Source organism: Nuphar pumila, chromosome 12, assembly GCF_984573655.1.
Source record: "Nuphar pumila chromosome 12, dmNupPumi1.hap1.1, whole genome shotgun sequence".
NCBI lineage: Eukaryota > Viridiplantae > Streptophyta > Magnoliopsida > Nymphaeales > Nymphaeaceae > Nuphar > Nuphar pumila.
This window is the reverse complement of record NC_143260.1, coordinates 36,808,992-36,928,627: the sequence shown is the minus strand read 5'-3', so window position 1 is coordinate 36,928,627 and position 119,636 is coordinate 36,808,992. Positions and strand designations below refer to the sequence as shown.

General features: G+C 38.8%; 6 protein-coding genes and 2 pseudogenes across 10 annotated transcripts; 4 read left to right on the top strand and 4 right to left on the bottom strand.

Annotated features, from left to right (window-relative positions):
* The first annotated feature begins 14,699 nt into the window (after window positions 1-14,699).
* On the top strand, window positions 14,700-16,906 carry LOC149820713 (putative pentatricopeptide repeat-containing protein At5g40405 pseudogene; annotated as a pseudogene).
* Window positions 16,775-26,338, bottom strand: LOC149820712 (putative 1-deoxy-D-xylulose-5-phosphate synthase, chloroplastic). 2 transcript variants are annotated; one of them, XM_089983670.1, is made up of 9 exons: window positions 26,033-26,338; window positions 25,477-25,602; window positions 24,659-24,823; window positions 23,622-24,044; window positions 23,104-23,377; window positions 22,713-23,020; window positions 22,344-22,625; window positions 17,284-17,568; window positions 16,775-17,163 (listed from the first exon to the last, which is right to left on the bottom strand). In XM_089983670.1, exons 1-9 carry the CDS (start codon window positions 26,195-26,197, stop codon window positions 17,014-17,016), a joined length of 2,178 nt encoding a protein of 725 aa, XP_089839796.1. In that variant the 5' UTR covers window positions 26,198-26,338; the 3' UTR covers window positions 16,775-17,013. The 2 variants fall into 2 exon arrangements, with proteins under 2 accessions (XP_089839796.1, XP_089839797.1); XM_089983671.1 differs by lacking the exons at window positions 25,477-25,602; window positions 26,033-26,338 and adding an exon at window positions 25,273-25,327.
* Window positions 26,339-33,935: 7,597 nt separating this feature from the next.
* LOC149820711 (receptor-like protein 39) lies at window positions 33,936-34,812 on the bottom strand. The gene is made up of 2 exons (XM_089981848.1): window positions 34,774-34,812; window positions 33,936-34,256 (listed from the first exon to the last, which is right to left on the bottom strand). Exons 1-2 carry the CDS (start codon window positions 34,810-34,812, stop codon window positions 33,936-33,938), a joined length of 360 nt encoding a protein of 119 aa, XP_089837974.1.
* Window positions 34,813-40,638: 5,826 nt separating this feature from the next.
* LOC149820709 (uncharacterized) lies at window positions 40,639-47,098 on the bottom strand (annotated as a pseudogene). The gene is made up of 2 exons (XR_016426771.1): window positions 46,967-47,098; window positions 40,639-41,079 (listed from the first exon to the last, which is right to left on the bottom strand). The product of XR_016426771.1 is annotated as an uncharacterized LOC149820709 (transcript).
* Window positions 41,747-42,697, top strand: LOC149820710 (uncharacterized). The gene has a single exon (XM_089981847.1). It carries the CDS (start codon window positions 41,747-41,749, stop codon window positions 42,695-42,697), a length of 951 nt encoding a protein of 316 aa, XP_089837973.1.
* A 1,275-nt stretch (window positions 47,099-48,373) lies between the features above and the next one.
* Window positions 48,374-58,610, top strand: LOC149820708 (vesicle transport v-SNARE 13-like). 3 transcript variants are annotated; one of them, XM_089983079.1, is made up of 7 exons: window positions 48,388-48,457; window positions 49,618-49,665; window positions 50,686-50,808; window positions 56,003-56,061; window positions 56,158-56,343; window positions 56,591-56,761; window positions 58,209-58,610. In XM_089983079.1, exons 3-7 carry the CDS (start codon window positions 50,715-50,717, stop codon window positions 58,359-58,361), a joined length of 663 nt encoding a protein of 220 aa, XP_089839205.1. In that variant the 5' UTR covers window positions 48,388-48,457; window positions 49,618-49,665; window positions 50,686-50,714; the 3' UTR covers window positions 58,362-58,610. The 3 variants fall into 3 exon arrangements, with proteins under 3 accessions (XP_089839207.1, XP_089839205.1, XP_089839206.1); XM_089983081.1 differs by lacking the exon at window positions 49,618-49,665 and having other exon boundaries at window positions 48,374-48,491; XM_089983080.1 differs by lacking the exons at window positions 48,388-48,457; window positions 49,618-49,665 and adding an exon at window positions 50,465-50,562.
* Window positions 58,611-70,781: 12,171 nt separating this feature from the next.
* LOC149820707 (NADH dehydrogenase [ubiquinone] 1 alpha subcomplex subunit 8-B-like) lies at window positions 70,782-86,082 on the top strand. The gene is made up of 2 exons (XM_089983669.1): window positions 70,782-70,992; window positions 85,842-86,082. Exons 1-2 carry the CDS (start codon window positions 70,790-70,792, stop codon window positions 85,975-85,977), a joined length of 339 nt encoding a protein of 112 aa, XP_089839795.1. The 5' UTR covers window positions 70,782-70,789; the 3' UTR covers window positions 85,978-86,082.
* A 1,313-nt stretch (window positions 86,083-87,395) lies between these two features.
* Window positions 87,396-92,474, bottom strand: LOC149820706 (alkaline ceramidase-like). Its single transcript, XM_089983305.1, has 3 exons — window positions 92,335-92,474; window positions 91,907-92,195; window positions 87,396-88,156 (listed from the first exon to the last, which is right to left on the bottom strand). The coding sequence occupies exons 2-3, from the start codon at window positions 92,161-92,163 to the stop codon at window positions 87,643-87,645; spliced, it is 771 nt and encodes a 256-aa protein (XP_089839431.1). The 5' UTR covers window positions 92,164-92,195; window positions 92,335-92,474; the 3' UTR covers window positions 87,396-87,642.
* Between the last annotated feature and the right edge of the window lie 27,162 nt (window positions 92,475-119,636).

Here is a 119,636-nt window from a genome sequence, read left to right as displayed (position 1 = left end):
CTTGCATTGTGCCGACAGGGGGCGAGGCCCCCCTGCCTCCTGCGTCGTGCCAGCGGGGGGGGCGACGCCCCCCTGCTTTCTTGTTTTCGAGCAGGGGCTTGCCCCCTGCATCTTTGTTGTTCTCTGGCAAGGGGCTTTTGCCCCCTTGCCTTGTTCTTGCTGCCGGCAGGGGGCTGCGCCCCTGTCTCGTGTTTTGACAGGGGGTGTTTCCCCCCTGCCTTGTTGCGGCAGGCGTGGCAGGGAGCCTCTGCCCCCTCCCCTGCCTTTTTCTCTGTGCCTGGCAGGCAGGGAGCTTCTGCTCCCTGCCTCTGCTGCTGTTGCCAAGCAGGGCTGAGGCCCCTGCCTCTGGCACCCCTGTCTAGAGGATGCAGAGTTTCTGCATCTGCCTCCTGCAGGAATGGAGACCTTGTTGCACTTGTTGCTTCTCGTTTATTTTACAACTTATGCTAATGTTCTAAGCTCTCCAGATTGAACGGTGGATCCAGCTCGCCCTCTATGGCTCGAGCTCTTGCTTGCCTACGCTGCATGCATACGAGGACCCGCAACCCCTTAAGGTAGGGGATTCTTGCGTGAAAGGACAATGAACTGATAAATGCTAAAATAAGAAAAATAACTAAAAGATGACGATATATGTATACGTATAATATATATACGTATGTCTTTACCTTCAAGGACGCGGTTTCACAATCCTTGTTTTCTTTACTTTCTTGCACTTTCCTTTCTGTCGCCGCCGCGCTATATGTGCCTATGCTTTCCATTCCTGTCTTTACATTCCATGTCTTTTAACTCAAGGATGCGGTTTCGTGATCCGTGTCCTCTTTACTTTTCCGCACTTTACTTTCCTGTTGCCCCGCGCTTTGCGCCCTGGCATTTACTTGCTTATGTTTGCCTTGTTCTCCAGGATGCCTGGTCCTCTTTTACATTCTCACACTTTACTTTTTGCACTTACTTGTTGCCCCACGCTTTATGCGCCATGGCCTTGCTTCTGCTTTACTTCTCGTGCTTTACCTTTCTGTGCTGTCGTGCTTGCTCTTGCCCTTATCTTTTGTATGCGTTCGTCTTTACCTTGTTGCCGCACTTTGTGCATATGCCTTGCTCATCCATGTATTCTATCTTTGTCGTATGCTTCTTTACTTGTTTACGCTTATCGATCTATCGAGGTGCAACCCCATGTCTCGTGAGTCATCCTTTACACCGGCGTAGTCCGTATAGGATCTCATACCTCACGAGTTGCTTGCGTAGTTGTCTGCTTGTGCGTTACGATGATCGAGGTATGATCTCATACCTCGTGTGGAGCTTTAGCGTTCTACCCTCACGGTGCGGCTTTGCCCACCAAGTCTTGTCCCTCGTTGTGCCTTGGTATTAGTATGTGCACGAGTTTGCCTCTTGTCAGCTTGAACTCCCTGAGTGCAGCTTCGAGTGTATAGTGTATATCGTTTCACTTGTCTTAAAGGTCTCGACACACACTTATGCACTTCGGTTCTCCAAAGACGATGGTCTTAGGTGCGATCCTATTTTAAGGAATGTATAGCTTGTAAAGTAATAGCGGCCAGATCTCCCAAATCGATGCATTCGGGATAGGAGTGTTACAACCTTAGTTTGTCTATTAGATACGACTTAGATAACTTTGTTTAGGATCCTGTGCACGAGTAGGGTGGGGATCCTAGCGAGGTACTTGCGCCATCACTAGATCGGCGTTACCTCACCTCTGATGTGAGACCTAGTTTCTAGGCTTTCTGGTTCAACCAAGATTGTAGCGTCTTCCTTTGTGAAGGTATTGTTTGATCTCTTACGAGAGATCCATGTTCCTCCTCTTGTAGTTGTACCTTTAGTCACATACGATATGTTTGGGCTACGAGAGCAGAATGAGAGGTCTACAGTAACCTCTAAGCGTATATTGACACATTAAGCTAATCCTGTTATGTTGCTTTCGCCTAATAGGCGGGTTGCTCGCGATTGTCTAAAGGACCCGAGTACGATCAGTTGGAACTGAAATGAGTTCACTGCGGGCTTCTATAAAGTAGAAGCATTGGGATTTCCTGCGAGAGATCCGTACCCCTCTCATCGTGGTTGTACTTTTGAACAGGTACGTTGCGTACTACGATGAGTAGGATGAGAGGTCTTTGTCTGCCTCGAACATGCAATGACATGTATTTGAGATCACAAGAGTGATGTTGCTACCCTCACTATAGATTAACCCCCCTTTCTTCGTGGTTATGCATTTGAATAGGTACGTTGTGTACTGCGGTGAGTAGGATGTGAATTATGTGCTTGCCTCGAACGCGCAATGGCGTGTATAACTCACTTAAATAATAATCATGCGCCTTCACAGGCAAGATGCTCGATTGGGTTGAAAGACCAGAGCATGAGAATGGGACGGCGGTTAAGAAACCCTTCGTCGTGCTCATTCGGGACGATTCATCAAGAGAGAGGATGGATGGTACAAAACTCCGATGGACAGTCATATATGGCAATCTCGGGCAAAGATCCGACCTTCCCCAGTCATCGAAGGTTAGGGGAAATCTTTTTGGCAACTTCTGCAGAAGTACGGATGCGCATCCATTGGGCCTTTGTTTGCCTTTGGGGATTTACTCTCTTGGTCACAGACCGTCCCCTTAGGAAGGGGACTCAGTCAGTCATTCAGGGTATAATAAAATACATAGCATAATGGACCCCCGAATCGATCTCGGTTGTTTCTACGTTTTGCCTTGTGCGTACCCACAATGGCCTGCTCAGTAATGAGACAAGATATAACTTATACACATGATCATGAGATACGCATGTTGTGACGTGCATTGCTTGCTTGCTTGCTTGCTAGCTCGGTAGTTCGGTATGCTATTCGTTGAACTAGGTACGCCTGTCGAGGCGTTACCCTTGTTGGTTAAACTGCTTACGCAGTTCTTTGCTTAGTAATAACTAGCTTCTCATACTAGTTGATTGCTTATCATGTGTAGCTTATGAATTGCTTGTGATGCAATAGCTTGTGCCTCTCGATTAATGTAATCACTTGTCAATGGATTGAGCCATCCTATGGTACTTGTATATGTATTACGAGTGTTGTTATGAATACCTGTCGTATGCAATTGCTTTGCTTGACTGGTGAATAGAGTTGGTTACTCTTCACCTATTATATCTGTGAGATTGCTATAGTTGCTTGTTTAGCACTATAATTCTCATTGCTCTTGTACGTAGCTGTTTGCCTTACTAGAGCCTTGCTTACTCTACAACACATTTGGTTAGATCTGTTAGTCTTGCTTGTTCCTGCTTTAGCTAGCGTTTATCTTACTTATTGCAGTCTTTGCTCTTTCTTGTCCTTTGCACCCCTACTAGTCTGTTGTGAGACTGACTCATTTTCATGGGCAGGTGGTGAACAGGTTGAGACAGCTTGCAATGACGCGATGCATTCAAGGCAATGCCCTTTCTTGACGTTGCGCTCCTGAGAATACTTTTGATAGATGTGGTATAAGGTTTCTTTGAAAGCATCTCTTTTTTATAACTCTGCATTTCTAAAACTGTATTACCAAAATGTGGTTCTTCTTTTCATTTCAATAAAATATATATTTGAATTGCAAATCAGTTTGTAAGGGGAAATCTGCTTTTGGTTGTAATGTGCCCAAGGTCTAGGGACTTGTTGTTTTGAACCTGATCTTCCGCTGAACTTCTGTTTTAAACTCTGATAAATGATTGATTTCAAAGCTTTCAACCTTTTTCATAAAAGGTTTCAAGTCCACGATTTTGGGGCGTTAAACACCTGCTCTGGAAAATGTACAACCTCACAAGGAATTACCGTCCTAGATGGTATACCTGGTCTTGGACCATACACTTCCTCACAAGAGTTTGCCATCTTTGCGGCTACCCACTCTTGGACATTATACATCCTCATAGAGATCTACCACTCTAGTCGGGTCACCTGATCTTAATCATACACACCCTCGCAGATAATCCTTTGGAGATCAGGTTCTCAATAAATACCATAATCAGTGATACATGCATCAATACAATCGACTGCTCCGAACAATTGACCGTTCTTGGGGTCAGTAGCCACCAATATGGGCACAAGAATGTATACCAGCAATATGCATTGTATCACTTCACATGGTAAATCAAATCACAAGATCACACATTCCTCTAATAAGGTTCCATGAACCATGAATATTTATCGCATGCTTTCAACATTTCTTATCACGTGGCATTTCAATCACATCATACAGAAGCATATTACACCACACATTGCATTATTGCTACAAGGAATATTGCTTTCCTCAAATAGGACCTCAAAGCATTTGAAATCAAAGCATGAGTTCTATACATATGAGAACACACACATAATATATTATAAACCAACTAAACTTCAACATACATAACTCCTACGTAGTTCAATAAATTCACACAGGATTCAAGCTATATGTGCAAATATTTAAATCATTGCATCATTATATGCATTCACAATTCTTATCTCAAAGCACATCGCATTCGATCTTTCTAGCGTGTAACTCACGCACATATCTTCAAGACATTTTAATCAAATATTCATGATACTTATCAATCATGTTATACAAGTATGATATACCCAAACAATCATAATGCAATATTCTACAATACAACTATGTAGGCGTGACATGTCATTTACCTGCATAAGCATCATAATCATAAGAATCTTGGAGATACCAAAGTCATACGTAATTTCATCGATAAACTTTTACTTGACAAAAAATACATACCCAAAATACACGAAAGTCTTATGGCCCATCAACGAGTGTGAACAGACTTATGTTTCGATATTACTGGCCTGCGGGTATGCGCAGACGAATCGTAGAAACAACTGAGACTAGTTCAAACACCTGCTATTCTATGTATCTTCAATAACCCGAATAGCTAGTTGAGTCCGCTCTTAAGAGGACGACTTTCAGCCGAGAGAGGATTCCCCAAAGGCAGTTACTTGGCAACAGATGCATCCAACTTCTGCAAAAGAGTCCATGGGATCTACCACCTAGGATAATGTTTGGTAGTCCCTTTTCCTAATTCCAATGACTTGGGAGGCTGGATCTTTACCCGTGGGGTGGTTGTTAACAACCTGTCCATTGAAGTTTTTGTATTGATCCATCATCTTTCTTGATAGAAACCAAAGGGCGAATGGGTGCGTTAGGTGTTGCTTAACTAACGACCCATTCTATATATTGTAGTCTTTCAGCTTACTCGAGCATCTTGCCTGAGAAGGCAATCCCATTTTTATGTGTTTACAATATTGTGCATTTAGCACTATTCAAGGTCGCATGACTGTCACATCCGATCATCACAATACTAGCGTGCAGTGCACGACTACAAGTACTCTATGATGAAAGAGATATAGTTCCTTAATAGGAGCCTCAAAAGAAGTGTTTCGCAAAGATGTAATGTTTCTCAAACATTACTTTTGACATTATTTATCTTTTGAAACAACCAAAAACTCATGCGATTTTCAAGAATCTTATCCCCTATTGTGGTATCTACATGCCTCGCATGACTTGATACTGTCCTCGATAAATGAGATACGGATTTCTCAACAGAATTCTCTCTAAGAAGTCCGCTCAAGCCCCAATTCGGGGTTACCCGAGATATGTCGAATAGACGAATAAAACCAGTCAATCACATCCTTCCAAATACTTTGATTTGGGTAGTCTTTGATGCTTTTGCGCAGCTTCCTAAATTCTCAAGTCTACTTTGCAAAACTGCTCACTCGAAAAGTCAAGATCTCTTGCTAGAGATCCCTCTCTTTAGACAAGGATGTATCGTTAAGCCCCCAACTCAACTCTAATCGCAAGAGGGAGAGCGGTAAATGCCCCTTGCATCCTCTACGAGAATGCTTATATAGAATATGCAATGAATGAAAACTAGAGCATCATTTGCAATGGCAAGATAGTAACGAAACATTTACAAAAGCAGGAGCCTGGATGCAAAGTGCGACGGCAAAAGAAAGACATGACAGAAAGTAAAGGACAAAGATTGTAAAACTGCGTCCTTGAGTTAAATGCATACTTGTATAAATATATATATATATATGCATATATATTTATTTAATTGTTCTTTTTAGTTAATTGAACTCAATTCAATTGTCCAAGTCCTCCGTGCAATTTTTCCCTACCTTGGGGAGTTGCGAGATTGCTGGCATCTGCGGGTGTAAGCGATAGACGGCTCAGGTCTCGGGGCGCGAGCAGGATCCATCGTACGAGCTGCAAAAGCGAGGCGTCAACATGCTATCTCAATCAGAAAGATAGAGAGGGCATGAGTGTTGTCGTTGTTCTAGCGTGAAAAAAGCAGAGGCAGGGGCAGCGTGCCCCCGGCGAACCTGCTTTACATGCAAGAAACAGGGGCAGGGGCTGCAAGCCCCTGCTGATCCGCTGTCAACAAGAACAGGGAGGCAGGATGTTTCACCCTTGCTTGTCGATTGTTCAGACAGAGGCAGGGGTTGTGCCTCTGCTTGATAAAGGCAAGGAGAGAGGCAGAGGCTTCGCCCTTGCCTGTCAAAAAGTACAGGCAGGGAGCTTCGCTTCTTCCTACTGAAAACTGGCAAAGGCAGGAGCGATGCCTCTGCCCTAAAGAAGAGGGTGCAGGGAGGGGACTTAGTCCCTCCCCTGCCCAAACCAAGGAAGGAAAGGGTCTCGGCCCTTCCCCAATGAAACATGGAAGCAGGGAGGGAGTTGATCTCTTCCCCGCGCAATAGACAAGCATGAAGGGGCTCGACCCCGCCCCCTGTGAATTTGACAAGCAGGGAGGAGCTCAACCCCTCCTCCAACGTACTACCAGGGCAGAGAGGGTCGAACCCTCCCCTGCGTAGCTCGAAGGCAGGGAGGGCTCGAGCCCTTCCCCGCAACAAACAAAGGCAGGGAGGGTCGAACCCTCCCCTGCCCAACAAAAAGGAGATAGGGAAGGCTCGACCCTCCTTGTGGAAAAGAAGAGACAGGGAGGGGTCTCGACCCTCTCTGGTGAAAAAAAGGGCAGGTAGGGGCTCCAAAACCCCTTGTCAGAACCCTTCTCATAGGCGGCAGGGGTTTTACCCCTGTCAACCTGTCTGCAAAGTGGCAGGGGCTAAAGCTCTTGCCGAAGGGTCATTCGCTGCCGTAAAAGACTAACAGGCAGGGGCTTTTGCCTCTGTTGGCCGACATAAGGAAGAAGAAAAGAAGTAGAGGAAAAAAAAGAAGAAAAGAAAAGGGGAAGAGGAGGTGGCAGAGGGGTGCACACCTGGGTTGCCAACCTTGGGTTTCCGGAAGGGATCTCGAGTCGAGGTTGCCTGAGGGTTGCCGGACAGGAGTTCATCGGCGTTAGCAGACGAGCGAGAGAGAGCGAGAAACAGAGAGGGAAAGTGGTGGTGGGTTGTCAGAGGGAAGGTCGTTGGCGTGCGAGCATCGACAGAGGTTGTTGCTCGACAAATGCAAGGAGAGTGGGATAGGGGGGCGGGTACCGAGAGAGATACGAGAGAGCGAGAGGCGGTGGCGAGAGAGAGAGAGAGAGAGAGAGAGAGAGAGAGGAAGGAGGTTTCGAGAAACCTGCCCACCCCCCTCCTTGCCGCTGCTTGCTTTTATAAGCACGCAACTGACTAACACCTGGTGGATCTGGGTCGAGTTTGGATTCAGCCCGAGTCCAAATATTTTTTTTTTGTGTTTTATATATAGTTTGTGAAATTTTATATCAGACCCAGGCCCCACCCCACCCGAGTTCTGATTAAGACCCATAATTTTTCAATGTAAAAATGATAAAAAATACTATTTTATTGGGTATGTCTCGGTCTGGTATGTAGTTTTTATTGGGTCTAGGTATGATTTTTCTTATGGTGGGCTCGATTAGACCCAAGTCCATACCCGATACCATACCCAAAAGTCAGGTCCAGGTCTGGTTTCACATGTGTCCGAACCAAACCTTACTTGTTGACACCCCTACTTGTCAGGCTCAGTCCCAGTACGGCCCTTTCAAACCCAATTCTTTTCAAGCCAGGTAATTTGGATTTTGTCCATGTGCTCTTTCACTGATACCCGAACTCGGCATGTTTATTATTCTGGTTTTTTAGACCTAGTTTTTATTAGGTTGCGAGTTAGTCCACAGGCAGCCCAAACCCAGACCATTTTTTGTTGGATGCTTAATTACCCCACCAGCACCAACCAACCCAATGTCCGGATGTGCATACAAATCTTCAAGCTATATATGCCACATGAAATCTGCAAAAAGGATACGGTGTACTCTATTCTTATGTGGCTTTCCATTAGGATGTGTTTGGATTTAGGGCTTGTTTGGAATCTGGTAGTTGGGATGGGCGTTTATGCATTTGGTGTTTGGTAAAATCTTGGTCAAATTACTTTGGTGGTCCCATTTGAAATCGAAAGCAGATCAGGTCATGCTGAACATGAGTGTTTTTGCTCATGCCGACATCGTGGCCATCCGATTTGTATTTTAAAAAGCTAAAAAGTCAACAAAACCACGTGGCATTCATCCAAAATGCAAACAGACGGCCACGATGTCGGCATGAGCAAAAACACTCATGTTCAGCATGACCTGATCTGCTTCCTTTGAAATCTGATAGCTGGGATGGGCGTTTATGTATTTAGGATGGACCTTTCTCCTTTGTATTTACACTAAATAATGGATTTGGTAGCTGCCCACTTCTTCAAATGCATAAACACATGATTCCATCCCAGCTACCAGATTCCAAACGGAGCAAACAATATGTTGAAACCATAATTCAATTCTACTAAGTTCTTTGGTCACCTTTCAGTCACAAACTCTCACACGGATACTCTATTTTGGCTCTTGTTTCACGTCCCTTTATATACTAGTCATATTTAAAACTTCATAAAAATGACCTTAGCCGCAGCCGTATTCATGTGACATAGGTCATGAATTTATTAAGGCTCTTTTTACTGGCTGTCGTTGGAGTGAAGATGAAGATGAAGAGGGTGACCAGAGTGTAGATGAAAACAAGTGATGAGACTGGAGTTGTCAACTGCATCATTACGAGAATTTAGTTGAAATGGGGGAAATCCAATTGAGAATTAGAACTGATCCACCATTGGAATCAGGTCGACTACTGACCCGCCCTTAAAAAGGGTTCCAGATGTTCTTAGTCCATGCTTCTAGAAAGTTTGTTGCTGATGTGCAATCTTTGGCATCTTTTGTGCACACAACTTGCCTTAAAGAAATTGTATTCTGCTATCTCTCCAACTGGGCATGCTTTTGACTTGTTAACCTGGTTCAGGTCAGTGTGTCATTGGACCTCCAGATGTTTTTTTAAAACAACTGTCTATATATTTTCATACAAGGACTCTAACAAACTTCATATATATATATATATATATATATATATATATATATATATATATATATATATATATAAAGTGATTAGTACTTCTAAATAGTTTCTGCTTTAAACTGTCCCAAAGGCTTTAAAAATTTTGAGTTGCACGCTTTTTTGCTTAATTTGTACTTTCACAAAGTTTTGGTTCCATATAAGCCTTTGATTTTTTATTGCCCTAACTAAGCATATAAACGCCTAAAAGGTCAATTCTAAGCAAGAGTTGGAATTAATCAAACACTTGAAACTTTGTTCATTTGATAAAGATTATTTAAAAGCTATTTATTACCCTTCTCTCTCTCTCTCTCTCTCTCTCTCTCTCTCTCTCTCTATATATATATATATATATATATATATATATATATACACGTGCACGCAACTGAATGAAATAGTTAAATTATTGTATCAAAGAAGGATTCCTTGCAAACATGGCCGCAAAAGTCACAATGGTGCCAACTCAAAAAAGTTAAGTGGGGCATTCATAAGGTGGATCATAACCGACTCTTTGACATCTTGCACCTAATAAACCACTTCTTATCGCTGTCTGGTAAAGGCAATATCTAGTCAAGAATCGTCAAAATGACAGGCACATGAAAAAAAGGGATAATTCAAAAAGCCAAAGGGTGTCCATCCATATATATATATCAAGGTTTGAAAACTTGCCGGGTGACTCGGTTGACTCAGCCCGGATTACTAAGTCAAAACTCAGTTGTACAAAAACTCTGCCGAGTTTGCTCATGACTCAGCAAGTCACATATATATGACATATTTTATATATAATTACATATATTATATATATTATATACAAAAATATAGTTATACATGCATTAATAATATTATATATTAAATTATTATAAAAATATCATATAATTAATGCATATTATATATAATATATTGATAACATTCTATAATACATATATATATATATTATATAAAATATAAATTTAACCTGACCGGACCAAGTCATGAGTCATTGGGTTTTAAAACCATGATATATATGGCTTATATTTGGTACAATTGATTTTACCTAAAATCTAATTTGAATCTCATTATGCAAATTGTTTTGACACAATCTAACATCATAGCTCAATTTAGTAAGAATTGACTCTTGGATCATGTTTTTTAATGAAAAAGATGTTTTAATGAGTTAGAAAAAATGAATGCCTTTATAGCCATTGATTTTTAGATTACCAGAAAAACCCATAGATCAGGGAGTTAGCTTGTAAAAAAACTGTAGCAATATATATATATATATATATATATATATATATATATATAAAGAGAGTTAGTCACTAGAATATAATAACTATAATATGATCACAACTGTAAATATGGGCATTTTCAACACTTTTTTTTTAAATAACGATGTTGATGTGCTTGGTACGGTGAATTTACTAAGAATCAACCATTGGATCTTGTATTTTTTATGAAAAAAATTATGAATTTGAATGCTTGAATATTTTATGAAAATTATGAGCCACAAGGTTCTTATAAAACCAAGTATCTAGATCATGTCAGATTCAAGACAAAAGAACAAAAAACCCATAAAAATTTACACATTAATTCTCATATTTTCAGTTATCATATTCTAATGTCTATATAGAGAGAGAAAGAGAAAGAAATGGGTAAGTGTTAAATGGGTTTTACTGCTCTTTCAATATTTTTTTTTGCAGTTTAGACCCTATAAATTTGTTGGGCATGGTGAATTTACGAGGAATCGACACTTGAATCATGTGTTTTTGATAAAAAAAAATGATTTGGAGCCTAAAAACTTATATTTAACAGGTTTCACTTAGAATGTCTCATCTGACAATTTCCCATTACTCATATAAAGAAATATATATATATATATAAGAGAGAGAAAGAAAGAGGCGGTGACCATCTAGAACATGGACCCACTTTCATGTCACCAATGTCGTCATCCTTTAATGCGCGTCTTGTTTGTCAATCAATTTCAATGGGCTGGCGGTCTCTTCTTCGCATTATTTATGCATTTTTATACATCCAACTCAAGCATGAGTGCAACTCTCTCTCTCTCAAGATGATCAACCAGAGTAGATCATATTTTCTCTACGGTTTTGAAGTGAGCGAAGACTCTCAGAATCAGACCTCCAATGTTGCATACGAAGAGGGACCTCCTTCCATCTTCCAAGATTATGATGCTGAATCATTCAGCGATGACCATGAATACCTTCGCACTTGGCCTGTCGATGACCAGACAGATAATACCTTGGAGTTGGTGGTTGGGAAAGAAAATGTTTCAACCTTGCCTATTAATGCACAAGAAGAGGAAACATTTGAAGATTCTCTAGGAGGAGATTGTTGTACAGGTGCAGTAGAAAAGGAGATAGCCGATGAGGGTGATGATGCTTCGAGCAGGAATCGTTGTACAGCTGATGACCTGAATAAGCGGGAGATGGAAAGGAATAGGTTGTTCTGGGAAGCTTGCTTGGGGTTTGGTTTCAAGGATCTTTAATCAATGTACAAAAAACTCTACTCTTTGTATGGTCTGTGGAATTGATCGTGTTGGTAGTACAAGATTCTCTCCAAAAAAACCTCCCTTTAATCTCCACCAAGTTTCTCTAATGTGTCACCCTTATGCTACGGGCTCCGCGTTGTCTGTACTTGGTAGGCAAGTCTCCTTGTGGTGGGACGTTGCAGGTTCAAAACTCAGTGGTAGGTTGAATAAAAACTGGGGGGTCTGCCTAACCCCAACTTGCCTTTAAAAAAAGGAAAAATAAAACCCTTAAGGAGCCCCCAATCACCCATCAAAGAGCCTGCTGCTTCGGTCTTGTGACAAGGGATGCACACCCAAGTATCAACCTCTTGACATCCTTCGACTTGAACGGCTTAAACTAACCTAACTATATAGGTGGGTGGTGTTCATGTTGGCCACATTTGATCTTTTTAAATTCTGTGTTTGCTAACACACTATGCAGGATGCAACAAGGGTTATGGCTCAAGGTTCTACTCAAACAGATGCTAATTGTTGGAATCATAGTTACTAGAAAGAGAAATGAATATGGAAAGCGATGCGTGGAGCGAGTGTTAAAAAGTAGTATGGAGTGTAAAGCAGATTAGTTTTGAAAGTGTTTGTAGAAGCATGAGAAGCGAAAAAAGCAAGGGAGAAACGAAGGAAAAACAAGTGAGAAGCATGAGGAAAGCTAAAAAAACAAACAATAACATGAAAAACACAAAATAAATGAGAAAAAACAAGTAAAAATAAAAGAGAAATAAAAATGATGTGAGAGAAAAGCCAGTGGAAAGCACCCTTCTCTCAAATGAGAAACGAGCTTCTCCCAAACATGGGACTTCTCACTTCATAAGCATGCTTCTCAGCTTAGAGAGGTGTTTGCGGTAACTATGGCCAACATAAAAGCAAACTAAGAGTACGTTTCGTCGTGTTTTTGAAAAGCAAAAAATATTGTTAAAAAAAGAATTCACTTTCAAAAAAGCTTACGGGACCTAGTGAGTAGGTTTTGTGACAGCCCCACTATTTAAAAGGCTTGCTTTTGAGGTTTCGTGTTTAATTGTCTTTTTTTAGTGTTGTTCAAATAAAATTCACTTTCAAAAAGTGTATTAGAAAGTGAATCTCATTGTAACAGGGGATTACTCATTATAGGTATTTATGTAAATTACCACAGCCTAATAGGATGTGTTTATTAAGGGTACAACAGTCTTTTTAGTTTTTTTATTTATTTTGGGCTAGTACCAACAGCTATAATTGGGGTTGGCTGGCAGCCCATGTGCATTGTATTGCCTCGGTTTAAAGGCACCTTTCTTGTTACAAAGTTAATGCTTTTACTAAGCAAACAACTACAACTATCTTTTCATCCCAAAACAATTAGGGTCGGCAATATGAGTAAAAACAATCGGGTCTTTCACATTAATCTTTTTTCTTCAATCATTTCTATCTAATGCTACGTCCTCATGTCTTTCTAGGCTTATTCCGACCTCTTTTAACTAATTTATTTTTTTATTTCTCCATCATTTTAATAGGAGCATCATTAGGCCTTCATCAAATATGTTCAAATCACCGTAAACGATTCTCTCTTATCTTATTTTTAATAGGTGCAATGCCTACCTTCTTATGTATCTTCTCATTTTGAATTTTATATTTTATTGTATTTTCATATATCCATCTAAGCATGTACTGTATAATTAGACCTAATAATCGTCCTATAAAACTTTTTCTTCAACCGCAATGACATTCTACCAACACACAATACTTTAGTTGCACTTTGCATTAAAAAAGATTATTATTTTTTATATTCTTAACCCTTAAGCAGCTGCTTTTGTGTTCTTAGTGATTGACCCCCGTCTTGCCCATAAGAAGCACTTTTTGTGTACTTTTTTTTTTTTTGTATCCAGCTTCAAAATTTTAGGATGATATGTCAAAAATACAAAATTTTTGTGTTTTGAAATCTGAAAACAGTGGGGCCACTAAAAGTAATGATGTTTTTCTTGTGTTTTGGCATATGACCTTGACCGACATCAAATTTATACTTTGTTGAAAGGAGGTAAAGTCACCCGCGAAAATCGCCTCCATCTGATTGTGCAAATTGCAGGCTCCCGCCATAAAGGCAAGTGAATAACGTCATCAGCAGGGGCTTGCACCTGATCTTTTCACGTTGATCACCACGATGAACGGTGATCATGCCAAATCACTGATTAATTACCTATTACCTGTACTCGTTTTTCTCGCGCAAGAGCCAATACGAGGGAGTAAACCGAACGATGACTCCGTCTCTCTTCATCTGGCACTTCTCTATAGCTCTTCTTCTTTGTAGTGCAAGAGCTCCCCCATAACTAAATGTGCTAGAACTACTGAATGAAGGAAGAAAAATGACCAAAGATATTGTGTTGACGATCCTCTTTGCAAATGCACTTCATCGCTTCAATGACAACCATGCTCCACACAAGTTTCTTGCAGAACCAACTTCTCACCATCTTGCGTTCATCCACATTACCCATCAATCCACTCAGACAAATCCACGCGCAATTTGTTGTAAACCCAATTCTGCGCCCAACCCTTCACATCTTCAACTCCATCATCCATGCTTATGCTCTCACCAACATTCCCTTGCAAGCCTTCACCTTCTATGTGGCTCATGCCCACCACTTTCAACCCAACAATTTCACACTCCAGTTCCTTCTCAAAGCATGCTCTCGATCTCTATCTATTTGGGAGGGTATTCAAGTCCATACCACCTGTCTCAAATTGGGTTTTCATTCTTACACTTACCTACAGAATGCCCTCATCCATCTCTACTCTGTATGTGGTCGGTTGGGTGTCGCGCGCAAACTGTTTGATGAGATGCTGCAACGGGATTTGATCTCTTTTAATTGTATGATTCATGGGTATGCTGCATCTGGGGATATGGGCGCTGCCTTTGGCCTGTTTGAGCAGATTCCTGAGCCTAATGTTGTTACAAGGACCGCAATGGTTGTGGGTTATGCGGCACAGGGTGATTTGTGCACTGCAAGGAAAGTGTTTGATGAAATTCCCGAACGTGATTTGGTGTCTTGGAATGCTTTGATTGCATGTTATGCGAAGTATGGACAGCCCACTGAAGCTCTTATCCTGTTCAGGCGGATGCAGGAATGCCGCATCAAGCCCAATTCGGTAACAATCACAACATTGCTATCGGCGTGTGCAAGCGTTGGAGCCCTGGATATGGGCAAGTGGATACATGTTTACATAAACAAGAATGGGTTTCGTTTGGACTTCCATTTGGGCTCTGCGTTGGTGGATATGTATGCTAAGTGTGGGGACATTGAATTGGCATTGGAGGTGTTCAATTCACTGAAGGAAAAGAATCTGTGTACATGGAATGCCATGATCAATGGTTTGGCAATGCATGGGCATGCTGAGCAGGCACTGGATATGTTTAACCAATTGCTGGTCAATGGAACTATGACTCCTGATGAGGTTACGTTTGTAGGAGTCCTATCAGCATGCAGTCATGGAGGATTTGTTGATGAAGGCCTGAAACACTTCCGCTACACCGCCAAGAAATATGGAGTGAACCTGATTGTGGAGCATTATGCATGCATAGTTGATCTTCTGGGGCGTTGTGGTTTGCTCAAGGAAGCAGAGGAAATTATCAGGAGTATGCCAATTGAACCTGATATTGTCATTTGGAGGGCATTGTTGGGTGGTTGCAGATTACACAGGGATGTGGAATTTGGAGAGAGAGTCATTGCAGAAATGAACGCCAGTGGCAGTGGAGACTATGTTCTTCTTTCTAACATCTATGCCTCTGCTGGTAGATGGGATGATGTGGAGAGTGTGAGGAGAAAAATGAAGGAGAACGGGATTAAGAAGGAGCCTGGTTGTAGTTTAATCGAGATCGAAAATACTATACATGAGTTCATTTCGGGAGATAAGTCTCACCCTAGATATGCAGAGATATATGCAAAATTAGAAGAGTTGACACTGAAGATGTCTGCAGAAGGCTACTTAGCAGAGACGGTGTTGGTACTGTATGACATACATGAGGAAGAGAAAGAACAAGCTCTTGGCCATCACAGTGAGAAGTTGGCAATTGGTTTAGGGCTTATAAGTACAGCCCCTGGTATCACACTTAGAATTGTGAAGAATCTTCGAGTGTGTAGTGATTGCCATTCTGCCACAAAATTTATATCCAAGATCTGCAATCGAGAAATTGTGGTTCGGGATAGAGTTAGATTCCACCATTTCAAAGATGGGGCATGTTCCTGTAAAGATTACTGGTAATGGAACAAGCAGCAGACTCACATTGATCGGGATTGTGTGCTTGCTCTTGGTTTTTTCTGGATTCTTTGCTGCAGTCAGCTGAATGACCAAAGATTGTTTGTGGACGGAATCCCCCGAGAAGGCTTAGAATGGCAATTCCCGCTCCTTGGAAGGTACTGAATCGAACCTGAGTTGTCTCTGCATTGGCGACCTAAGCTCAGAAGAGCCATCTTCATTTCACAGATTTCCATCTGCTGCTGTTGCTCGCTAGGTATCTTAATATCAGCTCGGATGTATCAATATTGGAATAGTGTGTTTGCATGCGGATGCCTGTGCCAGAAGGGTACCAACTAATTGAGTCATTAGTGAAATCCTGGTGGGAATTGAAGCCGTGATACTTATATTATTTAGGTAGATGTTTGGTATGGTGAAAGAAAAATGCAGCACTCCTGATTGTCAATTTATTCTCATGCTCAAATGAAACTTGGGCGACCCGTATGGTGAAACTTCTATCCAGCATGATGTGGAATGGTTTTATGGCCAACTGATGCTCGGCTGCATGTAAAGAACTCTTTTCTCAAAAGTTTGGATGTGTAAAAAAACACTGTGAAATTAGAAGCCAGTATAAATAATTGCCTGAACTTGTGAATCTGTGGTTTTTCTCACAAAACTTTTTGCATGATCTTTTTATTTGTGCTAATGTATTTGATGTTGAGTATCAACCAGCATCCAAAAATGTTGTTTTTATGCAAACTAAATTTTCATTTAAATATAAAGATCACATGTTTGTGTACATCTACAGATACATATACGCTGATACCAAGATAAGATCATCCTTTAGAGCTTTCTTCTGGGAAAACAACATTTAAGCTGCAGCTATATGGTACATTTTTGTTAGTTTACACTAAAGGGAAAAGGAAATCATCTCTCTCTCTCTCTCTCTCTCTCTCTCTCTCTCTCTCTCTCTCTCTCTCTCTCATGACATGATTTCAAGAGCCTCCCTGGTTTTCCCCAATACATTGTACACTGTGGCTGCAATATGTGCTGGTGATAAACCTGCTTCAGCCAACTGATCAGCTGGAGATCCATGCTCGATATAACAATCCGGAAGAACCAATGGCCTCCACTGCAACATAAACTTTCATTAGCCTCCCAAAACAAGCAGCTCTCTCTCTCTCTCTCTCTCTCTCTCTCTCTCTCTCTCTCTCTCTCTCTCTCTCAAGCTAGTATCTGTGCAAAAGTTCACCTTGGTGGTACCATCAAGAAGACCATCAAGAGCCAAGAACTGAGCAACATGAGAACCAAAGCCACCTATGGATCCCTCTTCGATTGTGATCAAGAACTCATGCTCCCTGGCTAGTTGACGAATGAGAGTTTGATCCAAAGGCTTGCAAAACCGTGCATCCACAACTGTCAAATTCAGGCCACGCTCATTAAGTATTGAAGCTGCAGCAAGACAACTTTGAACTGCTGTTCCATAGCCCACTAGCGCCACCCTCTCACCTCCAACAAGGACACGCCCTTTCCCAATCTGCTCAAAATCAAACAGATACGAGGACATGGCAACTGAACATTGAGGTTGCATATCAATATATTATCTTTTTAATAGATTACCAAAAATGCAGATTGAACCTGAACTGTCAGCATTCAGGCTTGATCCAGATCAGATGGTAGCGATAGGTTGTTATAACCATAGTCACCTATATCGTTAAAGGTAATTTCTCGGCTTAGGGTATTTCGCAGAGAGATTTTCAAAAGCTGATAAATCTCGGGAATATCTCGAGTGTTTAAAAACTTGAAAAAAAATATAAATAACAACAAAAACCTAAGAAAATAATAAGTTTTGTATTATTTTTCTTTCAAAAATATAAAAAAACATGTTTTAAAGGTTTTAAAATATAAAAGAAACAAAAAAATAGTAAATGTAGACTTAATTTTTTTTTTAAAACTCAAAATATCGCTACAAACTCCGCCTGTGTATAACTGTTTAGTTATACACTGCTGGTCCCAAGCCCGGATAAAGAAGGAGGGTTGCAATAGGCCAGCGTAAAAACTTAGTCATACCCTATGAATATGAGTCGTCGCCCAGAAGCGATGCGTCACACTGACGCCCGGGTGTGGTGTCAAATAGGCAAGGGTTCTCTCACTTTGTTGGACGGGTGGGGGTAAAGAAGTTAATCCAAGACCATAAAATTTGGTTAGCCACTTGGAACATAGGGTCTTTAACTGGTAAGTTGGTAGAGTTAGTAGATGTTATGTGTAGGAGAAAGATTGATATTTTATGTCTACAAGAGACCAAATGGGTAGGTGAGAAAGCAAAAGTAATAGAACCTTTGGGATATAAGATTTTGTATACAAGAATAAATAGGAATAGGAATGGAGTAGGGATTGTTATGTCGTGAGTTTATAGATAATGTAGTTGAGGTTCATAGGAAGGGTAATAGGATTTTACTTATTAAATTAGTATTAGGTACGGATATTATTAGTGTTTATGCACCTCAAGTAGGTTTACATGATTCCATTAAGAGTCAATTTTGGGAAGATTTAGATGGAGTAGTACAAGAGATATCTTATGGAGAAAAGTTTTTCATCAGCGATGACCTTAATGGACATGTAGGCATTAGTAGGGATGGATTTGAGAGTATCCATGGAGGCTACGGTATAGGAAAAAAAAACGAAAGTAGAGAAAGGATTTTAAATTTTGGTTTGTCCTATGATATGATCTTAGCAAACACTTGGTTTAAGAAGATGGAGTCTCACCTAGTAACATTTAAAAGTGGGGTTAATACGAGTCAGATAGATTTTTTCCTACTTAGAAAGAGAGATAGGGATTGTTGCATCGATTGTAAGGTTATACAGGGAGAAAGTGAAGCTACACAACATAGAGTCTTAATTTTAGATCTTAGAATTAGACAATGCTACAAAAGGGATAGACATAGGATAGATCCTAGAATTAAGTGGTGGGCACTGAAAAGAGCTAAACAAGGAACGTTTGTAGAGCAGATAGTTAAGGAAGTTGATTGGTGTCTCGAGGATGATTCAGAATCAATGTGAAATAAGATAGCGGGTGGCATAAGAAAAGTGGCTAAAGAGGTATTGAGTGAGTCTAAAGGCGGTGCACTGCTAGGTAGGATACATCATGGTGGAACGAGGATGTTAAATTAGCTATTAAGGTTAAAAGAGAGTGTTATAGAAATCTAAGTAAGAGTCGTGATAATGAGAATTTGGAGAAGTATATGATAGCAAAAAAAGAAGCTAAAAAAGTAGTTCGAAACACGAGGGATAAGGTATATAAGGAGGTTTATGACAAGTTGGATACCAAAGAGGGCGAGAAGGATATTTATAGGCTTGCAAAGATGAGAGATAGGAAATCGAGGGATCTGAGTATGGTTAGATGTATCAAAGATGAAACGCAAAGGGTTTTAGTCAAAGATGAGGAGATTAAGGAGAGATGGAAAGATTATTTTAATAAGCTATTTAATGGAAGTCATGCTCAGGATCTTGGAGACTTCTCCATTCCTTTTCATGAGATGAATCGTGACTTCATGCACAAGATTCAAAAGAAAAAAATTGCAGAGGCTTTGAAGAAAATGAAATCAAGAAGGGCAGTTGGCCCAGATGGTATATCTATCGAGGCTTGGAAATGCTTGGGAGAGAAAGATTTAGAATGGTTGACAAATCTTTTTAACAAGATTTGGTGGACAAATAAGATGCCTAATGAGTGGAGGAACAGTACTTTGGTGCCTCTATATAAGAATAAGGGTGATATACAAGATTGCACAAACTATCGTAGTATAAAACTCATGAGTCATACTATGAAACTTTGGGAGAGGGTGATTGACTCTAGGTTGAGGAAGGTTGTCATGATATCGGAGAATCAATTTGGTTTTATGCCTGGAAGATCAACTATGGAAGCTATACATCTTCTTAGACAACTTATTGAGAAATATAGAAAGAGGAACAAAGATTTGCATATGGTTTTTATTCATTTGGAGAAGGCATACGATAGAGTACCTAGGGATGTTCTCTGGTGGACAATGATGAAGAAAGGTGTTTCTCTTAAGTACATTAGTATGATTAAAGATATGTATGAAGGAGTAGTAACCAATGTCCGCACTTGTGAAGGGGTGACAACCAATTTTCCTATAACGGTTGGATTACATCAAGGATCTGCTTTAAGCCCTTTCCTATTTGCTATAGTGATGGATGAGCTTAGAGATCAATTCAAGAAAATGTGTCGTGGTGTATGTTGTTTGCTGATGATATTGTTTTGATAGATGAGTCTAGAGTTGGGGTTAATGCTAAGTTAGAATTATAGAGACAGACATTGGAAGCAAGAGGTTTTAAGTTGAATAAGAGTAAGACAGAATATATGGAATGTCGGTTTAGTAAGCAACGAAGTAGTGATGGGAGTGTAGTGAAGCTTGGTGAGCAAGAAATACCGGTGGATGATTGTTTCAAATATTTGGGATCTATCATTCAAAAGTACGGAGAAATTGATGGAGATGTAAATCATAGGATAAAGGTTGGGTGGATGAAATGGAAAAGTGCAACTAGAGTGTTGTGTGATCATAGAATGTCATTGCGGTTGAAGGAAAAGTTTTATAGGACGACTATTAGGCTCGCTTTACTATATGGTACAGAATGTTGGGCTGCCAAGAGACATCATATTCAAAAAATGAGTGTAGCTGAGATGCGTATGCTTAGATGGATGTATGGAAATACAATAAAAGATAAGATTCAGAACGAGGAGATACGTAAGAAGGTAGGCGTTTCACCCGTTGAAAATAAGATGAGAGAGAATCGTTTACGGTGGTTTGGACATATTCGGCGAAGGCCTAATGATGCTCCAATTAGAAGGATGGAGAAATGGGAAAATATATTAGTTAAAAGAGGTCGGGGTAGGCCTAGGAAGACTTAAATGGAGATGATAGGAAAGGATATGAATGCTTTGAACCTCACCGACGACATGGCATTGGATAGAAATGATTGGAGGAGAAGGATTCATGTGGAAGACCCAGAATGATTTTCTTTTTTGGTTCGTATCGCTGACCCCAATTGTTTTGGGATGAAGGCGTAGTTGTTGTTGTTGTTGAAAATATCAATACAATATTGAGATATTTTCTATTTGCCAATATTTTGAAAATATTGCGATATATTCCCGATATTATCGAGAACCTTGAAATTGCCGATAATATCGCGATATTTTCAAAATATCGTTGACTATGGTTATAACTATGTAGTAGTTTTGGTATTCCTGTGCCTACTAAATTTAGTAAAAATATATAATGGGAGCAATTAGTATTCAAAGTTTTGTGTCCAAATCCAACACTGCAGGCATGCATTTCATGACTAATTTTGGAACTCAGGCCAAATGAGTTACCTCAGTTCATTTGATATACTAATCTCCCTGGAAACTGCTCAAAGTACCACAATTTTCTACAAGAGCAAGTTAGACTAGAAGCATGTCTGCTTGGCCGCAAATGTGAGTTACTCTCACAATCATGATTCTTATTTGCCCCATTTTTCATGTTCAAGCAAATGTGAGATGCAATCCCTCATGTGATTCGAAATCACATTAGGAGTCATCTTACTCACTACTCATACGATTTGAAATCACATCGTCCACCCTGTGATTTTGAATCACACGAAAATTCAAACGAAGGTGCCCTAGGTTTGAGGTCTCCACATTATGACTGAACCAGGTCAATGACTTTCTTCTTAGTTATTGCAACATTACACACAAGTTTCTGCCAAATCAAGCATCAGTTTTAGACCAATAAGACTCCAGTTAACTCGAGACGAGATTGCAGTGCAACACTATAGAATCTGCCAATTCAACCAGCAAGGTTTAACTCAACTACAACTCAACAAACAAAACCGTTTATCAAGCTGTTTCTCATGCAATTCTAAAGTGAACATAAATCGAAACTCAGTTGTATAGTTGGCTAGCCTTTTGCTAGGCACTACTGGCTCTAAATCTACTATAACAGTTAAGCTAGTGTTAGTGCCGCATATCTAGTAAAACAGCCATTGTCTCCATGGGAAAATGATTGTATAAGATTATGACTTGGGAGTGTCATAATTCTTAGCTGTCGAATTGCACCAGGCAACATGCACCATGCCTTTCAGCACAATCCAATGCCCAAGGATGTGCCAAGCGGTTATCTAGTGGATGTTAAGCCCATAGTCGCATTGTATGATCCTCCCAGGAATGGGAAATCACTCCCTTCTTTCACATCCTAATCAACTTTTTCGAGTTGAGTTTGGGCAAACTAGCCAGTTTGATGGGAATCAGATGAGTACCTCAAGAGGTATTCCTTTGTTGGCTTCAGGCAGTGGCACACCAATTCCATTGCCTCTGGGATACCGGAAACAGCTTGGACGGTCATCAATGGCAGCAGCAGTAGCTACCATATGAAACAGTTCAGCTTCATCACTTGGAGCCATCACAACCATGTTGGGCAGACATGCCAAGTATGTCACATCAAACGCCCCACAATGTGTTGGACCATCTGCACCCACTAGCCCAGCTCGGTCCATGGCAAATCGGACTGGGAGTTTCTGCAAATCCACATCATGTATCACCTGCGCATTCAACCACAAGTCATACTTCTGGTTTACAAGATTTGAGGTCTTTAGCATTATCTGAAGGAATAGGAAAGAAGTGATTGCCTGATCGTATGCTCTTTGTAGGAAGGAAGAGTAAATTGCGCAGAAAGGCTTCAGGCCTTCACAAGACAAGCCAGCAGCAAAGGTGACAGCATGCTGCTCTGCTATTCCAACATCAAAACATCTGTCAGGGAAGCGCTTGAGAAACATATTTAGCCCAGTGCCTCCACCCATTGCAGCATGGATGGCAACTATGTCTTTGTCAACCTCTGCCTCTGCTATTAGTGCCTCTGCAAAATAAGTGGTGTAGGCTTGCGTTGGGGCCTTGGTCTTAAATTGTCTTCCAGTGGCAGGGTCGAACTTGACAACACCTGTAAAATGAAATTTCACCCAATTGTTCAAAATTGTTTGACAGGGTTCACACTAAAAGAAAGAAAAAAAATATTTAACCAACCATGGTACTTGTCAGCTGCACGCTCCGCATAGGGATAACCACGGCCTTTCTCAGTGACAACATGGATGAGCACTGGTCCTGTTGTCTTTGTAGTCTTCACTTCTTGCAAAATGGTTACTAGATCATCTATGTTATGGCCATCAACAGGACCAATGTAATAGAGCCCCAGTTCTTCAAAGAGTGTCGAGCGTGAACCACTGATCATACCACGAGCATACTCATCAACTTTAGCAGCCAGTTGATGCATCGATCCTCCTATCTGTTTTGTGACTCCCTGCATTTCTCGAAACAGTTGCATACCAGTCAGTCAAAAGCTTTCAGGTGAGATTTATGGAACCAATAGTAACTAGAAGGCAACTGACATGCTTAGGAAATTCTGAAATGAAACACTCCCAATATACTATATTGTCAATGAGAAAAAAATCAGAGGATCAAAGGGGGAAAATGATAAATATATATCTATATACCGCTGTAAAGAATTTAACTGGAAACAAAAGGAATGAAAATGGCTCACTGACCTTGGCAACCTCCCTCAGTTCTCTAAGAGGCCTACTAGACTGCAACTTGCTCAGAGCACTGCTTAAGGCTCCAACAGGAGGAATTGGTCCATCAATATTTGCTGTAGGCAAAGAAACCTGCTTGTTGTCATTGAGGATGACAATCATGTCAGAGTCCAAATATCCAGCATTGTTCATGGCCTCAAAAGCTTGCCCTGCGGTCATGGCTCCATCACCAATAACTGCAACCACATTGTTCTTCCTACCCTTTAAGTCCCTCCCAACTGCCATTCCCAGCCCCGCTGAGATGCTTGTCGAGCTGTGCCCAGCACCAAAACAATCATACTCGCTCTCGGATCGCTTTGGAAATCCTGATAACCCATTTGTTTGTCTCATTGTTGACATCTTATCCCTTCTGCCAGTCAGTATTTTATGAGGATAAGCCTGTAAACAAAGGCTTTCATGCTTTAGTCGTTAATTAGCAGTATTTTACCATCCTGCATGCCTTGAAAATCAAAAGGAAGCTACTTCTATAAATTGATTAGTTACAAGTTTAGAACGAGTCAGAAGTGAAAACCGGGTCAAGTTACTAACTGAATTAGATCAATTACATCCACAACTGAAAACCAACATAAATTATCATGGCCCCCCTTGCGCAGAGCTAGACTAATAACCAACTCATGAATCAGTTGACCATTGCCTTACAAAAACTGGATGGAGTTTGGATTACTGGGTGAAAGTACGGGTTCCAATTTCTAATTTGTGAACTTGGTGAAAGTCTGCAGGCTTGGAGCAAAACAACCAATTTCGTTATGCAGTTAACTGGAAGGAGCCACATCAACCTGACTTGCAATTAATGATGCTTTGATTTCTTATTAACTGTTTTAAACATTCTTCTGATGAAATAAGTAGAAGATATAGTTTTAATATAGTGGTTCTGAGTCATATGAGAACTAATATATACAATCCTAGCCATGTTATTTGAACATGGGTCACCCTCTATCTTTGGAACACATAATACACTAACAGAGAAGGGATAGTGAAAAAGGAATCATTACCTGATGGCCTACATCCCAAAGGAACCTGTCTTGTGGAGCATTAAACACATAGTGGAGCGCCACAGTGAGCTCCACAACCCCAAGACTGGATCCAAGGTGACCCCCTGTCTTTGAAACACTGAAGATCACATCTGACCGCAGCTCTTCTGCAAGTTGTTTCAGTTCCTTCATTTGCCAATTATCACACACCATGAACAAGTCAGACCAATGTTTCTTTCAATCAAAGAATTGACTCCAGACACACTCAGAGTAGGGCCTCAAAGGACTCTGATTCAAGTTGGCACCAATTTAGTACATGGACATCAATATGATGCTTAAGTAGGCAATATAGATCCAACCGGAGGCCTCAACAGGACTTCAGCCAAATCCATTCAAGCATAATTCAATATGATCCATGACTATATGAGAGAGAACCCATACCATAGAACTCATACAAGAATTAGGTGCCTATAGTACCCGAATTGGTAACTACAAGTTTCATCATCAACTCTGACTGGCTGCCAATTCTAAGACCACAGAACAGATATATGCCTCACGTTGACTCGGACCAATCTGGCACTGACTCAAGCAACAAAACAACCAGGGTCCAGGGTCCAAATAGGAAAGATCGTTACCATGATTGTGAATAATCAAACAGGACTTGGACTTCTATCCAACCCGGACTTATCCATATATGCTGAAGCAAGGAAGCACCGAGTCAACTCGGAGTTGGTATCACTCAGTGAAATTGGGACGAATCTGGTCAAGCCCTTCGAGTCCCAACTAGGTTTGGGGTTTTTAGCACGCGCACACACACACACACACACACAGAACCATACTTGGAGAGAGAGATTCTTCATATGAATGGGATAGATGATGGTATCTAAGAGAGGAGTTGGAGGCCTCTGTGCGTGGTACTCGCCACTCTCAGACAATGAGGCACATACATATGAGGCCTTCTTCACCTGCATTCAACAGTGGACACATCAGATAAATCCATGCAATGATGCAAACAAGTATCAAATTGCTCTCACAAAACTAAACATTTCAAGCAGATAGTCACTCCCATAGTCTCTGCAAAGTTCCAAGCACAACTGGTTACTCCATCAAAAACAAAAAATTTATCATCCAATGATTGCATGTTGTTGATATATTCTCAGCATCACAGTAACATCATCTAAAACTGATAATCTAATCATAAACTAACATAGCAAACCTTCTCAGAACCCAAAATCTGACCATTTAAAATAGACATCAAATATTACAACCATTCCCCAACTTGAATTGGCCATTACATCAGATACCCAATACATCAAAACAATTGAAATTTGCATGACCACTACCATAATTCAGCAAAACAGAAGGAACCCAACTCTGGTTCTGCAAAATACTAACCTTAGAGGCTGATGGGTTGTGTTTTCTGGATGGGTATTGTGCTCCTCCATGAAGGAAGTATGAGTTGTGAAGAGTTGATGTGGAACTCTTAGAGAGAGAAAGAGAAGGGTCTTGGATGCCCAAAGCATGAGAGCCGGTACAGGAGAAAGATGGTGCTAATGCCATCACACAATCTCAGCAGAGGATCAGTGTGGGGTGTTACAGAGGAAAAGGGAGAAAGGATGGTGTGCACTGTGAAAAATGAAGGCTATAACTATAAGCACCGCTCCTCACCCATGTTAGGATGTCAGATAAAAGGATTACATAAATAAAATTGAACCCATCCCTTGATGCTAAATAAAGGGTCTAGATTGCATGCTGGTCCCACCTTAAACTTTTAGCATTGTGGGCACCAAGCAACTGGATTCAATCTGGGCCTTAGGTTTCTAGGATGGACGATTGGAATGTGTTCATGGAAAAAGGTGGGACCCCATTAATGCAACTTGGTGCTGTTGATCAATTGTTTTGTCCTTTTAGGAAGCCTTACTTCATGAGGCTGATATTGTATTTACTCTCCACTCTCTCTTTTGCCTCTGCTGTTTTTCTTTTGTTGGTTTTTTTTTTTCACCTTCATGTGGACACGTCATTGGAAATCTGGTTGGATAGAGGAATGACCCAATCACAGAAAGCCATGGTGATGATATTAGAGAAAAAAGCATTTTTGTTTTTCTTTTCTTGAGCTTTTGGACTTTGGAGATGCTTGAAACAGGATCCAAACCGCCTGCTCTAATCTCATGTAATTGATAAGATTATTTTGAAGCCTGGGACCTCTGCCCAAAAGGACTTAGCCTAGTTGGAGTGAGCCTCGGCTGTCAAACTGGCAGTCAGGTTTGACTCCCATGGGCGCTACCCCTTGAAAAAGGGGCAGCCCAGCATAGGCCCGAGGGACAAGGGTCTTGGCCACGGCATTTTATGCCCCTGGTACGACAATTAAGTCTCTCAGCCCTGATGGCGGTTTCCTTGTGTAAAATATGGGAAAAAAAAAAAGAAACACTTGGGTTCTCTAGTCTGAACCAAGGAAGCAAATGGGTCAGATCCAGGATAGAGGTTTTACAATTTTTAGCTATTTTAGATTCAATTCTGATCCAAATTCTCATGTATTTGGCTGTTTTGGATCTTAGCGGTTTGCATCCTTACTCTGAACACCCCCGACTAGGGGTGTCAATGGGTCGGGTTTGGTTTGGACTCTGGTGAATTCAGACTTGGACCAGATTTTTAGGTATGGTATTGGGTTCGGACCCAATTCTAATCAAGTCCACTATAAGAAAAATCATACTCGAACCGATAAAAACTACATGAACCAAACCCGGACCATACCGGGTAAAACCATGTTTTTTATCATTTTTACATTGAAAATTTGTAGGTCTTAATTGAATCTTGGGTCAGGTCCGGGTTAGGTATAAATTTTTATAAACTATACCCGCATTCATGTATTAATCAAATTTTTGGGTCGAGACTCGGGTCTTAATCAGGTCTTCTTAATTATCCGTTGACACCCCTAACTATTTCTCTCCCATATAAATATCAATAACTCATGTCTTGTCAACTTAGTGATGCTTGTCCATCATTATTACCGCATAAAAAGAGTCCAACCCCATTGGCCTGAACTATGCTAGTGTCAACGGTAGCGTCAAGTTCAGAGTATGAAATATGTCATATATGAACCTAGGATGGCAGTGGGGCAGGGCGGGGGACAAAGGTCTCCACCCCCGCCCCGCCTCAAGATTAGAACCTCCATCCCGGCATGGGGATGGATTTTAACCTCCACCCCCGCCTTCATCCCCGTTTCATGTCCTCCATCCCCGGTTCAAAGGGGATGAGGCAGGGCTATTACGGGGAAAAGTGGTGGGGATGGGGCGGGGATAGTTGCAGGGCGGGGAAAAGTGTATGTCCATCCCCGCCTCCATCCCTGAACGGGAATGGATTTTAACCTTCGTCCCCGCCTCCATCCCCGTTTCATACCCTTCATCCCCTGTCCAAACTGGGCGGGCCCCCCGCTTTCCCCCCGGTCCACTGCCATCCCTATATGAACCTTAGCAGTAAACCCTCGCTCTTGAGTTCTCATCAACTTGTAGCTTTTGTTAGAAAAGAAAGAGGTAAACTGCAACGATGTAACTAACAGACTCCAACCCAAAAATCCAACCTTTATTGTTAAAGTGTGATTATATATATATATATATATAACAACTTTGATGCTCTCTTGTATTTGTATGCTCTGTATGGTATTGAATAAGATACCAAACCCCAAACCCACCCCCCACTGTTATCAGTATCGGACTGCTTATCGGCCTGTATCGGCAGAAAATCGATACCCTTTACCCCTGAATAGGCTATTTTTTAATTAATATAAAAAATACTAAAATTTGTTTTTTAATATTATGTAAATATTATTTTAATAGTTGTAACATGTGTCACCTTATGATTGACACATAATATTTATTATTGTTTTTTTGCCTATACAGAACGATTCACTTGAATATCGGTATGGGGGGCGATACAGCTGAATCGGTGGCCAAAGGATTCAGGACCGATACCGATGCTGACAACATGCCCCCCCCCCCCCCCCCCCTTAAAAAAATCTACAGGTTATTAAGAAAAGATATTGGAAAAATCAGCAGAAAGCCATCAAACCTTTTTCCATAATAAGTAGTGTGGCAAAATTAATCATTTTATTTATTTATAACTGAAAAAACTGTAAAGCAATACAACTCCACAATAGTTTCTCATTTAATTGCAGATGGAGGGAACAAGTGAGTGTCATTATTTTAACACAAAGCACAATCAGTTCCCCATGCTAAGCACTTCATATATAGGGGTGCAAGCCTATCCATTTCGGTTCAGATCATGGTAGATCCAAATCCAAACCCGATATATAAACAGTATATCCACATTCAAATCCAGATCCTGATTTGAAGACAATCAAATTTAACATATCTGATTGCCAAAAAAAACCGATACAATAGATCTGTACCTGATCTGAATACACACATTTGGAGCTTACTTCAATGGTCATGAATCCGAAAATAACATGTTGGACTGAGATCAGATATCCAATCTTTTTGCACCCTTATTTCTATCATTCCAATTTTGTTTTATTGGAACCAGGCAACTAATTAATGTGAGGCTATCCTAAAGGTCTATACCAAATAGAAGTGTATATATATGGTCAACAACTTAGAACCAAAGTGGTCAGAAGACTCGGAACTCCCTCACACTCTCTCATGTACTTGCCAAATAATTCAAGCCATGAATAGGAATGGACATTAGAGTTAAGGCTCGACAGGCCCAACCCAGTTCCTGACCCGCCGAAAGCCTGACCTAGCTCTTGTAGGTTTGAGTGGGTCAGGTTGGGATGATTAAACTCCATTGAGATGAGCTTTCACCGTTACTTGGCTTTGGCTTGTTCACTACTTGATCCGGGTCATGCCCAAGATTTATTGGGCTTCGATCAAACACAACTCATGTGGGTTCGGGTACTTGACTACCCATTGAGAACCTGACCCGATATCCCACCTCCAATCATGATCTTTCTAATGATAAAAGTTTGAAAAAAAAAATACAAAACACTTTTTTGTCATGTTTACTTACAAACAGGTTATTTGCCCATGCTATGTCATGACTCTTAATATTATAGGTACCTTGATACTTGGGTCACTCACCATGTTACTTCGGCAAGAAGTGGTTTGCAGTTACCTATTTTTAATTCAAGTAATATGTCCTTATAGAAAGGATGTAAGTGTTTGTTCTTTACATTTAAGGGAAATCTATTGTCAATAACTATTTTTTTTTAAGATAACCATTATTTATTTCAGTTCGATGCTAATAGTTTTTGTGTTAAGGATATATATAGAACGAAACTATTATCCTAAGACGACGGAGTAGGGAAAGACTTTACCCATAGCTAGAAAGGTAGTGAGGATAAGAAAATCCGTCGCTTAAAGTCATAACTTTTGGTGTGTTTACAAACACGGCCTAACTTTTAAAATATTACAAATACACGACTAACTTTTGAGATTCCTTTGTTAATTAGGCATGTATTTGTAATATTTTAAAAGTTAGGCTTGTGTTTGTAAATAGGTTAAAAGTTGAGGATGTTTTTATAACTGTCTCTAAAACTTTTGTGCTTACGTAAACTTATTGAGGGCAGTGGAATAAGTGTATGTGCATCTTTGATGTTGTACAGTACATTGGGTGCTACATATAAATACAGTCAAGGACTTCATTTTCAAGTAAAGAAGTTCGGTAAATGCCTTGTTTGCTTATTTAAAAACAGTGTTTTCTTTTACCAAACTACTGTCCTTCATCCTTGTCAATATTCAAATAGAGGTTTTGGACACTGATCATAAGTACGGCAGACCGAGCCAATGCGACTGAGTCTATGATCTTGAGGGTGTTTTTTTCGTGTAAATATCAAAAACTCTAAAATTTGACAAGATCATTTTGACCATCTTGAACAAGTTCCCACCGCGCGCGTCCGGTTTGCTATTAAATCTCAAAAAGTGCGCATTTTGAATCTCGTCTAATGGGTTCTAATTCGTGCACCTCGTGATCAAGACCAAGTGCATGAACTCCTATATGATGAGTTGTGGAGCCTTATTCATTGTTTTTGCCCTTGCAGGGAGGGGGGTCCGGGGGCTGTCCTCGGCTCGGGTCCCCCAGAATAAATTTTTTTTTTTGGACTTATGTTTGGTGAATCAGACCTGATTTGGTTAGGGTTAGGGTTGTCTCCCTTGCCTTGTTTATATTATCGTTTTTCTTTTCTCATCTTGTAACTGTTGAAAAGAGCAATAAGATTTCTTTCTGGGCGGCCGTGGTTTTTTACTTTCTTTCTGATTTGAGGAGAGGTTTTTTCACGTAAATCTGTGTTCTTTTTGTGTTTTGTTTGATCGTTCTTGTTCTTTGTTTTCTTTTGGTTGTTTCTTGCTTGTGGTTTTCCTAACACTATATTTCAGCATCAAGCCAAACAAGAACAAGTTGGAAAACATTGGGATTGTAGTGACAACTTACACTGCGATGTTCACACCATTTCCAAGTCTAGACCAAGAGAAAACCCTCACACCATTCAGTGTATGTTGACTGGTCTCTTGTTGGTAAAACCCTTGAAGTTTCGTCTGTCCATCGAGAGTACACCCAGCTTTGATCTTACAGCAAAGAATGCCTCTTGTGGGTTCAAACTGATGACACTTTTTTTATAACCCGAAGAAACTGCACCCGACACGAAGACCTGGTCTTGCTGGCTCAGTCTGCCATACCTACGATCATTGTACCGGCAGTGTAAAACTCCGAGGCTAAGACCCCTGCCGCCCCGGGGCCAAGTTCTGTCAACCAAATGACGCTAAAAAAAAAAAAAACCTTCATGTCATGGATTATACGTTGACGGTCTCCCGGTTGGTAAAACTCTTGAGGTCTCTCTTGTTCACTGAAAAGTATCCCAGTTTAGATCTTGCTGCAAGGAATGCCTCTTCTGGTTCGAACTCGTGACGTTCCGTCAACTTGATGACTTTCAGAAATCACTATTCCACATGAGGGAAGCCCGATTTCATGGTAAATGGCATGATCCTTGACTCACATGTCACTTCAAAAGAATAAATGGATCATGGTGGGTCCAACTAGAATAGAACACCCAGGCTCAATGCCATTGCTGGGTGGTGAGAAAGAAATGACTTAGTTCTGAAGTAATTGAATGTTCAGTTTTATCAATGTTATTAAAAGCAATGAATTGGAAGGTCAAACACGAATGCTAAAAACATGAGGCGCAGAACAAAACCATGCTTTGATTGCCAACCCACTTAGGCTCTGTGTGGATGAGGGTGACAGTGGGCAAAACAAGGTTTTTGAAAAACATGATTTTGCCTCAAAACTAGGTTTTTTTACAAACTGGGTTTACCAAAAACCTGAGTTTGTAGGTGTTTGGTTAAGCAAAAACATGGTTTTCGAGGTTTTGGTTTGTAAAATAAAAATTATTTTTTTTAAAGAAAATGTAAAAGAAAAAATAAACATTTTTCAGCCACTCATTGGCCGGAAAATGATTGGGATGATACCGCCCTGTAGCAAGGGCAGAACCATCTTGACCATTTTCCAGGTGGCAGTTGGCTATAAATGGCCAGCCATACAGAAAACTAAAAAAAAAAAAAATCAAATTTGTTCATTCATTTTTTTTCATAGGCAAAATGGGTTAGGCAGAGCTCACCAGTTATACAACGTACCATTGGGATTTGAACTTGCAACGTCCCAACACAAGGTGACGTGCACTGGGAGTGCCTGCCAAACAATCGGAGCCTCCATGGGTTAAATTTGTTCATTCATTACCGGTCATTTTTTCGGCCACAAAATGGCCAGGATGGCTCCACCCTTCAAGGGCCATCCTGGCTGGTCACTGTGGAAAAAATGAGGTTTCAGATGGCCCGTCATATCCAGCCATTTTCCGGCCATCCACCAGCCACATTTTCCGACCAGTGAGTGGCCATCTCTGGCCAGACATAAACTGGAGGAAGGGAGAGGTGATCAGGCCTAACGAGCAAGAGTAGGGATGGCAGTGGACCAGGGGAAAGTGGGGCCCCGCCCCGCCTCGCCCCGTTTGGACCGGGGATGAAACGGGGATGGAGGCGGGGACGAAGGTTAAAATCCATCCCCGTTCGGGGATAGAGGCGGGGATGGACGTACCCTTTTCCCCACCCCGCCCCGCCTCATCCCCGTTTGAACCGGGGATGGAGGACATGAAACGGGGATGAAGGCGGGGGTGGAGACCTTGTCCCCCGCCTCGCCCCGCCCCACTGCCATCCCTAAGCAAGAGGCGGGCAGGGGAGATGGGGTGAAGGTTGTGACTAGGAGTGCCAATGGGTTGGGTTTGGTTTGGACTCAAGTGAAAGCAGACTTGGACTCGGTTTTCAGTATGGTGTCGGGTTTGAACCCAGGCCTAATCGGGTTCACTATAAGAAAAACCATACCAAGACCTGATAAGAGCTACATGAAACAAACCGAGACCATACTCGGTCAAACCATATTTTTCATCATTTTTACATTGAAAAAATGCGGGCCTTAATGGGAACTCAGGTCGGGTATGAGTCTGGTATAAAATTTCACAAATTATACCCAGCTCCATGTATTAATTGGATCTTCAAGTTCGGACCCAGATCATAATCGGGTCCTATTATTTACCCTATATAAGGTTTGCTTTGGGTTGGGTCCAGGTAAACCCGACTCGTTGACTTTAAATTTGGTCATGGGCCACATACAATTCCCATCACACATCTCGCTTGACCCCACCGCACATCTCAGTTAATCGACATGCGTGTGGGCTCCACTTTTATCGTTCTCAAGTGAGACGTGTGGTGGGGATTGAATGTAACATGATCTATCGATGGTGACCTGATCAGTTTTCGAACCCACCACCATCTACATAAAAAGCTTATATCTCGACTCATTAAGCATATGAACCTGAGAATAGGCTTAGGATTCGCTTATTTATGCAAGCGAGCGAGCGAGCGAGCCCAATTGAGCCTTAATGAGTCGAGCTCGAGGTTAAGGCAAAAAGCTCAGCTCATTGTGCAGCTCTAAAGTAGTGTTTGGATGCACCCACAGATAAGTTGTGACATGACATGAGATTGTTGGTCTCTCTCTCTCTCAAGGTGGGGAAAACCTAGGGGTGTCAACAGGTCGAGTTTGATTCGGACCTAGGTGAAACCAGACCTAGCCCTGCTTTTTGAGTATGGTATCGGGTCCGAACCTAGGTCTAATCAGACCTACCATAAGAGAAACCATACCCAAACCCGAGAAGAACTACATGTTGAAACATTCATGGGTTTGTCTAAAAAATCAAAACATTAAGTGAAGGCATTAAAAGCTTGAATTGAAAAGCTTTGTACTATACAAATAGGAATTTGCTTGAGATATTGAGGGATTGGAGGCCCGTGAGATTGCCGAACTCCGGTGGAATGCTACCGGATAAAGAATTGTTGGCGAGGATGAGGTACTTCATGCCAGAGACTTGGGCAAACTGGACGGGAAGCTGTTCGCAGAATCGGTTGAAGCTGAGGTCTAGGCGCGTCAAGTTCGGGATCTTCAGAATGTCGGACAAGATGATCCCTCCCGTGTAAAAGTTCCCGTGGAGTACTAGCGACCGGATCTGACGGAACTCGCCGATCGTCTTCTGGATATCTCCGATGAAATTGTTCCTGTTGTTATTCTAATCTTGTGAAAAATGGATTTCAGAAAAGAGATTTCAAGCCTAGAGGCACGTTCTTAAGATCACTATCTTTAGAACTTCAATCGCCCCACTCCGGGAATTCCAAATATGCGAAAAAGGGTTTTGTTACGACTGAGTTTCTATGATACAACTAGGCTTGAACCTCAAGAGAGTCACTGTTTCGCAAGAACAGATGATCTCTCCCACACATGAACTCTGCAAGCCAAACCGAGAAGAAAGAAAGGAGAAAACTGGAGAGTTAGAAATTCTGATAATTCAAAAGACAAAAAGGAAGAGATTTATAGACTTGTGAGAAAGGCCAAAACGTTTTGAGATAAATGAGATTAATGGCCAAAGGTCCTTGAACGGTCACCCACCTTTGATTGTCAATCAAAGGCCTTCAAAACCGTTCAACAGTCACAATGCAACATAAACTCAATATAAATGCTATTAAAACATTTCAAACGACCAAATATCTCAAAACCGAAAATCCAAAACGGGCATTTTCACCTCTCACCACTGCGAGCATGCAAAGTGGGCCATCAAAACGCCACATTGCGCCTCAAGCGCCCTTGCGCGCGCGTGCGTGCGCCTGTGCGGCACGTCCATTGCTGCACGATGCGCAACAACGTCCGCAATCCACCTAAAGACTCAAGGCTTACCAAAGTAAAGAAAAGATAACAAAGTCTCTATTTAAACCTCTTGAAAAACTTTTCTCTCTTAGATATGGGACTAAACATTTTTCAAAACACTTTTGGTAGTAAATCATCAAGATTTAATATTTTAAAACTTTCCTAACACTTGCTGAGGTCGAGGAACGACAATTGCGAGCAATTCACCAGGCTCAGAGGTATATCCGGATCGAAGGTGTTGTTTCCCAAGACGAGCTCCTTCAGAGTTTCGATCTCTGTCGGTAATAGTCATCCTCTTTCTGCATTCTTTTGTTTCTTCATATAAGTAGTAGTTTCATGATTAGAAGTTCTTTGGACTTCGTTTAAATGACATTCAGAAGAGGAAGAGGGTGGAGGACATAAACACAGATGAAGACCCCAACGGCTGGCGACCTTACTATGAATTTATTGATAGCCTTCGTGATAAGTACACAAAGAATGAAGGCCCTCAAGGTAATTATTGGACAATTTATCAATCCTGTTTTTTGGACCATTTTATTAGCTATATTTTTTTTCTACCTTGATATGAAGATCTCTTGTTCAAGGTTTGCATGACAATTAACATGGTTTCCTCCCCATGTCTACGACAACAACAACTACGCCTTCATCCCAAAACAATTGGGGTCGGCGATATGAACCAAAAAAGAAAATCATTCTGGGTCTTCCACATGAATTCTTCTCCTCCAATCATTTCTATCCAATGCCATGTCCTCGGTGAGATTCAAAGCATTCATTATCTTTTCCTATCACCTCCATCCATGTCTTCCTAGGCCTACCCCGACCTCTTTTAACTAATATATTTTTCCATTTCTCCATCCTTCTAACTGGAGCATCATTAGGCCTTCGCCGAATATGTCCAAACCACCGTAAACGATTCTCTCTCATCTTATTTTCAATGGGTGCAACGTCTACCTTCTTATGTATCTCCTTGTTCCGAATCTTATCTTTTATTGTATTTCTAAACATCCATTTCAGCATATGCATCTCAGCTACACTCATTTTTTGAATATGATGTCTCTTGGCAGCCCAACATTCCGTACCATATAGTAAAGCGGGCCTAATAGTCGTCCTATAAAACTTTCCCTTCAACCGCAATGACATTTTACGATCGCACAACACTCCAATTGCACTTTTCTATTTCATCCACCCAACCTTTATCCTATGATTTACTTCTCCATCAATTTCTCCATACTTTTGAATGATAGATCCCAAATATTTGAAACAATCATCCACCGGTATTTCTTGCTCACCAAGCTTCACTACACTCCCATTACTACTTCGTTGCTTACTAAACCGACATTCTATATATTTTGTCTTACTCTTATTCAACTTAAAACCTCTTGCTTCCAATGTCTGACTCCATAATTCTAACTTAGCATTAACCCCAGCTCTAGACTCATCAACTAAAACAATATCATCAGCAAACAACATACACCACGGCACATTTTCTTGAATTCCTCCCCATGTCTGACTTCTGTAATTCCATTACATCTTAAGTGGGATGAAGATCACCAAACTGTCAAACATTTCTGCCCTTGGGATCCAGAAATGCCACCATCTGCTCTATTGTTAAATTAGCCTATCACCTAAAGTCCTCTGCCAACCCCAAACTTCAAAAATGATGCCCTACCCCATTCCCATGTTAGTCTTAAAAATTTGAAACCGTATATGCTGCAAAAAACTACCCTAGTTATCAGACATTTACAAAGAAATGCTCACGAACATGAAAGGGGATGTGAATCTACACTCCTTGAAATAAGAAGTGCTTCTTGTTCTATCAGTGCAAAATATTTTCTCCATGTCATTGTATCTCATCAGTCCATACTTTTTGAGGAACCACTGGATCCTGTTACCTGCTCAGTACATTTTCATTTTCTGTGAGACAAATTGTTTATGTATTCAAATTGGTTCAATTATCCTTGTTTTTTGGCCTGTGTTAGCTGCTCCGTTTGTTTGAGCTTTCTCCTTGATATACTTTCTAAATGTTGCCTACAAATATCACGAAAAATGCATTGCCATGCAATGATTTTTTTTCTTCTAATGAACATTGCGATAAGGTTGTGTGTGTGTGTATGTTGATTTTGCAAAACTCCTTGACAGTGTCTTTCCTCTAATTTCTTTCCGTAGTAGCAAGAGTAGTGGTGATGTTTCATTTGGTTGATTTGAGGTGAGGAAGCGCAGGTCCAACGGCGCCGAGGGCGTCCACGAAAAGCAAAAAACTTACAAGGAAGAAAGCTTTTTGATGAGCAAAACTCAGGTGAGGAAGATGACAATGACTCCATTAGTGCTTCAGATCAGGATGAAGCAGATGAAGATGACACACCACTTAGGGAGTCTCTGAGATCCTTAAAGTTAAGGTCCTTGAAGCTCGGAAGGTCCTCACAACAGAAAAAATCAAATGATAGCAGAAGTATTCCTCAATCAAGGCGTGCTGATTCTGGAAAAGCTACACTAGATAACGTGCTAGTTTCTTGAGAGCAAGTTGGTATGGCTTTCACTACTCTGGGTTGTAGAAGTTGTATGCTTGTTGCACTCTACATTTTGGAAATTTAGCAATAGCAAGTTGAACTAACTCTAATATCAATTTTTTTTTTATCTAACTCAATATAAGGCTATAACAAAATCTATAAAGCTATACTTGGGACTTTGAGGGAGTGTTTGAACCAAGGGACACCCCATGGTGGAAGAGGACAAATGAGTCAGGACTGTTGCATCCCCTTCTGTTTTCCTTGCATCCCCACTTTCGGGACAGAAGAGTTGCACCCCCCTCCAGGACAAGGTGTTGTGGATTACGGGTCTGGTGCATCAAATGTACCTTATTTGGAGGCATTTGTCGTTTTATTGAGGGGGTGTTGCAAGCTTCACACAAGCGTCATGATTGTCCACCTTGTTCCTTTTCTTTTTTAGCATTTTATGTCTGAGCCACTTTCATTTTCATTTGTTGGCCTGCCATTTAAACTCAAGTAGTGGTTTTAGGAGTCACTAGAATATGAGAACTGGAAATATGAGAACTAATGTGTGAACCGTGTTTTTCATGGATTTTTTGTTATTTTCTCTTGAATCTAAGGCTACGGATGTGATCTACATGCTTGGTTTTATAAGAACCCTCTCCTGAATCATCCAATTTTGATGCATAAACGATATTTTTTTAAGGCTTTAAAATTAATGTCTCACAATCTTCATAAATATTCAAGCATTCGAAAAATGTATTTTTTTCATTGGAAATACAAGATCCAATGGTTGATTCCTAGCAAATTCACCATCCCAAGCACATCCACATGGTTGGATTTGCAAAAGAAGCGTTGGAAATGCCCATATTTCTAGTTCTGGTATTTCAGTTCTCACTGTTTTAGTATACAATGTGAAACTTGGTCTCTGCAGGAATTCTGCAAATTAGAATGCTCCCGGCTCATTTTGTTCTAGATTGTGTTTTCATATAATTCTTCACAAGTTCTCAGTGTGTGTTTTTCTTCTTTTTTTCAAATAATGGGTAGAACCACCGTTACTGTTTGGATGTCCCGTTACAGTCCGAGAGGTGCCACGTTGACCGTGGCCCTGTTTCAGTGTCTACAGTACTCTGCCCCCTGCACACCAGGGATAGTTTCCAGTTTGCTCTTTGCTTTTTATTTCAGAAACGCCAAAATTAAACAGTCAACCAGGTTTTGGAAACCCCCAAATCAGCAGAATAACTCAGACCGCACATTTGTGTGTGACATTTGCATATGGGCCACAGGGTCTATGCTATGCATTGACTTGCGCAGAAGGGTGACACCCATGAGAATTGAACCTTGATGGACCGTCTGTCTGACAAGGCCTCACCCCACTATGCCAACCCACCTTGGGGCTAAGGAAAAGGGAATTGTTTTCGAAATCCCCAACATTTTCATTGGCTGTCAATAAAAAAAATCATTTGTGACAGCATTTCTTTTCATATAAAAAACACTGTTCTTGAAGGTGTGGACATTTGAGGATAATGATTTTTTTTTAAAGGCAAGATGGGGTTAGGCAGATCCCTACCAGTTGTACAACTATACCATTGGGTTTTGAACCTGCAACGTCCCAACACAAGGTGACTAACACTAGCTGCTCCTACCAGACAAGCAGAGCCCCCGTTGGTAGGATAATGATTTTGCAACTGGGCGTTTCTCCATAAACCATAGCTCCTTTCCATTGACCATTTAAATGCCTCTTACCTCAAATATGATAATCTCCCCCCATCAGATGATAGATCAGATCCGAGTTTCTCTTTGAGATCTGAGATCCAAGAGACTAAAACACACACCTCAGAGTTGCAAGGCTAGGGATCTTTCACTTGCTTGAGTCCATACTGAGATAGATGAAGATCAGAAGCCATTGAGGGAGCTGGTGATAAGCCCCTTAAATTGAAGTTCATGAAGAATTGGCAGGAAAGATGATATGAGGTCAGGCCAGAGGGAGTGTGCAATCACATGGTACCAAATTTGTGCATTAAGCACCTGATTGCCCTCCATCAGGCCTTGGGCCCCACAACTGACAGCCCTGTCCCCAAGATGGATGGTGATCAGGTGCTTAATGCACAAATATCTGTGCAATCATAATGCATCTGATCTTTTCACGGCCAGAGGTACATGCCCAAGCAAGGACCGTGATCTAGACAGTGGTTGGTCATTGCCGGTTCTTTTAATCTGCGATTAACATATAGTGATTTTGGGCGATAAGTATTGCAATTAGTTCAATGAAGGTCCTATCAATCAATTTACTTTATAACATTGAGTGCTCTGGAAAAATTTTATGTTCACTTTTCTTCCACTGAGCAATATGTATTGCCAAACCCTATACACTTTGTAGGTGTTCCTGTTCCAAAAAAGACAACGTGGCAGCTCCATGTAACATTCCAGCATTCATCGCCAGGAATTGTCTCTAGGGATATACAATTTAGTGGGGAATCAGGCAAAAATTCAAGTTTATATGGAATTGCAGATTCCTGTGCATTTAATGAGAGCCTAGTAGGATCCTGTGATGAATTGGAACATGCACTAATTGTGGTTGTGAGTTATGAGTCTTATGACTAGACTTTGCACAAACTGATCACCTTAGTTGCAACTTTTGAACAAACACAATGCTTATCAATACATACATTTAGCTTTTTCCCACATACCATTATTAACTGTATTAAAAGCTAAGTCCAACAAAAGTATTGGTTCCCATGTTTCCAGCTTGGCATGCCTCCTGCTTTTTCTTTAGGCCACGTTCTGAATGTAGGATAAAAAGTTGGATAGACTTTATCCAGATAAAAAGACTGATGATGACTCAGGCTTTTTTCTCCTAAAAGAATGGATAAAACTTATCCAAAAAGATAAGTTTTTTAAGGGGAAACATTCCCCATGTCTGGTTTGCACTTGGTGAAATGCATGGGTCCCACCTATTTTAGGAGAACTCTCTTCTTTCCCAAAAGTTTTTCTTACAATTAAATGGGGCCTTAATGATAAACAAGATATCACAAGGGTACCTCTCTCCTACCAATAGGCTAGCTCTTACTAGTAAGGTGAAACAGAGTGGATTCAAGCACCAACAGCCAAGGAATGACCAGCAAGTTAGTGTTTAAAGTTTTTTATAATGTTAGCATGCTTGATGAATGCATTGATAGGCTGCAGTACACTAAGGGACTCATGATTCTTGTTAATGTTCTAAATGACTGACTGCATTCACATGATATAGCATTTTCATGGTGCTAGACAAATACCATCACAGCAATAACATAGTTTTGGCAATCCATTCATTATCAAGGAACAACCACTGCTAAACTGGGAGAAGGAAGTAACTGTGCTTTAGTTCTGATTTCTAGAGAGCATAAAACAGCGAAGCTCTTTGCAGAATTAAAGAAGGGTGAAAATTCAGAATTGAATCACCTACAACATTGTATCAAAGAGAGAAAAGAGGTTTACGTAAGGCATGATCAGTTCTCACTTCATCTTTGCCTCTGTAAAGAGAACATGCTTGTTTACCCGGGGGTCATATTTTCTGAATTCAAGCTTCTCAGTGATCCTTCGTGGATTCTTCCGCTTGACGTAGAAGAACCCAGTGCCTGCTGCAGAGACAAGCCTGATGAATATGGAACCACCCTTTGCTTTGCCCATCCCTTAGTAGCAAGCCTCAACTACAACCACTAAAATCTGAACAAAGCAAGAAACAGGAAAACAATGTCATTCCACATCCAAGTGAAGAGATGCTAGAATTCGCAAGCATGAAGTCTCATTCTTCCATGAGCCTACTTCTTACAAATGGAATGACTCCAAGGGGATATTTGGAAGCACGGGCTCACCCGGTGAAATGGGACAAGGCGCAGGGCGCAATATACCAACTGATCACATATATGAGATAAGTGGGTGCAAACGAACACACCCCAAACTACAGTTACCATGCTAAAAAAGAAAAATCCCATGACTAGATGTTGAAATAGATAATGGTCCATATCGTTGCCTATCTGGACCATATCTTCAAATAAGGAAGGCAACAGCTGGGAAAGTTTTTGTGATCAGAGTTATTATATTTCTATAATTGTAATAGGAAACAAATCTCTCTAATCTCTCTATAAATTCTCCTCTCTTCTCTGTAACAATTATCCTGGAAAATAATAGAAAAAGGGTGTATGTGGGAGTGGAGGACGTAGGCACTAAATTGGTGTTGAACCTCAATAAATCTTGTGTTTATTTCCTGTTTCTGGTTTCTGTGCACATACATACACAGACTACACACATAGTTATGAACTTCTACATGGTATCAGAGCACCAGGCGTAGATTTGACGTTGGTGATCTGAGATGGAGGACTCTAGTACGAAGATGAGTGAAGGGAAGAGCCCAGACCCCAGCACTGACATGACCTTGCTTCAAGCATTGAAGGAACTTCTCTCCACACAGAAGGCGACGGCCGTGCCGGTCGAAGTTCCGTTTAACTCGACCATCGTCAAACTCGATGGAAACAACTATGGACTATGGCTGTCCATGATGGAGACACATCTGGCCGGCAAGGGCAAGTTGGGATATGTGAAGGGCGAAAAACCAACACCCCCAGTAGGCGATGTGGGCTATGAGCAGTGGAATATGCATGACTCAATGGTGAAAGGTTTGATTCTAAATTCCTTGGACCCAGTTCTGATTGGTAATTTCCATCGGTATTCCACGTCAAAAGAGGTATGGGATGCTTTAGCTACAACCTTTTTTGATGGATGTGATGCCTCTCAAATTTATGATCTTCAACAAAAGGTTCATATGGTGCATCAAAAGGGGGGGTCATTGGAGAAATACTATAATGAGTTACAGGGGTTGTGGAAGGAAATCGACTTCAGGAGGCCAAACCCCATGACATGCACGATGGATATTGAGAGGCACAACCTATGGGTCCAACAAGATCGTGTATACAAGTTTCTTGCTGGACTGGATGATCGTTTGGATAGCACTCGAGCCGATATAATCCAGACAGTGCCTCTTCCAACTATCGAGCAAGCGTATGCCAGAGTTAGACGGGAGGAGATGAGGCAAAAGGTGATGTGCAGCAACAGTGACCCCAACCCGGTTGTTATGGCGGTGAAGGGCACGGACCGCGCGGGCTGGAACACGGACCGTGTGAGTAGTCACACAGCCCGCGCATCTGAGGTATCACTTTCTCTTAAAACTGGAACAAACCAGGGAAAAGGGTCGAAGGAGGAGGATGCACCCACTGCCACAACCCAAAGCACACTAGAGAGACATGTTTTCAACTGCATGGGTACCCGGACTGGTGGCATGAGTTGAAGGAGAGAAAGGGAGCAAGTAAGAAGGGACATGCTCATCAGACGATGAGCACAGACCGTACAGATAATAACCCAGGCCACAGAGACAACACAGGACAGGCATCTCTCACACTAGCCAATTTCGTTGAAGGTACAAAGGTTTTTTCTGAGAAAGGTAATGCTTTTATTGCACATAATCTAGGAAAATGGGTAATAGACTCGGGAGCAACTGATCACATGACCTATTTAGATTCTGATTTAGAAAAAATCCATGAATCAAACAGGAAAGAAATTGTGAGTGCAAATGGGATTAAATCACCAGTTATAGGGTCAGGAAAAGTTATTGCTACTCCATCTCTATGTCTAAAAGAAACATTACTAGTTCCTTCGCTGACCACAAGGCTCATATCAGTGGGAAGAATAACTGAAGACTTAAACTGTGTTGTTCTAATGTACCCAAATTTTTGCATTTTTCAGGACATTCTAACGAAGGAGATACTTGGGCGTGGTATTAAGCACAATGGACTGTATCACCTTGAAGATTTGAGTGTTGGTTCTGCATGTTTAACTGGACAGAGTGTTCAGACGAATAATATTTTGTTATGGCATAAGAGGTTAGGGCACCCTTCTGTGGGTTATATGCGGAAGATGTTTCCGTCATTATGGGGTAATTTATCAAATTCTGAAATTTCATGTGAAACTTGTATTAAAAGTAAGAGTCATAGAAACACGTATCCTAGTACCTGTTTTAAAAATTTGGAATTTGGTGATTTAGTACACTCTGATGTGTGGGGTCCAGCCCCAGTTACCTCTATTAATGGAGAAAGATGGTTTGTTTTATTTACTGATGATAGTACCCGAATGACCTGGTTGTATCTCTTAAGAACTAAGGATGAAGTTGCCACATGTTTCCTAGATTTTTTGAATCTGGTCCAAAAACAATTTGGAAAAAGATTAAGATTCTTAGAAGTGATAATGGGAGGGAGTATGTGAATAATTTCTTGAGAAAATTTTTGAGAGACAATGGAATTGTACATGAGACATCCTGTGTTGGTACCCCTCAACAAAATGGAGTGGCAGAAAGGAAAAATAGGCATATTTTAGAAATTGCTAGGTCACTATTGTTTGAAAATAATGTGCCTCAAAATTTTTGGAATCACGCTATATCTACTGCGGTATACCTCATGAATAGAATGCCCTCAAGAACCCTAAATTTTCTTACCCCATTGCAAAAACTGGCTTCGTTTGTAGAAATTCCTTCAATCTTGACCTTGGCACCTAGAATTTTTGGCTGTGTAGCATATGTGCATGTTTCAAGAGAAAAAAGAACAAAGTTAGAACCATGTGCAATTAAATGCATGTTCATTGGATATGGAAACAATCAGAAAGGATATAAATGCTTTGATCTAGAAACCAAAAAAACCTATGTGACAATGGATGTTACGTTCTTGGAGAGTGAATCTTGTTTCACAAACCAACCAACCCCTGTATCAATACAAGAGGAACCAAATCACCAAGTATGGTGGGATAATCAGGAGAACACCAATACAGTCCATATACCAGAGGAGATTGGCCATTCACCAGAAAATGCGTCTGACGATACGAACCAGACAAAAGATTACACAGTCCGCATACCAGAGGACACAGACCGTGCACCAGGGGATACAGACTGTACACTGGTAGATGGAGAAGAAAGACCAGGAGCAGGGGTGATACAGTCACACGAGGATCCAGAAGAAATGCCACGCTTGAGTCCTCCCGATGATGCTCCTGAGGTAAGTTCTCTCATCTCTGAAAGAAGGTATCCCATAAGAACTAACCGAAATGTACGACCTAAGCGGTATAGCGAAGAAGGGTATGCGATATCTAACTATACCAGCACTAAAGGATTGTCTAACTTAGTCCAAACTTTCACTAAAGAATTATCGAAAAATCCAGTACCAAACACTGTGGGGGAAGCATTGCAGGATCCCAAATGGGTTGAGGCCATGGAAACTGAGATGAAAGCCCTAGAAATCACTAAAACTTGGAATTTGGTAGAACTACCAAATGGGAAGAAAACAGTCGGCTGCAAATGGGTGTTTTCTGTGAAATATGATGCCACAGGTAGAGTTGAGCGATATAAGGCAAGGTTGGTCGCAAAAGGGTACACTCAGACATATGGTATAGATTTCCAGGAAACTTTTTCTCCAGTTGCAAAGCTTAACACAGTTCGAGTCTTATTATCTCTTGCAGCAAACTTTGACTGGCCCTTACACCAGTTTGATGTGAAGAATGCATTTTTGCATGGTGATTTAGAAGAGGAAATCTATATGGACCTACCGCCAGGGTATTCCCACCAACAAAATAAGAAACTGGTGTGCAAGTTGGAGCGCAGTCTATATGGCTTAAAACAGTCCCCCCGAGCATGGTTCGGGCGATTCTGTAAGGCCATGAAGAGCTATAACTACAATCAGAGTGATTCTGATCATACTCTGTTCTTCAAGCATCGTCAAGGCAAGGTAACCATCTTAATTATCTATGTTGATGACATGATAATTACAGGGGACGATAATATGGAAATCAAGTGGCTAGAGCAGAGGCTATCGCAGGAATTTGAAATGAAGGATCTAGGCGGTCTAAAGTACTTCTTGGGAATAGAGGTACTGCGTTCAAAAGAAGGTATATCCCTATCACAGAGAAAATATACACTTGACTTACTCGCAGAGGTAGGGATGCTAGATTGTAAGCCAGCTGATACACCCATTATTCCGAACTTGAAGTTTGAAGACAACCCAGAAGATTCGAAGGTGGATCGAGAAGCTTATCAGAAATTAGTAGGTAAACTCATTTACCTATCACATACTAGACCCGATATTGCATATGCTGTGAGCATGGTGAGTCAGTTTATGCATGACCCGAGAAAACAACACATGGATGTTGTGATGAGAGTTTTGAGGTATCTAAAGAAAACTCCAGGAAAAGGCATTCAATTTAGAAAAAATGGACATTTAGAAGTCTGGGGATACACGGATGCGGATTGGGCTGGAGACAGAATAGATCGGAAATCAATGTCAGGATACTTCACCTTTGTGGGAGGAAATCTGGTCACATGGAGGAGTAAGAAGCAAAATGTTATTGCGTTGTCAAGTGCAGAAGCAGAGTTCAGAGGGATGTCCAAAGGCCTATATGAGTTGTTGTGGTTGAGAAAACTTATGAATGAATTGAAATATGGGCCAAAAGAAGAAATGCAGCTGCATTGTGATAACAAGTCAGCAATTGAGATAGCCCACAACCCAATACAACATGACAGGACCAAGCACATAGAGATTGATAGACATTTTATCAAACAAAATCTGGAAGAAAAGATCATATCGTTTCCATTTGTGAGATCAGAACAACAGTTGGCAGACATGTTAACAAAGGCAGTGTCAGCCAAGTTCTTTGAAGAATCGATTGCCAAGTTGGGTATGGTAGATGTCTACTTACCAACTTGAGGGCGGGTGTTGAAATAGATAATGGTCCATATCGTTGCCTATCTGGACCATATCTTCAAATAAGGAAGGCAACAGCTGGGAAAGTTTTTGTGATCAGAGTTATTATATTTCTATAATTGTAATAGGAAACAAATCTCTCTAATCTCTCTATAAATTCTCCTCTCTTCTCTGTAACAATTATCCTGGAAAATAATAGAAAAAGGGTGTATGTGGGAGTGGAGGACGTAGGCACTAAATTGGTGCTGAACCTCAATAAATCTTGTGTTTATTTCCTGTTTCTGGTTTCTGTGCACATACATACACAGACTACACACATAGTTATGAACTTCTACACTAGATTTTTCAAAAAACCCAAAAAGTTCTGCTATATAAAAGATCTGGATAATAACACAAAATCAAACTGGCTGTTAGAATGCATAGCCACTGCATAGGTTTGGTGCACGTACGTAAGAACTCAGAGGCACTCAAAAATGAAAATAATACGAAAAAGTAAAGAGATCAATTAAAATACATCTATAAGGCATTTAGTCAAACACATGGTATGTATAACCGAGTTCCACCACAAAACTAGAAGGAACAATAACCAAACATGGCGAGATTATATGAGTGGATTAAACATAAGGTTAACATAAAGATCTGATAAAGGGGTATGAATCTATGATTGAGGTTTACGATCAAAAGAGGAATAATCAAGTATCAAGACCCCCACCATTTTCTCACACAAAACACGAAGGAACCAATGAACCAACACAAAATAATTGCATAAAAGAAACGAAAACACCAATCAATCAAACTGTTCTTACCAACAAACATACCTCTACTGGAGGTCAGAAGTCGGTTCACAGAGAGAGAGAGAGAGACAGAGCTTTCCTAGTATTCCAAACACTGATTTCTAATTTCTATACACTTGGCTTTTAGTCATAATTCCAATGCACTCACCTTATTTCTTGAAATTCCTGATCCAGACATCTTTTTCTATAAAAATATCAGAAACAAATATAAAGTGAGATGGGTCATGGACTCATGGGTGCAGGTAAAATGGAACGAAAAAAAAGAAAGTTACGAAAGTGGTTTCAATAATAAGGGAAAATCTGTTATTTTGTAGAATAAGGGTAAAATCTAAATTTCCAAACTTTTTCCGTCCACTTGCCTGATCGAAATTAATTAATAACTATATTTTAATTTTTGGGTATGGATCATCTCATAGTTGTTTTGAATTTGAACCACCTGACAAGCTTACTTTCCAAGAACTTCAGAGTGTGATTTTTGGCACTTCCAAAACTTGCTTGAAAAGGGTCATTTGCCATAAACTGTTAGGATCGGGAACAGCTAAATACATGGAGATTCAGATCAGAATAAGATTCGGTAAAACCTCCATCTGAATCCGACTCATTTGCATCCCTATTACACACTCACTCACAGAGACACTTTCCCATGAAAGAGGCACTTTTGAAAAAAAAAAAGTTTTCATGAGGAAAAGTGTGATACCGTTTTTATAGGAAAAAAAGACAGAAGCACTTTTGAAAAATAGAACTTTCTCATGAGGATGTTGGTTTTATCCCATGTGAGAAAGAGATATGTTTCTTATGAAAGAAGGCAGGTTTTACAAGAAAGAGGTTGAAACAAATGCCTCCTAAAAAACTAAAATAAGAAAGAGGCTTCTTTCATGATAGAGGTTGAAACAAATACCCCTTAAAAGTTCAATTAAGATCCGAATCCGAATACATGTAAATGTGGGATTTTAAGTCTCCGAATTCAATTTTATTTTTTTTATTTTGTTTTTTAGAAAGGCGAGCTGGGGTTAGGCAGACCCATACCAGTTATTATCCTACCATTGGGTTTTGAACGTGCAACATCCCACCACACGGAGACGTCCACTGACAGCTCCTACCAATCAAGCGGAGGACCAGTTGGTATCCGAATTCAGTTTGAACTGGTCTCATCCGACTCCAAATCCGATTAGGCCGGGCTTAGTGTTGCCTAGATGGGTGATATTCAGGAACCGTGACTTTCTTTTTCCTAGAATTTCGTGATTTTTCTTGCTTTATTTGGTATTTCAGATCCTGTATTTGGGGAACTCCGAGTCGAAGTACCAAACCAGATCCGATCCTTCCTCGTATCAATCGCCACCCGATGATTCGTCTCGGTCTGTCAGTCTCACAATCATCCGTCTCAAGCCGTTCCGGCCCTTTCATAGAGCCATTATCTCCCCTTCTCTCGGTATTATTCTTCTGCCGGAATCCGCCCTCGCCTTCAAAATCCTGCCGGCACCTCGCCGCTGCTCTCCGGCGGCCTCCCCATCAGATGTAATTCTTCGTGCTTTCCATTTCAGATTGTGGGGTGCGTCTTTCCCCTTCCTTTTTGGTGCCGTATTTCATGAAGGGGTCGAAATTCCTTCTTTATTTTCTTTTGCGTTCTTAGGGATCCAATTCTTCTTTGAAGAATGTATTTGAGCGTTGATTCTGTTGGATTCCACGTGGTTTGTGTTTCTTTCTTGTTTTCCCCCTTATTTGGAATTGTTGGTGATCGTCGGTTTCGATCTTTTATCGATGTTCTCTCGGATGGATGATTGGTTGGTTCTGATATTTCTAGTGATTTTTTCCCGTGTTTTGTGTTCAGAAGATGGACACAGAATGGCTTTCTCTAGTTCTTGATATGATCCAGGAGATTAGTTGGTTGTTTGATTCGTTGGTGTTATGGCTTTGAAATTTGGGCGGGTTCCTGTTTGTTGGTTCATCTCATAGTAACTACGATTCTTCAGTTTTGGGGATCACGATGCTTGCTGATTTGGTAATCGGAAGCGCCATTTTTTCGTTCACCACGAATTTACATCACTTCAACCACAATGTTTCAATCATCGTTTGCAATTATGCATGAAAATGATAACTTTGAGTTGCATTGTCGAGATTCTGCTGCATAGACCACAGCAGTGTTTATTTCATGCAATTTGTTCCGTTAGGCATTTAATTGCGATTGAAGTGGATCAGCCCTGGCAAGATATATGAAAAAATTTGATGCATTGATTTTAGTTGGTTGATAATTCTAGTATTTGTTGATTAATTTTGATTTTGGAATAAATAGTTTCAAGGAACTGTGCTTTTGACAGTGTTATTTCCTACACCTATTTAGATACAATCGTGTGTTGGTTGTGTTGATATTTTATATAGTTTGTCATTGGACATGTAATTTTGTAAGTGAAAGGGGTGTCCCGTGTTACATTGTGATGTCGGTACTATACATTTGTTAGCTGCAAAATGTTCATGTGTTTTTATGAGGAATTGATAATAAGAGATTAATTGAGCAACTTGAGTTATTCGATTCACATACTGAGCAGAGCCTTAAAAATTATACGCTATTCATGTGAATCAGAATGAGGAAGTGCTTGTTGCTATTGAGTTGAACTTCTTTGTTTGCTATTTGGCCAAAAATAAATGGGCATTCTGGTTAGTAATTTATTTTCTTTCAGGATCTTGTGCGGTCATGTTGTTGGCAACCTTCATAGGTTCACACAAAGGTGAGGCCTCATATACTCTTTGGGTCTTGTAATATGCTATTTATGCTTAGCATACTCTGTTGTAGCTGATTGAGCCACTTGCATGCATTTATATTGTATCTATGTGAAGTAACTCTTTTATTTTTGTCGAGCAATAATGGGTATTTCCTGATTCTATACTCTTATTAGTTACAAATCTCTCTCTTTTTTCTTGGTGGCATAAATCTCAATGACAAACATATTTTTGGGGCAAAATGATGTGAGAATCTTAGTACATTTACAAGATAAGTATTATACAAAGTAAGGAATGAATATGAGAGAAACTTAAGGTTGGGATAAAATCTTGATATTTTGAAAATGAATTGATCAAGATTTTTACTTTCTGCAAATTGATTGTGTTAAAAAGCTCCATAAATCCAAATACTGGAGATACGCATGACTATCATTCTATTAGGTATCACAGAGCATGAACTTGTCTTTGGGGATATTAATGATGACAGTGGAAACATTATATTATGGTGTACTGTTATGTCTGCTAAGTGGTATGTTTTTCACATAGTATTGCATTTAATGGAAATGCTTTCAAGGTACTTTTTAAATTTATAATTTTATGTCTTATTGTTTTAAATGCAAATTTTGTTGCATTCTTTATCTTACATTGGCAAGAATGCTATTTTCCTTGCTTCAATGGCATGAATGCAATATAATGAAAAGGAAATGGTGTTTCTCTATAATGTACATTTTTCAGTTCTCCTTTTCACTTCTTTCATTTGCTGAAAAATGAAAATCTGAAGCATCCTGCTTTTGTATAATTATCCAGATTCCAGACCTTCAGTCAATCTGTAAGCTCGAATATAACAGAGAAGCAAATTCATTTAATTCTTTTTCTGACAATTTTCAAGTTATCTGCAAGTACTGGTATTGATAGCAAATAGATATCCTTTTCCTTAAATAGATGTGTCCTGTTTCCTTAAAACTTTGACGGCATATCATCTTATTTAATTTAATTGATTTTCTGGTGCCTGTTGATTGGTCATCTAGGGCATCAAGGATTAAGACTATAAAACACAATGAATCAGATATTTGAAGGATATGAACGTCAATACTGTGAGTTGTCTGCAAATCTCTCTAAGAAGTGCACTTCTGCTGGTGTCCTTGATGGAGGTGGGTGTCACCTATGTTGCATTTCCTTCTCTGTTTTGGATGAATTGTTTAAGTATCTCGAGGGAAAATAAAGCTACTGTCATGGGCATGTCTTTTGTAGGTGTTGGTTATATGAATTTTGTCGCTTGAGTTTGTTTATTTATTTATTATATTATGGCCATGTATATTCTTGAATTTGGTTTATTTAGTGATTCAGGCATATTTTTAAGTTTGATATTTTCAATGGCCAGGTGCTTGGTTTCCATTTTTTTCCCTTGATATGAGCATTTAGGCTTCAAATGTATGACTTTATGAAAAATCCATACTGTTGATGAACATTTTAAATAATTTAGTGTCCTTTTTTTTCTCCAAATTGCAAGATTATGCACAAGAGTGTAAGTCTATTGAAGATGTTAACATAAACTGTGAATTTGTAGCTTCAATATTTTAATGATTCAGGGGCCATAAATTATTTGAGTCCACCCTAAAGCTGTGTATATTATGTAATGATATTTCAGTAGGAGATTGGTTTCTTTTTTTGTCAATATTTTGTGTTTGTTAATTTCTTTATGCTCACGATGCCTGTATATTCATGTCTCCTGTGCATGTGCCTATCCGTACCCAGGTGATGCTTCACGTTCTTTCATCTTGACTTAGCCACGACCTGGCCTTAGTTCATTCATTCACAAAATTTGTCAACCGTGTTGCTCTCATTAATTCTTTCCCTTTTTTATATTTCCAACCAATTAAGTTACACTATTTTTTTAGTATTGAACATTGCATATGTCTGCATAATGTTGGGCTTTTTGGAGCCATTATGTACTCTTTTTGGAGAAGCTCAAATGAGTTAATTGGTAAATGGACATTATATGATTTCATAATTTTTTTGCTAGTTTTGATAGGGATTGGAAGCTGCTTGGATCTTCATAGCTTTAGGTAGCAGTTCTATGAGCTAAATCGTCTCTCAGTGACAGGGTTGAAAATTGTCCTTTTGTTTTGACCATCTTTAAATCAGTGGTTGGCGTGTCCGTCTTTTGGAACACCACTTTGATGTACTGTGTATGGTTTGAGGCCAATGCATCTCTTGTATGGTGTACTCTTAACTAATTTGGGTGCTAAGTTGCTTTCTTTGATTTTTTATGGAGCTTTAGGCATATTTCTCTCAATGTGTTCTTTAATGAAGACTTTATTATTTCTGTTCTTGCAAGCTATCCACTACATTTTAGTTTCATGAGTTCCAGGAGGCTACCTTGTGTTATTTGGTGGTCTTTTCTTTTTCGCTGTGCTTGTTTATGTTTGTCATGTCTTTTCCACTATTTAAGCTCTATCACATAGGCACTTCGCTTATCCTGCGTGTCTATGTCAATACAACTCAACATCCGAGTGGATATCAGACATCATGCCTCTTCATTCATTGCCAATGGTGATATGTTACATATGTGCATGTGCTTACAAACACTTGTCCTCGTGTCCTACTGTTTTATAGAATTGATGAGTCTATATCCTTTGTTTGTTATATCTATAAGAAAACAAGATCCTCCAAGAATGTATTCACCAAAACAACAAGGTAGACACTCAGAGTTCCACTAAGACACCAAAAGAACATTCATAAGCTACAAAATGGGCTCACATACAAACACTCACTAAAGGGAAAAACACAAGGAAAAAATAATATTTTATTGATCAAGACCATGCAAGAATGATACATTTGAGAGGGGGTTTGACCCCTATTTATATGCGCAAAATACACATAAAAAGGAGCTCCTAAAAGAGACGTTGGGAGAGGTCCCAACTGCTCCAATAGAGCTATTGGGCTCTCTCTCCAATGTTTCTCTAGCTACAAGGTAGCTGAAAAGGTAAAGAAAAGTAAAAATAAATAAAAAATGAACTAACCTAGCTAGACACTAATGCTTAGTTACTATTTAGTTAGCTTCTAACCTAATATATACATGTATATACACAAATATGTATATGTATGCATACATTGTATATACATTCACATGTATATACATTTACATTTTTAACACTCCTCCTCAAACTTACGGTTTAATAACCGAAAGTTTGTCCAAGAGAAAGTGGAATCTAGGAACAGCGAGAGGTTTGGTAAATAATTTCGTCAATTGATCTTCTGAAGTAACGTAGGGAAGATCAATAGTGCCATGTAGATATTTTTCTTGTACATAGTGACAATCCATCTCAATGTATTTGGTTCATTCTTAGAAGGTCCGGTTGCTAGCAATGTAGATAAAACTTTTGTTTTCAGAGCACAATCATGATGCTCTTGTACTTGGAATACCCATGTCAGCCACCAATCTCCTTAGCCAGGCCACCTCCATAGTAGTTGTAGCCATGGTTCGATATTCTACTTCGGTTAAAGAGAGAAACTTTTTGCTGCTTCCTGCACCTCTATGAGATCGAGTCACCTAAAAACACACAAAAACTATAAGTATAATCCAGTAAATCTAAGGAGGAAGAAGCATATAAGAAAAGTCTTCAAAAAATAGAAGTTTTGATATATTTAATAATACGCAAAATAGCTTATACAAGTTGAGTCAAAGACATGCTCCCAATGTTTGATTCTTGTATAGCTTTGAGCTCACTTGACTCTTGTGCAACCGATGCTACCTTCTTCTCATAGGATCTCTTTAATTTAGGACAATATGTCTTCACATGTCCCGATTCACGACAATAATAACATATAAATTTTTTCTTCTCAAACTCGTTATCTTGTTTTTCATAGTTATCATTGTTTGGTTTCCCATAATGTGGTGCTTTGTAAGCATGGACATGGCTTTCCGGCCTAGACAAGGCTAGAACCAAATTATCATCTTATTTAGATGTCTTCTTTTTTATTCTATTTTCCTCCATACTTAGCTTCCAATGTTTGATTCTTGTATAGCTTTGAGCTCACTTGACTCTTGTGCAACCGACGCTACCTTCTTCTCATAGGGTCTCTTTAATTTAAGACAATATGTCTTGACATGTCTCGATTCACGACAATAATAACAAATAAAAGTTTTCTTCTCAAACTCGTTATCTTGTTTTTCATAGTTATCATTGTTTGCTTTCCCATAATGTGGTGCTTTGTAAGCATGGACATGGCTTTCCGGCCTAGACAAGGCTAGAACCAAATTATCATCTATGTCACAGGGATTCGGCTAGCAGGGTGCCGCACCCGCGTCGACGCGACTCGACGCGGGTGCGGCACCGGGTGCGGTCAACCCGATCCTGGGTGCGTTGACAGCACCCAGGGTCATTTCGGTTCATTTTTGTTTGGATTTTTTTTAAAAAAAAAAAAATTTGCCCTACGAAATGGGCTGCAGAATTTAAAAAAAATATATTCTGGACAGTTGCTTGTTGCTCTGCTCTTGTTTTATAAAGGTGCACTTGTGTCCACAACATCTAACGAGCTTTGTTGGCATCCCATGCTATTCCTGCCTCCAAACAATTAATTCACAGCGTTGGAAAACATACTGTTAACTTGGAAATGATGATCCATCTTCCTCAAAAATTAAAACCAAAATTCAAGAGCCTTTTGAAGTCTTTATGCTTCAACCAACCAAATCCTTTTTTCGTCAAGGATTTTCTCTCTCCATAATAAATGATAATGGTGGTGGTAGAGTAGAGCCTTGGTGGCTATTAGTATTCACTTTTCTCCTGACGAGATGGGTGCTCTAGCCGTAGCCTTGTGTAGACCTCTCTTTTCCACATGTCAAATCCAATAAATTTCTTTTAGCTGTCATCTGTGTGCAATTGTATATAAAATGAAATTTGAAGAACCCTAGGCAGTGGCGTGGCAGTGGCGTCGTAGGCCTCGTGAAGGCTCTCTCTCCAACAAACCACGTCAAACCTTTCGCTTATATTTTTTTCGTGAAGACCAGGGAGTTTCAGACATGATTGAATCATGACAGTCAGCAGAACACAGCAGGCTAGGTCGATCAGATTGCCAATCCTTTCGGTTCATCAATTTTGTCCCGTTGAGCTAAAGTACACAACAAGCAGAACGTGGGTAACAAGTCTTCAAACAAATACACCAGCAAAAAAACTGAACCCCGACCCGCGCTGGGGGAACCCCCGACCCCCTTCTATATCTATATATATATATATATATTTACATTTTTGCCCCTGTCGCACCCCCGCGCTCGGGTTTTTTGGAAGTGCCGAATCCCCGCACCCGCACCCATGTGACATAGCCCACAACCCATTCCCTCCAATGAAGTGCTTCATGATTGAAGCCCACGTTACAAAGTTTGTATCATTGAGTTTGATGGGTTTTAGGGTGACATTATCATTGCCATCCATATTTACAAGGGCTAAAAGAAAGAAGATAGAGAGGAGGAAAAAAAAGAGATAATCAAAATATCACGAGCACTCTACCACCAAGAGAGCAGAGACTTTATCTCTTCAAAATCTTGAGCCGCATGCTTCTCAATGCACCGAAAAATCAGCTTGATCTCCAAGCTTTGATACATTTTAGAGAACAAGATCCTCCAAGAATGTATTTACCAAAACAACAAGGTGGACACTCAAAGAGTTCCACTAAAACAACGAAAGAACATTCACAAGCCACAAAATGGGCTCACACACAAACACCCACTAAAGGGGCAAACACAAGGAAAAAAAATAATATTTTATTGATCAAGACCATGCAAGAATGATACATTCGAAAGGGGGTTTCATCCCTATTTATATACACAAAATACAAACAAAAAGGAGCTCCCAAGAGAGACGTACGTTGGGAGAGATCCCAACGGCTCCAATAGAACCGTTGGGCTCTCTCTCCAATGTTTCTCTAGCTACAAGGTAGCTAAAAAAGAAAAAGTAAAACTGAACCTAATTAGACACTAATAGTTACTATTTAGTTAGGTTCTAACCTTACATGTATATACATTTAAATTTTTAACAATATCCATGGCCATGTGAGTGTATGCTTATGTTTCTAGCAAATCATGGATAAATCTGTCCTTATTAAGTGAACTTGTGAACTAAGGATCGATTGGCAGAATTCTTGAAATATGTAGTAATGAATATCATTTTTACTTTCATCAAATTTAAGTAGGACTTTTGTGTTGGGACTATAAACGATGCCAATCATTGGTTCTTCTTTGAATATGGCCTTTATTCTTCTGTCGCTATGTGGAATGTCAGATTTTTGTTCTTCTCCTTGGTGGAATATATTTGCCCATTCTCTAAATCCTATTATTTGTTTTTTCAGAACAAAAGAAGCAGAAGATTTCTGAAATAAGAACTGGGCTGGATGAAGCAGAGGGCTTGGTACTGTGTGAATCAAATTTTATTTTTATGGCATCTCTGTCTAGTAGCTATAACTATATTTGCATCGCATCTTTGATGTTTTTGATGAATCTGTAGATCCGCAAGATGGACCTTGAAGCTAGAACTTTACAACCAAATGTGAAGGCTATGCTTCTTCAGAAGATAAGGGAATACAAATCTGATTTGAGCAATCTGAAAGGCGAAGTTAAGAAGATCACATCAGCTAATGCTCAGGCTGCAAGAGATGAACTTTTGGAGTCTGGAATGGCAGATACATTTTTGGTAATGCACTGTGTAGAGCATGTTCTTTGATTCATAAGTTTTGCCGCTTATCTTTAGAGATTTGGACCCAGGATGGATTCACTTGAAGTGATTCAATATTTCATCATTTTTTTAATGTTTGCGATGATGCAGTTCTGCACATTTCCACTCCCCATTCTCCAATAGCTTGCATTGATCTACTGCAACATTGTTAGCAGTTCAGAAGTACTCAAAATCCCCTATTCTCCTTTTGGGATTGATGACGCAGGTGTCAAGTGATCAGAGAAGTAGGTTGCTTACAGCGACAGAGAGATTGAATCAGTCTACTGAGCGTATCAAAGAAAGCAGACGGACAATACTAGAGACCGAGGAGCTTGGTGTTTCAATTCTTCAAGACCTTCATCAACAACGCCAGTCACTTTTACATGCTCACAATACGGTAAAAATGGGATTCTTTTTTGTTCAAGCTGTTCTTACTGCATATAACTGGACTTGAAAACTGGACTAGTAGGGATGTAAACAGTTTGGATTTTGATTGGATGTGGCCAATGCCATATTTGACTAATCAGATGTTGGCTAAACAGATTAGAATTCAGATCCGGATTCGGATGATGACAAGCTCATACCAGATCCACTTTTTTACATGTAAACAGATTTTAATATCCATCAAATTTGGATATTTCTCGGATTCAGTAGCAAAAAATCAAAACCATATCCGCATGCTGTTATAATCAGATATTGTTTTGGCTTACCAAATACATCTAAACAGAATCTAATTCGGTCAGATACGGATAAAATCAGGTTCATTGACATCCCTATGGATGAGTGATGCATACTAAGCCTCTTATCTTACTGGTATTTAATGGTATCATTGCATTTTCTTGTCTGGTTCCTATGACTTTCAAGTTTCAAAACTAAGGTAATCTGTAATCATGATCATGTGCCCTAGTTCATTTGCGATTTTTTGGTGCTATCTATTTATGGTTGTGATCCTAATTTCATTTCCCGTCTTCCTCTGGACTCTGTTGTCTCAAGATCTTCATTTCCTAATACATAATTCACCAAGGTTTTTGGATCATAGAAATGAAATCATACTCCAGAGTCCTTTTTGGACATCTTTTTTGCTAATGTGCCCATACAGCACGACTTTTGCTTTGTTTATTTTCCCCAACCATGCTTGGGAAGTCATTAGGTGCACTCTTTACATCCTCCGTTTCAGTGCTTTCTGTGAATCACTATCTATGCTTTTCAAGGCATTGCATGTAACTTCTAAAGCAATGTACTGTTGACATTTTCAATCATCACATTCTCCAAATTCAGTTTTCACTCTTCATGGTTCGTCTTTTTATGTTTGACAGTGAATAAGCTCATCATTGAACTGAACAATGCATGCTTTGAATATTCAGTCTTGATTGATAAATCGGCTTTCTTTTGTTTTATTTTCTCGCTTTACATTCTTAGCATGCCAAAGAAAACCGTCATGCATGTCACATAAACATTCAAAAGTTCAAAACTGTACATTGGACTAGCACCTACAAAGGGCAAACATGGATGCTGAGATGAGCTCTTATCCAGATTTCTTGCACAAAAAGCAGAACATAATTTTATAACCCAGAACCCGGAAAGTAAAGAAAGAGCTTCTGTGGACAGCAATCTCACAGAACAAACTTGACTTTGAAAAGGAGTATCCAACATATACTAATTTCCCCTTTGTTAAAAATAACATGGGAAATATGTGGCTGCTCAATTGACTGGGATCATTTGTGATCCTTATCCATTTCCTTGTTTTGAATACCTCTAGCTGTTTTTGAGTGTTATTTATTTATTCATTTTTCTTCTCTTTGAGGTACCTCAAGCTCCTGATTTTCGTTTTTACATAATTTCAGCTTCATGGTGTGGATGACAACATTGGCAAGAGCAGAAAAATCTTGACTTCCATGTTGAAGAGAATGGACAGGAACAAGTGGATCATTGGCACCATAATTGCTGTTCTGGTTGTCGCAATTATTTTGGTTCTCTATTTTAAGCTGACCCATTAGCCATCCGACATGGCAGCATTTCAATGCGTTTAGCATTTTTCAACTGCTTTGAGCTTTCTACTGTGTGTATGTTAGACTGTAAGCCTCAATTTTTCTAGTATCACATACTACAATCTTGGTTTCCGTCTGGTGGTGTTGGTTGTGTTTGGCGGTGGCTCTCTCATGATAAATAATGTTCAAATTCCAATGCCATTGTTGTTATATCCTGAAACTTGATTGTGTTAATATCTTATTGTATCTGTTAATGGATTAATCATGCCTTATTTTTCAGTATGGTCGTTGTGTAATTAGTTAGCTACCAGTGGTATGTGGGCTCTGTTGAGTATCATATGCTCAAAATGATCCGATTAACCACATGGTGTTTATTATGGAGTCCTTTTATCTAATGATGGTTTTATACTACCCCCCACCCAATTCAAAAGCACTGGGAAACTCTATTTTGACAGGAAAACTTTTCAAGCAACCCCTAGCGCACGAGACATGGTTAGGTGATCGGGGCCACACAAAACACAGAAAATTGCTGATGTGTATAACGATTTTCTGTGTAAAACAAACACAGAAAATTGCTACTTGGGCAGTGATTTTCTGTGTAAAACATGAAACACAAAATCACTACACACAATGCCATTTTCTGTGTTTTGTGTGGCTTGAGTACTTTACAAATGATGACGCCCGATCACTGGATCTTCTCTGCTAGTGCACAAGAGCTAGGCTTTGTTGGCTACGGGTGACTGATTTATCACCTGACATGAAACAACTACGGTTCACAACTTAGGGGCATCCCTTGCTGCAAAGTCAAAGTGGGGTGTATTCATCAGTGAGCAGGAGCTGGGTTTTACCAACTGGAGACCTACTAATCTGCAGTTGGTGATTGGGGGTTTTCCCTTGGCCTAATCCAAAAAAGGCACACAATGCTATGGTCTCTCCCAACCTCTCTGTTTGTTACTATTTTTTTTTCCTTTTTTGAAAGGCTAGCTGGGGTCAGTAATACAACTATACCATTGGGGCAACGTCCCAACACAAGGTGACGTGCACTAGCTGCTCTTACCTAATCTTTGTACCTCCAGATTCTTCCATGCCGTTTCTCAGTCTTCCCACAAGTTTTTGGAAGCTTATCAGTACAGGGAATTTGGACGAGATTGTCCTTAGTAGATGATTGGGAAAATCACCAATCGTAATGATGAAAGTCTCCATTTTTTGGAGGTAATATTGATCCATCTTGTGAAATTTCTAAATTATATAGATATTTTGTGGCTGATAATTGGATGTTTTTTAATTCCTTTTTCTTAGGATGCCGAATAAAAGAAAATATATTGACAACTTCAAAGGAATTTGATGGATAGGAGGCACCATGGAAGTTATGAAAAGACTTATCCATGTCGTTTAGGTATACCAACAGGCTGTTCATGGAATTAACAATTCCCTGCAACTTAAGGGGGAAAATGACTCCTGACAACTGATAAATATGCAACCCTAGTTGTATAAGTCATTTACCTAAAGCTGCCCAAGTTTTGGACTATTACATATAACCTCTCTTTTTCATCACTTTTTCTGATGCAAGCTTGGTTCTAAGAGCACTAGGTTGGCCATTGTCTAGTCAAACAAAATGACTAAAATGGTTCCAATATTTAAGTGTTTAACAAAAGATTATAAGAAATAACAACTAACTGTTAGTTTTCTCCAAAATCTATAATCAAGAAGCTGTAGAGAGGAAAGAGAAAGTGAGGCTGCAACGTGACCTCTTCCTTTTAATATATAAAACAAAACCTAATATGTGGCTTTTACAAGTAACCCTAATAAGTTACAAGTATTTACAAGTATGTCCAACATATGTTGGACATGTTACACAAAAGTAGTTTAGATCTGGATTCGGATTCGGATCCAAACTTAATTACAAATACAAGTATACTATATTTGTCTTGTCTAATTAGTCTCCCTCAAGTTGTGCATGATTTTGGATCATGGACAACTTGCTTTTTAGGAACAAAAAATGGCACTTTGTGAGACCCTTAGTGAACAAATCAGCCACTTGGTCTTCTGTTCTAACATAATGAGTCTCAATCTCTTTTTTCTCAATCTTCTGCCTGATAAAATGTTGATCAATCTCAATGTGCTTGGTCTTGCTGTGATGAATAAGATTAAGAGATATTTGAATAGCACTTTGGTTGTCACAAAAGAGAAAGCAACTAGCAATCGACTTTTTTAACTCTGTTAACAAATGTCTAGTCCATGTTACTTCTACCGTAGCAGCAACCATCGCCCTGTATTGGGCTTTCGTGCTAAATCTAGTCACTTCCTTCTATTTTCTACTACTGCAGGAAATAAGATTGGCACCAATGAAAACACCATATCCTGAAACTGACTTTCGATCATCAGGATCTTCGACCCAGTCTGCATCTGAATAAGCAATGATGTCATGAGCAGTATTTATGGATCTGCTTTTGGTGTACAAAAGTCTATCTCCATCAGTACTCTTCAAGTATCTCAGTATCCTTTTTACTGCATCCATGTGTCTTGTCCTTGGCTCATGCATGAATTGAAAAACTTGATTGACTGAATATGTGATATCGGGCATGGTAAATGTAAGATACTGAAGCATTTCCACTAAACTCCAATATTTGGTGAGATCATGGTACAAGTCTCCATCTTGCGCACTTAATTTCTGGTTAAATATACTAGGAGTAGCAAGAGGTTTGCAATCTTTCATTCTGTCATTTTCTAACAAATCCAGGGTGTATTTATGTTGGGTCAAAGTAAGCTTATTTTCTTGATTATCCACCTCTATTCCAAGAAAGTATCGAAGGTTTTCAAGGTCCTTCATTTTGAATCTTTGGCTCAATAGATCTTTAGTCTCTTGAACATGGTTCTCACTACTTCCTGTAATCATTATATCATCAACATATATCAACAAGAAGGTAGTAAACTCCTTACCTCGAAGAATAAAAAGAGAATGGTCCAATTACGATCAATAAAAAACATGTCTTTGAATTTCTAGGAAGAAACTCTCAAACCAAGATTGAGACGCTTGTTTCAGGCCATAAAGTGCTCGATTTAATTTGCATACATACTCCTTTGAATCTCCTTCTGTATATCTTGGTGGTTGTTTCATGTATACTTCTTCCTTCAAATCCCCATGAAGAAAAGCATTCTTCACATCTAGCTGACTTATTCTCCAACCATAATCCACAGCCAATGAAAGAACAATGTGAATTGTGCCCATTTTTACGACTGGACTAAAAGTTTCATCATAATCCTGTCCAAATTCTTGGGTGAATCTCTTTGCTACGAGACGAGCTTTGTATCGCTCAACACTCTCATCCGGTTTGTATTTGATCTTGTAGACCCATCGTGACCCAACAACATTCTTATATGGAGGTCAAGGAACAACTGTCCATGTTTGACATTGGTACAAAGCTTCCAGCTCTTCATTCATGGATTGAATCCATTTTTTGGAGTTAATAGCTTGATGAAAGTGTCTAGGCTCAGTCTCTTTCTCAATCTGTGACAGAAATAACTAAAAATCTATGGTGAAATTCTCATAACTAACCCACCTTTCAATAGGATGTTGGGCTCTTTCAGATCGTTTGATCGGAAGTGCTACTGTATTAGAAACTGGAGAAGTGGTGTCATCGGGCGAATGACACATAAGAGCTTCTTGTTCAATATTGTTCGGGGTCAAGAGAGAGTCCCTCTCTCTTCTCCTATAAACCTGCCCAACAAACTTATTAATTTCTAAAGGATTTTCTATTTCAAGTTCATGTATTTCACTGTTTCCATCTTGACAGGATATCCCTTGAGCACAGGAGGAAGAGCACTTGTTGTTTGTTTCAGAAAAAAGGTTTGTACTGAGCCATGGATCATAAAAGGGTGCATTCATATTGGTTTGGGCAGAAACATATTCTCCATCTCCAAAATCACTTTCATCAAAAACTATATTTATAGATATCTTGATGTGCCTGCTGTCAGGATCATAACATTTGTACCCTTTGTGATGATATGCATATCCAACAAATCTGCACTTTGATGCCTTAGCCTGAAATTTGTTTCGCAGAGAAGAGTCAATATGAACATAACACATGCAGCCAAAAAAATTTTAGTTTATTATAATTAGGATGCTTCATCAATAGAAAGAAATAAGGTGATTTATTTTCTAAAAGCTTCGTGGGCAGGCGATTAATAATGTGAACAGCAAAGTGAAAAGCCTTTGTCCATAATCCTATGGGAATACGACTTTCGTGCATCATGCTCATAGCACTCTCCACAATGTGACAATGTTTCCGTTCTGCAACTTCATTCTGTTGAGGCGTATGCGGGCAAGATACTCTATAATTTATTCCACTATCTTGGAGGTAATTAATAAATTCTCTGGAGAAGTATTCCCTCCCACCATCACATTGGAAATGTAAAATATTACAAGAAAAATGAGTTTTGATAAACGCATGAAAGCAATGAAAAATAGAGAAGACTTTCGATTTATTCTTCATGAAGTATATCGAAGTGAAATGAGAGAAATTATCGATAAAGATAACATAATATATGCTGCCATAATTAGAGGAGTCAGGGGCTGGTCCCTACACATCAGAACATACGATTTCAAAAGGCCTTGAAGCTCTCTCATTTATTGAATGAAAAGGAAGAACATGACTCTTACACAGTTGACAATTGGAATATATTTTATCATCTGATCTAGGATTCAAGCTAGATTCATGAATAAGCCCATTAGATACCAGTCGCTCAATAAAGACTCGACCACAATGACCAAGACGTGAATGCTAAACATCAAGCTTATTACATTTATTTGAAGGTTGCAAACTAAACACATGAATACTCTTTGACGACATAGACTGAGGAGATGACTTCAAGGTAGGTTGGACACAAGTAAAAGGATCCTCCTGGAAGACATACATATTTTTCTGGCGTTCCCCTCTAGCGAACGTCTTCTTCGCTTGTAGATCCTTGGCATAAACAAAAGACGAAGTAAATTCAACGAAAGAATTGATATAATCAACAAGCTTAGAAGCGAAAATAAATTTTTTTTTAATATCTGGGGCATGAAGAACATTGGAAAGATGAAGTGGGGATTTAGGCAAGGGAATAGAAATATTTTCAATGTGCGTGATGGGATGGTGTGACCCATCTCTAGTGACGGTGTTACTTTTTTCAAAATAGGAGGTCAAAGTAGAGAATTTACCCATATTACCTGTGACATGAGTAGCTGCCCCTGAATCAATGTACCATACTCCTTTATCATCGCGCTTCAGATCAAGTTCAGACAACGTGGCCAAGAGAAGCTCTTTCACATCTCCACCAAACTTTGAAGAGTTCTCCTTTCGTCCTGACGAGCTCTCACCCTTTTGGAACTTTTCTTTGTTCTGTGGATTGTGCCAACAATTGGCTTTGATGTGACCTCGCTTGTTACAGAGGTAACATGTGGGTACATTTTTCACATTATAAAGAGGTGAAGCATTTGGGGTGGGTAGTAACCCACGCCCCCCTGAAGTACCTCATCCTCGTCCTCTGCCATCACCAAAATTACTATCACCATATCCCAGACCAAAAGAAACACCAGTAGCAAGAACCTGTCCACCAGTGTCATATGGCATCTCCTTCAAAGTCATCTCATATTGAAGTAGTTTTGCTTGCAAGTCCTCAAACGATGGTAAGTTGGGTAGACATAACAGTGAGGTCGAAAAAACATGAAATTTCGGCTTCAATCCATTCAAGGCTTGCCTGACTTTGTCTTTGTCTGTCACTTCATACCCTACAACGGCAAGTTGATCACTGATGTTTTTAACCTTGTTCAAGTACTCCATGACAAACATGGAACCCTTAGTAAGAAGTTGAAATTCATGCTTAAGAAAGAAAAATCTAGCCTCTGAAATCTGAGAATATGTCTTCACTAGCCTGTCCCATAATTCTTTTTGCTGAACACTCATCTGGAATTTCCACCAATACTTTTTGAGAGATAGCAGAGATGAGAAAAACAACTTCAGCTTGATCACGCTTCATCCAAATCTCATATTGGGGATTTGGTATTTGTTGTATAAAATCAACCTCATTTTCATCCTTAGTTTCTTGTATGATAAATTATGAAGGGGCTGAAATTGATCCATTTAGATGTCTAGAAAGACCTTGACTTTTAATGAATGGAAGAACTTGTCTTTTCCAGATCAAGAAATTGGAATTGGTAAGTTTTTCAGAAATGAGTTGGCCAAGAAAATTGGATGAGAGAAATGATTGAGAAGAAGAATCCATGACCTAGAACATAAAAATATTATTGGCGTGTGCAATCAGTATATAAATTTTACAGATCACGATGCAACAAATTTTCACAGATCACAATGCAATAAATAAGACTCCTTTTTTTAACTAGGAGAAAGCTGAATATTCAGCATGAATGTGAAATGTCAGATCTGATACCCAAATTATCGGATCTAATCTGATTTCATCAAAAACTATGATTCCCTTTTTTTATATATATAAAATTACACACAACAATAATAAAAACAAATGAGTGATGGGTCTACAAAAACAAATGAAAAAGAGAGAATATAATCAAAAGAGAGAATATAATCGAACGACAGATCTGATGTACAGATCTGGGAAAGACTATGAAAACTCAAATAGGAATATTGTGAAACTGATTTGGAAATAGAAAAATCGTGAAAACTGATTTGGCGCAAATCCAAATCAGTTTCAGAGATCAACTGATTTGATGAATAAGAATATCATGAAAATTGATTTGGCCCAAACCCAAATCAGTTTAAGTGATCAACTGATTTGATGTGAACTCAAAGCAGTTACAAATTTAACACAAAAACAAGACAGAGAAGAATAGGAGAGGCTAGACCTCAGATCTGATACACAAATCAGATCCAAGTGGAAAGGTTATATGAATAAGAATCTAGAAAAGAAAGGGTTCAAAGATGGATGAGTAACAATGAACAGAGAAAGACACGGCACGACTGAGTATCGAATAAGTTGCAAAAAAGAAGATTAGAAAAGAAATAAGAAAAGAGAAGAAGTAAGATCTCTTAGAGATACACCTGTATAGAAAACTTTCAGCCCTCGAATCAGACTTGCTCTGATACCATGCTAGTTTTCTCCAAAATCTATAATCAAGAAGTTGTAGAGAGGAAAGAGAAAGTGAGGTTGCAACTAGTCACATTTTTCATAATAGAAAAATCGTGACCTCTTCCTTTTAATATATAAAACAAAATCTAATACATAGATTTTACAAATAACATTAATAAGTTACGGGTATTTATAAGTATGTCCAATATATGCCGAACATGTTACACAAAAGTAGTTTGGATCCGGATCCAATATGTGTCAGATATGTTATATAAAAGTAGTTTAGATCTGGATCTGAATCCAAATCCAAACTTAATTACAAATACAAGTATATTATATTTGTCCTGTCTAATACTAACTTCATTATTTAGAGGGGCACTTGAAATTGATTAAGAAAAAGAAGGTAGTTGAATGGAAGAGCCCAGAAATTGGGCATCTTAGATGGTAAGTTGGGAAGTTTTTTTTATATAACAGATTCTTCAGCCGCCTCACACAACACACATTTACTCGGCAGATGAAATCCGATGGATTTGAGGAAGTTGTCAGTCTGCACCCGATTGTGTAAGAATAGCCAAGCCAGGAAACATGATCTCGGAGTGGGACCCTTGCCCCAGATCAGGTTCGTCGGAAACCGGTCTACCCCCGACGGAAGGAGAGCGAGGTAGCCTTCTTTAGAGCGGAAAGATCTGTTCGGAGCAAGGTTACGACCAAAGAACAGAGACTGTGATTCAACATTGCCATTATGAGACAGAACTGCAGACCATGCTTGGATCCATGATCGCCGAAGCTTTGACATAGATCGATGACGCACGCTTGTGGCCCCCACCAAAGATTCCACACCACCGTATTTAGCTAGAAGCACGCTTGCACACGGAGACCCAGGTTGGTGTGCAAGCCAACTCTGCTTCACGACAAGAATCATACTCCTCAGTCGGGGGTCCTTGATTCCCAACCCCCCCTATTTTGGGGTAGTCGAAGAGTGTCCCACCCTATAAGGTGGCGCTTGTTTTGGGGACCACGCCCAGACCACAGGAAGTGCGTCACTACCTGAGCTATCTTCTTACTAACCCCCATGGGCATCAGGAACATAGACATAAAAAATTCTGGCATAGTAGAAAGAACGTGCTTAATGAGAGTTAGTCTACCTGCGATAGAAAGGTAGGACGCTTGTCAGTCCAAAATTTTTTTCTGAACCCTTTGGATAGTGGTGCTCCAGGCTGCCGTTGATACACGACTGATTTGAAGCGGCAGACCCAGATAAGAGAAAGAGTTATCCGAAACCGAGCATTCGAATATCCGCTGGCCCAAGTCCAACATTGAAGCAGGGGCGTTGACCATGGAGAGACAACACTTCTCGTAGATCAAGGAAAGACCTGACATCGATTGGAAAAAAAGAAGGACAAGCTTGAATCTTAACATTTGTTGGATGGAGGCCCTTCCGAAGATAATTATGTCATCAGCGTATGTCAGGATCTGACTACGACACTCTTGAATACCGAGAGATTCAATTAGATCACCCTCCACTGCCCTCTTAACCAAGACCACCAGGCCTTCAGAGACGACGTTAAAGAGTAACGGAGACAGAGGACATCCTTGTCGAAGACCACGACCAAGTTTGAACTGTTTTCCCTTGATCCCATTGATCTGAAACTGTGATTGGGCATTGGTTACCAGCTCATGCACCCAGCTAGAGAAACACCTACCGAAGCCCAAGTTTGCCAACATGTTGAAGAGGAACGGCCAATGAACCGAGTCGTAGGCTTTATGAAAGTCAAGCTTCAGAGTGAAAAAGGCCCCCCCGCTGATCTTGAGAGAGTGCAACACTTCTGTGTCCAAAATAAAGGAATGTTGAAGTCTTCTGTTAGGAATAAAGGCGAACTGAGCCTCTGAGAAAATCCTAGGAGCAATTGACCGCATCCTGTTAGCTAAGACCTTGGCGATAATGCGATATAAACTTCCTAACACTGATATAGGTCTAAACCGCGAGATATCCGATGCGGCTTTCTCCTTAGGAATAAGCGACACAATTGCTAGGTGAGAATGAACCGGCAATCGGCCATTTCGATGAAACTCGGCGAAGACACTAAGAATGTCACTCTTAACACATTGCCAGAATATGCGAAAGAAATCCACAGGATACCCATCAAATCCCGGAGCTTTCCACCCAGACGACTCCCGCACCGCCGAGACGATTTCTTCTTCTGTGAACAACCCCTGAATCGAGTTGGCTAGTGCTCGATCCATGGACAAAAATAAAGTTGAACCCATATTGCCACCTACAGCTTGGTTGCAGGAATACAGGTTAGAAAAATAGTTGGAGACAGCATTGAGCACCTGATCGCCTGAAAAGGAGACACCATTGATATACAGAGTGTGAATCGCATGTCTTCGATGCCTGTGAGATGCTAAAGAATGAAAGAACCTTGTATTTCCGTCACCCGCTTTAAGCCAATTCACCCTTGACCGCTGCTTCCAACGAATTTCATCATTTAGACGCCACGATTGCACTAGAAGAGTCAGCTCGGCCGATCTAGCATTGAGACATTCAATATCTGATGCATTCATATAGGACGTATCCAAGAGAGACTGATTGATAGAAGCAAGCTCTCGCTCACAATCCCCCAGATTTTGGAATTTACTTATTCTATTAGAGATAAGCCAAGATTTGATATCGCGGGATAGACGAAAAAGCTTAACCATGCATCTTGTAGCCGCCCGGACTGCAAAGCAAGGTCTACTCCAAGATTGATGGACTAACGACTCGAAACCCGCCTCCTTAAGCCACCATTGCTCAAATCTAAAGGATCTAACGTCGGTGAAGCCTTGACCCCATCGGATAACAATCTGACTATGATCTGAGACAGATGGTGGCAGAAGACAACAAGAGATGTCATTAATAGAACTCAGCAGCTCTGACGAAACGAGCACCGTGTCTAGCAGACGGAAGCACGATGTAGATCGTCGATTGGACCACGAGAAAGCTTCACCAACATAGGGAACGTGGTACAACCGGTTCATCTGAATAAAATTTTGGAAGCCCCTCATTGAAGTCGAGAAATTAACCGGAAAGCTAGAATCGATAGGAGACATAAAGCAGTTGAAATCTCCCATGATAATATGCTGATCCCCGAATGAAGCAATTACCCTATTTAAGTCCAACCAAAACTCCTCCCGACGGCTTTGACGGTGGGGACCATACACCATAGTGACCACAGCTGGAATAGTCTGAGTAGGTAAGGGAAGAGTGATGGATATGGAAAACGTACCTTCGTCCACCTGTTGTAAGGCTAGAGAATGCTTCCCGAGGATGAGGATGCCTCCCGCATATTGAGTCGCAGGCTTGAAGAAGGAATCTGCACCACGCCAGATTTCGGAGACGATGGAGCTTGAGATATCTGCCATCTTCGTTTCACAAAGAGCAATAAGATCGGGCTTTTCTTGACGGATCCAACTTGCCAGGAAAAGACGTTTGGTGGGGCAATTCAGTCCCCGAATATTCCAACACAAGATCTTCATAACTGAAAGTCCGGAAATACCCGGCGACGGAGGGAGAGGCACGCCCGACGATGCCTCTCTCTCTCTCCCTCCGACGACTGTCTCTCCTCCATCTCCAACCTCAGTCGTCGGATTCTCATTGGAGTTTCCACCACCAACATCGAAAAACTCCCAAAAATCTTGCCAGCAACTTTTATTTGGTCTTCATTTTGGTAATCCTTCTGAAAGGGATGGAAAAATCTGAGGAGAAGAGTGTCTTCGAGTCTGTATATTCCTTCCCTTTCCTTTGTTTCTTTTTTCCTTTCCTTTTCTTTATTTTGTTGATAATTTTTGTTGCAGAATCTGATTTTGAGTTAATTTTTCAGTATTTGTGTTGTGCATATCGATCTGATTGCTCGTAGATGTTTTTTTTGCTATGGTTTTTTTGTAGTGTTTGTTAGGATTTTGGAGGTTGTTCTGTGCTCTTGCTAAATTGGGGTTTGATTGGATGTTGGCATTGAGATTCTCCTTTGTTTGCTTCTTATTTTCTTTTGTTGCTTGTTGTGTTATAGTGGTGATTTTGATTGGTGATTGGATTTTCGTTTTGTTTGAGTTTCACAAGAAAATTTTTGCAGTGGTGTCCTAAAGGTGGGGGTTTTTGAGTTTGGATTGGTAAATGGAAAGTATAGTTTGGTTGATGAGTGAAAAGTAAGACGTAAGTTCATGATCGTTTTGTCCAAGATTTTATACTTTATATTTTATTTTATTTTTTAATATTTTATTGGTAAATGATTTTTTTTATTTTCTTAAAAAAAATAAAAAAGATGAAAACCTCACAAGAAATCATTTCAGGTGGATGGGGTCATACGATCCGAAACTAATTAATCTTAACCTATTATCCATGACTGTCTAAGTTTGCACACAGCAGAGCACAACTTTTTGTATAGTCCAAACAAACGTTGGACTTATTACAACAGTTACAAAACGAACAGAATTGAGTCATTTTTATTCATTTAATCCTATCCTAAACAAACCATCAAATATATCCTAAGTGACCCTGTTTTCGTTCTTTAGTTATTTTAAAAAACGCATGCGCTTGTTTCAAAGTTTTCAAGAAAAGGGTAGCTCATATTTAAAATTTTGAGAAACATGTGATTCTTATTTAGAATTAGGGGCAAAAGGTTGGCCTGTAAATGATTTTCTTTTTTTAAATTATAACCATAGAAAACCACCTATTGGTGGGCTTTTTATTTTTTTGGATTTATAACCAGAAGAAATCGCACCCCACAGTTTTTTATTTATTTATAACTCAATGAAATCACACCTGATACAAAGACTCACTGGTTCAGCCTGCCATACTTAGGGTAATCGTGCCGGCAGCATAAAATTCAAAGGCTATGACCCCCAAACCATCAGAACCTATATGCTAGGCATTGACTTGTGGAGAAGATTGAGGCTCATGAAAATAGAACTTTGACTGCCTGTCTAACAGCCAAGGCCTCACCCACTACGCCAACCCCCTTGGGTCAAAGTGGTGAGGTTCAAACTCATGATGTCCTTTCAACTAAGACTATGTTTGAAACCTTGGTTGGAGTGGCAATGGACATGAAAAATTTTAATCAATAAAAAATATTTTTTATTTTAATGTTAAAAATATACAATTACATTAACATAAAATATTAAAAAACAATAAAATATATTGTCTGTACGTATCAGTGTGACTGAGCGCGCCCTCTCGTGTCATCATAGACACTCCACCATAATCTCGTGTCCCTGTGATCTGTGTCTTGACCCATACGTAACTTCGGAGTCGCACCACTCAGAAATGAACAATAAAAACAAGAAATCCGATATCATCATCTTCTTCTTCAGAGAGAGAGATGGGGGGAGAGAGATCGAGCTCTGTGGTGAACGCGGGAGGGGAGCCGATCCCGACGTCGGCGGTGTTGATGGCGGCGTCGAAGCACATAGCGACACGTTGCAGGGAGGAGAACCGCGCCTTCCTCGCCTGCAAGAAGAAGGACCCCAACCCAGAGAAGTGCCTCGACAAGGGTCAGCAGGTCACCCGCTGCGTCCTCTCCCTGTGAGTCTCTCCCTCTCTCTCTCCCTCTCTCTCTATCTATCTATCTATCTCTTGCTTCTCCTCTCTTTGGGTGGTTCCCTTTTCCTTCTTTCTTTCTCCCGCACCCTTTTTGTTGTTTTTTTTTCATCTGCATTTTGTTGCTTATGATTTGTTACTCGATGTGTTTCTTCTTCTTGCATTTGGGTTTTTCTTTTCTTTCGAATTTGAGATGGTGGTGTTTCTCAGATGGTGGTTTTGGTGTCGAGGAACGTATATCTGTCGTCTCTTTGTGGTGGTCTTTGAGTAGTGACTGCAGAAAAAATTTGTTGACTGATTTTCTTTATTGTTTTCTTTTATTTTCTTCTCTTCTTTTTGTATATCTGGAGGATGTGAAAAAATGGTAGAATGATTGGTTGGCATTTGGGGATTCAAGTAAGTACTTCGCGTCTAATCTGCAATGTTGTTAGAATATCTTGGTTTGCTCTTGTAGTCCTTTTCATCGATCATTACGTGCACTTCAGTCATGGAAAAGCTTTGTCTTGTATGGATTGCGAAATTGCACTGTTAATTGGGTACTGATGTCAGCTACGAGAAAGCTATAGAAACCCCCATTCAACTGCATTGTTTTGCGCTCATCGAATGGGCTTCTTGCTTTTTGTTGATTGGTGTTCTCTTTTTCCTCTTTAATCTGATTATGGTTTGTTTCTTTGATTATATATGAATCCCTCACAGGGAAAATGGTTGGAATTATAATGGGGGTCAGTAGAATGATTATTTGTTTTTGAAGTCGTTTTGATAGGGTCCTATCTATCAGTCAAATGTAAGTCGTCGTGATTGACATTTTTGTTTTAACCTGGGAGATTACTAACTGCATACGTGCATCATGGAGATGTATGGGGTACCTACAGCTGTTGCCAATTTGGTATTAGAATACATATTCAACTGCATTACAGCTTCATCAATTTAATCTGGTTTGTTGTACAACATGGAGATGAAGAATGCCCATGAGATAGTACACGCTCCAGAGGAAGATGTCTGTGTATGGCCTTAGACTTGTGTACAGTGTGAACAACATCTGGAAAGCAATCTTGAGAAATACCAAAAATGCCAAGCATTGGAAGATTCTTGAACAGAGGCTTGCCATCCAAGAGGATTTGAACATTGAGTTGGCTATTCAGTTGCCAACTATTCTTTTATTACTATTAGTGATTCATTATTAAGAAACGAGTCTTGAGGCAAACTTAGTTTGAAAGAATATAATCTCATCAAGAATATGCTTCTATCATGTATCCATCGAGTATTTGATATTGTCTAGTTAGATGATGGGTTCAACCATCAAGAGTAGTTTGGAAACATCTTGCATGTTTCCTCAGGAGCTATGTAACACCGACTCTTCTAACAGGGTAACGCACCCGCGTCACACGCGCACCCATGCGGGTGCAACACTTGGACACGGCTTCCTTTGTGGCAGGTGAAGTCAAACCACACCAAGGTCCATTTCTGTCCCAAAAGTAGATTCAGTTAACCCTAACCAAGTCCAATTTTATTTAATATATATATATATATATATATATATATATATATATATATATATATATATATATATATATATATATATATTCTCCCCGTACCCCCTTCATGCAAGTTTTTTTAAAGTTCTGCATTGCCGCATCCGCACCCGTATCCACTCCTGCATCCACACCCACACCTATGTGACAGCTCAGGAGTAAAAATCCACCTTGCACCTGTTTTAATTGTGCCCATTCTTTTGAGAATATAGTCCAGAATGCCATCAAGAGTTGTTTGCAGACATCTCTCACCTCTGTTAATTGTGCTAAGTGAAACCTCATCATTTTTAGATTAGCCTTATTGCTTATGCTATCAAATCACCAATCATCTTTACAGACATGGTTGCTAGATTCCCATGGAGAGGCACATTGCAGTGCATGTCTGCTTGTAACTGGAATCTAAATAAAAATGGGAGCATACAGGTTGGTTTAGATCAATATGGAATTATTACCCAGTGTCCATTCCATATTTTCTCCCTAGTTGATTGTAGGAACTATTCAAATAATCTGTGCAACTTCAACTTGTCTCGGTCTCTTCTCATAAAAAAACTTGTCTCGGTCAATGTAATTTAAAAAAGAGTATACCCTATTCTTTTGTATCTTGATTGTCTAGGAAAGCATTATTGCGCAGGGGTTATGGTCTGGTCCCCATGTTGCATTCTTTGGATAGGGAGAAACCTGTTGTTCCAGCATGAATGTGTATCTCCTGTGAGATCTTCCAAATACTGCCTATCTCTTCAGTCTTCAGGCATCTCAAGAAATACTACGGAAGATAGAGCAAAGAAGAGATTTTAGCTTTGGATTGGTAGATATCTTTATTTGACAGGCAGAATTACCTTATTAAGACATTTTAAACATTTATCCTACTTGTTTTCCTTATTGCTTCTTCTATCGAAAACTGAAAAGAGGATGGAGAAAGTTTTTGTGACCTTCCTTTTGCAAGGTGTGGGTAAAGGGAAAAAGATGCACTTGGTAAAATGGTGCAACATTATATTTCCTCTTGATCATCGGGGCCTCAGAATTAGAAGGTTTTCTCCCCTAAACAAAGACTTTATGATTAAATGGGAGGTGTTGTCCTCTGCTAACAATTGTTGGTCGCTCCTAATTAGGAATAAACACAGAGTTCAAGGTCACTTTTTCAATGGGACTGACTCCAACTAGCTCCAAATACTTGGGAATATGGAAAGGCTGGTGCAGAACCTTACATGACAAAGACAAAATTGGATTGAAACTAGGTGATGCCAATAAAACCTCTCCCATTTTGAAGTCATCACCTGGTTTTATTGGCATCACCTAGTTTCAATCCAATTTTTTCTTCAAGTTAGTGTTACTTGTGTGATTGCGTTGTGGTTTCTGCCTTCAAGTTAGTGTTACTTGTGTGAGGTGAGTGGGAAAACAGTTTGGCACGCATTCTGATCATGTGACTATTTTGGAAGATTGCTTCACCTTGCTTGGCTAGATTGGAACCTGCAACAATGAAGAATTAATTCCTTCAGGCCAAATATTTGTGGCTAGGGGTGCACACGAGCCGAGCTTAGGCTCAAAAAGCTCAGCTCGAATTGAGCCGAGCTTGAAAACTTGTGTACCTCGAGCCTGGCTTGGCTCGGCTCGAGCCGCATTAACTTACATTTAAAAAAAATCAAATGCATAGAGGGCAGGATTTGAACCCAAGACCTCACTCATATAAGGTATACACGTTACCCACTTAGCTAAAAGAAGGTTTTATGATTATAAGTCAACAAAAATGATACATATGTAACATATCCTAAAATTAGTCGCCATATGACACAACTAGACGAGCTTAATCGGGCCAATCGAGCTTAATCAAGCTTGAATGCCTGAACAAGCTTGGCTCGTTTACTTACTCGGACTCGTCCGAGTCGGGTTTAAATGAGTCGAGCTCGAGCTGAGCTGGAGCTAGCTCGGCTCGTTGTGCAGCCCTATTTTTGGCTCATTGGGCTCCCTGGGTGAATGAAACAAAAAATCTTTTATGGGGTTCAGGAAGATGCAAGGCTTTTACATATTCAGATCCAAGCTCAAATCCTGTTATACAAACAAAACAGTTGGAAAGGTTCAGATATTTCATGAATTAGGTGCAGCAGATTAGGGGATCATGCCATCCTTTCTAAAATGCTATAAGCGGGTTTTATTTATTTATGTATGCATCATTGCTTCTTTTTTGTCCATTGGTGGGAAGGACTGGAATATTTAACAGCAGTTTCATTAGTTTGGACCAGTTACACATTCAGTAGATGTTCACTGAAACATGCCGCTGGGGCTGTTTTTATAGTATCAGTATTGAGCCGTGATTAGGGATGTCCTTTTGGATCTGGATCCATCCAGATCCAGTCTGATTCAGATCTGGGTTCATTGTGGTGCTACTTTATAAATGTGTGGGCTGTGTATTTGATTTACTTTCATGTGTTCCTTTGTTTCCCCTCATCAGTCATGTACCCTTTGTATATACATGGGGGAAATGTTGTAATCATTCAATATTGGAAATATAAAATAGAAAGCATACCACATGTTCCCACATTGGGAAACATGAATTGAAGGCCAGCCCTATTCCTATTCTCTCTTCTTTTCTTCTAGTGCAAGAGAACTCTAATAAACTTGTAGATACCTAAATCTATTATGGTATTAGAGTGCCAGATCGATTGATGGGACCTCTCTAAGGTAGCAAATAGACCATGAAGTGCTTTTCTCCTGAATCTTTCCTCTCTACCTTTTCTTAATCTCTTTTCTCATACTTTTCCTGTTCACTGGCTGTTTCCTGATCAACATCTGGTTTTCTGTCTTGTCTCATTGTTTCATATTCTAATCTGTTATATAAGATCTGATTTTCCTATATCTTTTGGTAAATCAGATCTGATCTGAAATATAAATCAAATCTGGTTCTCTTCTTGTCTCTACCTGAATTTTCTCTTCTAATATAGTGCAGAATATTCATTGGCCTTTATCTTGTGACCCACACCCATATGCTTCAACATGTATATTTGAGCCTGTGCACCATCAAATCAAACTTTATGTCTCAAGCATAGAATTGGTTACTTGAATTTGAGATCTCTTGTTTGTGAAAGTTCTACAAAAAAAAAACATCCAAGTTACTTATGGTCTCTTTTATTGTTTGAGAGTTGGTGTTTGCACGGAGTGGGTCACCATTTTTTCTGATCATCTTTCCATTTTATCCTACATATGTTACCCCTTTTTTCTTTATATGTTCCCTTTCTTATCGGTCACCCTTCTTTTGATTACCTTTTTTATTTTCCCTGCATACGTTATAAGTTATCTATTTTGTCTTTATTTCTGTGTTATTCCTATTTGTCCTTTTCTTCCCTTTCTGTCATTTATTATTCTGTTCTTGTCATGGATTTTGGTCTCCGGTTGTCTTCCCCAAATCTCCTATGCTTTTCTTTTCTCAGTTAGTTTCAGAAGAGCTCAACAATTCTAACTTTTTGATATGAAAAAGGCAAATTACTCCTTTTATTAGGAGTCAAGATCTATCAGGGCATATGGATGGGTCTGTCTTGGTCTCTCCGGAGTTTATTGTACTAGAGGATAAAGATGAGAAAGGGCAAGTAATTATAACAAAGCAGATTAGGAATCTGGAATTTGCCAGTTAGATGAAAAAGCATCAAGCGCCTGCATCACCTCCACTCTTTCTCAGGTGTTGATTGGCATACTTGATGATTGCATAACTTTTCAGTTGTGGATGTACCTGGCCCAGACTTATTCTCAGATATCGGAGTCTAGGGTCATGTACTTGAAGCGAGAGGAATTTAAAGATGGACAATAACAGGAGTATCATGGACTATCTGAATAAGGTGAAAAGCATAACTAATCAACTTGCTCTTATCGGATGTAAGGTTTCAGATAAAAATAAAGTGTTGTAAACCTTTAACGGGTTAGGTTCATATTTTTATATTCTTGCCACGACCCTGTCATGTCTTGACTCCCTTCCAACTTTTGAGAATTTGAGGCCAAAGTTATTAAACTATGAGATGCCACTTAAAGGGTTGTTTGATAATGTGAGCAAGGGTCAAGGGGATTCTCATGATGTTCTTTTCACGAGATCCTGTCGTTGAAGAGGTCGTAGTTTTCGTGGAGGGTAGGGGCTGTAGAAAAAATAATACAGGTGGACGTGGTTTATTGCCTACCCCAAATACACCTCTTTTGGTGGGTATTCCTACTTGTTATTTTTGTAAAAAAAACCTAGGCACATAAAAGAAAATTGTTGGTATAAGGATGACCCCAGGTATAACTCAAAAGCGAATATGGCTCAAAGGAAGCAAAAAAGTGCAAATCAAGGGAAACAAAAGGCACAACCAAGTGGAACTAAGACTCCCACCAACATTACTTTGGACAAAATATGTTGTTAGCAGCACTTACCAGATTGAATTTAAAGCAGAACGAGCAAGGGAAATGATATATCGATTCTGGTGAAACAAATCATATCAAAAGTAATGTAGGTAAGTTTTATGAATTGATTCCTTATCATGGTGAAATCAATGTTATAGCTGGTGATGAAACTTGACACCTCATATCACATGTTGGACAAATTTCTATTCTCATGTCTAACTCTAAGTTTCTTTCCTTGTCAAATGTTCTTTATGTTTTCAATATTAAAAAAAACTTGATTTCTATTTCTAAACTTGTAGATGATACTAATTTTAGCATCATATTTACCCCCAATTATGTTTATGTGAAGGATCTTCTCATGAAGAAAATGTTCAAGCTGCCAAAGTTGGAGTTTCTGCTATCATCTTTTTTTGTTTATGTTTTTAGTGTTCGGGTCCAATAAGCCTGAAATATGACATAGCTGTGTAGCTCATTGTAGTAGGTCTTTTGTTGAGAGACTTGTTTCTAGTCGTTTGATTCCCATGTCCAGTTTAGATATGATGTTTGAAGGTTCTTTATGTTCTAGCCGTCAAGTGTGTAAGAGACATGTATTGCCTTTCTCTTTATCTAATAATAATAATACCTTAGGACCTTTTGAAATTATCTATCCAGATGTTTGGGATTCAACACCCAAGAATTCGATTTCTAAAAGCAGATATTATGTTATCTTTGTTGACTTTACTCGTTATTCATAGCTTTATTTTATGAAACATAAGTATGAAGTTTTTAGTATATTTTGTAGATTCCGTGTCTTTGTCAAGAATCAATTTTTTTTTTATATTCTCAATTTTCAATGTGACAGGGGTGAAAAGTTATGTTGAAAGGAATTCATTGATTTTTCGCATGATAATGGAATTAATCACAGAATATCTTGTTCATTTGCACCTCAACAAAATGGCATTGCAGAAAGAAACCATCGCCATATTGTGGAGAGTAGTCTCGCTATGATTTATGTGAGTAACATGCCTCTTATGAACATATGCTTTCCATTTTGCTGTATTTGTGATAAACAGGTTACCAACAAAAAGTCCAGAAAACAAGTCACCATTCTTTATGTTATATGGAAAAAATCCGGACTATGATGAATTGAATTCATGGGGTTACACTTGTTATGTTCATATAGACAAAACTTTGAGAACCCAGTTTGATGGAAAGGCTCATGTATGTAGATTTGTTGGATATGTAGATGATTATAATGGGTATCATTGTTACGATCCTTTAGAAAGATGCGGTCCGATATCACAAAATGTGTTGTTTATAAATGTGTCTAGCTATATGGATAAACGAGTTGTGGTTAAATATGTTGTCCAAAAAGAGTCTTATTAGTCATGGGCTTAATGCAAAGTTGTTTGCACTTCTAATTCCGGACAACTTTCACAGGAGGAAAATAGGGAAGTCTTTTGAACCAAACATAGGGTTGCAGCCACTTGCTGAGAATATTGAGCTGGACAACAAGACGCTATTGATCAGCTCATAGCTGAATTTCAAAGGTACAAGGTGCAATATATCGCAGATAAAAAATTTCAAAGACATGACCAACAGTCCAAGAGGTTTAGTATGCTGAAAATAGTACTATTGAGCCATGGAGATTAGTTATGATTCGACACCCGATAGAAAGATGGGTAAGTTATGACAACTTTTTCATAGATCAACTATTCTTAACTAAGATAACTAAGCATGACGAGCCCGAGTCATCTAATCAAGTTGCCAAAAATAAGAGATGGGTGGAAGCTATGAATAATGAGATAAAAACTCTTTGTGAGTGTTAAACATGGGAGATAGTGCCAAGGCCTAAAGAGAAGAATGTGATTAAATCGAAATGGATTTATATGATAAAGTATAAACCTGATGGCTCAATAGAAAGATACATAATTGGGCTTGTGGCAAAAGGTTATATTCAAGAGTAGGGCCTAGATTATGATGAGACATCCATCCCTCTGTTATGAAGATGTGCACCATCAAATTGATTTTGTCTGTTGTAGTTGACTACCATTGGTTTCTAATTCAATTAGATGTGAATAATGTGTTCTTACATAGTAACTTGAAAGAAGTGTATATGGAGCAGCCCGCAGGATACAATGTTGAAGATCTGAGATCACATGTGTGCCAACTAAAGAGAGCAATATATGTTTTGAAGCAAGCCTCTAGATCTTGGTTTGAAACAACAACAACTATGCCTTCATCCCAAAACAATTAGGGTCGGCGATATGAACCAAAAAAGAAAATCATTCTGGGTCTTTCACATGAATCCTTCTCCTCCAATCATTTCTATCCAATGCCATGTCCTCGGTGAGGTTCAAAGCATTCATATCATTTCCTATCATCTCCATCCAAGTCTTCTTAGGCCTACCTTGACCTCTTTTAACTAATATACTTTTTCATTTCTCCATCCTTCTAACTGGAGCATCATTAGGCCTTCGCCGAATATGTCCAAACCACCGTAAACGATTCTCTCTCATCTTATTTTCAATGGATGCAACGCCTACCTTCTTACGTATCTCCTCGTTTTGAATCTTATCTTTTATTGTATTTCCACACATCCATCTAAGCATACGCATCTTCGCTGCACTCATTTTTTGAATATGATGTCTCTTGGCAGCCCAACATTTCGTACCATATAGTAAAGCGGGCCTAATTGTCGTCCTATAAAACTTTTCCTTCAACCGCAATGGCATTCTACGATCGTACAACACTTCAGTTGCACTTTTCCATTTCATCCACCCAACCTTTATCCTATGATTTACATCTCCATCAATTTCTCCATACTTTTGAATGAAAGATCCCAAATATTTGAAACAGTCATCCATCGGTATTTCTTGCTCACCAAGCTTCACTACACTTCCATCACTACTTTGTTGCTTACTAAACCGACATTCCATATATTCTGTCTTACTCTTACTTAAAACCTCTTGCTTCCAATGTCTGTCTCTATAATTCTAACTTAGCATTAACCCCAACTCTAGACTCATCTATCAAAACAATATCATCAGCAAACAACATACACCACGACACATTTTCTTGAATTGATCTCGTAAGCTCATCCGTCACTATAGCAAATAGGAAAGGGTTTAATGCAGATCCTTGATGTAACCCAACCGTTATAAGAAAATTGGTCGTCACCCCTCCACAAGTGTGGACATTGGTTACTACTCCTTCGTACATATCTTTAATTATACTAATGTACTTGAGAGAAACACCTTTTTTCATCATTGTCCACCAGAGAACATCCCTAGGTACTCTATCGTATGCCTTCTCCAAATCAATAAAAACCATATGCAAATCTTTGTTCCTCTCTCTATATCTCTCAATAAGTACCAGCTCGAAAGCAGGATTTGTTTGACCGACCAGCTCGAAAGCAGGATTTTTTGGAAGTACCAGCTCTAAAACAGGATTTTTTTGTTCGACCAGCTCGAAAGCAGGATTTTGATTGTTCGACCGGCTCGAAAGCAGGATTTGTTTGACCGACCAGCTCGAAAGCAGGATTTTTTGGAAGTACCAGCTTGAAAGCAGGATTTTTTTTTGGAGTTACCAGCTTGAAAGCAGGATTTTGATGTTTGACCAGCTCGAAAGCAGGATTTTTCGGAAGCACCAGCTCGAAAGCAGGATTTTTTTGGAAGTACCAACTCAAAAGCAGGATTTTGATTGTTCGACCATCTCGAAAGCAGGATTTTTTTTTTGTTCGACCAGCGCGAAAGCAGAATTTTGATTATTCGACCAGCTCGAAAGCAGGATTTTGATTGACCGACCAGCTCGAAAGCAGGATTTTGATGAAAGTACCAGCTCGAAAGTAGGATTTGATTGTTCGACCAGCTCGAAAGCAGGATTTTGATGAAAGTACCAGCTCGAAAGCAGGATTTGATTGTTCGACCAGCTCGAAAGCAGGATTTTGTTTGACCGACTCGAAAGCAGGATTTTTGGAAGTACCAGCTCGAAAGCAGGATTTTTTGTTCGACCAGCTCGAAAGTAGGATTTTGATTGTTCGACCAGCTCGAAAGCGGGGTTTTGATTGTTCGACCAGCTCGAAAGCAGGATTTTGTTGTTCGACCGGCTCGAAAGCAGGATTTTGATTGTTCGACCAGCTCGAAAGCAGGATTTTTGGAAGTACCAGCTCGAAAGCAGGATTTTTGAAAGTACCAGCTCGAAAGCAGGATTTTGATTGCTCGACCAGCTAGAAAGCAGGATTTTTTGTTCGACCAGCTCGAAAGTAGGATTTTGATTGCTCGACCAGCTCGAAAGCAGGATTTTTTGTTCGACCAGCTCGAAAGCAGGATTTTGATTGACCGACCAGCTCGAAATCAGGATTTTGATTGCTCGACCAGCTCGAAAGCAGGATTTTTTGTTCGACCAGCTCGAAAGCAGGATTTTGATTGTTCGACCAGCTCGAAAGCAGGATTTGAAATGGTAAGAATGATTGACATTGATAGAGTTGTGACCCGAAGGCTTGAAAATGATGGATATTTGATGAAATTGTAACCTGAAGGCTTGAACTTGATATACATTGATGAAGTTGTAACCTGAAGGCTTGAAAATGATAGACTTTGCTGAAATTGTAACCCGAAGGCTTGAAATGATAGATATTGATAAATTTGTAACCCAAAGGCTTGAAAGATGAGAGATATTGATGAAATTGTAACCCGAAGGCTTGACAATGATAGACATTTGATGAAATTGTAACCTGAAGGCTTGAAATTGAGAATTGGGTGATCCAAAGGTCAAAATTGAAATTGAAACTTTGAATCTTGATGAATGGTTAGTGCAAAGACCGAACCTGGAGGGCTAACTTGATCAATCAACTAGACACTAGCACGAGCGCTAGGCATACCAGTATGAGCACTGGATTTTTCAAAAAAAAAAGCCCCAGTATGAGCACTGGGTTTTGAAATGGGCCAGCACGAGCAGTGGACTTTCCGACTAAGAGTTGGAAAGGAGACCGACATTCTAAGATACTTGAGAATTGGAGCAAAAATGATTGTCGGCGTTTTCTGGATTATCCCTTATCCTGAAGGGGAAAGAAGAATACCTCGAATGTCGAGGTTCAGGTTTATCCCTTAACTTGAAAGGGGAAAAGAATAAAATTTATAAAGTAGACAAAAAATTGAATAAATTTATGAAAATTTTTGTTTTTTGTCTAAGAAGATGTATAGCTTCCATAGTTGATCTTTCAGGCATAAAACCAAATTGATTCTCTAATATCATGACAACCTTTCTCAACCTATACTCAATCACCCTCTTCCAAAGTTTCATAGTATGACTCATGAGTTTTATACCACGATAGTTTGTGCAATCTTGTATATCACCCTTATTCTTATATAGAGGCATCAAAGTACTCTTCCTCCACTCATTAGGCATCTTATATGTCCGTCAAATCTTGCTAAAAGGATTTGTCAACCATTTTAAACCTTTCTCACCCAAGCATTTCCAAGCCTCTATAGGTATACCATTTGGGCCAACTGCCCTTTTTTATTTCATTTTCTTCAAAGCCTCTGCAATTTCTTTCTTTTGAACCTTGCGCATGAAGTCACGATTCATTTCATGAAAAGGAATGGAGAAGTCTCCAAGATCCTGAGCATGATTTCCATTAAATAACTTATTAAAATAATTTTTCCATCTTTCCTTAATCTCCTCATCTTTGACTAAAACCCTTTGTGTTTCATCTTTGATACATCTAACCATACCCAGATCCCTCGATTTCCTATCTCTCATCTTTGCAAGCCTATAAATATCCTTCTCGCCCTCTTTAGTATCCAACTTGTCATAAACCTCCTTATATACCTTATCCCTCGCGTTTTGAACTACTTTTTTAGCTTCTTTGCTATCATATACTTCTTCAAATTCTCATTATCACGACTCTTACTTAGATTTCTATAACACTCTCTTTTAACCTTAATAGCTAATTTGACATCCTCATTCCATCATGATGTATCCTTACCTAGCGGTGCACCGCCTTTAGACTCACCCAATACCTCATTAGCCACCTTTCTCATGCCACCCACTATCTTATTCCACATTGATTCTAAATCCTCCTCGAGACACCAATCAGCTTCCTTAACTACCTGCTCTACAAACATTCCTTGTTTAGCTCCTTTCAGTGCCCACTACTTAATTCTAGGATTTATCCTATGTCTATCCCTTTTGTGGCATTTTCTAATTCTAAGATCTAAAATTTAGACTCTATGTTGTGTAGTTGCATTTTCTCTCAATATAACCTTACAATCGATGCAACAACCCCTATATCTCTTTCTAAGTAGGAAAAAATCTATCTGACTCGTATTAACCCCACTTTTAAATGTTACTAGGTGAGACTCCATCTTCCTAAACCAAGTGTTTGCTAAGATCATGTCATAGGACAAACCAAAATCTAAAATCCTTTCTCCACTTTCGTTTCGTTCTCCTATACCATAGCCTCCATGGATACTCTCAAATCCATCCCTACTAATGGCCTACATGTCCATTAAGGTCACCGCCGATGAAAAGCTTTTTTCCATAAGATATCCCTTGTACTACTCCATCTAAATCTTTCCAAAATTGACGCTTAATGGAATCATCTAAACCTACTTGAGTTGCATAAACACTAATAATATTAATATCCGTACCTAATATTAATTTAATAAGTAAAATCCTATCACCCTTCCTAGGGACCTCAACTACATTATCTATAAACTCACGACTAATAACAATCCCTACTCCATTCCTATTCTTATTTATTCATGTATACCAAATCTTATATCCCCAAGGTTCTATCACTTTTGCAGATCTTGGTTTGAAAGTTTTTTCGAAAATTTAGAATCACGATTTTCAACGATTTCCACTTGATCATTCACTTTTTATTCATAGAAAGAAAGGAATGATGACTTTATTACTTATTTATGTTGATGCCATCATTGTGACAGAGAATGCAGAAGAGCATATTAAAAAGTTAAGGCTTTCCTTGCTATAAAATTTTAGATGAAAGATCTTGGGAAGTTGATGTATTTCTTGGGGGTAGAGGTAAATAGAACCCAAGATGGTGGTTTTATCATGACTTAGCATAAGTATACTATGGACCTCATTGCTAAAACATGTATGAAAGATTGTAAGCTGGTTTCCACATTGAGTCGGATACATCAAAGATTGAGTAGTACAAGAGGGGAATTATATGGTGATCCAACTGAATATAGAAGTATAGTGGGTATGCTTCAATACCTCACGTTTACCAAAGTTGATATTGTATATGTTGTGAATGAAGTGTCTCAAATCATACATGAGCCAAGGGTTAATCACATGAATGCAACAAAAAGAATATCAAGTACTTGAAGGGTACAACAAGAAATTGATTGCTAAATAAGAGAAGATCATAAGGAGAGGATACATTAATGCAAATGGTATATTTTGATGCAAGCTATTGTGTTTACATTGGCAGAAATTTGATATCTTGGAGTAGTCGGAAGGAAATGTCAGGTCAAGTATTAAAGCTGAGTACAGGGTTATGACAACATCCACATCAGAGTTGACTTGGATAAGATGCCTTTTGATTGAGCTAGGAGAAAAGTGCCAAGGTCAACATTGTTTTGTGATAATCAAAGTTCCATCAAAATATCATTGAATCCAGTTCAACATGGTAGGACGAAGCATATTTAGATTGACCAACATTTCATCAGTCTGAAGATTGAAGTTGAAAAATTAGAGGCAAATTTTGTGGGAACATAAAATCAGATAGCAGATTTATTACAAAGGGCTTAATAGTGTAGAGATTTTGGTATCTAAAGAACAAGTTGTTCACGGTGAAGGCCATATGCAACTTGAGGGAGGCTATTGAGACATGATTAGGGTTGTCCTTTGGATCTGGATCCATCCAGATCTAGTGTGATTCAGACATGGGTCGATTGTGGTGTTACTTTATAAACGTGTGGCCTGTGTATTTGATTTACTTTCATGTATTCCTTTATTATCCCTCATCTATCATGTACCCTTTGTATATACATGAGAGCAATGTTGTAATCAATCAATATCTATGTTACATGGACACTCCATTTTTCCCTCCATACCCATGTCAACACGCTTCAACACCTGGACACACCATTTTACCCTCCGTACATACAAGTTTGTATTCACTTTATAATTTATAATTATATTTTCAGTTTATAACTATATATTTCAGTATATAATATATATTTTAGATATATCATATATATTTAGTTTATTTTGAATTTATTTTGTATTTATGTGATATTTAATATATATATATATAGTCATGTCCCCGTACCCACATTTTTTGGAATTGCCATGTCGTACCCTCTGAACCCGCACCCATACCCAGGTGACATAGGTCAATATTGGAAATATAAAATAGAATGCTTACCACCCGTTCTCACATTGGGAAACGTGAATTGACGACCATCCCTATTCCTATTTTCTATTTTCTTTTAGTACAAGAGAACTCTGATAAACTTGTAGCTACCTAAATTTATTAATCAGCTCTCAGGACTGGGGACAGAAAACAATGTAACTCTATCCATTTTGAGATTGATTGTCAATATAGCAATTCTTTTTTTTCAGATAGCCTAATATAGCAATTTTTAGACCATTGTTGGACAAGATGATGTGGAAATGGGAAGTGTAGTTAAAAAAAGAGCATGATCGTGTATTTAGTTCATGAAAATTTTAGCAGGTCATTTCTGCATGTTAAAGCAGTTCATTTTATTTCTTTAAAAAAAAAAGCAGCTGATTTTACTGTATCATTTTTTGTTGAAGGTCCAATATGAAGCTTTGAAATGGCTTACAAGCTCTGTGACCACAGTTGCTTTTGCATTTTTCTGCCTGAATTAGTTCCGAGTTGTTTAGCCTTTCTTCTTCTTGGTTAATTTAGGACTCAATTTATTCCAACCAGATATCCAGATGCATCACTTGACAAGCTTCATTTTTCAGGCTGAAAGTGCTTCATGAAAAGTGCCCGCAGGAGATGGATGCATATGCGAGTTGCATGTATTACCATACAAATGAGTTTGAATTTTGCCGCAAAGAACAGCAAAAATTTGAAAATGCTTGCCCTTTGGCTGAATGATCAAGGACTGTTTCAATAGGGAAACTTCATAAACATGTCATCTCGCCTTCTTTCAACTTTGTGCTGTTGCAATAAATTTTGGTATAAGTCGCACCAATGCAGTTGGCACATCAAGTTTTTTTTTTTTGGACAGGCAACATAAAGTTTTAGTATTTGAGATATTCTGCAAGATGGCAAAAGTTGTGATTCATAATCCTTAATGTGGAAAAGTTTGACCATTTTTTTTTGCTTAGTCGTAGGTTTGGAAAAAGGAAGTCTTTGACAACTAATATTTCCTCTTAGAGCATTTTGGTTGTCTCATAAGATTTGGACTCATGCAAATGAGAGATTGAATCTCATTGGAATTGGCTAAGCAAGCATCAGAAAGTGATAGGAAATGGACTCTCATTTGTCTTTACAAAGAAAAATTGCTTTCTCATTTATGCAACTCCAAATCAAATTTGATTTGAAGTCACATATGGCCCAGTAACCGAAACTTAAATTTGAAAGTAGTTGTAAGATTAAGTATAGTGACAGGTTGAATGGTGGAGGTTTGTCATGGGTCACAAAATCACTGTTGACCCATACAATTGATTTCCCACATTTAGCGTTTGCTGAGAAAATGGAAATATAATCGACTTCATCAGTCCCATAAGCATCTTTAACACAAGGCTTCATCAGTCCCATAAACATCTTTAACACAAGGCTTCATCAGTCTCATATGTTTCGTCCGACGCTGTAGAGTGAAACATCATGGCTCTATCTTCTATCATTTGGGATCTCTCTCTCTCTCTCTCTCTCACACACACACACACACACGCACACGTAACACGAGGTAATTATTGGTTGCATCGTTCAAGATATTTGTTCCAATTATTTCTGCTCTATTATAGGAGCGTTTGATTCTCTGAACAAATGCCACCCAGACACACTCGGCAGTGTTTACCTAGAACTCATGCGTCACACCCCTGGAGATGGAACTCACTTGTTCAGTCACCCCCTCTTTAAAAATAAAGGCGGGGGACATGGCAGTCACCACTGGGACCCTGCATTCCAAATGCAGAACAAGTCCTGTGCAGGACCGCTTTAGTCCTGCAAAACAAACACGGGCTAAGGTTGGTTATCCTCCCTAACTTCTGCTTCTTTTGCAATATAAGAAGGCACTCAAAGTTTAAGACCCAGCTCAGAGGAAACGAAGAAAGCAGGCATCTCTTTAATGATCCGACCAGACAAAGAACTTGCTGGTGGCTTCTGGGAGCTTGCCCTATCCCTCACAGCCAAGCAGGCCTAGTTTGGGACAGTTATTTTGCCACGCAATAAGTGATACAAAATCACTGTGCTTAATCGAGTGTCTCTTAGCTGCAATAAGAGAAATATAGACTGTCAAACTAACAAGGAATTGAAAAGATTTATAGTTAACCATGCTCTAAGGCAGCAAGGAAAAAAAATTCAATCCCTGCAAATTAAAAACATTATAATAATATGATACAGCACAAGCAGCAGTAGCTTACAGGGAAACCTAAAATGAACAATGAACCATGTAAATATTCAGCTTCCTTACACCCACTTGCAGAGGAAAATCCGCTTGCTTGCCAAAAAGACGACCAAAAGGGAAAGGGGAAAATAAATAAGAAAACATTAATCCCAAAACTTTAGTAAGAATCCGAGGTTTGATCCTCCTCACAATCACTGTGTCTTGGGTTTGCTGATTTTGACATAGGGGAGGAGTCCCAAAAAGTAGCACACTTGGGGGTTCCAACCCCGTTGCTGCGCACGGCAGAACATCAAGAACGTGTTTGCAAAATAAGAATTGAAGCCCATAAAGAGATGCCACAGTGCATGACCCTGTAGATGGATGTACCATGTCGAAATTTCCTTGCAGAAGGCGCGATCAACCAGCCAACATAAGCTCCCCAGGCCTAATGTTACCAGGTACAGATGGGCCAGCCGCTTTGCCGGTAATTCTTTTGTATGTATGTAATACTTGTACACCCGAGGAATGCACAGTAGGCAGACGAATACATAGTGCACTTTAAAACCTATATCGAACCGCAACAGCGAATGGAATATGGCAAAGGCAACACCGTAAATAAAAAGGAAGGTTGGCATTGTGCTTCTGTAGTGCCAATCTGGAGAATAAAGGACATATAAGTAAAGCAACATCTCCCACACCATGGGCGTCTCATCACTCTGCTGTTGTCTGAAGATATAGTTTCAAATCATCAGGTGACGGCAAAAGTTATATACTTGGACTAAACTAGAAACAGAAGTGCAATTATAATCCAGAACTGCAACAAGGATAGACACACAAAGGGGTGGCAACCCAGGATGGTTGCACATCAAATGTCAATGTATGAATAAGGAGTACTTAACTAAATAAGAAGGCATCTTAAAATGCAGGTAAATTAAATAATAAGATCAAATAAATACATAATATGGACTGATGTCAAATTCCAGCAAATTTAAGTTTTTTAAAGCAGGATAAAGATCAATTCTTTTGCCAACAATTGCCATGAAGACATTCGGCAGAGGTGTACGTCAGGCCAATGCTATATACTGGACCAGGGTCATGGTACCCTGAAACTCATCATGTACCTTACCCAGGGTCACATTTAATCATAGGTTGAACATTGCAAAGGACACAAAAACTTGAATACTAGGTTAGGATCATTTCAGTAATTAACATCCAGGTACATTGGGTATCGATTGCAGGTTGCTGCATACAGTGATGAACCTGGTGAACCAATAACTGGTTGGTTAGGTATTTCAGATAAGGGAAAGTTGAAAAGAGCCGATTAGGGATTCTAATGAAGAAAGGTGTCTCTAATAGAAGATGACAATCTATTGCTAAAGTTCACAAAAACATTTACTTCGAGCATAAATTTCTCCATAGTCACTAGCCTTAGAAAAAGTTGCATGAATGGCATCATAAGAACACCACCACTAGTGAGCACATGATAATAGAACTCTACAAAAGCAAGGGCAAAAACTGTAGACATCCCCAGTGCAAAAAAAACGACTAAAAATACAAATTCAAACTTCAGGTGCATCAAATTTTGCCAGGACAACTCCGAAATAGAGAACTTTTTGCTGTCATTACACGAAGAAAATAATGAATTATCCAATTGAGACTCCAGATGATGAAAATTTTGCCAGGATAATGTCAAAACAAAACTACTGTATGATCTCATTGTACAAGTTCACAACCCTTTTGAAAAGATAAAAAACTACTATACATATGATAACAACAGTCATATAGACATCCTAATTTGCAAGAGAGTTAATTGAAGAACAAGAGCATCACAATCAATGCCTTCACCAGTATTTTACACCTAGTATCTATCATCTATCCTATGCAACCATGGCTGGTGAAAACCAAGACACAAGAACGATTTATCGGAAAGTACAATGTGCAACATAAATATTTCACTGCCAACAAAAATTAGCTTGAGCATATTTAAAGAGGATAAGTACCAGACAGACACAACTACCCCCTCTAACATTTCTGACTTGCAAATATTTGCCAATATTTCAGGTGATAGGCATAGTACCAAATTTATGATAATGAACACAATTGAAGCTTAAAGAGTTATGCCACTTTGGGGGTAGATGTCTAGCAACTCTGTCTCTACCTTATATCAAATAACAAAAAGCTAATGCAAATCAAGCAGAATAATACAGTCAAGTCAATGATTTCTGAAACTAGAATCAGATTGAATCGTGTGATCAAGAATTTTCTTCCAACTGCAAGTACATCAGCAGATTACATGGCCACAATCCTCAAACAAAGATAAATCCTTAGGCACACACACTGGGCATATGTTAAGATAGGTTGACCTTAGAACCAACATGACAATATGGGTTATTTCTAAACCATACTTATCCTCATGAAATATAAGCTGCTGATTTTTTCCATCCTAGCAAATGAATCATTAAACTTAATTGAAATTATTAAGCCTAGGAGAATTAAACCATGTCAGACAATCATTAATATGCCAATGATATGAATATAGAGGCCACCCTTAACAATGCCCTTCAACGGTAAAGTTCACTAGGATGTCTGCAATTCTCTGTCTGCTTTTAATTTAACTTTGTACAATCATTTCCAGACAAATGAACAATCGATCATACTTGACAGAAGATACTAGATGTTAAATCTCATTTCCTGTATAAGCATCAAGGGATTAATCATAATTTTTATGTTAAGTAACACACATTGTTCATCAGCAATATTTAGTATTTTGGATATTACTACCAATCGATTGTCCATATGAAGATTTCACCCTTAGAATCAAAGCACAAATTCAGTGCACGATATGGATGATGATAGCAATAATGATGATGACTCTATTTCCTAAAGGGGCATAAAGCAATTAAAGTTTACAATGCCTGATGTAATAATTTCAATAATTAGATGCTCTCTCTCCTAAAGACAAGATCCCTAACCTTCAAATGTTGAATATATAAGCTATTGGAGGAGAAAATAAGCAAACTAAAATGCATAACTATGACAAATCAACAAGTTCCTTAAAACTAGAAGCTGAAGATCTATAAGGATTTTAGGTTTTGAGAGATGGACACATTTCCAACTTTCGTGGGAGGGATATGACCGAAGCAATGTAATCTTTCCAACATCATGAGTAAGCTTTGAACAATACAATAATGGTGCAGGAAAAAACAACCTCACCACTTCTCGAGAGTACCGTTTTCTAGTGAAAAGTCATGTTTATAGGTACTATATACGCAAGCAGGACTGCAGATGCATTAGCCATGATTTTTTTATTAATAAAAATGTCCTACATTTAATTTTTTCAATGTAAACTTGAACTTTTTGGTGAAGCTTCAGTGCAACATGGGCAGTTGAATTTTAGACCCTTTTAAAAACCTGTAAACACATTAAAACCTTCTACTGTAAGCACATTGTTCACCAAAAAGACCATGGAGATTATCATCTGTATGATCGAATCAACAAAACATTCAATGAAAATATCTAAAAGTCAATGGGACTGCCAGAGAATATGGCACCTCCTCAAGGAAACCAGAAAGTATGCATGTATACACACACATGGGAGACATACATCCATACATGCAGGTGTGCCAAACTCAAGCAGGTGAGGTTTGAAGCTTTCTCCTTATTCTAACCAGATAAGTGACAGCAGAAGAACCCAATTCAGCTTGTTCAGCCCTCTGCAAGGCCCAAAATTATGAACTTTCTATTCGAAATAAAACCAAGAGTCACCTTTAATAGTACAAGGCAGAATCAGGTATGAGACTATAAAATTCAACACGGAGCACAAAACAGAGAAATGCTCTCCAACCCTTATATGCAACAAGTAAAGGTCGTGACCAACCATGCCAATATCACAATGTTGAAGACAGCGAGACATTATCAAAAAAAAGAAAAAAACAAATAAAACAGAAAAACTGAGTATTATTTAACAATTGACAAGCATGGATTGAGACAGAAAGTAGAATGAGCCAAAAGAAGTGGGAAGAAGAGGAAAGGTGGACCGTGGTTAAAAACCTTTTGAATGAATCAGGCATAATGGTCAACATAAGCCTATGAATTTGAGGCATAAGAGGACAGCCCACGATTTCAATAACATAAGTCATGAATTACAAAAATAGGTAACACATATCACATCACTACAGAAAAAGATAGCAAAAGATCATCCGCCAACGTCACCAACAAAGAATCCACCAAGAAAAAGCTAAAAATAGAGAAATAAACAAGAAAATACTATCATTCGGCAATCACCCGATTAAATAACAAACACCAATATGCACGCAATAATTAAGCTAGAAGAACGACCAAAACACACACAAGAAAAACAAAAACAAAAAAGGAAGCACCCATCAATATCCCCAAATTCACCAAACTCTTTAGCTGTAATTAAAAGGGCACCAAGATTTAGCCTCAAAAGATACCCAAACGAAGCGGGAAACTTACACATGCTGCAATGTGGCGTGGAACAACATGCTTCCGATCGCAAGAATCATGTTCGACAGATGAAGAACGCTAAATCTCTTCTCGAATCTCTGCCTCAACGCGTTGACGAGCCCCACGAACGCAAGAAGGATGCACGGTGTGTTCGATACCGTATTGTAGAACTCGGCAATGTAGGAAGAGTGGGTGTAGTTCTTCTCGCACCACTCTGTGGTGGACGTGACCGGGCCCCAGAAGCTAGAAGCCGCCTGGTCCGCCATTTTTCCGCGATTTTTTGAGATTTTCAACCCATCTGGATCGGAAAAAGAGACGGGTAGCTCATAAAAATCGATTATAAGAAACACTAACCGACCTTTTTGGCCTAATAGATCGATTCGTTGAGTGTTTCGAGTTAGAGGAAGTGAGAGAAAGCGAAAGAGTCGAAAACCCACCTCCGTGCGGGTCCGATCTCCTTATTCCCGTGGCCGGCGATCAGTCTCCGGCAGCGGATCGCGCGAATCGTCCGTGGGGGCTCTCCGTTAGGGTTAGAGGAAAGGGGGAGAGGCGGGAGAGGGTCGAAGGGGAAAAAATGTGAACGGCGACAGATGACAGTGATGCCCCTTCGTTTTTGTCAATTTTTGATGGATAGGTCAAAATTTAAAAATACAATAAAAAACCTATACCCAATGCAAGCACTAAGCTCTACTGTATACATATATATATATATATAGTACAGGTGCTTAATGATATGTGCTTAATTGGTTTTTCTGCTACTTCGGATGTTTTTTTCGAAGTTCTTACGCCATAAAATGTGTTGGGCATGGTCGGATCATGTGTTTTTAATAAAAAAAAAATGATATTTGGAGCCACAAAATTTTACAAAGTTTTTGGACCGTTGATTTTTTGAACTTTATAAAAACTCACTCATGTGTAAGAAATCGAACACTTCAAGAGCTTTACATATATCACATATGTACGGTCACTGTTTAAAAATAAAATGAAACAAACCTGAAAAACTCATTAAGCACCTATCATTATTAAAAATCTAACCCTATAGATGTGTTATGCATGCTCGATTTATTAGGAAATCACACTTAGATCATGTTTTTTTGAGAGAGAAAATTAAGCATTGATTATTTTTTAAAATTGTAAACTGTTGATTTTTTAATCTTATAAAAACCTAACTTTGTGTTGGAATGGGATGATAAAAAAGTCATTCTCACAAAATCAAGCATGCACATCTAGGGGTGGCAATCGGGTTGGGTCGGCAGGTCAGAATACATCAACACGAACACGACTTATTTATTAAACGGGTCGGATGTGGCAAACACGAACACAACCCATTTATTAAACGGGTAACCCGACCCGACACGATTAACTCGTTTAATAAACAGGTCCGGTCGATACGACACGATGACCCATTTATTAAACAGGTCGACTCGATAACATAGACACGATAACCGACCCGAGTAACCCGAATAGCACAATTAGTGAAAACTGGAAAAAAAATATAACATTTACTTTTACAGTGTATATATATATATAAAAGGAAAAAAATATTAAGGAGAAAGGGGTTTAGATAATAGCCAGCTTTTGTTTTTCGATTATTGACACCCTCTGTTGACGGCCACCGAAAATCCAATGAACATAGGAATCCAAGTGCCTGCTCTAGGGTGTTCCCTAAATACATTAAAGAAAAAAGAAACAGGAAAAACAAAATAGAGTTAGTGGTCGCCAAAGGCCGCCGTGTGTTTTCCCAGCTTGCAAATATTCTTGCTCACTTGTTTTTATGCAGTGAGAGTCACCAAAATCCCCTTTAAATCAAAGATCAAACTAAGAAGAAGAAAACCCCTCTTTTTGAGAAGAAGGAAATAGCGAGAAGAAGGGTCAGAGACCCTTCTTGCCAAAATTTTCAGGACATCTCGAGGGATAGGGAGTCTGACGGCAACACTCAATGGAAGGTCCAACTTGAATCGTCAGAGATCACCCATCTCATTGCCGGAAAAGCCCCAAACGTGTTGCGAAAGCAGAATCGGCTCAATCAACACCCACTAAGGCATCGGTCGAGACCTATAGTGGTTGGACTCCATCGCCGGCTGACTGGGGCGAACTCCACTAGTGTATCATCGCCAAAACTTGCAGTAATCTTTTTAAGGATAGGTGAGGGTTTAACCCTCTTCGATTTTCAGAGAAGAGAAAGGGTCGAGAGTACCAACATTAACATAAAACCCTAACTCCTAACTTTAACTTTAACACTACTCTCATATGGTTAGAAGTTAATACATATATATATATATATATATATATATATATATATAAATGGGTTGACCCGCCCGCCTAACCCGTTTATTAAACGGGTCAAACGGGTTGGCGGCTTGGCATAGCCCTAACACAAACCTGACCTGTTCAATAAATGGGTTAGGCAGGTCGACCCGTTTACGACACAAACCCGTTTAAGCCAAACCCTAACTCGGCTAAGAAGCGGGTTGGTGGGTGGGGTCAAATTTTGCCACCCCTAATCACATTTGTATAGTCAGATTTTAGAAAAAATAGATACGATCTTTCCAAACAAAAAAACATCAGGCACATACCCCTTGCTCTCTCTATCTCTCTCTATATATAGAGAGAGATCAACCATATATTAATGTTATCTTAAGTGTTTACCACTAGGTAAAACAAGAGCTTAAAGGCATATGAAAAATCGGGTTCGTAGCACAACCATTCTCATCACCTTATACGTAGGCAGTAATATTGGCTACACTCTAGAGTACAGTACTCTCTAGCTGAAGTTTATATGTTGGAGCTTTATTTGACAAATTTGATTCTATGAATGCATTCAGCATTGTTCATTTATTAGGGACACTTTGAATAAAGTGATTTCTAGCGAAAGAGTTCGATTTTCTTAACAGTGAAAGTTTCAGTGAATTGTGCATTGCTGAATTTGGTAGCCTTATGAAACCTTCTTTTGAGTAGAAATCACAATCATTTTTTTTTTTTTAGATTGGACCCTATGGATATGATGTGCATTGTTTGTTTTAATAGAAAATGAGTTGATTGTGACATGTAAGCTTAAAAAAATCAAACACTCACATTATACCAAATTTTTGCATCTTAAAAAACTTGATCCAAGGATGCTCTTAAGCAAATTAATCATGTTCAACACATCTATGTTGTGTCGATACAACGTGAACCTACGATTTTTAGCTCTATAATTTCGTATATGCATTAGTACCATATATATATATAATGGAGAGAGAGATCATGTCCTAAACCATCTTAAACATCTTTATAATTCATAATTGTCGGCATTTTTTTTACTTAATCCAAACTGGTAGATGTGCTCATCATTGTTTGTTCACTAAAAAGCACGATCTTGATCAAATTGATTTAACACGAATTTTTGTTTTTTATTTAGTCAAGTACTTTATGCAATATGAACCATCAATTTTTTATTGCTCTAAAAACACATATAAATACAAAAAATATGTAATTTAATACATGTTTTCCAATACATTTATTATAGAGAGAGAATATAAAGTTTCGATTTGATTCAAATTAAAAGAAGATAGGCAACATAGAGATGTTGATAAAGTTTCTTAGTCCACATATGATTAATGATGTTCTATATAAGCATGTACCATTTTTTTCTCATTTAAATTATCTCTAATGGCCTCGTAGAAATAACCGTATAGTGATTTTCAACAACTTTACGCATAAATCTGAGAATTTACTTTTGAATACAATATATAATTTCTCTTGACTTTTTTTTTGTGTGCACGAGGATATGAATTCCACTTATCTAATGAAAATATTTTTAGGGCAATTTTTTTTTTACTAGATTTTGCACTATCAAAATTTTTGTAGCAAATCTTGTAACTGCACTACGAATCAACTCAGCACCACTAGCGTACTTTCTCATTAGGCTCAAAATTCAAGCATGATTGTAAATAAATTTAGTAATTTCTTGATAGCATTCAACTATTTGCTTTATCTGATCCATTTTGTTGATGTCCTCAAGCATGAGGTCTATGCAATAGGCAATACATGGGGTCCAAAAGAATGACTTATAATTTTTTGCCAATTTTTTACTTGTTGCCTTATAATTTGCTACATTATCAGTAATAAATTAAACAATATTTTGAGGTTAAACCTCTTTCAGAACCTGATCAAATACTTTGAGCAATACATATGTTGTCTTGGGCATATCAAAACAAATTAATTGACTTAGAAAATATAGTTTCTTTGGGGCAATAGACAAAAAAATTTATTAAGATCCTTAACTTTCTATCTGCCACCCATTTACCATGATGTTATACCCAGTTTGTTTCCCTAGCTGACTCATCTCATCAAAACATGCTTTCACTTCATTCACATCATTGTCTAAATTTTTTTCTCTCAATGCATGATATGAAGGCATTTTATATCCAGATACTAGCTACAATATCTTCCATAGCATAAAAATGAAAGAAAAATTTTCATTGAAAATAATGCAGACATTATAACAAAACGTACGAACCTTCTTTAACTAAATACTCAAAATGTATGACTTTTGGGAATATGGTATGTCCTTCGCATATCATAACGTCCTCAAAATGTGAGAACCTACTTTAACTAAGCACTCATGATGTACTACCTTTGCATATTATTAGTGTGAATGTCTTCAAAATGCACGAACATCTTTTAACTGAACACTCCCAAAATGACAGGTGAAAGTTGTACCATATTCGTGAATGTTGTACGTTAAGAGTGTTTAGTTAAAGACAATTTTAAAACCTAGTGACTCGTCACTCAGCTCGTCCTTGACCGACTCGTGACTCAGTCGGGTCTTGTTAAATATATATTTTATATGAAATATATAAATGCATATTTTGTATGAAATATATAAATATATATTTTGTATGAAATATATAAATATATATACTAGGTATATATATAGTATGTTACCAATGTATTATATATAATACACATTTTATGATCTTTTTTATAATATGTTTGTGGTATATTTTATTAATATATATATATATATAATATATATATATATATATATATATATATATATATATATATATATATATATGACTCAGTTAAGTCATGGGCAAATTCGGCTAAGTCATTCTAAAACTTGGCCAAAACGTTATCTCATGACTCGACCAAGTTTTATTCAAAATGAGTTTGTTAAGGTTTTTACCTAGTAATTGGGTGATCCAGGCCAAGTCAACCGAGTCAACGAGTTTTTAAACTATAGTTATAAAAAGTTTATGTGTTTTGCAGACATTCACAATAATGATTTGCGAAGGTCATCCCATATTCGTGAAGGTCATACATCAAGAGTGTTTAGTTAAAGGAGGTTCACACATTTTGTGTATATTCGCATAAGGATACGTCACCCGTCTTTAGTTAAAGGAGATTTACACATTTTGAGGACATTCACATAATGATATGCTAATATCATACCATATTTGTGAAGGGCAAAAATATCCAAAAGAATTGGGCATATAATTTTTTTGTTAAAGGACCCAAATTGTAGGGTATTTTAGAAAACATGTCAATACGGGCATTTTTTTTTATGTCTTAGTAGCAACTTGATTACCCATAAAGTAATAATTTATAGGCTATATATAGCCAACATGAGATATAACTGGTAAACAATAAGTTATCGATATATTAATTTGTTAACATGGTCTGTATGGAGTCTATGGATATCAGAAAATGAAAAAGAAAAAAAGAGTAAAAATGATTTACACGGAAATGAAAACCTACAAAATGGGAATAGTGCTAAATGAATCATGTTAGTGGGTTTTTAGTGTTTTTTTGTATTTTTTATGAAATTCTGACCCCATAGATTTGTTCAACATGATTGATCCACTAGAAATTGACACTTGGATCATGCATTTTAGATGAAAAAATAGTTTTTGGAGCCTAAAAAATTAATGAAAATTACAGGCCATTGATTTTTTAAACCTTAAAATAACCTACCCATGCATCAGAATCTTCAAGAAGTGATCACATCTATATAGTCAAAATTTTAAAACAATACCGAAAATCCATTAGCATGTTTCATTTAGCACCATTCCCATTTTGTAGGGTTTTATTTCCCAAGATTTACTTATCCTATTGAATTTAGTTGCTCAGTCTCTACCTAATATTCACCCAAGCCACAAGCCCCAACTCAGACCAAAATTTGACTATTACATATCGTTTAAACCATTTACATGCCTACCGAATTTTCACTACTACATATAATTAGATTAAAGATTAAGATCATTTACATCCCTATAAGGATATCGGAAGAGGAAAGATGCAACTTGAAGAGCGGATCTCACAGCTTTTGTGTCTAAATCTGATTTTTGAATCCAAATCTTTGTTGAACTACCCACCTTTTCACTTTCAAGTTAAGAGATGATCCACAGTCTCGTGGAGGAGCGGGTTCTACCAATCAAATGACCCCTCTTGGTGTTCATGCTAGATTCATGAGAGCAAACGACAGGGCTGTCAATGGGTCAGGTTAGGTCTGGGTCAGGGTTGACTCTGATCGGCCACCTATATAACTAATAACCATGTTTGTGTTATGTTGGGTCACAAAAATAAAATCCCAAATCTGGACGTACGTGCATAAATTTAGAATTTTATTATATTAAAAATATATATAAAATACTCTGGATGGGTCGGGTGGTAGGCAAAAATCATCACCCAATTTCGGCCTGCATATTTCTCAGGTCAACTTTGGGTCGACTTGAATATTATTTGCATCGGCACTTTCCATGACCATGCCCGGGAAATTGTTTGGGTCGGTGGGGTAAGTGATACAAACTGGACCCGTTAACAGTCCTACCAAAGGGGAAGTGTTGTTAAATGCTGATTCAGATTGAATCGGCCCAACAGATATTCTAAAAGGGCAGATTCAATTCAGGTTTTTAATATTTTTAAGGGGTTTAACAAATCGACCCAACAAAGATTCTAAAAGGGTCGATTCAATCCATGTTTTTAATATTTTTAAGCTGGTTAACAAATGTTTTTAATATTTGATAGTGAAAAGTTGACGATTCAGCTCGACTTGATCCTTTGTTTGGATCTTTATTTTTTGTAATAATTTTTTTATTTTTAATTAATTTTATTAGCAATATCTTGATTATGAAAATACAAGAAATTCAACAAGTTCTTTATGATCTCTCTCTCTCTCTCTATATTCGGTCCACATAATTTTTTTTAACGGCAAGACCCCCACCAGTTATACAAATATACCATTTGGTTTTGAATCTGCAACGTCCCAACACAAGGTGACGTGCACTAGTTGATCCTACCAAACAAGTAAAATATTCATTGATTATCCGTACACATAATTAGGGAGAACTACGTGATCTTTATCATGAAATAGGTGAAGATCAACTTTCCATTATTTTAGTTCAAATTAATATGAATATTATATTTGTCAAATATTTATCTTAAATATTTACTTAGAGAGCCTGCCCTGATATCCTGCTGAGACTCTCTCTCAACCTCCTCCCTTTCCTTCTCTCTACTGCCTGAATAAAATCTCTCTCTCTCTCTCTCTCTCTCCCGTACACATAATTAGGGAGAGCTATATGAAAACTTTATCTTGAAGAGAGGTGTTTTACTTGCAAAGCCTTCCATGAACCGTATCTTACTAGGACTCTGTCTCTCTCTCAACCTCCTCCCCTTCCTTCTCTCTACCACTTTAATAAAACGTTCCTTCTCCCTCTCTCTCCTCAGACTCCCCTCCTCCCCTTCCTTCTCTCTACCACCTTAATAAAAACGTTTCTTCTCTCTTCACAGACTCCTCTCCTCCCAACCGCCCCCCTCCATATACACACAGCAAACGTTCCTCCCTTTTTGGTTGTGTTCTTGAAGAGGTTCCCCACATGGAGAATAGGCACCCCAATGAGACAAGAATAGGGTTCGGGTTCTACCCTAGTGACCAAGAGTTGTTGGGGTACCACCTCACACAAAGACTTCTTGCTCCTGATGCAGATTCATACGAATTCAAGGACTTGATTGCCAGCATAGACCTCTACTCTTACGAGCCATGGAACCTTCCAGGTTCTCTCTCTCTCTCTCTCTCTAAAAGATTAATTAGTTTGTGTCTTATACTTTTATTATATAGACATGAATCCTTTCCATTAAAACTTTTTCTTGAAAAAAGATGCTTTGATCAGTCACCGTGTGTTGCCAATGTTTGAATTCCAAGAAATAATGGTTCAGGTTTCATGTTAATAATAATAAGTATGATATAACGATAATAATATTTTTCTGAGACGATGATATAATTGTACTTTTAATATATAGACATGAATCTTTTCCACACAAACTTTTTCTTGGAAAAAGATGCTTTGATCAAGTCACTGTGTTGCAGATGTTTCAACCTCATGAATAAATGTTTCAAGTTTCATGTTAATAATAATAATAACTATTATATAATGATAATAAGTAATGACCCCTCTTGTGCTCGTGCTAGATTCATGAGAGCAAAGGGTAGGGTTGTCAATGGGTCAGGTTAGGGCTGGCTCAGGGTTGACTCTTATCCACCCATATAACTAACAACCAGGTTTGTGTTTTGATGGGTCACAAAAATAAAATCCTAAACTGGGACTTGCATAAATTTAGAAATTTATTTTTATTAAAAATATATATAAAATAGGTGCCAGACAAAAATCATGACCCAAATTCGGCCTGCATATTGCTCAGGTCCACTTTGTGTCGACTCAAATATTATTCAAGTCGGCACTTTCCATCCCCATGCCCAGGAATTTGGGTTTGGGTTGGTGGGGTAAGTGATACAAACTGGACCGGTTAACAGTCCTAGCAAAGGGGAAGTGTTGTTAAATGCTGATTCATTCAGATTGAATCGGCCCAACAGAGATTCTAAAAGGGTCGATTCAATTCAGGTTTTTAATATTTGATGGTGAAAAGCTGATGATTCAGCTCGACTTGATCCTTTGTTTGGATCTTTATTTTTTGTAAAAACTCATTTTTTATTTTTAATTAATTTTATTAGCAATATCTTGATTATGAAAATACAAGAAATCTTACTAGTTCTTTATGAGTTCTCTCTCCATTCCGTCCACATAGTTTTTTTTAAGGAAAGCTGCAACCTCCCAACGCATGGTGACGTACACCAGCTGCTCCTACCAAACAAGTGGAGCCCCCATTGATTTTCCGTACACATAATTAGGGAGAACTACATGATCACTTTTTCATGAAATAGGTGAATATCAACTTTTTCATTATTTTAATTCAAATTAGAATGAATATTATATTTGTCAAATATTTACTTAGAAAGCCTTTTATATACCGTATCCTATTTAGACTCGCTCTCAACCTCCTCCCTTTCCTTCTCTACCTGACTAAAACGTCCCTCTCTCTCTCTCTCTTCTGTACACATAAATAGGGAGAGCTAAATGAACACTTTATCATGAAATAGGTGATTATCAACTTTTAATTCAAATTAAATGAACATTATATTTATCGCATATTTAATTAAATATGACACATCTAGAAGAGAGGTATTTTACTTGCAAAGCCTTTTATAAACCATACCCTACTAGCACTTTCTTTCACTCAACCTCCTCCCCTTCCTTCTCTACCCCCTTAATAAAACGTTCTCTCTCTCTCTCTCTCTCTCTCTCTCTCTCTCTCTCTCTCTCTCTCTCTCTCTCTCTCTCCACAGACTCTTCTCCTCCCAACCGCCCCCCTCCATACACACACAGCAAACTTTCCTCTTTTTGCTTGTGTTCTTGAGAAGGTTCCCCACATGGAGACTAGGCACCCCAATGAGACAAGAAAAAGGTGCAGGTTCTATCCTAGTGACCAAGAGTTGGTGGGGTACCACCTCCAGCAACGACTTCTTGCCCCTGATGAGGATTCATACGAATTTAAGGACTTGATTGACAGAATAGACCTATACTCTTACGAGCCAGGGAACCTTCCATGTTCTCTCTCTCTCTCTCTCTAAAAGATTAATTTGTGTCTTACATCCTGTACTTTTATTATATAGACATGAATCTTTTCTATTGAAACTTTTTCTTGGAAAACGATGCTTTGATAAAGTCACCATGTGTTGCCAATGTTTGAATTCCAAGAAATAATGGTTCAAGATTCATGTTAATGATAATGACTATGATATAACGATAACAATATTTTTCTGAGAGGATGATATAATTGTACTTTTAATATATAGACATGAATCTTTTCCACAGAAACTTTTTCTTGGAAAAAGATGCTTTGATCAAGTCACTGTGTTGCCGATGTTTCAACCTCAATGAATAAATGTTTCAAGATTCATGATAATAATAACAATAATAATAACTATGGTATAATGATAATAATATTTTTTCTAAGAGACGTCGTTATGATATAAATGGCTCAAGATTCATGTTAATGGTCGACTATGATATAATAGTAACTATGTTATAGCGATGATAATGGCGAGAGATATGATATTATCATTGTTGTTGCTGTTGGTGGTACCATTGTTATTGTTGATATTTAAATCATGGCGCTACAAATCTTTGAATTGCACTAATATATACTGAAAATAAGGTCTGTAACCCTTCTTGTTCTTGTTCTGCTGTATCCGTTGATAAATATACTGAATTAATGTGCCTCTCTCTTGAATCTTGACACACACATATGGACAAGGTCGCTTGGTTCATTGTTACAAACGGATTTTACTGTTGATCATGATGACTACAGGGAAGGCTGCATATGGAGAGTGTGTCCGGTACTTCTTCACACCAATAGATAGGAAGTACCCCAACGGGAAACGGCCGAGTAGAACTGCTGGGAACGGCTACTGGAAAGCCACTGGTGTTGATAAGCCAATCTTTGACGACAAAATGTGCCACATTGGAGCGAGGAAAGCACTTGTCTATTATCAAGGAAAGGCTCCAAGAGGCATAAAGACCGACTGGATAATGCATGAATACCGTTTGCCTGATTCCAAACACACCAACGAAAACAAGAAAACCACACCTGGCAAGGATGATAAAAATATGAGGGTATCTCTCTCTCTCTCTCTCTCTCTCTCTCTCTCTCTATATATATATATATATATATATATATATATATATATATGTGTGTGTGTGTGTGTGTGTGTGTGTGTGTAAAATGGGACAGTCCAACCAAAGAAAGGTCCAAAACTGGTGATGCACGGTATTCCTTCTTTAAAGATAAAGTTTTTTACTGATCAAATTTTATATATTAGATTTTTATCATTCATTTAGCAAACCACATGTTTTGGATTATAAATTTTTGTTATTCAGATGCATTTTTGAAAACGGTAAAAGTCAACGGCTCACAATGCTTTGAATTATAAAGTTTTATAGGGATTGTGAACCATCAATTTTTCACGTTTCAAAAAAACATGGTTAGGTGTCGTAAAGTTTGTGTAAAGCATATTTTTTACTAAATAATTGTAAGAAACAAATATATACGGTCCAATGGATGAAACACTCAAACATTGGAGAATGCGAGCTGCCTGACCGTCCAACTCAAAAAAACCAGTTTTTTCATAAAAAACATCATCTAAGGGTCAATTCTCACTAAATCAACCATGATTGCACAAAAAATTTTGCATTAAGCACCTGATCACCCTCCATCATGTCTTGGGCCCACACCTGATAGGCCCTGTCCCCAAGATGGAAGGTGATCTCTTTTCAGGTCTTAACCCAAGAACTATTCCATCTCCCTTGTCCATTGAGCCCGCTTTAAACAATCCTCCTTTTGCCAAATTACTGATGCAATCATAAAATGCTAGTTTAACAAAATATATAAATAGAGACATGCACCATTCCTGTGGGCTTGCAAGCGTGAAAGTACACAGATCCCATCGTTTGAAATAAGATGGGTTTCATTATATATACATTCAATCCTAACCATTCAGCAGAACCATCTAGCCGTTGATTATGATTGAATGCATGATGAAACCCATTCTATTTCTCTAAAGATAGGGTGTTCTACATGAAATACGTTGAACAACATTCATCTCAAGCCAGGATCACGTCTTCTATGAAAAATTGAAATTTGTAGTCGCTTGCTTGTTTCAGGATAAAGCTTATTTCAAAAGTGTCCATTATCTTAGGACTGTTTATATAAATGCACCTTATATAAGCAGAGTTTGTGTGTATGTGTGTGTGATAATTTATATGGGTCCTGCTTATATTAACTTACAAGTAAAATTTGTTTGCAGTTGGATGATTGTGTTCTATGCAAAGTCTATAACAAAACTACTAAGAAAGAATATCAAGCTAAAACTGGGATTTTGAACAATGTCAAGAGGGGCTGGAGAAAAGGAAAAGAGATTGCCAATATTGTGAATGAAGAAGAAGCCAATTCACTAGACAGAAAAAAACACAAAGTGTCACCCAAGTGTGATGCCCTTGTTCCAGAGCGTTGCATGGAGGGGTTTGATCCCAGTTGCTCTCCTAACTGCTATGACCAACTTCCTCCTCTTGACGATGAAGTTTATGATGGTGGGTATCAATATCTCCAAAGCTCGAATGTGAATGACTGGAACAACCATGGAGGCAAATTCTTCAATGTTTAGAGACCCATCTGCACCAAGCATTCAACAATATCCACTTACATCAAACACTCAGCCAATGGCGACGACCGATCATTTGATGCAGATTCTTAATCTTTGGGGTTGTTCACAAACGAATGGTCCAATTGCATAATCGTCAACCTAGTGGATCCATGTTGGTGGGCATAGATGCACTAAGTTGTCAGCCCAGTAGTTACACAATGCAAGACTGATCATTTTAGCACAGACCCTCAGGCACCAGATATGAGGATGAGCAGTAAACCTCCTTTAGGACCTGCACCAAACAATGGGATGGGTGATCCTACAATATTTTCAAAGGTGATGATTAGCTACAATTGCGATATGTGGATAGGATGGCGGCTTGGAACCAGTTTTCTATCTTATTTTGTGTCATGGTTTTGTTTGTTATAACTTACTGACTTTAAATATTTATGAGTGTTTTGGAATCTCTTTTCTCATAATCTTTTGTTGCCTTAAATGGTTTGTAGATACAAATGCTAAATTAGCTGCTCCAGTGGATTGAGACCCAAGTCCAAATCAGGGTCTAATTCATTGTCTAACCCAAACACAAAATAAAATTTTCTGCTGCCTATTACTCGTATTTCAAAAAAAAAAATAGTCTTACAATTTTGAGTTTTAAATTTACTTAACTAAATGGGTTTTGATCAAACCGGGTGATAAGTGGAATAGCTTCAACAACAACAACTTCATCCCAAAATAATTGGGGTCGGTGATATGAACCAAAAAAAAAATCATTCTGGGTCTTCCACATGAATCCTTCTCCTCCAATCATTTCTATCAAATGCCATGTCCTTGGTGAGGTTCAAAGCATTCATATCTTTTCTTATCATCTCCATCCAAGTTTTCCTAGGCCTACCCCGACCTATTTTAACTAATATATTTTTCCATTTCTCCATCCTTCAAGCTGAAACATCATTAGGCCTTTACCAAATATGTCCAAACCACCATAAACAATTCTCTCTCATCTTATTTTCAATGGGTGTAATGCCTACCTTCTTACGTATCTCCACACATCCATCTTATCTTTTATTGTATTTCCACACATCCATCTAAGCATACGCATCTCAGCTACACTCATTTTTTGAATGTGGAATAGCTTCAAGCATGACAAAAACTGGGGAGGCCCTTGAGTTTTTTCTTGGTTGGTATAGTCTTCGAACTTCACATCTGATCATTCTTTAGTTCCAGTTCAGGTTAGGGATCTTGATTTCATTGGTGTTTCATGTTTGAAAAATGGTGCTTATGAGTTATGTGAAAAGAAGATGAGTACATGCAGTATGCCAATGTACCAACTAGGTTTAATCCTCGGGGTTTTCTTTGACATAAGACCCCACTGACCACATGGGCATCCAAATTGGGGCCATTGTCAAGAGCCAATCAAGTGCAGCATACATTACTTGGCCGATCATCACCTACATAAATAGTTGTAAGACTTAACAATGATAATTTTCTAGGATGTATCAATGTCTTTATGTGAAGGTAATGGAGTTAGGCGATAAGTACAGGTAGAAAATCGATACGATACTAACCTGAATCGACTATTTTTAATAAATGTAAAAAAGTCTTAGAGATTAATTTTTAATATTGTTTTAATTTTATCCCCGCCTCCATCTCCGCATGGGTTTTGATTTTAACCTCCATCCGGCATCCATACCCGATTCATATCCTTTATCCCCGGTACAAATGGGGCGATAGCTGTTTACCCCCGGTCCACTGCCATCCCTAGACACTGCACCCATATCAAAAAAATGCCAAGATGGATGGCTGTCAGGCAGGTCGCTGCATGCCCAGTGAAATCTTTCGAGATATCTAGTACGAATAGGTGCATAAAAAATGCTAGGATTTTACATGTTCATAAACGTCCATAGAAGAGAAGCATCGGCCAATTAAGTGACACTTCGCATTTTATTTTATGCAATTTGTGTTCCTCACAAATTCCATGTCCAAATATCAAACACCACAAAGTTTCATTGTCACTACCTTCGTGATTGGCCATGCATGACAAACATGAAAGCTAGATATCTATACTTTTTTGAAAGGCAAGATGGGGTTAGGCAGACCCCACCAGTTATTATTCAACACCACTAGGGTTTGAACCTGTTGCTAAACATGAAAGCTAGAGATGGTCCAACTAAGGCTGGTAAATGAGCCAAACGAACCGGATGGGACGTGGTTGTGTGTTCTGGTCTGAACACTTATATAAGTAAAACCTTAATTTCTTTATATTATTATTATTATTTTAATTTTGAAAAATCAACGGGTACAAAGTATCAAACTTTACCGGTCTTTTTTTTTTGTTGTTGCATTGAAAGAACGTGATCCGATAGTAGATTCTTATTATTTGGACTACGTTGAACACATCTATGGAGTCAGGTTTGGGCCACACACTACCTAACCCTATGGGTTTCAATGAAGGGGTTTGGAGCCCTCAAGTGTAGCTAATATTCTCCATCTTGGGTGCTTTGTAATTATTTTTTGTTAAGAGAATCGTCAACTGGTTGGTTTGCTGGCCTTTCATGGGAGGTGCACCCCGTGTTTGGTGAGTTGGGTTGTTCGATTTTTTTGAGCTGTTTTAAGAGAAGTTGAGATCAGGCTCAAGGTGATTGCACACTTTAAAGTGTGCTGTTGTACTTATTGCAGCAAACTTAAGAATCCATGCATTTTAGGGAGCTAGGAACAAGTGCAATGCGATTGAACAATGACCCTCCATCATTTCTTGAACCCCACAACTGACAGGCCCTATCTTCAAAATGAAGGGTGATCAGGTGCAGCGGCACACTAAAAGTGTGCAATCACATTGCAGAGCTTTTCTTTTTTCAGTCTTTCTTTGTCTTACTAAGCAAATGGGTCATTAATTCAATGTAGAGTAGACCTGTAGCCAGTCCATAACAGGCGCCCATAAAACTGTCATATTTTGTCAACTTTTGCATGGTTGAGGATAGATCTCTCAAAAAGAATCCTCTCACTCGGTACCACCCTCCCCATAAATCAGTACGGCCAGCCAAAAGGAACTTAATAACTACTGTCACATTGCTCAATTACGATCTTACAGCAGTTAGAGCTTATGACTTAGTCCTTGTTCAACAGCTATGCCAAGTTGTTTATGAGCTTCTACCTGCTGACTTGGTTTCTTACTACCTATTTCTTTGACTTGGTCTGCTCTCCTTGAAGTAGATGTTTTACTCTGGTGCTGTCCTTTCCTTTGACTCCGATCTCTTCCTTCTTTCTCTAGCATCAAAACTTAGTGTTTTACTTGTTAATTTATAATAATTTTTTTTTTAAAGAATGAAATTTTGATTCATAAAGATTCAATCTAATTGGGGCTGCTCTAGCCTTTGCTACCCCGAAACCCTTAAAGCCCATGCTCTAGTTGGGCTTAAGTTGGATATTGGTCTTTAGCAAAACAGGAGACTTTCTTCCAAAAGATAACATGCATGTTAGGCGAGTAGAGATGTTGTTTCATAGACTAATGGAGCATCTTTTTCTATTATGCAATGAGGGGAGAGTAGGTTGTGTTCATACCTGCGTGCTCTCTCTTCAAAGATTATATATACAGTCCGATGAAGAAATGAAGAAAAGAGTGTTGGTCCTTCCTTGAGATGGGAATGGTGAAATCCTGTTAGTATTGGCCATGTTACGCAGGTCTCAACTTGATCAATCGCTTTGTCCCTGATCTACGACCATCCTTGCTTGCTTCATCTCGCCAAGCAAAAATACCGATGAGGAGATCAGAAAGTATGCGAACAACTTTTTCTCATCCACCCACTTAGGGGGTGGGTGAGTGGATGGGAGGGGGGGTGGCCGAATGTTTCCATGAGTATTAATCAGCAGATCTCCTCATCATCCACCATCTGTTGTTTGGCTCTACAATTGACATGTTGTATCTCAAAGATGGTGGGTGATCAGGTGCAGCAGCACACTAAAAGTATGCAATTACATGGCACCTGATCCTCTCTCTTTCAAGTTGCGTGATATGATGAATCATGACCAACTTCATTTGTACGTGTGCACATGCACATACGTCTAAGGGATAAATATTTGGTACTAATGAAGGTAACTATTTATTTGGAAACTAAACAGGTTGTATTCAGCTTCAGCATGTCTGTTTCTCAAGGATCGGGCATTGTAATTAACGTGTAAATAGCAATCTGAGTTTTCCAACATAGCTAAAAATCATGAGTGCTTAATGAATGTGATCAAGATGGTTTATTTGTTTAGGAATACACTTTAAATAATTTTTTATGTAAAAAGGCAAACCTTTTGAGCCATGAAACATTTGAAGTTGTAGGTTATTGATCTTTCAGGCTACTGAAATACTATACGAACCAACACTAAACAGATATGGAGGATCAGGGTTTAAAGTGCATGAAAAAAAACAAAATAATTGTGAAAAGTGGCATTTTTTGTGCTCATGATGTGTAATGGCAAACTGGCATTATATATATATATATATATATATATATATATATATATATATATATATATATATATATATATATATAGAGAGAGAGAGAGAGAGAGAGAGTAATTATGAGTAGCTCCTAAACAGTTTGTCTTAAACCATCCTAACTGATTAAAAAAAACAGTTGCACATATTTTTTTGCATAATCCTAATATGTAAATGCACTAATTCCTGTTTATTCACTAAAAAATCTGCTTTGATCAAATCAATTCAATGAAAAACCTGTTTTGGTGTAATATGAGTCATCGATTTTCGATGGCTCTAAATATTCATCTAAACACGAAAGGTGCTTAATCAATTACATATTTTTAACAAAGCTATAGACGATATGTTTATGATTTTGAATTAAGCAAACAACTGAATCTTTGCCCTTTGAAAAAAGGCACCCGCTCTCCTCAATTACTCTAGTCTAATTTTTGGGTTAAAAGTTGTTAAACCCTTCTCAAAATTAAGGTATGATCACGCTTTTTAATCATAATCTTATAGTTAAAAATTAAGTTCTTTCTCTCAATAAGTACTTGCAAGCTGGAGATGATCCTTTGAATTAATTCATATATATATATATATATATATATATATATATATATATATATATATATATATATATATATATATGTATATTCTAATTCAAGTACTACAAGAACGTATTCATTTGCTTTAATCAATGTTCATCATGCATTAATTTTAATAAAAACATGCAAATGTATTTATGCATCTTATTTATCAATCCATTCTTATTACTATAAATAGTCGTGCCTCTCTCTCTCTCTCTCTCTCTCTCTCTCTCTCTCTCTCTCTCTCTCTCTCTCTCTATATATATATATATATATATATATATATATATATATATATATCGACGGGCATGATATGGGTCAGATAAGGGTAATCCTACTAGTTAAATGGGTAGCCTGGCTGTAAATGGGTCTGCTGCTAATGTATGCGGTTCGGGGTTTCATTCTTGCTATAGACCTTCAATATTTGGTTTTCACTGGGACTGTGGTTCCCTGCGCCAGTGTAAGCCTTTTCTTTGACACAACAGAAAATTTGCGCCAGTAAACCTCATTTTAAACTGGCGCTACCGCCTAGGTGCACCAGTAAAAAGTGGAATTCCTGTAGCGATAAAATGAGTTTTGTTTTATTTAAATGTGGGTTGACCAGTGGTTGGCCAGAAAATGGCCAGCCCTTTTTTGTACATTATTACTATTATTTTTAATTTTGGATAACCAAAAGCCTGAAAACCATCTTTTGCCACCCAAACAGCCTTTAAAGTCTGTTTTTTGGCAAACGGTTGCAATGTTGGGTAGATGTAGGGCTGATAAATGAGTTGAACGAGTCAAGATTCAACTGTTCGAGCTTGACCCGTTAAGGATGCACCCTTGCTCGAGCTCCACTCATGAGCAGAGCCGAACCCGAGCTCGTTATGAGCCAATCACAAGCTGACTCGTTTTCTATAAAAAAAAAGATTTTTAAGTGTCTTTTAAAAGCTTGATAATATATAAAATATCTATAATATATGTACAATGCATAATATATATATAATACATGTAAAAAATATATAATTAATATGCATATTATGTATATAATATATATAATATATGTATGCAATATATAATATATATAACAAGCCTATACGAGCCAAACCAAACCAATGCTAAGCTCATTTGCCTAAACAAGCTGGCTCATAGCTTGGCTCACCGAATGGCGAGCTGCTTGTTTCATTTCCCAGCTCTAAGTAGATGGTTGTTTTTTTTTTTTCTACATTATGAGTTTGGTTGCATGGTCTAATATGGATTTGATCTGATTTAAACATGGGTCTCTATTTGCATCTATACCCAAATATTGTTACCTATACGATTTTAGTAAAAGCAATACATATTCTTCCTGAGGTGTCATGTTGAACTAATCCTTCATTATTTCATTATTAACATAGAAAAATATTTCGATCTATTGATTGATTGGTATTCTACTGCCTCTATTTCATTTTTGGTTTGTTGAAATTCACATTTAAATTATTGAAGATCCAACTTTGAATTTAAGTAACTAATTTGATATTGGACAATTTACTGCTTAAGGCGATTGACTTGTATCTCTTTTGATGTTCCGCTTTTGTTTTCTTAAATGAACAAGTTTTTACTCGATTGCAATTTATGAAAAAAATTTCTAGATGAATGCTAATTATATGACGTAATCAATGAGATAAAAGTTTTCAAATAAAATAGTGTGTTGTATTTATTCATTTATTTTATTTTTTTACACTACAAGAAAATTGTTAATTAGCGACGGAAATTAGCGACGGATTTTTTCCGTCGCTAATTAGCGACAGATTAGCTAGAGATAGAATCTGTCGCTAATTCGCGACGGATTAGCGAAGAAACAAATTTTATCGCTAATCTGTCGCTACTTAGCGACTAAATTTTTTGTCACTACTTTTTATTACAAGAACACCATTTTAGCGATGGATTTAGAGAGGGAACTTTGTCGTCGCTAATTAGCGACGGATTAGCGACAGTATATATTTCGTCGCGGTTTTTGTATTTTGATTTAGCGACGGAATATTTCCGTCGCTAAGCCGTCGCTAAATATCACGTAAATCCCTAATCCCATCCCTCTTTCTCTTTTTCCTGTTTCGCTGTATTGCTCCCGCCCGCCGCCCTCTCCCTCCCGCCGCCCGTCGGCTCTCGCCACCGTCCGGCCGCCGCCGCCTCGCCGACGATCCTCGCTGCCGACCTCCCTGCTTGGCTAGCGGCTGCGCCAGGGACTCCGAGCACCGGCGACCCGCCGCCGACCTCTTCCTCCTCCCTGCTGTTCCTCTGTGGCTGTTGCCGGGAGGTGTTGTCTCCCCTTCGCCGGTGACTCGCAACCGGCGTCCTCAGCCGCCGACGACCGACGATCCTCCCTGCAGCCACCTCTTCGCCTCCGCTCTGAGTTCCGGCGACCCAGTGGCCCCCGAGCTTCGCTCCAGGTCTCCCCCTCTCTGCTGTCGACTGCGCCGGCCACCGGCGACCTCGCCAGCCGCCGCTCCCCGTGCTTTCCGGCAGGGGGGTCGACCCCCTGCCAGAAAGGCATGGGTGGTCGACCCCCTGCCGAAAACGCAGGGGGTCGACCCCCCCTGCCGTAAAGGCACGGCAGGGGGTCAACCCCCCATGCCGGAACTGCCTTTCCGGCTGGGGGTTTAACCCCCTTCCCTGCCGGAAAGGCAGGTGGTTTAACTGGCTAGGTTGAGATTTAAAATTCAAAAAAAAAAATAATTATAAAAAAAAAATTCAAATCGAAATCAACTGGCTAGGTTGAGATTTAATCAACTGTGGTTAGTTAGAGTATTTCATAAATTTTTATCAATTTGTTAGTTTGTTCTAGTTAGAGTAGTTCATAAATTTTTATCAATTTGTTAGTTTGTTAATGTCTACTGGTAGTTAGTTTTACTTCAATTTGTTTTCTTGAAATCTGGTTAGTTAGAGTATTTCAATCTATTAGTCTTTTATAATTATATTTTTCTTAGATAGATTGGTATTTAATGTTCTAACAATCAGTTAGTTAGATTAGGGCTATTTGAATTCTTTATGATAGTGGTGGTTAAACGGAGTTCACATATTTTCTAGTAAACTAATTAATTGATTTACTATTCCTTTGCTAAGTAGTTCAGATTAGAAATTGTCTATGACTTTATGTTAGTCGACTGGTTCAACATGTTATAGCTGGTTTGTTAAATTAGCATCTTCTAGTTAGATTTGGCTTAACATATATACTATTTTTCTTTTCTCTTCTTTCAATTAGTTAGAGTTGTTTTAATTTGTTTTAATTTTTTTAGTTAGTGTTTCATCTTGTTTTATGATTAGTTAGTTTGTTACTTAATTTGTTTTGTTTTTGTGCAGATTTTTCAATGGAACCAACTCGTGCTCGGCCACCTGTGGTAAGTAAATGACAAAAACAATGCAAATCGGGTAAATACCCGTGGTGAGTAAGTGATGCAAACGTATCACATGTTATTTAATTTATTGAATGCAACACTTTATTGTTCACACACTCACTTAGTTGTTGATATCTAGGACTGCTTTGTTGGAGTTCGGAGATCATGCTGAGCATGATTTTAATGTAGAAATATGGAAGTGTTCTTATTTTTGGAGTACGGAGTCCATGCTAAGCATGGTAGTAGTTAGTGAGATATTGAAGTGTGTTTGCTGCAGGTACATGTTTGCCATTTATTTGATATGAATGATTATGATGTATTGCAATGTTTGATGTAATTGTATCCATGCTTGCATGTAGTTACTTTCAATTTGATTTTGACTTCCATGTGAAATTTTATAATAAAAGCATGCTTCAAATGATTGTATCATGTCATTAATAGTTTGCACATGAAAATATTAAGTTATCAATGCATGCATCAAAATTCTTGTTATTGTTTGACATAGTATATTGCATGATAAATTTGATATTTTCTTCATCGTCGCATTCTGATTGTTTTTTTCTTAATTCGTTAGGATACTATTCGTAACATCATACGACAGAATGACTGCAAACCGTGAATGGATGTACCGTAGGATAGTGGACAATGAGTTATCGCATGAATATATGGATGGTGTCGATAGTTTTATTGAATTTGCAACGGCGAGTGTCAGTACGGTAGATCCCACAGGTCGGATTAGGTGTCCCGGCAAGATTTGTAAGAATAATCGATTTGTAGAACCTCATGGCGTTAGACATCACCTATACAGGAAGGGTTTTGTGAGTGATTATCAGAACTGGGCGTTTCATGGAGAAGAATTTAGAAACGATTTTGATGCACGGGTGAATGTGGTGCACGATAATCCATATACGAATTTGATATTTGATGCTGCAGGAACAGAACTGGGTTCTGCTATGAGTTCTAGTGATGTAAGAACTGTCGTAGATGAAGAATCACCAAACGATGCAGCTAGTAGATTTTATGATTTACTTAAAGATGCTGATGAGCCACTTTGGAACGGTTGTGAGAGTCACACTATCTTGTCTGCAGTTCTTCAACTAATGAATTTGAAGTCCGAGTATAATTTGAGTCAATCATGTTTTGACCGTTTGTGCATGATTGTGAAGAGTATGTTGCCTAAAGATGAGAAATTGCCACAAAATTTCTATCGTGCGAAAGTTATGGTCAACGCTCTAGGTATGAGTTACAAAAAGATTGATGCTTGTCCAAATCACTGCATGTTGTATTTCAAGGAGCAGGAAAACGACATATCATGCCCGTCATGTGGGCATCCTCGGTTCAAGCCAAAGACAAGAGGCAATGGTAGCACGAGATCAAAGGAAGTTTCATACAAGTCACTCCGCTACTTTCCTATCACTCCTAGATTGCAGCGATTGTATATGTCTTCAAAGACAGCTAAACACATGAGATGGCATGCAAATAAAGTTCGACACGATGAAAACAAGATCACGCATCCTGTTGACGCTGAAGCTTGGAAGCACTTTGATCGTACTCATCAGAACTTCGCAATGGAAGTGCGAAATGTTAGACTCGGTCTATGTACAGATGGATTTAATCCATTTGGGGGTAGATCAACTCCATACTCATGCTGGCCAGTATTTGTAACTCCATACAACCTTCCACCAAGCTTGTGTATGAAACGTCCAAATCTTTTCTTGTCTCTGTTGATCCCTGGTCCGACCTCACCTAGCCAAAATCTTGATGTATATGTAAGGCCATTGATTGATGAATTAAAAGTACTGTGGGATGACGGTGTTACCACGTATGATGCCCACAAAAAACAAAATTTCACCATGAAGGTCGCTGTTCTACGGACAATCAGTGACTTCCCTGCATATGGTATGTTATCTGGTTGGAGCACACATGGGAGGTTGGCTTGTCCGTACTGCATGGAGGATTCCAAAGCTTTTAGATTGAGGCGTGGAAGGAAGCCTTGCTGGTTTGATTGCCATCGTCGATTTCTACCCAGCGATCATCCGTTCCGACGTCAAAAGAATGCATTTACAGCAGGCACAACTGAAATGAAAGGTCCATCCTCAAGATTGTCTGGCATAGAGATTTTAAGAAGATTGCGATACTTTCCAGATGTATTAACAGATGCCCGCAGTCCTACACCCTTCCGTGGATTTGGGAAGGAACACAATTGGACGAAAAAATCTATTTTTTGGGAACTACCGTATTGGCCGACCCTATTGATACGACATAATTTGGATGGGATGCATGTAGAGAAAAATGTGTTTGATAATGTGTTCAATACAGTAATGAATATTAAAGGAAAAACGAAGGATAATCCGAAGGCCCGTATGGATTTAAAATTAATATGTAAAAGACCATAATTGGAACTCAAAGAGTATAATGGCAAAGTACTGAAACCAAAGGCGAAGTACATGCTCGGACTTGATCAAATAAAACATGTATGTCAATGGTTGAGACAACTGAGATTTCCAGATGGATATGTCTCTAACATTGCTCGGGCTGTGAAGATTGACGATGGACAGTTATATGGGTTGAAGAGCCATGATTGTCGTATCTTTATGCAACGATTGATACCCCTAGCATTCCATGATATGTTAGACAAACCTATATGGGGGGTATTGTCTGAGTTGAGCGGATTTTTCAGAACATTGTGCGCATCGGAGGTCATTGTATCAGATGTAAAGAATCTCGAGGACTCTGTCATCACTGCTGTTTGTCTGTTAGAAAAGATATTTACGCCAGCATTTTTCGATGTTATGGAACATTTGATCATACATTTGCCATATGAACTAAGGGTTGGTGGCCCTGTGCAATATCGATGGATGTACCCATTTGAAAGGTATATGTTTTTTTATATTTGTCTCTTTAATGACAGATATTTAAAATTTGAAATGTATATTCTTGTCAGATGCATGTTCGACCTAAAAAAAAAGGTTCGTAATAAAGCAAGAGTAGAAGGCTCTATTTGTGAGGCGTACACTTTAGAAGAGATTTCAAATTTCTCATCTATGTACTTCGAACCTCATATTTCAACACGTTACACATGCCCGCCCCGTAACGATGATGGAGAACAAGTAACTGTAGCTGACAAGCTGTCGATATTTCAACGACTTGGGCATGCATTTGGTAGTTGCCGATCAAGGCTATTGACAGATCGAGAGCAAGATGCAGCACACATCTATATTCTTTTTAATTGTTCAGCGATCGACCCATACATTGAGTAAGTATATGTATATGCAACTCAATTATAAATCTTTTTATGTTCTATATGTGGATATATGGCTCGGTAATATAAGTATTTGTGGTTTGCAGACGATTTGATCTGGAGTTGCAAAGCAAAGTTTCACATCTCACTAATGCAGAAGTACAAAAAGAACGTGAAACTAAGTTTGTGGAGTGGTTGAAACAGTTGGTAAAGAAGCTAAAATAAATTTTGTACTTATAAACAACACTAAGTTACTTAATTGATCGTGATCACAATAATTGTTTATGTCTGTGCGTAGGTTCGCCATGGTGATGTTAAATATCAAGGAATATGTGATTTAGAAAATGGTCCGACCAAAGTTGTGCAATGCTACAACGGGTATATCGTAAATGGTTATCGATTCCATACAAAAGACTACGGTATAAACAAATCAACGATAAATAGTGGCGTGTGTGTCAAGGGTAGCAGCTACGGTGAAAATGAACATGATTACTACGGTGTTATAGAGGAAATAATGGAGTTGACTTACTTAGGCATGAATAACAGGGTTACGGTATTCAAGTGTCATTGGTTTGATCCAACTGCAACAAGACTCGACAAAGCTTCAGGCATTGTGGAGGTGAATCATAAATCCAGGTTTGGAACATATGAACCATTCATATTAGCCTCGCAAGCTCAACAAGTTTATTATACTTCATATCCGAGTATAAAAAAGTCAGATAGAAATGAATGGTGGGCAGTTTGCAAGGTGAAATCCAAATTATACCCCGAGTATGATCAGTTACAAGAAGATGAGTTAGCTGAAGACAGTGATTACTATCAATCAGATGATGTCTGTGACTTCGCTTATGGTCACGATGTTGCGCATGATATGCATGTCATATCTCCATTGGCTGATGAAACATTCATAGAGGAATGTGATCCAAATGATGTACCAAGTGGATGGGCAAACAATGAAGAAGAAGAAGAAGAAGAAGAAGAAAGTCAAACTAGTGACGAGGAAGAATTCTCAAGCTAGTGAGCAAAATCTTATACTACAAACCTCTATTTAAATGCATTGTAATACTTGATGTGAGTTGTATTGCAATACTTGGTGTGAATGATTAAAAATTTTATTTCAATGTATTGTAATACTTGATACGAATGATTCGAATGCATTGTAATACTTGATGTGAATGATTTCAATTATCTGAATGTATTATAATTTATGCAATTAACGAATGATTTGAATTAGTGCAATACTTGATGTCAATGATTTGAATTATTTGAATGCATTGCAATGCTTGATGTGAATGACTTGAATGCATTGTAATACTTGATGTGAATTATTTGAATGTATTGTATGACATATGTTATTTGTTAGAATATGGTTCGTGGAGGTTATAGTGGTCGCTCATCCAGTAGTAGCCAGGCTCAACCTTCATCTTCACGGGCTCCTGTGATAGGTATATCATATAACTAATTAGATGCTTGATTAGTTCAAATGCACATTCTGAGAACTTGGTGTGTATTTTTTTACAGATGATGTTGCGCCTGTACACGACCCACCTACACCAGTTGATCGCACAAGTCAACAGCCAACACAGGAAACAGGGTCTTCTCAGGCTGGCACAAGAAGACTCATTCGAATAGTGTATATCGATAATCGACCGTAAGTATTTTGTTTTCAATTATTGCATATCTTTTAAATATTTTATATTGATATTTACTATGTAACAATTCATGTGCAGCACAAGGTTTGAGCCACAAGAAGTAGTACGGGAGATTAGGAATTCACTTCTTCAACATCTACCAGGACCAGTTGCTCAATGGAAAGAGTACCCAAAGGAGGTATTAGACAGATTGTGGTCCTCATTCATGGTATACAGTTGTTCCTCATAGTTAATGTGTTTCATATTTAATTTATTTAAGCAATGTCTACTAACTTTCTGAAAATATTTGTAGGCTTCGAATCGCTTTGCAACTACGGTGGAAGAAAATGATGCAAGGAAGGTGTGGCAGAAGGTGGCTGCCAATCGATTTGCAGACATGCTGCACACTATGAAGACTGCAGCAAAAAAAGCATCTGGCGTAGTAGATGATCCATTACTGTGGAAGGGTCATGGTCCTATTACTATCATGAGAGATTACTGGGATGAAATGTGCGATATGTGGGCGGGAGATGCATTTAAAAATCGCTCTGCGAAGGCTTCACAAAATCGATCGAAGATGCCCGAAGCCCATCTACACACAGGTGGATCTAAGACATTTGGGAGCCACCTAAAGAAAATGGTAACTCATCAATATATAATATTAATTTTATAAGTATTGTTGCAAATTTGTGTACTAAATCTTTTGTCATTTAACTTCGCAGGAAGCAGAAAAAGGAGGCAGTGTACCATATAAGGATGTGTTTGTAGAAACACATAAACGGAAGACCACGGGAGTCTTCGTATCAGAGAAGGCGAGAACGACAACGGTATGTATTAATTCTATTAATAATCATTGCAATATATATGCAAGTCATCATAATGTTATCATTAATTATTAATGAATACTTTAAACATTATTTTGTAGGAGGCATATGAGCAACAAATGGTAGAGCAATATGGCGAAGACGCTACTCAGCATCCATCATTTGATCCTACAGCATGGGTGACTGCAGCAGGTGAACCCAAAAAAGGTCGCGTGTTCGGGTTTGGGAGTAATATAAACACTTCACCAGTTATTGGTTCTTCCAGTTACGGCTCACCAACTTCTTGCGCCGACATAAGCTCCAAGCAGCCGACTATTCTTTCCGGTGATGATGTACGCGAGATCATTAATAAATCACTGAATAACTACTTCCAATACACCGTCGCCCCCTTTCTCCGAAATGAGATCAAGGCCGCTGTTCAGGATAGGGGATCTTCGATTCCAGGTCCCTCTCAGGTATAATCACATATATAGTTTTTTTGACTATCTTAAAGCACATCTGAGCATGGTAGAATCACATATAGAGTTTTTCTAGATGCCTTAGAACACATATGAACATGCTATAATCACATATTCAATTTTTTTACTGCCTTAGCACACATATGAGCATGATAGAATCACATATATATATATTTAACTTTTTGTCTGTCTTAGAGCACATATGAGCATGATAGAATCACATATAAAGTTTTTTTGATTGCATTAAAACACATAAGCATGCTATAATCACATATTCAGTTTTTTTACTGCCTAACAACACATATGAGCATATTATAATCACATATTCTGTTTTTTGACTGCCTTAGCACACATATGAACATGCTATAATAACATATAGAGTTTTTTAACTGCCTTAGAACACATATGAACATGTTATATATCATTTATGATAGAATCACATATAAAATTTTTGGCTTTGCCTGCCTTAGAGCACATATGAGCATGCTATATTCACATATTCAATTTTTTTACTGCCTTAGCACACATACGAGCATGATCGAATCACATATATAGTTTTTTGCCTGCCTTAAAGCACATCTGAGCATGGTAGAATCACATATAGAGTTTTTTTATATGCCTTAGAACACATATGAACATGCTATAATCACA

Excerpts from the sequence above, each read along its gene's own strand:
- LOC149820710 (XM_089981847.1), top strand. The coding sequence starts at position 41,747 with ATGAGTGAAGGGAAGAGCCCAGACCCCAGCACTGACATGACCTTGCTT.
- LOC149820706 (XM_089983305.1), bottom strand. The coding sequence starts at position 92,163 with ATGGCGGACCAGGCGGCTTCTAGCTTCTGGGGCCCGGTCACGTCCACC. Across the intron at positions 88,157-91,906 it reads CACGCCACATTGCAGCATGT|ACAACAGCAGAGTGATGAGA; the intron begins GTAAGTTTCCCG and ends CTATATCTTCAG.
- LOC149820711 (XM_089981848.1), bottom strand. The coding sequence starts at position 34,812 with ATGTGGCGTTTTGATGGCCCACTTTGCATGCTCGCAGTG. Across the intron at positions 34,257-34,773 it reads CACTTTGCATGCTCGCAGTG|AATAACAACAGGAACAATTT; the intron begins GTGAGAGGTGAA and ends TCACAAGATTAG.
- LOC149820707 (XM_089983669.1), top strand. The coding sequence starts at position 70,790 with ATGGGGGGAGAGAGATCGAGCTCTGTGGTGAACGCGGGAGGGGAGCCG. Across the intron at positions 70,993-85,841 it reads ACCCGCTGCGTCCTCTCCCT|GCTGAAAGTGCTTCATGAAA; the intron begins GTGAGTCTCTCC and ends TTCATTTTTCAG.
- LOC149820712 (XM_089983670.1), bottom strand. The coding sequence starts at position 26,197 with ATGGCATTAGCACCATCTTTCTCCTGTACCGGCTCTCATGCTTTGGGC. Across the intron at positions 24,824-25,476 it reads TGAAGAATCTCTCTCTCCAA|GAACTGAAACAACTTGCAGA; the intron begins GTATGGTTCTGT and ends TGGCAAATGAAG. Across the intron at positions 17,164-17,283 it reads TTCTTGATGGTACCACCAAG|TGGAGGCCATTGGTTCTTCC; the intron begins GTGAACTTTTGC and ends TTTATGTTGCAG.
- LOC149820708 (XM_089983081.1), top strand. The coding sequence starts at position 50,715 with ATGAATCAGATATTTGAAGGATATGAACGTCAATACTGTGAGTTGTCT. Across the intron at positions 50,809-56,002 it reads TGCTGGTGTCCTTGATGGAG|AACAAAAGAAGCAGAAGATT; the intron begins GTGGGTGTCACC and ends TTGTTTTTTCAG. Across the intron at positions 56,062-56,157 it reads TGGATGAAGCAGAGGGCTTG|ATCCGCAAGATGGACCTTGA; the intron begins GTACTGTGTGAA and ends ATGAATCTGTAG.